This window comes from Taudactylus pleione, unplaced genomic scaffold (assembly GCF_031769625.1).
Source record: "Taudactylus pleione unplaced genomic scaffold, aTauple2 ptg000290l, whole genome shotgun sequence".
Taxonomy (NCBI): Eukaryota; Metazoa; Chordata; class Amphibia; order Anura; family Myobatrachidae; genus Taudactylus; species Taudactylus pleione.
Window position 1 is genome coordinate 8,869,127 of NW_028284692.1, and position 106,592 is coordinate 8,975,718.

Consider the following 106,592-nt stretch of genomic DNA (forward strand, 5'->3'; position numbering starts at 1 on the left):
ACATCTAGGAGCAACATCAGCTTAGTAGGGAAGCTGTAGGCCAGACATTTTTTTTTTCTTAATATGCCAGACTCTAGGTCAACCTCTATAACCCATGGATGCCATATCCCCCAGTGTAATCAGCAAAATAATATTTAAGGCTATATTTACTAAAGGTCGATTTTGATCATTTAAAATCGATAAAAAAATCAATCAACATCGATGTTAGTAAATGTGTGATTTAGCCCGAGAAACATAACATCGATGTTGATTGTATTTTATCGATTTGAAATTGATCAAAAGTGACCTTTAGTAAATATACCCCTTAATGTAAGTCCAGAAATGCTGTGGATTTACAGCTTACACACTTTGACCATTAACTTCCTATATTGAAGGGGCCCATACATCAGCAATCGCAAAAGAACTATTCACAAATCCTGTGATTCCCCCCCCCCCCCTCCTCCCCCCACATTTAAAAATTCCCCAATCCACCAATCTGCACCTATACATTACAGATATTTTCAGTAATTTGCAGAACTTTTCAGGAAAAACAGATGTGCCAAACCTGAAAGGCTCATTCTTTTACTAGAAATTACAGCCCAGATTGGTCAGTGAAATCCAACATGTTGGACAACCTGATTTACGTAGTCAGATTACTTTTCGGTTGGAATCGGCGAAAACAGGGAATTGTCCCAATCCATCGCATATGTATTGGTGCCTTCAGTTGCAAATACACATGAAAAATACCCCTTGTTCAATGTTCACACTGCCATCATCTGATTCCTATAAATTCCTAAGTAATTGAAAGGGGGGGAGGAGTGAAATCAGCAGGATGAGGAGGAAAAAGGAAAATCTCCTTTTGTAGAAAAAAACACGTGATTCAAACCTTGTGCAGAAGCCACTTTACCATTTTCAAAATGAATATACCATATAAAAAGATTTATTCAATAAAATTGATTCAATTCACATCAAAAATACATCTATACAAAAGAAAAGTAACAGTTCCCACATGTATCTATTAAAATAGTAAACCTTAACTTTTATGAACGTTGTGGAGTTCAAGTTTGAAGATGTTAATATGATCCATCAAAACGTTCCTGTGAAGATAAAGTCATAACATCAGGTGAACACATCTCTATGAGCCATAAGCAAAAATAACAAAGGTTTCTTACCTGAATCCTTCTGCTGGCAGCACATGGGTTGAGTGGCAGATTCAGCCCAAGTACTAAGGGCCTGATTCAGACCCGGACGCTAAGCTGCGATCAAACATGGAGTAAACACGTGTTTACAACCAGCGAGCACTCAATCATATGTGATGTATTGCTCTGTCGCTGTGTTTAAAATATTAGCTAAACCCGTTTGTGGTTGGTCCAATCTGTTAATCAAGAGATAGATTCTTGGGATAATCGAATATAAGCGTTTTATTAATACTATGCTTAAATCCTAAACCGAGAGAGCACACTATGGGCGATTGTCATCCATCTGCGCATGCATTGCAGTGCGCGTGTGCAAACCAGTCACTGCGATCGGGAATCGTGCACTCGTAGCACAAAGACTGAGCGCTACTTTGAGTGACAGAAAGTGCAGTTTGTGGGTGGTAACAGAGGAAGGTGCTTGTGAATGGGGGAGTGGTGCTGTGAACGCAGGCGTGTCTGGCCGTCAAAACAGAGGTTTATGGATGTGCATAATTAGCATGGAGGCGTCATTGTACACGTCACTTGGTTGTATTTCAGCCTGCAGTCATTGCGGTGGGGTAGGGTCTACCTCAAGCGCTGCGTACAGGTCTGATGGTTCTGATTAATCATACACTTCCTGGAGATGACGTGTGCTAAGTAAGAAAAGTGGGCGTTTTTATACCAGCGTGCGCTCACTCTGCCATCGCTCTCTAAGACATAGAGGGCGTCCTTACACCAGACAGTGCGATCGCGGATTTTGCATACCCTGCCCTTTTGGATGCGAGCGATCGCAGCTTAGCATCCGGGTCTGAATCGACCCCTAAGTGACAGTAACAGTTTCTAATATGGACACATCTAGAAGGCCATAGCAAACAGATCGGGCGGTCGCACAGTCTGTTAGGGGCAGTTGCTGACTGTTTTGCACTTAGCTAAAAAAGATCCTATTGGTTTTGGCCACAAACATACAGATATCAGCGTGTGTCAAATTTAATATCAGGACTGTTCTTCTAGCATTCAGCAACATCAAAGCTGTCTGTTACGGCAAAGGCTCCTTTCTTTACATTGTAGATTGTCAGGTTTTAATATTAATACACAATTAATTAGATGGTGTTGTTACTTACTAGACAGGAAGAGAAATAAAAATACAATATGTACAATCAATGGAGGGAATAGGTCTACTCACTTCAATTTTAAAGATTTTGTTAATTTGCCTGATCTCAAACTGTTAGTACTGCATTACTGTCAGAATACAAGTGAAACAATAGAATCATACAAGCAACAGAGCAATACAGTGCATATTCAAAAAACAGAAAATACAGTGAGGATACATATATTCATCCAGGTTTTAAAATGGATATAGAGCTGGATAAAATAATGGAAAGGTCTTCATTAAATCTTTATAAAATCTCAAGATCCAATTTGTAAGAGTAGCCATTTTTTTTTTCTTCAAAATTTACAACCACCAGTATTGTTTCTGCGTTCTGTGATATGAAAGGTGTTGTGTTACAGCTCATTATGCAATGGCCGGCACTTTGGTTCTAGTTTTCTGCGTTCTGCGATATGAAAGGTGTTGTGTTACAGCTCATTATGCAATGGCCGGCACTTTGGTTCTAGTTTTCTGCGTTCTGCGATATGAAAGGTGTTGTATTACAGCTCATTATGCAATGGCCGGCACTTTGGTTCTAGTTTTCTGCGTTCTGCGATATGAAAGGTGTTGTATTACAGCTCATTATGCAATGGCCGGCACTTTGGTTCTAGTTTTTCTTCCAGTACTCCATCGGGTGCACACACCCAGGGATCTGCAGTATCCCACTGCCACTCCTGGAGCATCTTCTGCATAACAAATAACACATCCTGGTAGGACGGATCACCGGCCACGTTCCGAATCTCTGTAGGATCCTTTGACCGGTCATACAGTTCCCAACGGTCTCGATAGTAATAATCATGAAGGGTTTTAAACCAGTTTGTGGGCTGGCCAGATACTGTCCTATTCAATATATCTTGAAATGTAGGAGATACATAGAAATCTTGATCAATGAGAAATGGCATCTTAAAATTTAGGTTGTGCACAAGTAAATATTTCATGTGCTGCACCGATCTCATAGGATAGTACATAGTAATCTCATGGTGAGACTGGCTGCCATACACTGTGCTCCATGGCTGCTCTGAATCCAGAGCTGGAAGGAGGGATTTACCAGTAAGATGTACACTCTTACCAAAGAGCTTGTAGCTGGGATACTGAATGGAGAACCAATCTAGCACAGTTGGAGTGATATCTGAGCAAGAGAAAAGGGAATGAGACCATTTTACCAGTGATACAAAAGCACATCACATTTGCATTAGAGATAATAGAAATTACTCTATAGAATATTTGCCTTGTTCCACAATCGACTACAAAACTTTACTAGTGAAACTGAAAGACTGTACAGCCAGAACTTCACACCTCTATGAAACATCCTGTTGCACCGTGGACACTTTACTTACCTATAAAATGTATCCTTCTCCTTTATAGCCTCATAAATTGTTCCAGATTTGCTTATTAGTATGTTATAATGTATATCTGAGAATTTGTATTGGCCAATTTAGCAGATTATTTTAGACTAACAATACTGCAAATATGAATATGGGAACATAAACAAATAAAAGATATCATACATTAAAGAAATCAGATCACTTAGCCCATGGTGATTTACTAGTTAAGCAAAATGATAGGTCTACCTTTTAATACATTGGAAAGTGACTTCAGTCAGTCCTACAATTTCCGCTATCGCTCTCAAAGTGTTTAGTACTGCTGTATACACAGAGAGCAAAGGGTAAAGGAACCAAAAGTTCCCATTTCATGTATTTCAGAAACTCTAGTGTTTGTCTAGATTAGAACATCAGAGGTATTTAGGGTTTATCCTTCAAATTGGTCTCTAGTCTCTCACCAAGTAGACTTGCAAAGGATTCACTGACTTGTCCCCAGCGTCTTGGATGAACAGGAGATGAAACCAACAGGGGCTCTGCTCTTCCCGACCAGTATAGGTTGGTGCGCCCATTGGGGAAAGGAATTCCATTGTCAGAGCTGAATATTACAAGAGTATCATTTGCGTGTCCTGCGCTCTGCACCTCTGCCAGAACCAGACCTATTCCTGTAGAGAATAAGAAAGTAACCAATGAATTAGGATACACAATATGGCTCATGTGAAGGGCTCTATCCCAATAATCACACTAGTATCAAGGTGACAAGTCCAAAGTAGTACCTGGGGGATGTAGCCAGGATTCAGGCAGTCACACTACTGAATCCGGACACATTCAGGTGGTAAGTATTAGGGTTAGGGGGCAGCTTAGGGTTAGGCACTAGGGGGAGGGTTAGAATACTTATCTAAATCTGTCAGGATTTTGACAGTCGAGATCCCGTACCAGGTGGGGCATGTATGCACATACAGGCTTTGTTTTGCTTACTGTACCATTTACTTTTGTTTTAATGAAACTATGGGGCATATCCAATTAATGGCTAATTGTCACGCTGGTCGGGATTCAATTAGCGGGGCTGTGGAGCGCAGGAGTCCCCGCTGTCAGACATTACCTTGCACCTCATGGAGGAGCAAGGTAATATCCGCAGAAAACCGGCCTATTTGGCCTCACGCGAGAGGTAAACACACACAGATTCCGCAGTTCTCGCGGAATCAGTGTGTTCATGCGCGCGAGACCCGAATTAATGGCGCGGGGAAAAAGCTATTTAATTGAATAGCTTAACCCCCCGTGGAGGACTTTTGCCCAGCAATTAGTTGCGGGTGAACTCCCGCCGCTAATTGGATATGCCCCTATATTTTACATTATGAAATGTTTCTCATAGCGAAAGGAACTAAACAACCACATTCGTGCTTTGGCAGATGTTTATGGTTAATGTTTTTTTCAATATAAAACTTTTATTTGCAAGCAGTATATTAACAAAATTCTAAATAAAATAACAGACTAATTTATTTTAATATCACCAAGTCATTTTAGAGTTTATATTCTAATAGAGCCTTTTGGCAGAGAAAAATTTTAATTATAAGAGGTTCTCAGGTTGGGGGAGAAATTAGAAATCCGGATTAAAAATGTGGCCTTTGAAGATTGGGTATCTCATAATTATAACCCGTGTGACTGACACATGCTTGTAGGTCAGTCTTTTCCTATGTCTGCCAAGGTCACGCTGGATGCTGAGAAGTGTGGGAGAGAAACCACCCCTATTTAGCCTAATTTACAAGGAAAGTGATTTCAAGGTAAAACAATATATTCTACCCAAGTATTCATGGTTAAACCTGGAAAATCCCTTTTGAGGGTTTTCCTGGCATTTTTAGTTAAAACTGAGGGAAAGTAAAGAAGAAATATCTGCAGAATCCAGGACTTTCCACTATTATTTCATAAAGTTCCCCTGCTACCAACAGGGGCGCCGAGAGAGAGATGGAGCAGGTACTGATTACCAGGGCCTGCTGGAGGGGCCCAGGTTCACCACTCTCCCCCTCTCTCCTCTCCATTCTGTCAGCAGCACCAGCGCCCAGCACAGGGCTGGGCGGCAGTGAGTACAGGCTTCTGTCTCCTCTGCCTGCACTGATAGGGCACAATCGCGCCCCCCCTGTGGAGCGTGTGAGCAGATGCTATTTTATTTTTGCAAGGAGGTGTAGCCATGCCTCCTTACATTACATCACTAACCCCCCTTCAGGCTACCCCAGTACCCGGCTCTCTACAGCTCTACCTATCACTGCTGCGCCACTGTCACATACAAATTAAATCAGCTTTTCCATTATAGGAGCAATGCAGCCGCTGACTTGTTTCCTCCTCACCGCTAATAATAATGGTATTAAATACCCTTGGGAGATTCCAGGGAAAACCCTATGGCTTACTGCAGTCCCCCATTGCTTAGATCACAGTTTCTCAAACTCGGTCCTCAGGACCCCAAACAGTGCATGTTTTCCAGGTCTCCTCACAGAATCACAAGTTAAAGAATTAGGTCCACCTGTGGATCTTTTCAAATGTGTCAGTGAGTAATGACTACATCTGTGCTCCTGTTGGGTGACCTGGAAAATATGAACTGTGTGAGGTCCTGAGCACAGAGTTTGAGAACCACTGTCTTAGATACAACTGCAATTAGCAGTGATGCCAAGTGTTGCTCCTATGATGGTGAATCCACCCACACAGTGTACACACCATATTGTGTTATATGTTTCAGCTAAATTTATGCTACATTTGTGATGTAATTATCCATTAAAACACTAAGGGGCATATTCAGTTAGGTGTGAAAAGTCGAGTACTGTTCGCATGCCGGACTTTTCACCATCTTCGCTGGTTTTCCATGCGAAAAAGTATCGCGCGCGTCACAGCTTATCTCCGTATTCAATTAGAAAGCGGCGAAAACGTCACCCGGCGAATTCGGAACTAGCGAAAAGTCCTGTAAACAATGGGGAAAACAGTCTGTACCCCCCAAAAAGCTGCACTAACATAGGGGATCACTATAGGGGTGTTCTAGTACCTATAATAAAGCTAAGCTGAGTACTTTAGTTTTCTCAATTGCCAGCTATTAGCGTCTTTGCATAAGTGGTGAAGAATAGCTTTAAGCAATATTTTTTCATCAAAATAACTAGTCCCAGCAAATTTGGGGTACATGAAAATGGGTGCTAGCATATTTTGAAGTTGCTAATGTGAAGTTTAAAAAAAAAAAAAAAAAAAAATCCACCTTCCGCAAGCACCTGCAATCTTAAAAACACCTTGGGCATACTTGGGGACCCCCCCTGGAGTCTATTTAGCTAGTTTTTAAGTTTGCTCCCAACTTTTTTCGCCCCCAAATTGAAAGTACTTTTTTGGGGTGTTCTTAAGGTTTTTTTTTGGACACAGTTTACCTTTGGGGGGCTGTCCCAAGGGTGCAAGGTGGTTCCCGCAAGTTGGTACCCCAACAACCCCAATTCTGCACTTTTTTTTTAAGACAGCTTTCATAGGCGAATCTTTTTCGCTATTCCAATGCATTGACTTTCCGCACCGGCAAAAAGTCTTTGGAATTGAATATGGGGATAAGTTTTCGCCTGGTAAAATGATGTCACCGGCGAAACTTGCTTTTCGCACCTGATTGAATAAGCCACTTATTCTCTTTCATGGAAAAAAAAAATCCAAAAAACATGTCACTTAAAAATCGAAACCTGAAGTATACCAGCACAAAGTATAATAATAATCCACTAACCTTGGTCCATCCGGCCAATTGTTGTATATTGTGCAGCCAGATCAGCTCTCGCACTGGGTGTGTCTGGAATAAAATAAGGAACCTTTGAAAAAGAAGAGAAAAAATTACCATACAGCATACAATTCTGTTTTGCCTGAATTGCATTTACAGTGAGAATACAATCTTCAAGCAGATAAAATTTACCTATGCACTGCTTTTCAAAGCCGCCATATCTTCAGCATTTTGGGCCACTGGATTTAAAGGGGCAATTCTATTAAATACAAAATAGACTTTGTTTTGTATTGAATATAATTGCCTCTTTAAATCCAGCATACAAAAACACAGACTAATCACAATATTAATAGATGGGAATCCCCTAAAATAAAAGACATAAAATTATTCAAATTAAACACCTCCCCTAAGCACTTACTGCTATGCTCCTAAATTAAAAGGGAACCTTTATTTTCTAAAATAATCCAAATGGAAATGACAAAGAACATAAAACAGACATAAATTGCCCCTACAGAGCAGAGAAAAGAGTGATGGAGGGGTAAATATACTCTCAGCCAATCAGAGCTGGTTGATTCCAATTGGTTGGAGCGTGGGTAAACATGTTTAGCAAACGGGCTACATCAGTGGTTCCCCATTTTTTTTGAATCACGGCGTCCTAGTGCATCAGAATTGTTTTCACAGCACCCATAAGCCAAAAGTTTGGTATTGAGAAGTTCAGAAAAAAAATGCAGTGAAGTAAATTGTGCTACCTGTCATCCTTAGGTTTGGTTATATAGTGGTGGACAGGTTTGTGCTTCTGTTTGTGCACATATTTACATTACACTGACCACTGATTTAGTGCTGGACCACCAACCTGAGGCACCCCTGCAAGTGTCCCGAGGCACCCCAGTGTGCCGCGGCATACAGTTTGGGAACCACTGGGTTACATGTTTACTGTACTGAACTTGCATGTTAATGCCCCTAAACTGCCTCTCTCCAGGCATAGAGGGGTACGGTGTGAAAAAGTGTTTGACATGCTATTAAATTTTACTGTAACCTATAATGTTTTTTTTCTACTTCAGGGTCCATAGGGTATCCACAGGATACCTTGGGGTATAGGTGTGACGTCAGTCGCAGGGCACCAAAGAGTTAAGCTTTCAGCCTCCCAGGATGCACTAGGTCCCCCTCCTATACCCCGCCCCCGAGCCAAGGCACCTCAGTTTAGTTTGGTGCCCGGCCGGAGTCGGGTGCACCTGTTGGAGTGGGGGCTAGAAGAGCCCCTGAAGCTTTTTCTTCATGCAGCTGTGGCTGCACATCTGGATGAACAGCATGGACAGTCAGTCCTGACGTCCATGCTGTCTTCCCTACACCCCGCCGGTACCAGAACGCCGGTACTGATCCGGGGATGCTGGTGGGCATCTGGGGTCACAGCTAGCGGTGACGCCAGATGTTCCAGACCATGGCCGGATTCAAGGGGGACAGAGGTAAGCAGCGGGGTCCCGCGGTGGGTCCCCGCTGATCACATGGTCCTAAGTCCCCAGGCAGGGGGCTCCCTGGGGACTGGCTGCAGCGTGGAGCCAGGCGACCAACCTGCGCTTCCACTACCCCCTGGGACAGTGGACCGCAGCAGAGCGGTAGCGCTGCGGCGTCCCAGGGGATAAATGCATGCCAGGGAAGCGCGCCTTCCCTGTCTCACAGCCGGCGCCTCCCCCGCTGTAACACAGCCCTCTCTGCACTGTGCTGACTGGCCCTGTGTCAGCGCTCCTCCCCCAGGCCAGCCTTCTCTCTGCTCCTCGGCGGCCATCTTTTCAGAAGCATGGTGAACGCTGCTGGAAGCCTGCATTGGAAGCATCGTGGTCTGGGTCCCCCCGCATACCTCCCCTCCGCTGTGGTCAGGTCTGTGTATGCAGCGCTGTGTCCTACCAGGCCCTGTGTCTGTGTAGTTGAGTGATCAGCGCTGTTAGTGCAGGAATTGATTTTCTTTGCATTGTATGTGACTGTGCTAGCGCTGCTGCCTGTAACTTTTCTTCTCAAGACTGTCAGCTTTATTACTGTCCCTGTTCTTTCTGCTAAGCCCTTGCGGTGCGGTGCTGCAGGGTGGTCTCTCGCCTATTTAATATATAATTGGTGAGAGGGGTCACATACGTGGTGCCATCATGTCTGAAAGTGATTTTCCCCTCCGGCTACAGTGTACCACGTGTAAAGTACCGATAGCGGAGGGGGAGGGTAGCGCGGAGGGCCTTTGCCGGCAGTGTTTGTCCATGGCACGGCCTCTTACGGTTACAGCACCGGTACAGGAGCCGCCCTGGGCTTGTTTCGCTCAGGCGCTAACAGCTTTAGTGGGCCAGTTAGCTCCGCAGCCTGCGTTTACTCCGATGGGTTTGTCCCAGCAGTCTGTGGTGTCGTCACCCATGCAGGGTTTCCCACGACAATTGGTGGTACCCCACAGTCTCCCTATTTCCCCGCTCCCGGTTTCTCAGGAGCCAGCGTGGGTTAACTCCCTGACGAGTTCTGTACAGCACTTGTCGGATGTGTTGCAAGGGGAGTCTGTGATGCGGCCTCATAAACGGCCGGTGGCGTCTCTGTCCGCTCCTTATGAGGATGACGAAGGGACGTCTGATGATGGGGAGATTCTGGATCCTTACGATCAGGAACCTCTCCATACTAAGGACGCTGATGCCAAGTCCAAAGTATATATTCCTGGACTTATTCGGGCGGTCCGCACAGCCTTGGTGATTGAGGACGAAGTTCCCCCAGCGGCTAAGTCTAAGTATGCCTTTTTTAAAGACGTGAAGGGCGATGCCACAGTCTTTCCTCTTTCGGGTCAGTTGGTGGACCATTTAGAGGAGGTGTGGAAACAGCCTGGCAAAAGATACCAGCCGCAGAGACGCCTGGCGGTGGCTTATCCGTTCGCGGATAATTATTTTGCTAAGTGGGAATCCCCTCCACAGGTGGATTCTCACGTGACCCGTCTTGTCCGTAGTGCCACATTGCCGATGCCATCCATGTCCTCCCTTAAGGATGCTACGGACCGCAAGGTGGAAATCTGCCTGAAGTCCGCTTATTCCCTTGCGGGGGGGGGGCAGCACGGCCGGCTATGGCCATTTGCTGGGTTGCCAGAGCGATGGAGCGCTGGGCGGATTCATTAGAGGCTTCTTTTGATTCCAACTGTCCGGCCGAACAGACGGAGTTGATTGGCAATCTCCGTGATTCGGCCACCTACATCAACGAGGCGGCTCTAGACATTAGTACTCTGGTGTCTAGAATTTCTTCAGCAGCAGTAGCTGCTCGTCGCACCTTGTGGCTGCGATCCTGGAAGGCGGATGCAGATTCCAAGAAGGGTCTGGAAGTGTTGCCGTTTACCGGAGAAGTTCTCTTCGGTCCGGATCTGGATAAGATTGTGGCCACGCTGGCGGCAGCCAAATCGGCTTGTCTCCCGTCGGCCGCTGCTCCTTCTGGTTCTGGACCATCGTCCTTTCGGTCGTCTAGGGCCCAGGGCAGGCCCAAACCACAGTCGTTTCCTCGTCAGGCTGGCTCTAGGAAATCGGTCAAGCCCCGGAAGCAGGCATGGAGTACCAGACATCCGGCCCCCAAGCCAGATGACAAGCCTGCGGCCTGACGGTCCGGGCCTCCCTTTGGGGGATCCCAGGGTGGGAGGCCGCCTGCTGCAGTTCGCCCAGTGTTGGTCGGTCACTACGACGGACACTTGGGTTCTGGAGGTGGTCTCCCACGGGTACACCCTCTCCTTCCGGCACAGACCCCCGGCTCGATTCTTCACCACGGGTCTACCATCAGACCGGAACAAGGCTACGGAGCTGCGGAAGGTATTGCACACTATGCTCCAGGCTGGAGTTATAGTGCCTGTTCCATTCTCCCAGAGGGGCCAGGGTTTCTATTCAAATCTTTTTTTGGTACAGAAACCCAATGGGTCGTATCGTCCGATTCTCAACCTCAAAGCACTCAACAAGTCTTTGCGGGTACCGAAGTTTCGGATGGAGACCCTACGGTCCATCATTCTGGCGCTGGAACCTGGGGACTACATGGTGTCATTGGACATACAGGACGCTTACCTGCATGTCCCTATTCTTTTGCGCCATCAACAGTTCCTCAGGTTTGCAATCCGCAGCGACCACTTCCAGTTTCGGGCGTTACCTTTTGGCCTGGCGACAGCACCACGTGTTTTCACCAAGGTGATGGCGGTCATGGCGGCTTCTCTGCGGCTGCAGGGAGTCCGCATGTTGCCGTACTTGGGCGACCTGTTATTGGTGGCGGGATCTCCAGAGCTCCTGTTACGCCACTTGGACCTGACCATTGCCCTGCTGCAACGGCACGGCTGGCTAATCAACTGGCAGAAGTCCACTCTAATCCCGTCCCGGAGGATTCTGCATCTTGGAGCCTTATTGGACTCGGGACAGCAAAAGATCTTCGTGACGGAGGAAAAGATCTCTGCTTTACAGTCAAAGGTGCGCAGTTGTCTGCACAGCCGCCGGGTGTCTCTACACTCGGCGATGAGGTTACTGGGCTCCATGGTGTCGGTGTTCGACATGGTGGAATATGCCCAGTTTCACTCCAGACCTCTGCAGCACCTGATCCTGTCAAAGTGGAACGGGCTGCCTCAGTCTCTGAAGTCCCAGACGATTGTGTTCACCCCGGAGGTTCGCCTGTCCCTTGCTTGGTGGTTACAGACGACCCACCTCACGTCCGTTCTGGGTTCCAAATTGGGTCCTGTTGACAATGGACGCCAGTCTTCGGGGCTGGGGAGCAGTTTCGGGTCCACATCTGTTCCAGGGCAGGTGGACGCCGACAGAAGCGGAGCTTCCAATCAATATCTTGGAACTCCGTGCGGTCTTCAATGCTCTCCAGCAGGCACATCGGTTTCTCCAGGGTCACCCGGTACAGGTCCAGTCGGACAACGCTACCACCGTGGCCTACATAAACAGGCAAGGAGGAACCCGAAGTCGGGCGGCTCTCGTAGAGGTGTCTCGGATCCTGGTTTGGGCGGAGTGCAATCTTCCGGCCATATCAGCGGTCTTCATCCCGGGAGTGCTCAATTGGGAGGCGGACTTTCTAAGTCGCCAGGACGTTCATCCGGGGGAATGGTCCCTGCACCCGGACGTTTTTCAACTACTGGTGGACAGATGGGGTCTTCCAGAGATCGACCTCATGGCGTCCCGGCACAACAACATGTTGCCGGTGTACGGGTCTCGCACAAGAGACGAAGGGGCGTCTCTGGTGGATGCTCTGTCCGTCCGGTGGACGTTCCGGTTCGCATACCTGTTCCCTCCGGTCTCCCTTCTTCCACGGGTAATCCGGAAATTCAAACAGGAAGGAGGGACGCTCCTGTTGATAGCTCCCGCGTGGCCCAGACGGCACTGGTTCTCAGACCTTCAGGGTCTGTCCGTGGATAGTCCTCTGCGGTTGCCGCTACGACCGGACCTCCTGTCTCAGGGTCCTTGTCGTCACCCGGACCTGACTCGGCTGTCTTTGACGGCGTGGCTGTTGAGACGGCCATGCTGAGGTCCCGGGGGTTTTCCAGCTCTGTGGTGCGTACCATGTTGCGAGCTCGGAAACAGTCTTCCACGAGGATATACCATCGCGTGTGGCATACGTTCTTCCAGTGGTGTCGACCGAGAGGTTATGCACCGCGGGAGTTTCGTCTGTCTCGGATTCTCGCCTTCCTGCAAGCGGGACTAGATCATGGGCTTCGCCTTGCTTCTTTGAAGGTACAGGTTTCGGCCCTGTCTGTCTGGTTTCACCGTAGGATTGCTACAATCCCGGATGTGCGCACCTTTATGCAAGGTGTTGTCCGCATTCAGCCGCCCTTTGTTCCACCTGTGGCGCCTTGGGATTTGGCTGTGGTCCTGAGGGCTCTCCAAGGACCGCCGTTTGAACAACTGGGATCAGTGGATCTTAAATGGCTAACAGCTAAGACTGTTTTCCTTCTGGCTATTGCTTCGGCCAGACGTGTGTCTGAGTTAGGGGCTCTTTCTTGTAGACCCCCTTTCTTGGTTTTTCATGGGAACAGGGCAGTACTCCGCACTCGGCCCGAGTTTCTTCCCAAAGTTGTTTCCCAGTTTCATGTTAACTAGGAAATCGTTGTTCCGGCCTTTAACTCACCGGGTCTTTCCGTAGGTGAGGCCTCTTTGGATGTTGTGCGGGCCTTAAGGACTTATGTTGACCGCACTTCTTCGTTTAGGAAGTCGGACGCTTTGTTTGTCCTCTATGGCTTCCGTAAAAAGGGTTGGCCTGCTTCAAAGCAAACTTTGGCAGCCTGGATCCGTATGGCTATTTCTGAAGCTTATCTTCATGAAGGCCTACCGGTTCCTCCTTCTCTGAAGGCTCATTCCACTAGGTCTGTGGGTCCTTCGTGGGCAGCTCGACGTGGTGCCTCTGCAGTCCAGATCTGCAAGGCTGCTACGTGGTCCTCTGTCCATACCTTCGTGAGGTATTACAGGTTTGACACCTTCGCCTCTCAGGATGCTTCCTTCGGGCGGCGGATTCTCCTTTCAGCACAGGAGCGTCCCCACCCTTGAAGGATACTGCTTTGGGACATCCCCAAGGTATCCTGTGGATACCCTATGGACCCTGAAGTAGAAAATATGAGATATGGTAAGAACTTACCCTTGTTATCTCGATTTCTACGAAGTCCATAGGGTTCCACAGGACTCCCGCCCTGTCGCACCTGTGCTGCAGATGGGCTTTGCTCTGGTCACCGGTTTTCCGTCTCCCTCTGGTGAGAATGTGATTCTTGTATGTGTCCAGATCTTTGTTCTCTCTCTTCCTTCTCCTCCTCCGGCCTATGGCTTGGTAACTAACTGAGGTGCCTTGGCTCGGGGGCGGGGTATAGGAGGGGTACCTAGTGCATCCTGGGAGGCTGAAAGCTTAACTCTTTGGTGCCCTGCGACTGACGTCACACCTATACCCCAAGGTATCCTGTGGAACCCTATGGACTTCGTAGAAATAGAGATAACAAGGGTAAGTTCTTACCATATCTCATATTTTTTAATTACTATAACTACAATGCATACAAAAACAAGATGTCCAAATAATTTATTGCAACCATCCAGCCACACCTCATTCATCCACATATGATGTCATATGAGACAACTAAAGGGAGATAAAATATTAAAGGTAAAATTGGAGTTACAAAAATTAGGTAGTAATGCTGTTTTAGTGGGGTGCCATGCCCTCCCCTTATGGCGGTATCCCACTGAATCAGCCTTCCGAAAGCCGTCCCCACTCGTGGGATGCAGTGTCCAGTGAGGGAGGGAAAGTTGCGGTGAAACAATCACCGCGGGGTGAATTGATGCCATGGGTGTGCGCACGGCTTCTGTTCATGCTGCAGGGAGTGTTTAGGGGCTGCCCAGCATCTCTGAGTGCTGGCAACGCCCCCACAGTGATGTAAAGGGGAAGCACCTCAAGGCCACGCCCCTTTTTGAGTGACCTTTTGACGGCCAGACGTCCTGCCCCCGTGTCCCCCTAGAATGAACACCAATTTAAAAGCAACATTCAGGGATTGTGTCACTTAAATGATGGATTAGGATTACTACAGGTCTAACCTTGACTTGTTCTGGTGTATAATACTGTGGAGTCCAGTCTGGAATTCTTCCCATACCTGGTTCCCCATTTCCAAACTTCTCACAGAATGGTCCATACTGGGGCTGAGAGTGTCCACAGCGGTGGGGGTCATGGAAAGCAACATAAAGAAAGAAAGGTCTTTGGAAGATAGGATGAAACATTGTTATAGTAATCTGTCCAATACAAGCTACTGAGTCACAGGACAACCATGCTTCTCAATATCAACACAGAGTACGATACACATTTGGATAATACAAGAAGCACAGTATAAACTGGTCAGATAACACCATTGTTAGATCAGCTAGCAGAAGACAATGAGTTTAGGGCCTGATTCAGACTTGGGAATAGAGTGAGATATCTATCTCAACTGTGAACCTGAACAAACCATATTGCAATGCAAGGGGTGTAAATACATGCCTTTTTTTTTACATGTGGGGTAAATATTGGCTGATTTTGCATGTAGCCAACATTTACTGCACAGCTTTATTATTGCTCTACAATTTAGATGTCAGTTTGGAGACACTCCTCCCAAATCTAAATCTCTCTGCACATTTTAAATCTGCCCCACCTGCAGTGCAGCATGGTTTCACCAAGATGATCAGTTGAGAGAGATATCTCACTCTATTCCCAAATCTGAATCAGGCCCTTAATCCAGTTAACTCGAATATAAATGCCGGCAACAGCATTGGAACTCGCGGCCCTATCTCTCCCCAGATTCGTGGATTTTTATGCCTACCCATGCTGGCCTGAAAACAAGTCTGCAAATCCAGCAGTACCTTAAGTATGGAATATAGTCGCACTTACTCATGGGGCGAGAACATCTTGGCTAATAGGATATATATGTGCGTTGTGTCTAATATAATATGGAGGGTGAGGGGGGTTAAACTGCAGGCAGAAAATCAGTGTTAGGAGAGAAAACAGGTGACTGCCTGTGGATGTGCTACCTATGACACTACAACAGTATACCTAGAGAAGGGGATGCAGAATTAAAGAGAGCACAGACACTGAAAAAGAAGGAGCATGAACATATTACCAAAAATGTAACCATTTCGAAGGTCCCAAATTAGTTAAGTCCCTCAATGTTCACCTCTTGTCCTGGCTTTGTAAAAATTTTCTGACCAACAATTTAATTCGTGTTATGTTACGGCCAACTTGTAGCACTGAGCTGTTCTCTTCTGTGTAGGAGAAGTCAAATGGATAAACAGCCTCTGGGCCCACATGCTTTTTCCCAATAATTCCTAGAACAAATATAAAGACTGTTAGACAGCTTTATAAATGAATGGCCCCACGTTAGGATTGCGGTTTCATTCAGGCCATGCGTCTGGCCATGTATACTGCATGTCAAATTTGAAGACTTTACTTTTCACTGCTACTATCTCACATCATACAATCATCACAGAGGACAGGTTTACAACCCTAATAAGAAAAAAAGTGACCAACGCAGACAATTAAAAGACAATCTAGGGGGATTATTTCTGCTCATTTGCACATCTGAGTTGCAGGCCATATTCTGGCCATTGCGTACCTGTGCGGATGCCGGCCTGGCTGAGCAGCAGGGGCAGGCTCTGCACGTCATCAAAGGAGTCAAAGTGATGCACATCTTGGTGTAGGCCGTATATGCCATTCTGGTGCTGTAGACAAAGCACATGCCCATTGGTTATGGTCACTAAAAGCCGCATGTGTGTTACAGGTTTTTTTATTTACATTTTAAGTAAAGGTTTAGTAAAGAAAACACAAGCAAGTGACACAATACATTAGTCTCCATAGATTCTCTAAACTGAATTCAATAGAACCAAAAAATAAAAAAACTTATCGACACGTTTGAATCTCCACCCAAAAAGCCTGATTTCTGTACTTACAGCAATCCAATATGTGGATATTTTAGTCATCTTCAATTTACCTGTACTTCAATCAGCGATTAATAAAACTGCATTATTCATTATTAGTGAAGTGGACGCCACATTTGGTAGGATCCATTCTCCTAACTCCAGGTTAATAATGTCTTTATTTGTCCCCATGAAGCTGCACCATGTGGAAGTCTTGCATTTACATATTGTAGCAGAATACAAAAAAACAGCAAGAGCTGAAAAAAATAGTATAAATCAGAAAAAAGCTTCCACTAAATGTATAGGTGTGAGGGATGGGTTCAAAACTACAGAGAAAATCTTCATTAAGATATACGCAGAAGGTAACATTCGGCGGACCCCAATTCACAAGTACAGGTACAGTAAAGAAGGGTGGAATCAAGTTGGTTTCAGCTGCAACTTGCTGACAGCCAAAATGGTCTATGCAGAAACCACCTGGATATTGTATTAGATCATCCAGATGACAAAGCAGTGTATGCTACCATCCGGGAGAGGCTGCATGGGCCAGGGTGCAAATCAGGTATCCATGACTAATACTAAGCCATACTTGTCTCCTAAACTCTATCCTTGTATTTTGAGCTCACATGTAAATAATACTTCACTTATAACATACTGATTTATTATAATTGTGTTTATATAGCGCCAGCATATTCTTTGCAAACACTGTCATAAAATGAAACAGGGTACTAACAGCTAGACAATGATAGTCAGAAACATTTTCCTGTGCAACCTCATGGGAAGTCTGATGCAGGGTGCTACATCACATTTGCTTAAAAGCCCCCATCCCAAAGCAATCAGTTGTGTATACACTCTAATTGGGGCCTAAAGCAGATAATGGAGTCTATTTACTAAGCTGTGTTAGGAGATAAAGTGAACGGTGATAAGGTAGCAGCCAATCAGCTCCTAACTGCCATGTCACAGGCTGTGTTTGAAAAATGACTTTTAGGACCTTGATAACAAAATGAAAAGGTCTATCCCTGAGTCTTTCTAAAAGAATGCACGTGAACTTTAGTTTTATTGCTAAGAGGTCTATTTACTAAGCCTTGGATGGAGATAAAGTGAACGGAGATAAAGTACCAGCCAATCAGCCCCTAATTGCCATGTCACAGACTGTGTTTGAAAAATGAGTTAGGAGCTGGTTGGTTGGTACTTTATCTCAGTCCATTTAATCTCTCTCCAAAGCTTAGTACATAGACCCCTCATTTTTAATTTTTTCATTCCGGTGTGAACAGCTGGACCCAGGAAACAACCAGTTTCCAGCCGCAAGTGCAAAAGGGGTACAACCTGGCTCCAACCCATGTTCACTCCGTGCTCGGTGTCCCTGGTTGGAGATGGATTTTTGGTGGAAAAGGGGTATTAGTCTGCCTCCAGTCACATATAGGAGGGAAATCAATTAGGTGCGAGTTTGCAAAATGCGATAGACTCGCACACTTCTTCTTGCGCACACCCGAGATACACACAATTTAATTAGAAATGCCGATGTGCACTACTCGCAGTGAGAGTGCGAACTTTGTACGCTTTTAAAAGATGTTAAATGGACGATTTGTGCATTTAAAAAAAAAAAAAGTTAAATATAAAAATCTGCAGAATTTCATTTACCGTATATACTCGAGTATAAGTCGACCCGAATATAAGCTGAGGTACCTACTTTTACCACAAAAAACTGGGAAAACTTACTGACTCGAGTATAAGCCTAGGGTGGGAAATGGCAGCAGCTGGTAGTGCCCCCAGTAGTAATTCCCCCTGGTTGTGCCCCCAGTAGTAATCCCTCCTGGTAGTGCCCCCAGTGGTAATCCCCCCTTTCAGTGCCTCCAGTAGTAATCCCCCCTGGTAGTTCCCCCTGTAGTAATCCCCCCCTGGTAGTTCCCCCAGTGGTAATAACCCCTTTTAGTGCCCCCTGTAGTAATCGCCCCCTTGTAGTTCCCCCAGTGGTAATAACCCCTTTTAGTGCCCCCTGTAGTAATCCCCCCCTTGTAGTTCCCCCAGTGGTAATAACCCCTTTTAGTGCCCCCTGTAGTAATTGCCCCCTGGTAGTGCCCACTGTAGTAATCGCCCCCTGTAGTCCCCCCCCCCCCAGTAGAGAGAAAAGTAATAAGAATAAAAAAAAATCACTTACCTGAAACTCCGGCTCCTGGTCCCGCCGCTAACAGCTCCTCCGGCCGCTTTGTATGGGAGAGACGTCATTACTCATGACGTCTCTCCCATTATCCACTGCGGGAGCCGGAAGATGGCTCCCGCAGTGGGAACAGCAGCAGCCGCTGAGAGTCTGACAGACTCTCAGCGGCTGCTGATTACAGCAAACACACAGCTGCCGGCTCCGTCGGCTGTGTGTTTGTGCTGTGTAGCGCTGACCGAACTCCGTCCGGTCAGCGCTACACTTCACTCGAGTATAAGCCGAGGGGGTACTTTTTCAGCACAAAAAATGTGCTGAAAAAGTCGGCTTATATTCGAGTATATACGGTAATTACAAAAGAATTAAACAGAAAAAAAAAAGAAAAAAAAATTGGGGGTACTTTGCAGCAACTGTAAAAAAAAAAAAAACCCTAAAATAATAAAAACTATTTTTCATTGAAATAAATACTTTTATTAAATTTGTTTGGTGCATTATTTAGCTAAAAACCTTATTTTGGGGTAATTTGAGGCCATTTATTTATTTTTCACCCCAAACATTACATGTAATTATTGGCCCAATTAAGCTAATTTAAAAGTTCCAAATGCCTAATTAGTCATTAGAGGGGGGGTGTCCAAGGGGTTCTGAAGCAAGTCCCGACATTTTTAAAAGATTTTCCCTTCCTTTTCACCTACTCAGGGGGGTTTGAATAAAAACAGGCAAATTTACTATGAAAAAGAAATGCGAGTTTGGAATTGAATTGTAAATGTAATTCGCAATGCAAATTTGCTGTGAATTCGCCTCGCGGGACCAAACTCACACCTATTTGAATTGCCCCCATAAAGAGTGCACTTGCACACTAAAAATTAATAGTCTAGATGGTATAGTCCCATTAACCATAAATCCCCAAAATTTGTCATTCCCACTTCAAGTACCAATCATATGGGGCCTATAGGAAAAGCAATATGACTATCAGTTCATTTTATAGGAGAGATTAGGGTTTGAGGAGACTGATGGGTGGATATTTTGTCATAATCTTACCAGGCTGGGAAGCAGTGTCGGACAGGGGCATGAAGGGCTCCCAGGGGGAATGAAATTGTAGGGGCCCCCTGAAGGGTGGCGACACAAAGCTGAGAGGTGAAGCCAGCCACCATAAGAAAAAGTATAACTGCCCCGGTAACCTTATCTGAGTGCTTCTTCTTTCCGCAATAAAAGGGGCCTGGGTATTATCATTATAATTTATTTATATAGCACCACAAGTTTTCCGCAGCACCTTACAAAGTACATAAACAAACAGGTGTCCAGTGACTTACAGTACAATACAATGCAATGCAGGACATGTATAATATACATTGCTACATTAGCGACTAGAACACCCACATAAGCAGCAGAGCATAAGCAACCAAGTGTTAGGTGCCCTAGTGGGGAGTAACAAGTAGATGCACAAGAGGGTAGAGGGCTCTGCTCGTAAGAGCTTACATTCTAAAAGGGAGGGGCAGACAAACAGGTGTGACACAGATGGGGTAGACAGGGAGGAAGGAGCATATAGCAACAAGTTAGGATGAGGACTGGAAGGCATTAATTGTAGCGGGTCTTGAGAGCCCATTTGAATGATTGCAGAGAGGTGGAGAGTCTGATCGGGAGAGTGAGAGAGTTCCAGAGGTGGGAAGCAGCAGGGGCATATTCATGGAGATGGGAGTGGGAGGAAGTAATCAGTTGGCATGAAAGGCGGCGTGCATTTGTTGAACAAAGAGGGCGGACAGGAGAGTGAAGGGAAAGGAGATCAGAGATGTAAATGGGAGAGAATTGGGTGAGGGCTTTGTAAGAGAGCGTGAGAACCTTGAATTGGGTTCTGAAAGGGAAGGGGAGCCAGTGGAGGGCTTGTAGGAGAGGGGAGGCAGATGTAGAGCATTTGGAGAGGAAGACGAGCTGTGCAGCAGCATTGAGGACAGACTGGAGCAGAGAGAGAGATGGCATTTGGGGAGGCCAGATAGGAGAGGTTACAGTAGTCCAATCTGGAGATGACCAGTGAGTGTATGAGGGTTTTAGTAGCATCCTGGGTGAGATAGGGTCTGATCGTGGAAATATTTTTGAGATAGAAACGACAGGACTGCGAGAGAATAACTCCAGGATAACTCCAAGACAGCGCACTTTTGGGCTAGATGAGATAGTTGTGCAGGTACAGGTTGAGTCTATAATAACCTATATTCTAAAAAACTGAATATTTCGGGGCAGCCGTGACATCATGACGTGGCCTGACGTCATGATGTCACTAGTGTCTAAGGCCAATGACTAGTGGCATGGGTGTGGCTTCATAAGCATTCCCTCACCAGAAAAATGATTCAAGTCTCATCCACATGTCTGACCAACCTGCAGCACACACCAGACGCCACGTTACACCTGCCGGACTCCCTGCGACATCCGGCAGACTCCCCCCGCAGCACCCGCCCGGCCTCCTGAGACACTCGAAGCACCCGCCGGACCCCCCCCCCCCACGGCACCGCCGGAAATCCCAGCAACACTCGCCGGACCCCCTGCAGCATACGTCCAGGAGGCAGCATACGTCCTCCTGTGATACCCACAGCACATGCTGAACCCCCACCGCGGCGCCCGCCAGACCCCCTGTGACACTCGCCGGGCCTTCTATGACACCTGCCAGACTCCCACAGCATCCAACGCACCTCCTCCAAAAGATAGTCCGAAAAAAAAAATACAAAATCCGAAATGCTCCTGGTCCCGAGCATTTCAGATATGGGAGACTCAACCTGTAGCACATCATACAGCCAATATACACAATTTATGCAGATTTTATACTCCGATCCAGCACTGCGCACCGGGGAAGGGCTTCGATCCTGCCCTGCGCACCGGGGTAGGGCTCCGATCCAGCCCTGCGCACCCGGGAAGGGCTCCGATCCAGCCTTGCGCACCGGGGAAGGGCTCCGATCCACCCCTGCGCACCGGGGAAGGGCTCCGATCCACCCCTGCGCACCGGGGAAGGGCTCCGATCCACCCCTGCGCACCGGGGAAGGGCTCCGATCCACCCCTGCGCACCGGGGAAGGGCTCCGATCCACCCCTGCGCACCGGGGAAGGGCTCCGATCCACCCCTGCGCACCGGGGAAAGGCTCCGATCCACCCCTGCGCACCGGGGAAGGGCTCAGATGCACCCAAAGTACACCAGGAAAGTGGTATTTGCATAAAGTCACAGACATGCGACCGACAAAAGATGCACACACGGACACTGTAGCGTCTGTCTCAGTATCACCCTCACAATCTATAATGTACAATATAGGCGAGGAGAATATACATACTGGCTTTTGGAGATATGCTTTTATCTTACATGTACTGTACACTGGCCAAGGGCTGACCTGTGTGTTGGCATTAAAGTATAATGTATGTTGGTATGGGGTCAACACTGCCATTGCACACAGAAGGTTAAAATGTTCATCACAAATACAACAAACCTAAATGCATAAAATAACATTAAAAGAAAACAGTATCAAGAAAAAAATAAATAAAAATCAATAATACATATAGAATGGGTAGGATTATTTTCAATTAGTGTTCTGTACTGTCCACACCATTCCCCTTGCTACTTCCCAGGGTACAGATACTGAGCTGCGAGGGGGAGGGGTGAGTTGGGATCATCCGTAGGTACAGTACCCACACTCACCCAGCAGAGGGTCGGTAGACAGATCTCCACTCCCCCGGATGATAGCTGGCGCTTCCAGGCTGCTCCTGTCTCCCTGCAGTGCTGAATGATGCTGCAGCTGCTGCTCTCAATTTAGAAATCTATTCTCCAGTGCTAGTCAGTCACTGACAGTCAGAGCCCGCCACCACCTCTCTGTGTCTTTGCAAGCACTGCAGCCAACAGGGATAGTCACAGGCAGAAGTGTACAGCAATCCATCCATCTCAGACACTGAAGGCTCCGCCCTGACACTGAAGGCTCCGCCCTCTCCCTTCCAGTGCTGCTAATATTTGGATAATCTGAGAGAGTCCAAGGGTTTAGAAAAAGAACACACATATTAATTACCTGTTGTTGGGTGGCCTTGCATCCTTACTGTGTAAAAGGGCTATTCTTGCGGACCGTGGCAGCGCCATAGACCCCGCCCTCCCATGGTAGAGGGAGGGGCTTCGAGTCACTGGGGCCCACCGGGGAATACCTCGGCTCCCTAGCAGGCCAGTTCCGAGTCTGCTGGGAAGTATGCATTAAGGAAGTGGTTCTCAAACTCTGTCCTCAGCACCCCACACAGTTCATGTTTTGCAGGTCACCCAGCAGCTGCACAGGTGTACTCATTGCTCACTGACACATTTTAATAGATCCACAGGTGAAGCTAATTATTTCAATTGTGATTCTGTCAGGAGACCTGCAAAACATGCACTGTTTGGGGTCCTGAGGACTGAGTTTGAGAACCTGTGCATTAAGCAATAGAAACAATAGTGTAATGCTCAGCTTAAGTGTTTTCTAAAAAGTTTATTTTGGTGCACTACGCACACAGCTAATAAAAATAGTTGTGCTTACTTACAGTGAAAAAACAGGATCTGTAGAAATGACTAATGGAAGTTTTGCAATCACTCTCTTGCCTAACTAGATACATACTGAGAGTTTGGAGAAAACAAAACATGGTCTTTAGATATTTTGTTTAAGATGATATGCAGTCAAAAATTCCCCCTAACAATGCAAAACTATAATATCCCTGAAGAAGTGGTGTAGAATCATGAACGTATTGTGAAGCTTTCAATGCATTTCACATTTTGTACACTTTTATAGTAAAACACAAGGGGGTCCATTTGTTAAAAATTGTAATTGCCCCAAGCAATTTTTGGATCTGGCACACAGTGAGTTGAGGAGGTAGATCCAAAATTACCAGATACATTCAATATTGCTCTGGTGCAGCTGCTACAAAAAGCATGGGCCACATCAGCACTGCAAGGTAAGCAGGACATATCCATATCCTTCAAAAGGAGGTGAACATTTATATTTTATTTTCTCTACTTTAAGGAATGATAAAAGAGCCACAAGATGTGGAATGCAGTTCACCATAGATTACAGTAACTCTGCCCCAGCAATCTTCACTCAGGAAATCAAGTGTCTACATTTATCACAAGAGCATATAACTTCCAGGGTTTAATATTCAGGTTGAGTCTCCCATATCCAAATATTCCGAAATACTATATTTTTTTTTTTACCATGACTGAGATAGTAAACCCTTTGTTTTTTTGATAGTTTAATGTACGCAAACTTTGTTTAAAGCACAAATGTATTAAAAATATTGTATAAAATCACCTTTAGGTTGTGTGTATAAGGTGTATATGAAACATAAATAAATTTCATGTATGTACACAAACTTTGCTTGAGCCACAAAATTATTGAAAATATTGTATAAAATTACCTGCATGCTGTCTGTATAACGTGTATATGAAACATAAATGCATCCTGTGTTTAGATTTGGGTCCCATTCCCAAAATATCTCATTATGGCATGCAATTATTCCAAAATACGGAATATTCTGTTATCCAAAATACTCCTGGTCCCAAACATTTTGGATATAGGAGACTCAACCTGTATTGTATTTTTACACTTTGTGGAATAAGAATAGACTTTTTTTTTTAGTAATTTACTATTAAATACCTGACAGAGTTCTAACAGCACATTTCCAAACAAGTTACTGAAAAGTATCACTCAGGGAAAAAAGTTTAATAAAAGCTTTTATTTATATCTCCAGAGAAACTAGATTATTGTGGAGCTGGTAGGAACAAGACAGCCTGCTGCAGTAAAAGAGGTATGCCAGTCTCACATAGATAGACAAAAAAAAACAATTATACTGCGCCGGTGTGTTTCAATCAGAACAACATGTGATCACATTTAAAAATGTATTAAATAAAAATACTTAAATAAAAGACATATAAATCAGCAATATGTAGCAGATAAAAAATACTATTCGGAATTCTACACACAAGGTATACAATCAACTACTAGTCTAGATTTAGTGTATTAAATATACCAAGGTTTAAATATTTAAGAGAAATATAAACTGGCTAAAATAGCTTGAAACCACATTAGTATAAAGTCCAGCACCCTAGCAGTGTCATATAAAGAGTATTTAATCCAATCAGTCTTTTTTTATCCTCTCCATCGGATTGAATAGACTTTTGTACAAAGGCAATATACCCTGAGTGGTACTGCAGGGTCTAACTAGAAAAAAACGTCAGGTATCTGACTGTACTGGCCAGGTTAGGGATTAAAAGATGTATTCCCTTAATAGTTCATATCAAGCATTACGGCAGAAGATACCCTTACCTGGGTCCCCGTCATGTGGCAAGCTGCTATGTAGAGATGATAGCAGCTAGTTAGCCTAAGCTCTGCGTCACCTCCGTCTCCCTTGGTGAGCGGTGACACAAGCTGCGGCCACAATAAGCGTGGTGATCTGGCCGGCTTTTGTAGAATAGGAGCAGGTGATTCAGTAATAGTCCCCTCCTTAGTGGGGCGTCTGCAGTAGCGCAGTATCCCCGGGTCCTTTGGGTAGTTGCCAGTTCAAGTGCAGGGTAATCTGAGCCCGATAAGGTGAAGAGCAGCTGGACATATAGGAAGGGAGACGGAGGTGACACATAGAGCTTAGACTAACTAGCTGCTGAGACACACCAGCGGAGTATAATTGTTTTTATTTATTTATTTATATCTCACCCAACTACCTCAATACCAGCTGTATTGGAGGAGATCGCTCATTTCTGTTCCTTTGCTGGATATAGGGTCAATTTACAAAAATCATTCGACCCGGCCTGATCCGCCAACATCCCATTCTTACCTTCCATTTACATATAGCTACCTCTCAATTGAAATATCTTGGTATTAATATTACGCCCTCTATGACTGGCATCTATGCTACTAACCTTCCCCAGATTATTAATAAGATCCAACATGTATTGTTCCCTAAACTGGCTTATTCTCTCCAAATGCTTCCCTTTTTTAATTTAAATCAGATATTGCAATATGTACTAAAGCTTTCCAATGATTTATATGGAATCATAGGAAGCCAAGGATAGCTAGGAGCAGACAACCCAAAGATAGAGGTGTCCTAGGTTTACCGGACATAACATTTTCTCAAGCAGCAGCTTTCCATATATTTCTGATTAGTGTTTGGGTCATGCTCATTTTACTAGTCCACTCTTGGAGGGAGCCTTGTTCTCTCCCTACTCCCCTGTAGCCCTCTTCTTTACTATAAACTCCCCCTGGGAATAGCACATAATCTTCTATTTAGGGACACCTATGCGGCTTGGCTCACGATACATAAGTGTTTGGATTCTAGTCCTTACCGTTACAGGGCAGTGGCGTAACTATAAATTTTGCTCCCCCTACCAATATTTTTTCTGTTGCCCTCCCCCATAAACCCCCCCCTCGGCATTTTGGTAAAATAATTACAGGGCCATTTATACAAAATTTGGCCCCCAGTGCAAAAGTAAAAAATTTGCTCCCGCCCCCCCACCAGACAGTTTACAGTATACAGTAGTGCCCTTATACAGTGCCCCCAGAAGTGGTCCCCCTATGCAGTGCCCCAGGTAGTCATCCCCCTATGCAGTGCCCCTTATATAATGCCCTCAGTAGTAGACCCCCTTAAATAGTGACCCCAGTACTAACCCCCCAGCAGTGCTCCCAGTAGTAGTAGTCCTCCCCCAGCAATGCCCCCAGTAGTAGTGGTCCCACCAGCGCAGTGCCCCCAGTAGTGGTCCCACCAGTGCAGTGCAGTCCCACCAGTGCAGTGCCCCCAGTAGTGGTCCCACAAGTGCCTCCAGTAGTAGTCCCCACCAGCAATACCCCCAGTAGTAGTCCTCCCTCCCAGCAATGCCCTGAGTAGTAGTCCTCCCTCCCAGCAATGCCCCCAGTAGTAGTAAACAACCCCCCCAGCAATGCCCCCAGTAGTAGTAGTAAACCCCCCCAGCAGTGCCCACAGTAGTAGTAAACAACCCCCCGCAGCAATGCCCCCAGTAGTAGTAGTAGTAGTAGTAAACAAACCCCCCCAGCAATGCCCCTAGTAGTAGTGAACAACCCCCCCCAGCAATGCCCCCAGTAGTAGTCCCCCCTCCCAGCAATGCCCCCAGTAGTAGTAGTAGTAGTAGTAGTAAACAACCCCCCCAGCAATGCCCCTAGTAGTAGTAAACAACCCCCCCCAGCAATGCCCCCAGTAGTAGTCCCCCCTCCCAGCAATGCCCCCAGTAGTAGTAGTAGTAGTAAACAACCCCCCGCAGCAATGCCCCCAGTAGTAGTAGTAGTAGTAGTAAACAAACCCCCCCAGCAATGCCCCTAGTAGTAGTAAACAACCCCCCCCAGCAATGCCCCCAGTAGTAGTCCCCCCTCCCAGCAATGCCCCCAGTAGTAGTAGTAGTAAACAACCCCCCCCAGCAATGCCCCCAGTAGTAGTAGTAGTAGTAAACAACCCCCCCAGCAATGCCCCCAGTAGTAGTAAACAACCCCAGCCCCCACCAGACAGACACACAAAATCCACTTACCTTGATCAACGCTCCAGCATCGGCTCCTCCGACGTAATGACATCTCTCCCATCATCACCCACTGTGGGAGCCGGAAGAGCCCAGCTCCAGCAGTGGGCGCAAGACAAGCAGCCGATGAGTCTGTCTGACTCATCGGCTGCTAAAACAAACACACAGCTGCCAGCACCGGCGGCTGTGTGTTTGTTATACTACCGCCCTGCCTGCGTGACTAACAGATGCTAGAGGTCCAGTAGGACCTCTAGCATCTGTCTCCTCCTAGGCGGTGGCCATTTTTGGAGGGCCGTTTTCTGCAGATTCCATGCGGACGGCTAGTACGCATGGAATCTGTGGCCACCTAGCCCCACAAGCCCCCGCGCCCCCAAGCCAACGCAGGGTCTGCGGGGGCTGTAGTTACGCCACTGACTACACGGAAACAAAAGGGAATTGCAGCAATCCGTGATATATTTGATCCTGGACGACAACTTTATTCCTTTCAATAATTTAAAAATCTGTACACTATTCCCAACTCCCAATTTTTTCGATATCTGCAGGCTAGACATTATGCATTTAGCAAGTTGCCCCCCAGCACCTCCTGCCTTTCGATGACTCAATGTCCCATTCGTTCACTTTTTACACTCTGTACTACTTGTAAGGTTAAGTTACTATTTTTGCATTACGACTTGTGGTCTCGGGTGTGGGCATTCTGGTCCCAAGACTCCTGGATTTCTGTTCCTCAGATCGCATTCTAACCTATGCAGAGCACTATGGGCTCAGCTAAAATACAGGAAATCCACGTTAAATTAATTAAAAAGGCCTATTTATCACAAGCCCAAAATACATCATATATTACCGAGCGAGTTAGGTGGTTGCCCTAAACGCAACATAGTCCCTGCCACTTTTATTCACAATGTTCTAAAATGTATTGCTTTATTACACAATTGACAGGTGTTGTGGTACCTTTCTCCTGGGAAGTTTTTTCGTTAGCGCACATTGACCCATGCTTATTGCTGCCACTCATGTCCCCTTTCTTTCAGTATTATTTACACTGGCTCTCTCCAAACCCTCCTTAAATTAAATGGTTAAAGCTGAACTACTTTGACAGACCTACAGCAATGCTCGATGTTGAAAAGGGCGTAGTTAGCTTTAATAGAAAAAAATGGCACCTGTACCTAGCAATTAAATACCCGCCACCGCAAATCATGAAGGTCTTTGAAGATATCACCTGGTCCTTATTACGTAATCTTACTTGAGGTTTGAGATGCATCTCTACACGCTTTAAGTGGTATAACACTTAACCACACTGAGGTATAAAAACACTATGGGGCCTATTCATCATACCTAAACTTTCTCTGGAGGTAATTAGGTTTAGAACATGCATGGAGTTCTACCTAATTACCAGAGGAATTCATCATTCCTCCTCTCAATAACTATCTATTTCGAAAAGTTGTCATTTTTACTATGTCAGCTTTTCGGTAAATAGCAGTGGCGTAGCTACTACCCCCGCGGTGGCTTGGAGGCGCTGGGTAGTTTGGGGGCGACGGGGGCAGCAGTTACACCACTCAGTGGCGGAACTCCCGTAACTACGGAGGGTGCAGGGGGTGCGGTCGCACCCCCTGCAACCTCCATCTGCTGGGCGCCCGCTGAGTGTGTTACCAGCGGGCGCCCGGCTCCTATTCAAACCCCCGGCGGCAGCCGGAGGATGGAGCTCCCTCCGTCTTCCGGGTCCCGCAGGGCACTATGGGAGTGATGCCATGACGTCACTCCCATAGTGCCGAGGAGCAGACGCTGGGGACGTCTTACGGGTCCCGCTGGGCACTATGGGAGTGATGCCATGACGTCACTCCCATAGTGCCGAGGAGCGGACGCCAGGGTATGGACGGCAGCAGCACTGGAGCGGGGATAAAGGTAAGTGGGTTTTTTTTGTTTTTGTGTGCGTGTTTGTGTGCGCGCGGGGGGGAGCAACTACAGAGGGCTCACTACTGGGGGCAACTACAGGGGGCTCACTACTGGCGGCAACTACAGGGGGCACACTACTGGGATCAACTAGGTGCAACTACAGGGGGCTCACTACTGGGGGCAACTACAGGGGCACAACTACAAGGGGCACTACTTTAATGGCCACAATTACAGGGGACCCTGCATAATGGGCACTACTACAGGGGACATTGCATAAGGGGCACTGCATTTTGGGGCACAACTACAGGTGGCACTGTATAAGGGGCACTAACTTGATACCTCCTCCTACACTCCTCTCCCTGTCACTTCACCCCACTGCCATCCACATCTCCCTCCCTGCCCACCTCCTATTGATTCCCTTTCCAGCTCAGGTGCCCGCACCATCACTAAACTCTATTCATATCGGTCCCCCAAATTAATCTCACCTCCACGTTACAGCAACCCGGACAATCTCATTCACATCTCCCCCACAAATGCTATCTCTCTATCCTGTGCCCTCTGGAACGCCAGGTCAGTCTGTAATAAACTGGTCCCCACCCATGACCTTTTTATCTCCAACTCTCTGAATCTCCTAGCCATCACTGAAACTTGGATTTCACCCTCTGACACCACTTCTCCTGCTGCTCTATCCTCTGGGGGCTTTGCCTTCTCCCACACCCCCCGGCCTGGGGGTCGCCATGGTGGTGGAGTTGGGGTCCTTCTATCCACCAGTTACTCATACCAGCTAATACCCTCTGAACCATCCCTTACATTCCCCACATTTGAGGTTCATGCTATACGACTCTTCCAACCAGTAAACCTCAGAGTAGCTGTCATTTACCGTCCCCCTGGCTCTCCCTCCAAATTCCTTGACAACTTCGCTTCCTGGCTCCCTCACTTTCTCTCCTCAGATCTTCCCTCCATTATCCTAGGTGATTTTAATATTCCTATTGACATTCCCACAGAATCCTCTGCAGCTAAACTCCTTACCCTCACCTCTTCATTTGGTCTCGCCCAATGGACCTCCTCACCCTCCCATGTGAGTGGGCACTCACTTGACCTGGTCTTTACGCACCGTTGTGATATTTCTGATTACTCCAATTGCCCATTCCCCCTCTCTGACCATCACCTTCTCTCTTTTAACCTATCCCTCTCTCCTTGCCCTCCTCTAACTCCTAAGGCTACCATTACTAAGCGTAATATTGAGGCTATTGACACTGTTGCTTTTTCCTCCCTGCTGGACTCTCTTCTCTCCCCTATCATTTCTCTCTCCTGTCCTGAACAAGCTACTTCCCTGTACAATTCCTCCCTTGCTTCTGCTCTTGATTCTGTTGCTCCAGCAATAACCACTCACCCTCGCAGATCCACACCACAACCCTGGCATTCCAAATGCACCAGATACCTACAAAAGTGTTCAAGAATTGCGGAGCGTCAGTGGAGAAAGTCACGCTCTAAGGCTGACTTCCTCCATTTCAAATTTATTCTCTCCTCCTACAGTGCTTCCCTGTCTCTCTCCAAACAAACATATTTCAAGAACCTCATCTCCTCCCAGTCCTCAAACCCCCGGCGTCTCTTTGCCACTTTCAACTCCCTACTCTGCCCTTCCCCTCCTCGCCTTCCCTCCTCGCTCTCTGCCCTCGACTTTGCCACCTACTTTACATCTAAAATTGACTCCATACGTGAGGACATCATATCCCATCAGACCCTTAGCACTCCTCTCCCTCCTTGCCCTTACCACCCCTCCCCTTCTGTCTCACCAACTCTGACATCCTTCTCCCCTGCTTCTGGAGAGGAAGTCTTGGCCCTCATCCGGTCCTCCCCTCCTTCCACCTCCCCTCTTGACCCTATCCCTTCCCGTCTCCTCTCCCACTTGTCTCCTTCTGCCTGTTCCCATCTGGCTCACCTCCTTAATCTTTCCCTATCATCTGGCACTGTCCCTTCTGCATTCAAACATGCTCTTGTCTCCCCCATTCTTAAAAAACCTACCCTTGATCCTAACATACTTTCAAACTATCGACCCATCTCTCTTCTCCCTTTTGCTTCCAAACTCCTTGAGCGTATTGTCTACAACCGCCTTACCACCTTTCTTTCCTCCCACTCCCTCCTTGACTCATTTCAATCTGGCTTCCGATCTCTCCACTCCACGGAAACTGCCCTCACGAAAGTCAGCAACGACCTCCTTGCTGCCAAATCCAAGGGTCACTACTCTCTGCTCATTCTCCTTGACCTCTCTGCTGCATTTGACACTGTAGACCACCCTCTCCTCCTGCAAATCCTTTACTCTCTCGGTTTACGTGAAACTGCCCTCTCCTGGCTTTCCTCCTACCTCTCTGATCGTTCCTTCGCTGTGTCCTCTCATGACTCCTCTTCCCCTCCACTTCCACTAAAGGTAGGAGTTCCCCAAGGTTCTGTTCTTGGACCTCTCCTTTTCTCCCTATATACATCCTCTTTAGGTGAACTCATTAACTCCTTTGACCTCCAATATCATCTCTATGCAGATGATACTCAAATTTACCTTTCCACCCCTGAGCTCACCCCTGAGCTCCTTACCCGTATCTCCAACTGTCTCTCTGCTGTCTCTTCGTGGATGTCCCAGCGCTTTCTTAAACTTAACATGTCTAAGACTGAGCTGATCATCTTCCCACCCTCTTCCACTACATCACTTTCCACAATTTCGTTATCTATTGATGGCACAACTATCTCCTCTAGCCCCAAAGTGCGCTGTCTTGGAGTTATCCTAGACTCCTCCCTCTCCTTTAAACCGCACATTCAGCACATCTCACAGTCCTGCCGTTTTCACCTAAAAAATATCTCCAGGATTAGACCCTTCCTCACCCAGGATGCCACTAAAACCCTCATCCACTCACTGGTCATATCCAGATTGGACTACTGTAACCTTCTCCTAGCTGGCCTCCCAGTCTCTCACCTCTCTCCACTACAATCTGTTCTCAATGCTGCTGCTCGGCTCATCTTCCTCTCCAGACGTTCTATATCTGCTTCCCCTCTCCTTCAAGCCCTACACTGGCTCCCCTTCCCCTTCAGATGCCAATTCAAGGTTCTTACATTCACCTACAAAGCCCTCACCAAATCCTCTCCCGCATACATTTCTGACCTTCTCTCCCTTCACACTCCCACCCGCCCACTTCGCTCAACTAATGCATGCCGCCTCTCTTGCCAACTGATTACTTCCTCCCACTCCCGCATCCGAGATTTTGCCCGTGCTGCTCCCTACCTTTGGAATGCTCTCCCTCTCCCTATCAGACTCTCCACCTCTCTACAAATCTTCAAACGGGCTCTCAAGACCCACTACTTCATCAAGGCCTTCCAGCACTCCTCCTAACCCACCTCATGCTCTTTCCTTCCTATCTTCCCCTTCTGTGTCACGCCTGTCTGTTTGCCCCTCCCCTTAGAATGTAAGCTCTCATGAGCAGGGACCTCTTCCCTCATGTGCTTCTCTTTACATTTTCTTCTACTCTCTACTCCCCATTAGGGCACCTAACACGGGACCGCCAACTCCCGGCAGCTTATTGTGAGTGCTTTAATCACTATTTCAGCAATGTATATAAGTTGTGTCCCTGTCCTGCACTGTAATGTACTGTAAGTTACTTGTTTCTTGTTCACTTATTAGTTCTATGTACTATGTAAGGCGCTGCGGAACACTTGTGGCGCCATATAAATAAAGGATAATAATAATAATAATAATAATACACACAGTTTCCAGGTTATAAACTATGGCCCTCATTCAGAGCCGTACGCTCTGAGCAGAGCGCACGCTCTGAATGAGGGCCGGGCTCCATTTTCATGGAGCGTCCTCCTGGACGCTCGTATAGCTGTGGGTCACCACCCACAGGCTATACGAGCATGCATTGTGATGGCCGCGATGGTCGAGACCATCGCGACCATCGAAATTGCGAGTCGGAGCCTGCGGTTGAGGTTTTCAACCGCAAGCTCCGGAGTGATTTTGGCTCTATCAGAGCCAAAATCACTCCCACTGACATCACTAGTGATGTCAGTGGGCCGGCTTCTGACGGGAGGCGTTCCCGTGGGAACGCCCCCGTCAGGGAGGCACGCCCCCGGCACGCCCACCAAAGGGGGCGTGCTGTCAATCAACATTGACAGCACGCCCCCTTTGATCGGACACAACGAGCGAAGGACTTTCCTTTGCTCGTCGCGTCTGGCGCATGCGCACGACGGAGCTCCCTCCGTCGTGCGCATGCTCAGTCCATAACATCGACCCACTTGCGAGCGGACAGCCGCTCGCGAGTGGGTCTGAATCAGGCCCTATGTTCCCAATAATCTGGTTCTACACGGAAATAAAAACTGTGCAACCTGTCTTGAGCTGAGGTGACAGACTGGCAGGAGCAGAGAGGAGGGTTGGTGAAGTAGATATGTCAGGGTGGGATGTAATGGGCATTACTGTTTGGCATAATGTGTATTTGGCATTACTGTGTGCACAATGTGCTATTAGGAGCATTACTGTGTGGCATAATGTGTAAGGGGCATTACTGTGTGGCATAATGTGTTGTGTGTGGCATTACAGTGTGGCATAATGTGAAATAGGGGCATTACAGAATAGCATAAATTTGTTATAAGGACTTTAATGTATGTCATTATGTGTTATACGTGGCATTATTGTGTGGCATGTGTAAAGGGCATTGCTGTGTGGCATAATGTGTTGTAAGGAGCATTCCGGCGTGGCATAATGTGTTGTAAGGGGCATTCTGGTGTGGCACACTGTGTTATAAGTGGCAGTACTTAGTGTGTCATAATGTGTAAGGCACGTTGCTGTATCATGTAACCACACACCTTAAACGTCGTCTTTGGGTGTGTTTGATCTTTGGGCAGTGGGGCGCCTGAAACTTTTTTGGCATGGGGGAGCAAAATTTATAGTTACGCCACTGGTAAATAGAGAGTCTTCCCTCTCTACACTAACTTACCGCAGCTAGAATCAGTGCCGCGCGTGCGCTGTTACATCTGCAAAACCAGAGCATGCGCAGCACTGCCTACAGCTGCGGTAATGTTGTGTGCCCCCCCCCCCCTCCGCTCTCCTGCCCCCCCCCTTCCGCACTTACCTGCCCGTTGCAGCGCCTCTGGCTCCGGTGGCTGGTCTTGAAACGTGTTCTCCCAGCAGAACACAGTACAGTTTACAAAAAAAAATAATATACTTTTTTTTTTCTCTTTTCTAAACTTTATTGTGTTCTGCCAGGAGAACACAATGTCAGCATAGCAGATGGAGCCAGAGGAGAGTCCAGAGCGATGGAGGAAGACGCTGGGGGACATGCCCAGCTGGAAGCAGGTGTGTTACCTACTATACGCCACCTCACCGTGGCATATAGTAACACCATCAAATTCCAAAAATACATAATTTTTGGAATTTGATGAATAGCCTAATTTCCATATCCCCATACTAATGTATGGGGAGTGTGGAAATTAATGCAAGGGGACAACCAGGAGATATCAGTGATATCTCCTGTGTTAAGTATCTTCATGAATACTAAAATAAAATTAAGATGTCCTTAAAAATGTTATTTTAGTGTTGATGAATAGGCCCTTATGTAACAATTTTTTTTTTATTTGTCCTTGTGTTTGATGTGTTATTTCCTAATTGCCTATGCCCCAAGAGTATAGAAAATGGCAATTATTCCCCATGAATTATGCTTTTGTGACCTTGTCAGAGATACTTTGAAACGTTCTTAATTTCCAGGACATTTCTGATACTACAGTGCGGCTGCACTGTGGGGGCTGCAGAACAGTCTAACCCTGCCAGAGGGGAGTCCAATAACACCTAATGTACCTCCAAATACTGCTTCATATTGCAGGGTGTATGCGGCAACGGTAAGTTCACCAGGGATCAGCAGGGTGTATATCACAGCCGCCACTAGGGCAGAGCATTCAGCCGCATTCCTACCAAGTTTGCCTGCTTTCTTTGCTTTTGGTGCAGCAGGGACACCAAGGTACACTACAACAGATGACACTGGCCACAGATGACACTGGCCACAGCGGACAGAGTTCTGTGTGGGGACGAATAACGTCAAGTAGGAGCCACTGGTTGACTCCAGAAAGGTGCTGATGCCTCCACTATACATTAAGCTGGGCCTTATAAAACAATTTGTTAGAGCTCTAAATAAGGATTCAGTAGCCTTGAAAACTTCTTCCCTAAACTGTCTGAGGCAAAGGTCAAAGCAGGTGTTTTTGTGGGACTACAGATTAAGAAGATCCTACAGTGCAAGGAATTCCCAAAGATGCCCGCTCAGCAGGAGAAAGCTGCTTGGACCAGCTTTATCACAGTGGTTCAGGGCATCTTGGGCAATTACAAGGCTGAAAATTATATGTTGAGTTGGTTGGGACTTTGGTGAAGAACTTCGGCACAATGGGGTGCAGGATTTCCCTCAAAGTCCATATTCTTAATGCTCATCTGGTGAAATTCAATGAGAACATTGGAGACTACTCGGAGGAGCAAGGCAAGAGCTTCCATCAAGCTATACTGGAGTTTGAACGCCGCTACCAAGTACAGTATAATGAGAACATGATGGGAGACTACATCTGGAGGCTAATTTGTGAAAGTGATGTACTATTTAATTGTAAATCTCGAAAAGCTACTGGCTTCTAATTTTTTTTTTGGTCATGTTTGTACAATTTTATATGTTCATTTCCATACATACATTGATTTTTTTCCTCACAAAAGAAATGCAAATGTGCCCTTTTCTCATCAGAAATAGGTAAATTTTAAAGTATAAAATGCCCTGGTCACAAAAGCAAAGTTTGAGAGGAATAAATACCATTTTCCGTACTTTTGAGACATACGCAATTAAGAAACAGCACTGACTACCCAAGGACAAAAAATTGTTACATAGTGAAATTGAAAAGTTATCCCTCTCCCCTCCCCTTTTGACTATATATATATTCTTCTGTCTATCCTTTCTCACCTCTCCCTCCTCTATTCTTCTTTGTCTTTCAACTGTGAAAACTTAAACACTGCTGCAGATTTAGTTCTACCTCTGTTTATGATGTACTGGAATCTAATGTAGACTATGGCTTAATTTTTATCCCTTTGTTTATTATATTTTGTGTGAATACATGTATGCAAAACTACTTAATCTGTGATACATGCTTCCTTATCTTTGTATCCACCAATGTTTATGCTATTCATCAGGATGTCACCTTTACGATTCGGTTTGACTTTACATTCTTAAATTTGAATACAAATTGTTGTTTTTTTAAACCCCACCCCAAATATGCTCTTCTACGGATTTACAATGTTTGATTTACCGTTGTTGATGCCTGTTCTTGTCACAAAATACTTAAGAATAAAAAAAGTATGTTCCCTGGAACACTGTCAAGTTCATAAAAAGAAAATATAGATAATATACAGTAACAAAGCTGCAGTGGCGGGCTGGGCCGGGGGGCAGGGTGTCATGTGCCCCCCGGGCCGCAGCATCATGTGGGCCACGGGCAGGCTGTGTCACTGTGACATAGACTGCACCGCGTGTGTAGCGCTGACCGGACGGAGTTCGGTCAGCGCTACACAGCACAAACACACAGCCGCCGGCTCCGGCAGCTGTGTGTTTGATTTAGCAGCTGATGAGAGTCTAACAGACTCTCATCGGCTGCTGCTCCCACAGCCAGAGCCGGACATCTTCCGGCTCCCGCAGTGGGTAATGGGAGTGACGCGTCACTCCCATAATGCAAAGCGGCGGACGGAGGAGCTGATCTCGGCGGCGGGACCAGGAGCGGGTGTCAGGTAAGTGTTTTTTTTTTTATTTTATTATGTCTCTACTTGACTACTGGGGGCACTACAAGGGGGGGGGACTCCTGGGAACACTACAAGGGAGCACTACAGGGGGGGATTACTACTGTGGGCACTACAAGGGGGCGAATACTACTGGGGGCACTACAAGGGGGGGGATACTACTATTGGGGGCACTACAAGGGGGGGACTACTGCGGGCACTACAAGGGGGGGGACTACTACTACTGGAGGCACTACAAGGGCAGGACTACTACTACTGGGGGCACTACAAGGGGGGGGAATACTGGGAGCACTACAGGGGGGGGGAATACTGGGAGCACTACAGGGGGGGGGGAATACTGGGAGCACTACAGGGGGGGGGATACTACTGGGGGCACTGCAAGGGGGGGGGACTCCTGGGAGCACTGCAAGGGGGGGGGGGACTCCTGGGAGCACTACAAGGGGGGGGGGGACTCCTGGGAGCACTACAAGGGGGGGGGGGACTCCTGGGAGCACTACAAGGGGGGGGGGGGGACTCCTGGGAGCACTCCAAGGGGGGGGGGGGGACTCCTGGGAGCACTCCAAGGGGGGGGGGGGGGACTCCTGGGAGCACTCCAAGGGGGGGGGGGACTCCTGGGAGCACTACAAGGGGGGGGGGACTCCTGGGAGCACTACAAGGGGGGGGGGGGACTCCTGGGAGCACTACAAGGGGGGGAGACTCCTGGGAGCACTACAAGGGGGGGAGACTCCTGGGGGCACTACAAGGGGGGGGGGGGGGGAGACTCCTGGGGGCACTACAAGGGGGGGGGGGGGAGACTCCTGGGAGCACTACAAGGGGGGGGGGGGGGGAGACTCCTGGGAGCACTACAAGGGGGGGGAGACTCCTGGGAGCACTACAAGGGGGGGGGGGAGACTCCTGGGAGCACTACAAGGGGGGGGGGAGACTCCTGGGAGCACTACAAGGGGGGGGGGGAGACTCCTGGGAGCACTACAAGGGGGGGGGACTCCTGGGAGCACTACAAGGGGGGGGGGACTCCTGGGAGCACTACAAGGGGGGGGGGGGACTCCTGGGAGCACTACAAGGGGGGGGGGACTCCTGGGAGCACTACAAGGGGGGGGGGACTCCTGGGAGCACTACAAGGGGGGGGGGACTCCTGGGAGCACTACAAGGGGGGGGGGACTCCTGGGAGCACTACAAGGGGGGGGGGGGGGGACTCCTGGGAGCACCACAAGGGGGGGGGGGACTACTACTACTGGAGGCACTACAAGGGCAGGACTACTACTACTGGGGGCACTACAAGGGGGGGAATACTGGGAGCACTACAGGGGGGGGGAATACTGGGAGCACTACAGGGGGGGGAATACTGGGAGCACTACAGGGGGGGGATACTACTGGGGGCACTGCAAGGGGGGGGGGACTCCTGGGAGCACTACAAGGGGGGGGGGGACGACTCCTGGGAGCACTACAAGGGGGGGGGGACGACTCCTGGGAGCACTACAAGGGGGGGGGGACTCCTGGTAGCACTACAAGGGGGGGGGACAGGGACTCCTGGGAGCACTACAAGGGGGGGAGACTCCTGGGAGCACTACAAGGGGGGGGGGGATGACTCCTGGGAGCACTACAAGGGGGGGGGACTCCTGGGAGCACTACAAGGGGGGGGGGTTCTCCTGGGAGCACTACAAGGGGGGGGAGACTCCTGGGAGCACAAGGGGGGGAGACTCCTGGGAGCACTACAAGGGGGGGGGGGATGACTCCTGGGAGCACTACAAGGGGGGGGGGGACTCCTGGGAGCACTACAAGGGGGGGGGGGACTCCTGGGAGCACTACAAGGGGGGGGGATGACTCCTGGGAGCACTACAAGGGGGGGGGGGACTCCTGGGAGCACTACAAGGGGGTGGGGGACTCCTGGGAGCACTACAAGGGGGTGGGGGACTCCTGGGAGCACTACAAGGGGGTGGGGGACTCCTGGGAGCACTACAAGGGGGGGGGGGGTTCTCCTGGGAGCACTACAAGGGGGGGAGACTCCTGGGAGCACTACAAGGGGGGGAGACTCCTGGGAGCACTACAAGGGGGGGGGATGACTCCTGGGAGCACTACAAGGGGGGGGGGGACTCCTGGGAGCACTACAAGGGGGGGGGGACTCCTGGGAGCACTACAAGGGGGGGGGGATGACTCCTGGGAGCACTACAAGGGGGGGGGGATGACTCCTGGGAGCACTACAAGGGGGGGAGACTCCTGGGAGCACTACAAGGGGGGGAGACTCCTGGGAGCACTACAAGGGGGGGGGGGGGAGATGACTCCTGGGAGCACTACAAGGGGGGGGGGATGACTCCTGGGAGCACTACAAGGGGGGGGGGATGACTCCTGGGAGCACTACAAGGGGGGGGGGATGACTCCTGGGAGCACTACAAGGGGGGGGGGGATGACTCCTGGGAGCACTACAAGGGGGGGGGGATGACTCCTGGGAGCACTACAAGGGGGGGGGGATGACTCCTGGGAGCACTACAAGGGGGGGGGGGATGACTCCTGGGAGCACTACAAGGGGGGGGGACTCCTGGGAGCACTACGGGGGGGGGGGGACTCCTGGGAGCACTACGGGGGGGGGGGACTCCTGGGAGCACTACAAGGGGGGGGGGACTCCTGGGAGCACCACAAGGGGGGGGGACTCCTGGGAGCACCACAAGGGGGGGGACTACTACTACTGGAGGCACTACAAGGGCAGGACTACTACTACTGGGGGCACTACAAGGGGGGGAATACTGGGAGCACTACAGGGGGGGGGGGGAATACTGGGAGCACTACAGGGTGGGGAATACTGGGAGCACTACAGGGGGGGGCTCCTGGGAGCACAAGGGGGGGGACGACTCCTGGGAGCACTACAAGGGGGGGGACTCCTGGGAGCACTACAAGGGGGGGGGGCTCCTGGGAGCACTACAAGGGGGGGGGGGACTCCTGGGAGCACTACAAGGGGGGAGGGGACTCCTGGGAGCACTACAAGGGGGGAGGGGACTCCTGGGAGCACTACAAGGGGGGGGGGACTCCTGGGAGCACTACAAGGGGGGGGGGGACTCCTGGGAGCACTACAAGGGGGGGAATACTACTGGGGGCACTACAAGGGGGGGGACTACTGCTACTGCGGGCACTACAAGTGGGGGGACTACTACTACTGGAGGCACTACAAGGGCAGGACTACTACTACTGGGGGCACTACAAGGGGGGGACTACTACAAGGGGACTACTACTAGGGGCATTGCAAAGGGGGGAGGGGACTACTACTAGGGGCACTACATAGGGGGGAGGGGACTACCACTGGGGGCACTGCATCGAGGGACCACTGCTGGGCGCTCTATATAAAGGGCAATAGTGGGGGTACTGCATAGGGGGAAGACTACAACTGGGGCCACTATTTAAGGGGCACTGCATAAGGGTTACCACTACTGGGGGCACTATATAAGGGGCTTACTACTGGGGGCACAAGGGGCACTGCATAGGGAGGATCACTACTGGGGGCACTACTCGAGGCCTGCATAAGGGTGTCCTCCTGTGGCACAGGGTGGCACTGCATATGGGCACTACGACAGGGGGCTGCCCCTAATCTTTATTTTTAGCTTACATTAATCCCATATGGGCCCGCCTCCTCCCTAAAACACTTGTGGGTGGGGGGGGGCGCCGTAGCACGCACGTTCTTTCGGGCACCCTGGCTACACGCTACTCCTCTGCCAGGGCCGCCTGCATGCATTTGCCCTCAGGCTAAAAGTTGCCAGCCCCTGCAAAGCTGTAACTTGCATATGTGAAAGAAGATTTATAGCAACTATGACAAAGTTAGTAAGGGGACTACTTATTTTTTTCAAATACATTTTATTGTGTAAAGCACCAAAAGTGTCAGCGATACATAATTCAATATGCAATATAAGTATTACAATTGCATGGCTTTGAATAAAAATTCAAACAATTGAATATCTCGTAACAGGAGAAAAATGTCGAAGCTACATATTTATGTACAGAAGTGACCATCTATAATGAGTAGAATATAGCGCTTCGGAATATGTGTGCGCTATATAAATAATTGGTAATAAATAAATACAAATCAACATAAAAGGGAAGGTCTCCCAAAAGTCGCAGTTGCTCATGCCACATGGTATTTTTCAAAGCATCCTCGATTCTGTCCTGAAATTTCCCAGGCAAAGTGGAGATGTAGCTCTCCCACATGTCAAAAAAATCGTGAATTATTCAGTGAGGTTTCTATCCAATCCATATTGAAAATATAGAATAATTTATTTTGAAAAATCGCAATGAAGGAGAAGCTGAAATCCAATTTTATAAATAACTTTTCGAGCAGCAGCACTAATAGCCAAGAGCAGCTTTTTACATCCCCTTGCAGCTCTTTGTGTGGTGGGTATGAACCCAAATATAACCCATTCTGCTGTGAATGGGATACAGTTTACCAATACCCTTTTCAGACAGAAACCAAATTACCAGGTCATACATTTCTACCCGATAATTTGAAGTTTGATTTCTTTCTGAAAGGGTCAACCCGGGTTGAAATTCCCTGGACTTCGACCAAGGAATTTACCAGGGGTCGGGGACCCGGGAATTTAGACCTGGGTTGACCCTTTCAGACAGAAGAAATACCAGTGTTAATCAACAAATGACCAGGTAGAAATGTACGACCCGGTAATTTGGATTTCTGTCTGGGAGGGTATAGACAGGGACCGGCAAAACAACCCGACACGCAAATACCAGGTAAAAGGCGGGTTTTTTGCCATTTTCTGTCTGAAAGTGGTATTGGTCATCAAGAGAGAACTTCCTAATCGCCATCCAAAATTGATGTAGTAATGAGCAAGACCAGAAACAATGGAGGAAATCCACCAGAGGGGTTTGACAACGTCAACATTTGTGTGAAAAAGAGTAAGGGGACTATTATTTATAAAGGAGGTTATTTTTTTTCTAATTTTGTTTTAAATTTTTCCCATTTGAAATTAACAAAAAAAAAAAAAACAGTTTAATTTTACAAATTTGTTTACATTTTAATTTTTGTTTTGTTGACCTAGTTTTATTTTTTTCTAATTTTGTTTTGCTTTTATCATTTTATTTGCATAAAATTACACGATAAAAGTTTTATAAGTTTTTATTTTTTCTTGGATTTACCCATTTATTTCCACATTTTCGCATGGGTATTTGAAAAAATTATAAAAATAATAATTTGTGCCTGAGAGACCAAGTGTTCTAGTTTATGCTATTCATCATAGGGGAAGCTGTATCCTACTATTTGGTGAAAGATAATATTTCATGAGACTGGTGCATTTGAAGTATATGACAGTGCTGCAACAGTAGACTGTTTCTGCACATTTAAGGCCCCCCTTTGTGCACACAACGGTCCTCAAATACAGCTCGGGTTGTAAAGGTTAAAACTGCTTTTTTAGGACTGTTACATTGCATTGTATCATGGACATTTTCACCCAGTATAAGGGCCTGTTCCTCTACAAAGGGAAAACTTTTATTGGCCCTAACAGTAGTGAAAGCAAATAAATATCAATCTGTCTGTATTATTGCATGCTTAAATAATGAAGTATTACCGTATATACTCGAGTATAAGCCAAGTTTTTCAGCACATTTTTTGTGCTGAAAAAGTACCCCCTAGGCTTATACTCGAGTGAAGTGTAGCGCTGACCGGATGGAGTTCGGTCAGCGCTACACAGCACAAACACACAGCCGCCGGGGCCGGCAGCTGTGTGTTTGCTGTAATCAGCAGCCGCTGAGAGTCTGTCAGACTCTCAGCGGCTGCTGCTGCTCCCACTGCGGGAGCCATCTTTCGGCTCCCGCAGTGGGTAATGGGAGACACGTCGTCATGACGACGTCTCTCCCATGCAAAGCGGCCGGAGGAGCGGATAGCGCCGGGACCAGGAGCGGGGGTTTCAGGTAAGTGATTTTTTTTTTTTTATTCTTATCACATCTCTCTCTACTGGGAGGGACTACAGGGGGCACTGCCAGGGGGCGATTACTACAGGGGGCACTACCAGGGGGCGATTACTACAGGGGGCACTAAAAGGGGGGATTACCACTGGGGGCACTAAAAGGGGGGGGACTACCACTGGAGGCACTGAAAGGGGGGGGGGACTACCACTGGCTGCACTACCAGGAGGGATTACTACTGGGGGCACAACCAGGGGGAATTACTACTGGGGGCACAACCAGAGGGAATTACTACTGGGGGCACAACCAGAGGGAATTACTACTGGGGGCACAACCAGAGGGAATTACTACTGGGGGCACAACCAGAGGGAATTACTACTGGGGGCACAACCAGAGGGAATTACTACTGGGGGCACAACCAGAGGGAATTACTACTGGGGGCACAACCAGAGGGAATTACTACTGGGGGCACAACCAGAGGGAATTACTACTGGGGGCACAACCAGAGGGAATTACTACTGGGGGCACAACCAGAGGGAATTACTACTGGGGGCACAACCAGAGGGAATTACTACTGGGGGCACAACCAGAGGGAATTACTACTGGGGGCACAACCAGAGGGAATTACTACTGGGGGCACAACCAGAGGGAATTACTACTGGGGGCACAACCAGAGGGAATTACTACTGGGGGCACAACCAGGGGGAATTACTACTGGGGGCACAACCAGGGGGAATTACTACTGGGGGCACAACCAGGGGGAATTACTACTGGGGGCACTACCAGCTGCTGCCATTTCCCACACTAGGCTTATACTCGAGTCAATAAGTTTTCCCAGTTTTTTTGGGTAAAAGTAGGTACCTCGGCTTATATTCGGGTCGGCTTATACTCGAGCATATACGGTATTGTGAAATGTTAAGAAGAACAGTAGAATTGAACATGAAGGATAATATATATGTATTTCACAATATGCCCCACGGCAGTGGGTGAGGGTAACAGAGAGTGACCGTGATATTGAGAAGCAGTGGGAGGAGGAGAGGGAGAGGGGGAGAGGGACCCTCCTCTGAGTTTCATACCTAGGTCGGTCACTAGTTTGTCACGTCGGACCCCTGGGTGGTGGCGGGAGAGGAATGGGCACCGGAGCAGCCTAAGCCTACTCAGACCACGCTGCCCCCGCCCCCCAGACACCGGCCACCTCACCACAGAGAGGATGAGGTAAGAGGAGGGGAGGAAAGGAGACGATAGGGGAGGAGAAGAGGCATGCCGGACCGTCTCCTCCTTCATTGTTATGGCCGGGCGCAGTGTAATGAGTCAGTGTGACTCATTATTATCACTGCTATCATTGCAGCGGGCACGGTGGGCACCAGTGCAATGCACCAGTTGTACGGCCGGTATGTCCTCAACTGAGCTTCCCAGATGATCAGGGTCGGATTTTGGGGGGCCCCCTCCAAGGGCCCCATGGGACCCGCCGGGCCCTAGTCGGGCACCTAGGTTGCCTAGCGATAAATCCGGCCCTGCCTCAGGTTGGTGGTCCAGTACCAAATACAATTATTTTTAGTCAGTGTGATAGGCAAAACCAGTGCTAATGACTGCCAAATAAAAAAATATGTGGAGAAAAGAAGCACAGTCTTAACAACCACCACATAACTGACCCTAAGGGTGACATGTAAGCACAACATACAACCCGGAAAATTTCCTGCTCAGAGCCGGCAATTTCTCCTGTGCAAATTCCCAGGTATTTGGTCGAGACCCCTTTCAGACTTAAGCACGGTTTTTCTGCTTACCTTCCTCTCCTCTTCCGTCTGCTCCTCCTAGCCTATGCCCTCTCCGGCTGCCGCTGATGATGTCATCGATGTGAGGCGTCAAAAGGGTTGAGTCAATTCCCCATATTTGCACCCCAAAATAGAGATTTTGCACTTTTTTCCGCCTACCATTCATTGGAGAAACTTTTCCTCCCTATTTCAGTGCATTGAGTTTCCGCTTAGGCGAATTGGTCCCGTAATTGAATTTGGAGATAAAATGCAAACAGGCGAAAAGCAGCAATAGGCAAAACTTTTTCACCACACCCCTTTCCGCATGGCCATACCCTTTTTCGGGACACACCATAGGAATGCACAAATGTCCCTTCTTAGCAGATCCTGAAAGATTTTCATCATTTAAGGTGCGTATCCACATGCCGATTACAACATTGTAATCGTACTGTCATTCCTCATCCTGTATAGTGCCTACACTGAACAATATGTCATTCAGTGTAGGCACCCTCCCTCATCCCCAAACATGGCCAATCTTTCGTTATCGGAAAATTGACCAGCATGTTCAGTCAATAATTGATGTCGAAAACGACCAGCAGGAGTGCACATTGCTGGTTGTTTTCAACATTAAATTGCACGATTACTGAACGATTAATGAGCGATTGAAAGATTGATGTCGGAATCGTTCAATCGCTCACTTTAATCGTCAAGTGGAAACACGGCTTTAGAGTAGATCAGAGTCCAAAAGTCTGGCCGCCCCTGGTCTAAGCTAACTTCACTATTTTAAAAATATGAGATATGGTAAGAACTTACCTTTGTTATCTCTATTTCTACGAAGTCCATAGGGTTCCACAGGATACCTTGGGGTATAGGTGTGACGTCAGTCATCGGGCACCATAGAGTTAAACTTTCAGCCTCCCAGGATGCACTAGGGTCCCCCTCCTATACCCCGCCCCCGAGCCAAGGCACCTCAGTTAGTTACCAAGCCATAGGCCGGAGGAGGAGAAGGAAGAGAGAGAAAGAAGATCTGGATACACACAAGAATCACACTCTCACCAGAGGGAGACGGAAAAACCGGTGACCAGAACAAAGCCCATCTGCAACACAGGTGCGACAGGGCGGGAGTCCTGTGGAACCCTATGGACTTCGTAGAAATAGAGATAACAAAGGTAAGTTCTTACCATATCTCATATTTTCTACTTCAGGGTCCATAGGGTATCCACAGGATACCTTGGGGATGTCCCAAAGCAGTATCCTTTAAGGGTGGGGACGCTCCTGTGCTGAAAGGAGAATCCGCCGCCCGAAGGAAGCATCCTGAGAGGCGAAGGTGTCAAACATGTAATACCTCACGAAGGTATGGACAGAGGACCACGTAGCAGCCTTGCAGATCTGGACTGCAGAGGCACCACGTCGAGCTGCCCACGAAGGACCCACAGACCTAGTGGAATGAGCCTTCAAAGAAGGAGGAACCGGCAGAACTTCATGAAGATAAGCTTCAGAAATAGCCATACGGATCCAAGCTGCCAAAGTTTGCTTTGAAGCAGGCCAACCCTTTTTACGGAAGCCATAGAGGACAAACAAGGCGTCCGACTTCCTAAACGAAGAAGTGCGGTCAACATAAGTCCTTAAGGCCCGCACAACATCCAAAGTGGCCTCACCCACTGAAAGACCAGGTGAGTTAAAGGCCGGAACAACTATTTCCTCGTTAACATGAAACTGGGAAACAACTTTGGGAAGAAATTCAGGCCGAGTGCGGAGCACTGCCCTGTTCCCATGAAAAATCAAGAAAGGGTGTCTACAAGAAAGAGCCCCTAAATCAGAAACATGTCTGGCCGAAGCTATGGCCAGAAGGAAAACAGTCTTAGCTGTTAGCCATTTAAGATCCACTGAGCCCAGTGGTTCAAACGGCGGTCCCTGGAGAGCCCTCAGGACCACAGCCAAATCCCAAGGCGCCACAGGTGGAACAAAAGGCGGCTGAATGCGGAGAACACCTTGCATAAAGGTGCGCACATCCGGGATTGTAGCAATCCTACGGTGAAACCAGACAGACAGGGCCGAAACCTGTACCTTCAAAGAAGCAAGGCGAAGCCCATGATCTAGTCCCGCTTGTAGGAAGGCGAGTATCCTAGACAGACGAAACTCCCGTGGTGCATAACCTCTCGGTCGACACCACTGGAAGAACGTATGCCACATGCGATGGTATATTCTCGCGGAAGACGGTTTCCGAGCTCGTAACATGGTACGCACAACAGAGCTGGAAAACCCCCTGGACCTCAACATGGCTGTCTCAACAGCCACGCCGTCAAAGACAGCCGAGTCAGGTCCTGGTGAAGACAAGGACCCTGCGACAGAAGGTCCAGTCGTAGCGGCAACCGCAGAGGACTGTCCACGGACAGACCCTGAAGGTCCGAGAACCAGTGCCGTCTGGGCCACGCGGGAGCTATCAACAGGAGCGTCCCTCCTTCCTGTTTGAATTTCCGGATTACCCATGGAAGAAGGGAAACCGGAGGAAACAGGTATGCGAACCGGAACGTCCACCGGACGGACAGAGCATACACCAGAGACGCCTCTTCGTCTCTTGTGCGAGACCCGTACACCGGCAACTTGTTGTTGTGCCGGGACGCCATGAGGTCGATCTCTGGAAGACCCCACCTGTCCACCAGCAGTTGAAAAACGTCCGGGTGCAGGGACCATTCCCCCGGATGAACGTCCTGGCGACTTAGAAAGTCCGCCTCCCAATTTAGCACTCCCGGGATGAAGACCGCTGATATGGCCGGAAGATTGCGCTCCGCCCATACCAGGATCCGAGACACCTCTACGAGAGCCGCCCGACTTCGGGTTCCTCCTTGCCTGTTTATGTAGGCCACGGTGGTAGCGTTGTCCGACTGGACCTGCACCGGGCGACCCTGGAGAACCCGATGTGCCTGCTGGAGAGCATTGAAGACCGCACGGAGTTCCAAGATATTTATTGGAAGCTCCGCTTCTGTCGGCGTCCACCTGCCCTGGAACAAGTGTGGACCCGAAACTGCTCCCCAGCCCCGAAGACTGGCGTCCGTTGTCAACAGGACCCAATTTGGTACCCAGAACGGACGTCCCTTGCTGAGATGGGTCGTCTGCAACCACCAGGCAAGGGACAGGCGAACCTCCGGGGTGAGCACTATCGTCTGGGACTTCAGAGACTGAGGCAGCCCGTTCCACTTGGACAGGATCAGGTGCTGCAGAGGTCTGGAGTGAAACTGGGCATATTCCACCATGTCGAACACCGACACCATGGAGCCCAGTAACCTCATCGCCAAGTGTAGAGACACCCGGCGGCTGTGCAGACAACTGCGCACCCTCGACTGTAAAGCAGAGATCTTTTCCCCCGTCACAAAGATCCTTTGCTGTCCCTAGTCCAATAAGGCTCCGAGGTGCAGAATCCGCCGAGACGGGATTAGAGTGGACTTCTGCCAGTTTATTAACCAGCCGTGCCGTTGCAGTAGCGCAATGGTCAGGTCCAAGTGGCGTAGAAGGAGCTCCGGAGATCCTGCCACTAATAAAAGGTCGTCCAAGTACAGCAACATGCGGACTCCCTGCAGCCGCAGAGAAGCCGCCATGACCGCCATCACCTTGGTGAACACACGCGGTGCTGTCGCCAGGCCAAAAGGTAACGCCCGAAACTGAAAGTGGTCGCTGCGGATTGCAAACCTGAGGAACTGTTGATGGCGCAAAAGAATAGGGACATGCAGGTAAGCGTCCTGTATGTCCAATGACACCATGTAGTCCCCAGGTTCCAGCGCCAGAATGATGGACCGTAGGGTCTCCATCCGAAACTTCAGCACCCGCAAAGACTTGTTGAGAACTTTGAGGTTGAGAATCGGACGATACGACCCATTGGGTTTCTGCACCAAAAAAAGATTGGAATAGAAACCCTGGCCCCTCTGGGAGAATGGAACAGGCACTATAACTCCAACCTGCAGCATAGTGTGCAAGACTTTCCGCAGCTCCGTGGTCTTGTTCCGGTCTGATGGTAGACCCGTGGTGAAGAATCGAGCCGGGGGTCTGTGCCGGAAAGAGAGGGCGTACCCGTGGGAGACCACCTCGAGAACCCAAGTGTCTGTCGTGGTGACCGACCAACACTGGGCGAACTGCAGCAGGCGGCCTCCCACTTTGGGATCCCCCAAAGGGAGGCTCGGACCGTCAGGCCGCAGGCTTGTCATCAGGCTTAGGGGCCGGACGTCTGGTACTCCATGCCTGCTTCCGGGGCTTGGCCGATTTCTTGGGACCAGCTTGTCGGGGAAAAGACTGTGGTTTGGGCCTGCCCTGGGCCCTAGACGACCGAAAGGACGATGGTCCTGAACCAGAAGGAACAGCGGCCGACGGGAGACATGCCGATTTGGCTGCCGCCAGCGTCGCCACAATCTTGTCCAGATCTGGACCGAAGACAACTTCTCCGTTAAAGGGTAACACCTCCAAACCCTTTTTGGAATCAGCGTCCGCCTTCCAGGATCGCAACCATAAGGTGCGACGAGCAGCCACCGCTGCTGAAGAAATTCGAGACACCAGGGTACTAATGTCTAAGGCCGCCTCGTTGATATAAGTGGCCGAATCACGGAGATTACCAATCAACTCCGTCTGTTCGGCTGGACAGTCGGAATCAAAGGACGCCTCCAATGAATCCGCCCAGTGCTCCATCGCTCTGGCAACCCAGCAAATGGCCATAGCCGGCCGCGCTGCCCCACCCGCAAGGGAATAAGCGGACTTCAGGCAGATCTCCACCTTGCGGTCCGTAGCATCCTTAAGGGAGGACATGGATGGCATCGGCAATGTGGCACTACGGACAAGACGTTTCACATGAGAAGCCACCTGTGGAGGGGATTCCCACTTAGCAAAATAATTATCCGCGAACGGATAAGCCACCGCCAGGTGCCTCTGCGGCTGGTATCGCTTGCCAGGCTGTTTCCACGCCTCCTCTAAATGGTCCACTAACTGACCCGAAAGAGGAAAGACTGTGGCGTCACCCTTCACATCCTTAAAAAGGCATACTTGGATTTAGCAGCTGGGGGAACTTCGTCCTCAATCACCAAGGCTGTGCGGACTGCCCGAATAAGTCCAGGAATATACACCTTGGACCTAGCGTCAGCGTCCTTAGTATGGAGAGGTTCCTGATCGTAAGGATCCAGAATCTCCCCATCATCAGATGTCCCTTCGTCATCCTCATAAGGAGCCGACAGAGACGCCACCGGCCGTTAATGTGGCCGCATCACAGCCTCCCCCTGCAACACATCCGACAAGTGCTGTACAGAACTCGTCAGGGAGTTAACCCACGCCGGCTCCTGAGAAACCGGGAGAGGGGAAATAGGGAGACTGCGGGGTACCACCAATTGTCTTGGGAAACCCTGCATGGGTGACGACACCACTGACTGCTGGGACAAACCCATCTGCGTAAACGCGGGCTGCGGAGCTAACTGGCCCACTAAGGTTGTAAGCGCCTGAGCGAAACAAGCCCAGGGCGGCTCCTGTACCAGTGCTGTAACCGTAATAGGCCGCGCCATTGACAAACACTGCCGGCAGAGGCCCTCCGCGCTACCCTCCCCCTACGCTAAAGGTACTTTACACGTAGAACACTGTAGCCGGAGAGGAAAATCACTTTCAGACATGATGGTACCAAGTATGTGGCCCCTCTCACCAATTGTATTTTAAAGAGGCGAGAGACCACCCTGCAGCACCGCACCGCAAGGGCTTATCAGAAAGAACAGGGACAGTAATAAAGCTGACAGTCAGAATAGAAGATACAGGCAGCAGCGCTAGCACAGTCACATACAATGCAAAGAAAATCAATTCCTGCACTAACCAGCGCTGATCACTCAACTACGCAGACACAGAGTCTGGTAGGACACAGCGCTGCATACACAGACCTGACCACAGCGGAGGAGAGGTATGCGGGGGGACCCAGACCACGATGCCCCGTCCAGGCTTTCAGCAGCGTTCACCATTCAGGAAGATGGCCGCCGAGGAGCAGAGAGGAGGCTGGCCAGGGGGAGGAGCGCTGCCACAGGGCCAGTCGGCAGTGTGCAGAGAGGGCTGTGTGCAGCGGGGGAAGCGCCGGCTGTGAGACAGGGAAGGCGCGCTCCCCTGGCATGCATTTAACCCCCGGGACGCTGCAGCGCTACCGCTCTGCTGCGGTCCGCTGTCCCAGGGGGGTAGTGGAAGCGCAGGTTACATACCTGGCTCCACGCTGCAGCCAGTCCCCAGGGAGCCCCCTGCCTGGGGACTCTGGACCATGTAACAGCGGGGACCCACCGCGGGACCCCGCTGCTTACCTTGCTGTCCCCCTTGATTCCGGCCATGGTCCGGAACATCTGGGGTCACCGCTAGCTGTGACCCCAGATGCTCGCCAGCATCCCCGGATCGGTACCGGCGTTCTGGTACCGGCGGGGGTGTAGAGAAGACAGCATGGACGTCAGGACTGACTGTCCATGCTGTACATCCAGATGTGCAGCCACAGCTGCATGCAGGAAAACTTCAGGGGCTCTTCTTAGCCCCCACTCCAACAGGTGCACCCGACTCCGGCCGGGCACCAAACTAAACTGGGGTGCCTTGGCTCGGGGGCGGGGTATAGGAGGGGGACCCTAGTGCATCCTGGGAGGCTGAAAGCTTAACTCTATGGTGCCCGATGACTGACGTCACACCTATACCCCAAGGTATCCTGTGGATACCCTATGGACCCTGAAGTAGAAAAGGAGAAAATTCACTGTCTGCTTTCTTGTTGGCATTGGAGTACACCTAGCAAGCACCATGATTGTTTGTACCCTAGTGACTAGTAACTATCTACCTGAATGTGCGGACTGTAACAACATATAATGCACAGTAACAGTAAATAGAGAGCAGGATGCTGCAGGGGGGCGTGTAGTAAAGAATGGTCACAAAGCACACAATTCATATACAGAGCACCTGATTCAGCTCTTGTAGAGTAATATTAAATACATGATAAATGTTAAACAGACACACTATTATTGATGATGATGAATAAGTAGGTAAGGCGCTCACCTGAGGCAGGCCTGTGAGGAGGGCACCCCTGCTGGGGGAACAGCTACTGACAGAGGTAAATGCGTTGTTGAAGATAAGGCTTCTGTCCGCCAACTCCCTGATGTGCGGGGTCCGAATAGCCGAGTTATTATACACGTCACTCTCAAAGCCGGCATCATCACCTTACACAGGGGAAAGAGGGGGTTACAAGGGGAGAGGAGTTGAGGGTTACACAGGGGAGAGGAGGAGGGGAGTTTACGAGGAAAGGAGGGGGGGGTTGACACGGGAGAAGGGTTTACACAGGGGAGACAAGGTGGGGTGTTGACACAGGGGAGAGGAGGAGGGTGGGGGTGTTGGAGGAAGGGGGTTGACAAAGGGATAGAGGAGGAGGGGGAATTGCCACAGGGACAGATTAGGTGGATTTACTCAGGGGAGAGCTGGAGGAAGGTGTTTACGGAGAGGAGTAGGAAGGGATTGCGCAGGAGGAGAGGGTGGGTTAAAGCAGGGGAGAGGAGGGGTTTGGCTTAGGCATGGGAAAAGGGGAGGAGGGTTTACGCAGGGGATAGAAGTTTACTCAGGGGAGAGGAGGGAGGGTTTACAAAGGGGAGAGGAGGAGGGTTGACCAATGGGAGAGGCGAGGGGTAGACTAAACAGAGATTAGGGGCAGGGGGGTCACAAAGTGGAGGAGGGGGGTTCACCAATGGGAGAGAGGTGTGGTTGACTAAAGAGAAAGTAGGGAAAGAAGGGGTCACAAAGTGGAGAGGAAGGGGGGTGTAAAAAAATGGGCAGTGGAAGGGCGGGTCAAAATAGGGGAGAGGAAGGGGGATTCATAGGGATGTACCCTCCCCGGGGCACGGAACAACTTCCTCAGTATAAGCCTCATACCATGGAAGGGAGGTCACAAATAAGAGAGGAGGGGGTCAAAAAGGGGAGAGGAGAGCGGTTATCAAAAAGGGGAGGAGGGTAAGTTCAAAAAGGGGAGAGGGTATGCATAGATGTACCTTATCAGGAGCACAGAACACCTTCCTCAGTATGAGAGAGAAAAAGTGGAGATAAAGTACAAACCAATCAGCTCCTAGCTGTCATTTTTCAACACAGGGCAGGATGTACTAAGCATCACATTGAGGGTGCAGTACATCCTGCCAATACCGTTAAGAGCTGTCCTTTGCGATATAAGAACTTCCAGGTTTATGACCCGGGAGTCCTTCTGCACATGTGCAGAATGACACGCATGGCGCAGGGGACACTGGGAGGGATCCAAATGGATCCTTCTCAGAAGCAACTGCGAAAAGAAGCCCATAGGCTTCCACTGCAGATGGAGTTGCCCACCGGGTCGAAGCTCCAGAATGTATTGATTTCTGGAGCTTGGTACATATGGGAATGTGGCCAAAACTCCAAAAACAGGGGTTTTCGGAGTTTGGACAACATTTCAGGCTTAGTACATCCTGCCCACAGCCCATAATGTGTCAGGAGCTGATTGGTTGGTACTTTAACTCTCTGCAAGGCTTAAGCTGGGTACACAGATGGGTCGACATATTGGGTGACCGGTGCACATTAGACGATCCGATGCCCGACCGCCTGATGTCACCCGCTGCATGGGGTCGTCAGTCGCATCATCAGATTGAGCTATATGTAGGGACGACCTGACGATGCGGCTGACGGCCCCGCTGGAGCACGCAAAGGCCGACATAGTAGGTAGACATTAGACAATTTTGACGACAAGTCAGATTGGGCCAAAAATCGTCTAATGTGTAAAGCTGGGTACACAGTGTACCCAGCGACACGTGTCAGGACGAACACATGAGCACAGACACTATGCATGATCAGTACTTGTTAGGACACAGGAGAAGGAGGAAAGTGTCACTGCATGAACTACATCTTCCATCATGCACAGAACCCGCTGCCGCCCTGGAGAGCATTATGGGTGATAGAGTCCTGATGCTGCAGTGCTGCACTGATAATCTCACACTTGTTTCTTATGTTGACACTACCTCCCTAACATTACCGAAACTCAGTAGAACTGCAGCCGCAGATGTTACCAGCTAGAAGGGATTGGCAGGAGATTTGGTTAGCCGATACTTACCGATTATGAGCAGAACGTTCCTGCCGCTGCTGCCGGCTACAAGCAGGATGCAGAGCGCCCAGTACGTTGGGGGGCGATTGCGGGACCCCATCTATTCTGCGCTTCCTGCCTCTGGTAAACACTCCCCCGCCGTCATATGACTGGAGGCCGGACCTCCCCTGGCAGAGGCTGCATAGGATCGGAGGCCGGACTTCCCCGGCTCACAGAGGCTGCAGCAGCTGGAGCAGGTGAGGTATGTGCCGGTATCATGCCTGCACCAGTGCTTCCACTTTCAGATTTTTCTCCATTACAGGAAAATGTGACCATGGTCCGTAGTATTCCCACTGTCTGTACCTTTCCGGGCAATTTGGCTCTGATCAGGACAAAAATTTACTAATATGACCTTATAGCTTCTTTTTCCTTTTCTGTACTCGTTTTATTAGCTTTTATGTTATGTATATAATAGTTTTAACTAAGTGCAAATTACGACAGTGAATTTCAACAAGGAAATATGTAAGTGGAAACTCTGGTCTGTACTACTGTAATAGTCACCTAGCAGCTTTCAGCTGTTATTTATATCGTCTCTCTATAGTTTCCCTGTCAGTCATTTCTCTTCTAATTGTTACCTGTTACCAATTGCATTCCTCCCCTTAATTATGCTCTTCTGATTTATATACTGTTCATTTAACCCTGTATTAGACCTGCCATGCACATTTACACTTTTTATGAGAAATACATTTCAGAGTCAGACTGGCTCAGGTGGATATTGCCAGGATCCAGCGTGTATGCCGGACAGTATGTGGGGGCATCCGGCTTTCTGTTCTGGCACCTACAACTCGATCGCTGACTAATTGTGACGTCAACGATGTCGATTGTAGATGTTCCACTTTCTGGAGCCTGGTCCTGGTAGCTAACGCTATCTTAACATCAAGCGCAAATGTTTCTGGGAGAGGGATCCGAAGCTCTCTGCTGCACATCTGCAGCCGTAGCATGGCTGGGACCCAAAAGTGATGGGATTAACGATCACTTTGCCTCTAGCAGATGAGGTAACACCAGTACGATTGCGACATCGTAATCGTACCGTCGTTCCCCATCCCCTGCAGTGCCTACACTGAATGATTAGTCGTTCAGTGTAGGCACCCTCCATCATCCCTGAACATGGTCAATCTGTTGTTATCGGCAGATTAACCGGCAAGTTCAGCCGATGATTGATGTCGGAAATGACCAGCAGAACTGCACATCGCTGGTCGTTTCCGACATTATAGTGCATGATTAATGAGCGATTGCACGATTACGATGTCGTAATCGTGCAATCGCTCATTAATATCTGCTAGTGGATACGTGGCTTTACAAATCTCAGGGATGGGCTCCTGTTGGAGCCCTTATCCCTGGATATGAATATTGTTAAATCCCGGTGATCCTTGATTTATTACGAATGTATTTTAAGACACAAATCAGTTCAGTTTGTTCTTTGCTTTATTTTAAGTAGTGCACTGAGGGCTTCATTCAGAGCCGCTTGTAAGCGGCCGCTCGTTCGTTATGAGCAATGTTCGCACATCTGCGCATGCATACGGATTGCAGTACGCATGCGCGAACCAGTCAGTGCGGCCGAAAATCGTGTGCTCGCAAAATAGAGAACGCCTGCTATTTTGAGTGACAGGAGGAGGCGTATGTGGGTGGTAACAGGGGAAGGTCCTTGAAAACGGGGAGGGGAGATCAGAACGCAGGCGTGCTTAAAGGTCAAAACGGGCGTTTTAAGGGTGTGCATAATTAATACAGCAGCGTCATTGACCACGTCACTTGGTTATTTTATAGTCAGAACTGCTCGCAAGTTTGCGGTAGGAAAAACCAACCACAAGAATAGCGAGCAGTTCAGACGCTGTTCGATGTACTCGATTAATCTATTAAATAGCGGACATGATGCGAGCGGCCAGGGGGCGTTTTTTTTTTAAAATTACGACCGCAAGTTTTGTTTGCTCGTTCAGACATAGAGGCGTGAACAGACCGCAAAGAGCGAATGGTTAATTTGAATAGCCACCCCTTTTTTCTGAACGAGCGAGCGCAAATAGCGTCCGGCTCTGAATCAGACCCTGAGGCTGATGAAGATTTGAATGCAAGTTAGTTCTGCAGATGGACTTTGCGTGTTTTTGCACTGCACATGCCTTGTAGCTGAGCGCACACATCTACGGGAGATGCTGAGCCATGCACAATACAGTCGCATGTCCAAAATATCCAATCTCTCATTCACAGATGTGTATTTGGTGGAGTTCGAAGCTAAATGATGGTTGGGATAGCTGGAGTTTATCTCTTTGGAGTGTTATCACCCATTTAACCAACTATTTTATTGATACCAACAACCGTTTGTAGCTATATTTGTTTTGAATTATGCTTGTGCAAAAGCATGGAAGGGGTTGAGTTAACAGTTTAGGGCGTCTGTTATTTTACTCCATTATGCTGTATAGTTGGCCTTGAATAATACTAAAAATATTAATAAAGTATAAGACGAGAGACTGTAGATTGAATTTAGTGATAAGTGGAAATTATGCCAAAGATTTTGTAATATTCTCCACCCTCATGGTATAATTCCTATTTTGCTGTTTATCACATTCTAATTCTCTAATGGGATTTCTAACACTTATGAAAGATGAGCATATACAATTATAGAACATGAGTATAACCATTTATAGTCTCAAGCAATTGAATGGAACACTAGTTGCGGATCTCAGGACAGTTCATGAAGTGTTAAAAAGCTTCAAATACATTTTAAACAATAAAAACCTTGGTTTAGAACTTACAAGTGTTTTAAAAATTGATATGCTGCTGCCCATTTGCTTTGCATGAATTGCAGCCCGTACAAAAACAAGAAAACAAAAATGACACGATCAGCTGATCCCGTACAAATAAGCCCTCTTCCTTCCTGCATGCAGCCAGATGGGCCTGGTAAAGCGTTGTACACTAAAGCTGCTTCATCTGTGTACACAGCTGCTCTGCGAAAATACGCAAATACTGCAGAACCCGGGAGATGTATCGAGACGCCCAGCGGTGGCTTTACAAAACCAAGCATCTGCGTAAAAAGTCACAGCAATGGTCGCAGATCATTCAATTGTTACCTGAATAACTCTATGGTCCCACAGAATGGCTGTGGGAAGTGAGACACCAGAGCCATTTTTCGTGCGTACGGGATTGCAGAAGCAGGCAGCGTCATGGCCTGAAAATGGTAGCGACAACACTCCAAGGTCTGGAGGACAGAGAGGGTGACTGGCAATTGCAGTCTCACTGTGGAGAAGGTGCTCACTATTGCACGATTTGCCATGGATAGGGTGTTTGCGGCCACAGTACTTGCCGGAGAGTAATCGTGGCCAACTATGCTACTGTAGGTGGGGGCTGTTTCCCTTCACATATTTAATATGACACATTCATATCATATGTTGTGTTCTTGCATCTAACAGGGTATTGTGGTTAGACACTATCGTGCACATGACATTCAGAAATCACTGTGATTGTCATATCTGATACAACGCTTTGTGTTAATCTGGAACTTTTAGGTTATATGCTTCAGTTCTCAAACCTCAGATACAATCTCATCTCTACTATTTAATTCATTGTAGAGATATCTTTTATGTTCAGACTGTCTGGCTGCTGATCTAACATACTTGTGGAGACACTGTACTGTTTATGGCAGTGATCATCAACTCCAACTGGACATATTTGACTATTTCTGTCTGTTGGAGCAGATGGGAAAATTGCTGACCCAGCAAAAATAATCAACTCACCTGTGAATGATTAAAGACATCCACAAAACATGGCCTGTTAATTGTACTTGAGGACTTGATTTGAGTATCCCTGGTCTATGGAAATGTTTAATGCTCCTCACTTAGGTGTATTACTATTATAGACCATAGTAAACTATTCTAAAGTTTGGCAGATAATATGCACCATTGATAGATAAGCTGAATTATTTTTATTTATGCTAAAGAAAGTATATTGTACATTACGGGTTCAGCTAAAAGCAATGTTTTGTGCAGTCAGTGACTTACAAGGCACCATCCCAATAGTCTTCAGTTTGGGATGGATTCCTTTTATGAATGATTTTTATTGAACATTTCCATAACCACTTTTGTGATGTATTGAACAGATGAGTTTTTGTTTGTTGACAAAGTTGAGCTCTTTGGGGGGCGATTTAATTGTTATAGATGTCCCCTGCTGGGCGTCTATACGAATAGGTGTCTGACGTAGCAATTCATTAGTTGCTCCGTTCGGACACCTATAGCTGCGGGGGGGGGGGGGGACATGTCTTCTCTCGGCCTGCTGAGGTGTGAGAAGAAATGTGTCTAAAGTCAATTGAATTGCTCCATCAGGGGCCTGTAGTATAGACGCCCAGCTGGGTGCATCTATAACAAAGGAATTGCGGCCTTTAAATAAAAGGAAATATTTCAGGAACGATTCACCAGTAAAGCATTTGAAAGCTATTTTTAAGGCTTTGTTACTGTGACCTAAATAATTATTAGTCAAGAGGCTGCTAGCAAAAATGTTGGTGTATGTGGTTCTTGCACCCAAACGGAGCAACAATTGAATTTCTCTGTAAACCACTAGTTAAGGCGCCCAAAAAATTATTGTATTCCCCCCCCCTCCTCCCCAGCGCTAGCAGCATCTCACGGGACCTGGTGCGCAGAGAGGGGCTCTTTAGCATGACTGCAGCAAAGGGCAAAGATGTGTAACTAAGGACACATCCATATTTGTACATACACCACACCCAACTCAAGTGTCATATCATCAGTATTGTATGCTTGCAATGTGTCATCAGACTGTGGCTACACAGTGTGACTTAAAGGGAACTTGAGGGAAAGACAGGATAAATGATAAGCCTATTGGTGGATATACTCAAACATTAATATTGAAAAAGTAAGAATCAAATGGCGAGATTTAATGACGTTTTTTGCAAGTCATTTGTTCTTGGCCAGGGCCGTAACTAGGTGTGTGTGAGCGGGGCCGGCACACTGAGCGCAGAGCCCTGAGGGCAGCAACGTCCCTGCCCTACTGTTCCTGCATCTGGCTAGCAGGGTGCCATTCCTGCCAGTATCACATCTATTGGATGCTTCAGAAATGCACACTGCAGCATGTACAGCCTCCCGGACAGGGGCGTTTCTAGAGAGGAGGGGGACCATGTGCAGTCTCCGACACGGGCCCCCTCCTCTCTGCCCGGCAGCGCAGAGCTGTGCGCGGCCAGCGCCGGAGTTATAGACTCTGGGCACTAGAGTGTGCCCAGAGTCTATAGTGTATGCACAGGTCACCGGGAAAATGGCCAGTCGTTTTACAGCGCCGGACCCCCGCGCCGACGTTGGACTCCGGAGAGGTAAGTATTATTATGGGTGCAGGGTGTGCGGTGCGGGGCCCCCCTGGACCCAGGGGCCCGTGTTGCCCGCACACCCTGAACCCATTATAGATACACCCCTGCTCCCGGAACATCCGGAGCATGCTCCAGACGGTTCTGTAAAGCTCCGTCCCTTGATATGACTTAATTCGCTCAGGGGGCATGGCTGGCACAGGGCACAATAAAGTCCTGTTACGGCATTGTTCATTGTTCTCTGTGGTGAAGAACCTGAAATTTAAGACGCCATTAACATTAAATTCATAACCATTTTAAACTCTGGGGTCAAATCCACTTAGTAAATTTAGCAAAAGTTTAATAACTTCATGTAAAGAGATATAAGGCATATGCCTGCTACATTCAGTAAATTAGCAGCAGCAGCTTTGTAAACCTGACTTTTAGTAACTATAGCCCCAGGTCCTGGAATACACCACCCCAAAGGGGAATTAACCACATTACCATTTGGATATTAAACATATATAATGGGCATCAGACTACAGCACTTTGATAACCTAGTTTGTTTTACTGTTGCTGGAAACTATAAATTGGGGTGCAGTTTGTCTACAGTCACAATGTCGACAAAGACTTTGTAGACACCAGAAATCTGGCACCAGATAAAGTAAATATGACCATTATTGATGACCTGTAGAAAATTCTAAAATTTAAATAGCATTTACCAAGTATGTGCACCACAGAAAGTGTGTTTTGTCACGTTAGAGCACTTAAACATTAAATATATGGTTCTATTTCATATTGTTTGGGATAAGTTACAATGGGGGAGATGTATTGTGTGTAGCTTGCCGCTATGACTTTTCCTGCTTCGTCTCTTTTCAGAGGCGAAGCAAGAACAGTACCAACGAGATGTAATAACATTTCATCTGCCGGAGTGGGGGAGTGAAATCTCCCCCCTCCAGCAATCCCTGCCAGTGCATCAGCCTAGTACATCTTACCTAAGACCAGCTCCACTGGGCATGCGCAAGATCTCACTTGCAGCCCGGTACCTGGCAGCCGCCGCAGCCAGGGACAGTGCTGTCCCTGCTGTGGTGATAGGGGAACGACAGCTGTAGCTGTCGAAATCGATACACTATTTTGTAGATATCGGTGCCGATAATGACAGGAGTGCATAGCGTCCCTGTCGTTTACCACCCAACCCCACATTAATACATGGGGGAGAAGCGGTAACCCCCATATTGTCAGGTGGTGCATCTCCCCCCAATATTAGCACTTCATATGTTCCCTAGTAAATCACAATTTAAATGCGTTTGAAGATGCAATAAATAAGCCTTATATGCAAGAGCCAGAACTCAAGTTGAGTATCAGTTAAGGAGATGAATACTTTCACCATATATACTAGATGTAGATATTAAAAAAATTACATTTTAAAAAGTGCAGACTTGTCAAAATAGAATTTTCCACAGCTTAAACATCCCTAGCCGGATACTATGTAATTGGCAGGTTTTGTAAACTGTAATGAGGGCATGACTGCAGCAGCGAGGAAAGATATGACTCAGAATAACAAGTGGGCATTCAGAAAAAGTGGCGCAACATTAGAAAAACATTGAGAAAGTTTTTAGCTACATAAAAAGTAAAAAACAGTCTGTGGAATTAATAGCTCCTTACTGGCTTGTGCAGTCAGTGGCGTAACGTGGTTCATCGGAGCCCAGGGCAAGTTTCAGATTGGTGACTCCCCCCAACCCCACCCATGAAACAGCCATACATATCTTGCGCGCCGAAGGCGCGCGTCAAAAATATGGGCGTGGTCACCTACCAGAAGGGGTGTGGCTACTGAAAATGGGGTATGCCAACATGACACACCACCCATTTTTTGTCACATTCCTTTACATTCCATATGCTAGATAGATTTGAGTGCGCTGATCACCTAGATAGTATATCCTGATTATGACAGGCTGCTCCTACAGCAGGATCTGCACCTGCTAATATGATAAACAAGAAAAAAGGTGTGTATGGAGCGCTAGTCAAGATCAGGTGACCACGATGTGTAAATTGTATTTATTAAAACTCTTATAAAAAATTAGAACGCGCACACAGGATACAATACATGAGAAGTATCAAATCACAATAAAAAAAACGTGGGTAAAGAGCATCTGAGAACACCTGGAGATGTAATACGGAACTGCTATGAAAGTCCCTCTCCTAAGATGGAGCTTAAGACGGAGTCTCTGCTACCTTGTGTTTATCCATATTACATCTCCAGGTCTTCTCAGATGCTCTTTACCCACGTTTGTTCTGTTATTGTGATTTGATACTTATCATTCATTGTATCCTGTGTGCACGTTGTCATTTTTTATAAAGAGTCTTAATAAATACAATTTACACACCGTGGTCACCTGATCTTCACTAGCGCTCCATACACACCTTTTTTCACATTCCATATGCACCTTACCTTTGTGGTAGTTTCTCACAATGTGGAACCTCTGAAGAAATGTATCCTCCCTGGAACGATGGCGTCTTCAGTCGGTATTCACTATTCATGTAGGTCACGTCGTCCGGAAGATGCCTGTTTATGTGTTAAAGTAATCATAAAACAGCGGTTCAACCAGACTCGTTCCCCCTGTATAACTTCCTTCCCCTGCGCCTCTCAGCCACACCATCATCTCACTGCATCCTCTCTTAGCCACACCATCATCTCCCTCCCTGTGTCATCTCTTCTTAGCTACACCATCCCCTCCTCCTGCGTCGTCTCTCAGCACACCATCACCGCCCCCCCTGCGTCAAATCTCAGCACACCAACAACTCCCCACCTAATCGTCTCTCAGCACACCATCACCGCCCACCCTGCATTGTCTCTCAGTAAGGCGATCAGCTCCCCCCTGCATCGTCTCTGTCAGGCGATCAGCTCCCCCCTGCATCGTCTCTCAGTCAGGCGATCAGCTCCCCCCTGCATCGTCTCTCAGTTACGCGATCAGCTCCCCCCTGCATCGTCTCTGTCACACCATCATCTTCCCCTGCAATGTCTCTCAGCACAGACACAGATATACACACACACTGACATATATATATATATATATATATATATATACCCACACACACACAGACATATACACATACACACACTGACATATACAGTACACACACTGATATATATATATATATATATATATACACATACACACTGACATATACACATACACACTCTGACATATACACATACACACACTGACATATACAGTACACTGACACATACAGTACACTGACACATATACAGTACACTGACACATATATACATACACACTGACATATACAGTACACGGGCACATATACAGTACACTGACACATATATACATACACACACTGACATATACTAGCGTTCCCGCTAGGCTGTTTTAGCGGGGCGCGGCGCCCTGCCCTCTTTCTGGAAGGCAAAAAGCGCCATGCCCTCCAGAAGGAGGGCAAAAAGCGCCCTGCCCTAACAGCCTGCGGGAACTGTCTTCACCCGCGGGTTGCAGTGTCCCGCGGGTGAAGAAATGTGTGGTGACCCGGTCACCGCCGGAGAATAGACGCCGGGCGCATGCGCCCGGCATCTATTCTCCCTGTCTGCAGGGCTTAGGGGCTGCCTGGCGTGTCCGTAAGTGCCGGGCACGCCCCCAAGAGTGACGAAAAGGGTACGCGTCTTATAGACACGCCCCCTTTTCGATGACCACGCCCTCTCTAGCTCCAGCGCCCTGCCTCCTGCCGGAGCTAGAGGGAACACTAATATACAGTACACTGACACATATATACATGCACACACTGACACATATATACATGCACACACTGACATATACAGTACACTGACACATATATACATGCACACACTGACATATACAGTACACTGACACATATATACATACACACACTGACATACAGTACACTGACACATATAAACATGCACACACTGACATATACAGTTATATACAGTACACTGACACATATATACATACACACACTGACATATACAGTACACTGACACATATACAGTACACTGACACATATATACATATACATACACACACTGAAATACAGTACACTGGCACATATAAACATGCACACACTGACATATACAGTTATATACATACACATACTGACATATACAGTACACTGACACATATACAGTACACTGACACATATATACATACACACACTGACCGCCTACACAGACACAGATATCTCTTTCACACAAATGCAGCCAGCAGCCCCCTCCCCACACATAGCACACACCAACCTCCACCCTCCCCCCACACATAACCATAACACACACCAACCTCCACCCCCCCATAACACACCCCAACCTCCACCCCCCCCATACACCTTATAACCATCACAAATAAAATATACAGGATTGTTTGCAGCATATTTCTTTATGCCAATTAGACAGTAATGAGACTGCCACTGACAGACTTGTTGCTGAGTTTACAGCCACAGTTCAGAGTAGTAAATTACCCGATGCTGAAAATATAAAATGGTAATATGATTGTTTTACAGAAATACTGTACGTATAGTGTGTTAAACGGGTTCATCTTTTCTTATACATCCTATCACTTTAATGCCTGCTAGTGAAATGAACTGCATGGTAAATTGACAATTACAGCCTCAATGAGGGCACAGTCACAGTAATGCAGGCTATGCAGGGCTGAATATACAGGATTACATGCCTGTTTGGAGACATATCTTTTGCACCTAGGATAGGGTCTGTCCAATTCCACATTGATGATGATAATATTAATGACTAATAGTAAGAGTGGCACGCTGGTAGATGTGATCGCACCACAAGATGCATACGTCCAATTAAACGCAGTGTTTCTGTGCACGCTACTTTTCAGCATTACATCCAATTTATTTCAAGCTCTGCCTCAGACCCAATGGGTATAATTGTTGCAGGAAGAAGGCTGAATTACTACTCCACAAAATATCACTGATTAGAACAACAAAGGACAAGTCACCTTTGGAACTCTCTCCCGCTTCCCATCAGACTCTCCACCTCTCTACAATCCTTCAAACGTGCTCTCAAGACCCACTATTTCATCAAAGCCTTCCAGCTCTCATCTTAACTTGCTGCTACATACTCCCCTCTCCCTGCCTACCCCATCTGTTTCACCCCTGTCTGTCTGTCCCTCCCCCTTAGAATGTAAGCTCCTATGAGCAGGGCCCTCTACCCTCTTGTGCATCTCCTTACTATACCTTCATCTACTTCTTACTCTCTACCAGGGCACCTAACACTTGATTGCTTTGCATTGTTGCTTATCTGGGTGTTATGGTCGTGAATGTAGCAATGTATATTATCCATGTCCTGTAATGTATTGTACTGTACTGTATGTCACTGTAAATCAACCTATTTGTTTATGTACTTTGTAAGGCGCTGCGGAACACTTGTGGCGCCATATAAATAAACGATAATAATAATAAAAGTATAGTAATCCAATAGGCTTGACATAGTTTGTAGGGTTACACACAGCGCTGATAATTGTTTTAGTGTCTCTGGGCTTGATTCAGAATTGGAAATAGAGTAATACTGGGTGCACACTGGCTGATATATTGGCCGGTCTATTGATCGGCCAATATATCTGCTGGCCGTCAGCCAGTATTAACGGACGATATGTCTGTGAACGACGTTGTTCACAGACGTATCGCATTGGCTGAGCTGCACAGCCAATGGACAGATATATCTGCAGACCTCTCTGTCCATTGGCAAGTGTGTACTGGCGATCTGCAGATCGCCCGTACACATACAGCAGCAGTCGCGGGGAGGGGGCGGACCTGCCTGCGTCCCTGCCAGCGGGACCGCGGCTGCCTGGAAGATGATGGTCGTTCAGTGTGTATGAAGGAAAATCATCTAAAGATATATCTACAGATCACTCGATCTGCAGATGTATCTTTCAGGTGTGTACCCACCTTAAGACAGAGGAAGTAACTGCACCTGGACAAACCATGTTGCAATGCAAGGGGTGCAAATACATACATTACTTTGCATGTGAGGTAAATACTGGCTGCTGTTGCATGTAGCCCACAAATGCTGGACAGCTTTATTTTTACACTGCAATTTAGATGTCAGTTTGGACACGTCCCTCCCAAATCTAAATCTCCGTTACATCTTACCCACCTGCAGTGCAGCATAATGCACAGTTACTTGCTCTATCTTAGGTGCCCATCCACTAGACGAAAGGCAAAAGACTGCACGATTATGACATTGTAATCGTGCAGTCGTTTGTCTGTCTGTGTCTGTGACGTGCACATCTATCATCTGCAAACATGTTGAACCTGACGATATCGTCAGGTTGTACAAGATATTTGTACGATGATAGATGTCTAAACGACCTGTGGGAGCGCGCATTGCTGGTCGTTTTACATATTTTTTTAAACAATCTGAAAACTATTTTCAAGCGATTATCGAATTATATCGTTCAATCGCTCAATTTAATCGTCTAGTGGATGGGCACCTTTACTCTATTCCCATCTGTGAATCAGGCCCTTTGTACCATATGAAGCAAACCCCCAGGACGACTCAGACGCTCCTATATGTAACAAATCTTATTTCAGATTTGCATCCTAGTCGCATTGTAGCCGGAGACAAAGCTGCTGTATATATAATTGCGTATATAAAGAAGATTATCACCTGGTGCGTGGTTCAAACCTTTACTGATTTGTATGTAAACATTAGATCTAATGTCCAGTGCTTTATCCAGATAACGCAGGTCTAGAAAATATTGACACCGTCATTAAAATTTTAAATGTTTACAGTAGGTTATATGATGTAGGTCTTTTAATACTACTTTATAATGGAGTTTAATAAATTGGCTGTAAATTCTATACTAGTCCTGTGCTTTTATCTTCATAATGATATCAAAATATAAGATTAATGTATCGCAAAAACATGCAAAGGTCTGTTTTACAGTAAAACCTGGTCCTGTTCCGCAGATCTCAGAAATATGTCCTATGTTTCTTTTCTGAAAGGTAAATAAGTATATATGTAAAACTGATATCCTAATAGCGTTAATGACATGATACATAGTAGCTAATTTTTTCATTTTAGTAGGCTTGAAATACACATTTTGCTTTCGGGTGTAATACTTGCCCATTCTCCCTGAATGTCAGGTAGACTCTCTGAAATACTGGTGATCTCCATAAAGAGTATAGCAATCCTAACCGGAGGCTGGGCTCGGTAGGTGCAAACTGGTTATGATGTCATGATGCTCAGCTCACCATGTATGAAACACTTGGGTAAGAATAAGAAGGAGGTGTGCTGCAAGAAAATGGCCATTGCTCTCCAGCTCCCTGATGGCTATGTGAGTGGCTGTGTGCTGCATTACAGAGGATGTGTGCTGGGACATTTGGATGCTAGAAGACAATATATTTTCATAATGCACAGTCACACTAATGGCCATCTACGCCGGCTCTCTCTGTGGCCAGTGCAGGTTTTTGTATTTTTTCCCCTATTTACTGTGACAAGTGCACATGGCAAAACTTGACTCATTGAGCAGCCTCCTATGACATTTGCACCTTACCCCCATTATCTTGCTGTTAAACAACTGTGAAAACAAAGAAATATCACCGCCGTCTTTATTTTATATATAGATGGCAGTGGTCACTATTATGTTACACCTCTCAGACGTAGCAGTGCACTCACCTGTGCTGCTCACACAGGTGTCTTTCATAATTTCCCTGATATGTTTTTTTCAAAAGTAGGCAAGTGTGCTATTATGTCAACTCACAGTGCCGCTACAGGGCTTTATGCTGCCCGCGGACCCCACACACATGACGGCGCACCGGGGAGGCAGGGCCATCTGCTCCAGCACCGGTTTCACCCACACTGCTTGCACACCCCTAGTTACTGCCCTGCTAGATGAATACAATAATATAATACTGGTTGATGGTGCACATGGTGACCACACTAAAGCACCCAAACATACAATATGATGCTAATAAAATAATAATGCACTAACATGAACTGGAGGATGGCATACATACATACATACGTACATGATTAGGCATCACCACCCAACCGGAAAGGTTAGTCATCACGAGCTGCTGCCTTTGTGATGTAATGAATAGGGTTATATTGGGGTAATGGAGGCTGCTAATGAGTCAGTGACACTGGAGGTAAGTTGTGGGATTGATCATCTGATGCTATGAAGAAGTGTCTGTTACTTTTGACAAGATAAGACTTTTATTACTAGAGTGTTTTTTCTTATTAATACTATTTCTATTAAAACATTTCCCCGAGCTGCACTAATTTTTAGCTGCAAGCATTTGATCCTACTAAAGTCTATTCAAATTATAATTTATTAGCATTTGTATGAATATTTTGTTACTTAAACAGGAAAATAGTTTCCTATCTTACATTTGTGTATGTTGTTTAGTTCTCCCTAGGAAGACTAGTATGTGACAGTCACCTGCAATCATGGAGTGGCTGGGTGAGCAGCAGGGCAGAAGTATTGCTGCTAGAACCCTGGCCAGATGCTGCTCCTGGGGAACGTTACAGAGGAAGCTGCCATTTCTGTGCTGGTTGCCACAGTATTCCCTGCAATGGCTGCAGCTTGACATCATCGCTGGATTTACTGTTGGACTGACAGTGGTACCCCAAGCTCTTGCCTATGCAGAGGTGGCTGGGTTACCTGTGGAGGTAGGTGGACTTTGACAGACACATTGATACCTGGGATACGGGGTCTGACTGGCTCACAGAGGTACAGGGTATATCACTGGATGGGCCCCACTCCCTCCTCTAAGGGTCAGGTTCCAGACTGTGCACTCAAATTATACATTGTTACTTTATTACATTGTCTCCAACTTCATAGCCCTGCCTGTATGTGGTCCTTGTTTCCATTTTTCATTCAAAGCTCTAATGAAAAGGGTGCTCCCACCTTCTTTTTAACCATTTGTTCCGTTATGTCCACTGGCCTCACTTTTGCCAGGGCACTAGATAATGGAGTAATATATCAAAAATAGTATACATTTTATCTTGAATGACACTTTTTTACCTGCGTTTTCTATGACTGTTTGTTTGTATATACTCAAGGTATGAATGCAGTATCACACAGTCAACCTGCAACATTCTGCATGGCTAGTTGGTCTTGAACATTAATGATCTTATTGCATTGACCTCATTATTAGCAGGAAGAGACATTAAGGAGCAAAAGTCTTATTCCCGATGAGCAGGTGTATCCACCCTAAGATTCAGTTGTTGAAACGGACTAGTGATGCCACGAAGCACTCTGATAGCGCACAATAGGCTGCGCATTTCAAGACCTCCGCATCTCTTCATCATGACAGTGAATGGATGTCAGCTGTAGCTTCAAATTGTTCTCATGCCTGTCTCCACCCAAATTCTACTAATGTAAAAATATATCACATCAAGCATATCTTACGTTTACTTGGCACACACAAAATATCACATGCAAAATCCTGGCAGATAGTGCAATTACAGTAGGGTACAGGTATAACTCCATTTTCATTTGCATGCTGTTAGCATATTGGTCCTTTGTAGTTTTGGGTGCTGGATTTAAAGAGGCAATAGCATTAGATGCAAACCTAGGTATATTTTCTATTTAATATTATTCATTCTTTAAACCCTGCAGCCAAAACTGCCCAAGATACTTTGTCTTTGAAAAGTGCTACCAAACCCCTCTTCTGGAATGTGTTAACCAGTCGGGTTTGAGACTAGCTTGATGTCTTATGGTGCGTACACACTGTACGATCAGTCAGGGATAACGATATCGCTGACTGATCGTCCTGCACCTTCCCGGTGTGCTGGATGATCATTATCGTTCATCCAGCACACCACCAACCCACCAACGATGGGTCAGCGACCCTCCCTATATAACCTGGTCAATATCGAGCAGGTTGGCCCGCAGGCACGGTCGATATCGTTATCGTCCATACGTGCCCGCGCATCGCTGGTCGTTTGAGGGTTGGTAGGCACAAAAAAATTAGCGATCTGAACGATAATGATATGGTTGATATCGTGCATTTTTATCCTACCGTGTGTACGCACCATAACAGCTTCTTAGTATTTTCGATTTCCCATAAAAGCTTATACTTTTCTATGATGGGATAATGTTTCATAATAGATGTCATTTAGAATTGAATGTAAAATGACAGCAACAATGAAATAATGCTTTGGCCTCTACATTGTATTATAATAGGTGATTCCTATCCTAATCCCTGATTTTCTTGACCTATCTAAATGGCTGTTGTCATAACCATTCTCCAAGTTATAGAGCTCACTACTATTTGTTTGAAATGATGTATATCACTGCAGGTTCTTCAGGCTATTGGGGATGTTAGAAAGCCAGCTCAGGAGATGATTACAAGTATGTGAAATATAACACTTGGTATTTACGGATCTGACTCTTTCAATTCTGCAAGAAGGAGTCAACTTAAGATGAAAATACCGGCTACCAAATTGGGTTAGGAAACCCTTCTAAATAAACGTCATTCTCTAGCATATACAATGCTCGAGAGTCTGGTTTACACCTAGAACCTCACTGGCCAAAATAGTTAGAGATGCCCACAGGCCATATATACTGTTTGTAAAACTGTGTTTCACCTTTTATTTAATCAGTTCTATCTATGCACTAAGCATGCCTTCTTTCCTCTGTGCAGTTTGGACTTTACTCCTCATTTGTTGGCTGCTTTATTTATTGCCTACTCGGGACATCTAAAGATGTAACATTAGGTCCAACTGCCATCATGTCCCTCCTTGTGTCTATCTACACCTCTGGGGACCTGTCGCTGGCAATCCTTCTGGCCTTCCTATCTGGATGCATTCAGCTGGCCATGGGGCTCTTACAGCTTGGTGAGCTTTTACTATTGTTCCCTATGTTCCTAGTTACAGAGCTGAACATTACCGCAACTACTGACTTTTGAACCTATTTTGTATCTCTAGGTTTCCTTTTGGATTTTATTTCCTATCCTGTCATCAAAGCCTTTACTTCAGCTGCAGCAGTCACAATCGGCTTTAGCCAAGTCAAGGTTTGTTGGAGTGCAAATCCGGTGTGTGTCGATTTCTTATGTAAATATTTAATTTAGGGGTGAAGGCAATCTTCCCCATTTCCACCCATCCAATCTGTATATTTTGTATATTTGCAATAAATTGTTCAGTGGTACTAGTAAATGAGGGGACCTTGTCTATTTTTAACCCTTTCAAAGCAGTATACTTCTCTAAGATCATCACCTCTCACCACATATGATTTTCCGTTAATAATGTTCCTAATTTCATCATTACATTCTCCAATATTCCACCCTCCGCTTCTATGTTCATTAGAAGGTGTGGAGAATACATGATCTAATATAGGATTACGATTAACCCTATGATGGAACACGATGTTGCCTAGAATATACTACGATGTAACAGAAATGAAGGAGCTACCAAAAAGCCTACTCCAAGGCGCTTCATATCCAGGCTGCACAGATTAAACCTTATAATAAGAACCACGTGAAAAAGCGGAGCTGATGGGGAGATGTACTAAGCTTTGAAAAGTGATAAACTACCAGCCACTACGCTCTTAATTGTTACAGGCTGTGTTTGAAAAATGACAAGCAGTGGCGGGCTGGCCCCCCCGGGCCACAGCGTCATGCGGGCCGGTGCAGTCTGTGTCACTGTGACACAGACTGCACCGCATGTGTAGTGCTGACCGGACGGAGTTCGGTCAGCGCTACACTGACAAACACACAGCCGCCGGCTCCGGCAGCTGTGTGTTTATTGTAAGCAGCAGCCAATGAGAGTTTGTCAAACTCTCATTAGCTGCTGCTGCGCCCACTGCGGGAGCCGCTCCATCTTCCGGCTACCGCAGTGGGCAATGGGAGAGGCGTCATGATGTCATATGACGTCTCTCCCATAATGCAGAGCGGCCCGGCCCGGGAGGACAGACGGAGGAGCAGATGGCGACGGCGGTAGCGGGGATTCAGGTAAGTGTTTATTTTTTAATTTTGTTTTTTATATTATGTGTGTCTACTGGGGGGGGGGGTCTGGCACTACTGGGGGCACTACAAAGGGGGGGGACTACTACTACTGGGGGCATTACAAGGGGGGTGGGGGACTACTACTACTGGGGGCACTATAAGGGGACTACTACTACTGGGGGCACTACAAGGGGGGTGGGGGACTACTACTGCTGGGGACTACTACTACTGGGGACACTACAAGGGGGGGACTACTACTACTGGGGACACTACAGGGGGGACTACTACTACTGGGTGAACTACAAGGGGGGGACTACTACTAATGGGGGCACTACAAAGGGGGGGACTACTAGTACTGGGGGCACTGCAAATGGGGGGACTACTACTACTGGGGGCACTACAAAGGGGGGGGACTACTACTACTGGGGGCACTACAAGGGGGGGGACTACTACTGGGGGCACTACTGGAGGCCTGCATAAGGGTGTTCTCTCCTGTGGCACACGGGGGCACTGCATATGGACAGGGGGCTGCCCTAATCTTTATTTTTATCTTACATTAATCCCATATGGACCCGCCTCCTCCCTGGAACACTGGAGGGGGGGGGGGCGCGCCGTAGCACGCATATTCTTCAGACACACGCTACTCCTCTGCCAGGGCCGCCTGCATGCATTTGCCCCCCAGGCTAAAAGTTGCCAGCCAGCCCCTGATGACAAGATTGGGTGGTAGTTTTATCACTCTCCAATTTCTCACTTTCCAGAGCTTAGTACATCTGCCCCAAACAGAAAGTACCCTATTGAAAATGCTGAACTCATTTTAAGTCTTGTAAGCATACACTTGAGAGGGGGTATCACCTATGCCTGCTGATGGTGAAATACCTTTTAGCATTTTGTGAGCACAATGATTAACAGTCTTTATCCATTTGACATGCACTCTGTTGGTGGGTGTCTATTGTAGTGTACTTACACTTTCCTTTCCGCCACAATGGGTGTTAAAAGAAAGGGAGGTTGATGGGAGAAGAAAATATCCTTTGGATAATTATTGAAATCACAGTGGTCCCCAAAGGACTGTGTAAAGGATTTTTAGTGGAACATTTCTTGGTGCACATTGATTGGACCATTTTATTTATTTGGTATACCATTTTAAGGGATTTGGTGGTTATGTAATTATTTAATCTATGCAACCTGGATTTGAAGCGCTCTGGAAAGTGCTTTTTAGTTGCTTTTTCAATGCACAATCTATCCATTTGTATTACATGGTTAGTATAGGAAGTGTTCTGTAATGTACAGGCATTAAGGTGAGGGCAGATATGGTGATCACTAAATACAAGCAACTTGTTTCAGTATTTTTCTTGTGCTGTTAGAACCTACTGGGTTTAAAAGATATTCCACGCCAGTTCATCCTACAAGTCTATGAAACATTCCACAAGCTTCCAACAGCCAGGTCAGTACTATAACTTTGAATAAAAGGTTCTTTAATATTTCGCTATGTAAGTGTTTTACATGGATTTCTCTTTATAAATTGAATGTATATAATTTTGCTATAAATCAAATCTCTTCTAGGCTTGGAGATGCCCTTCTTGGATTTATTTGCATTGCTTTTCTTTTGGCACTGAAATTGATGAAGGATAACTTTCCCAAAATGTATAGAGGAATGCCAAGATGTTATCGTATCTGTTATATCATTGTCTGGGTAACTACAACAGGTATGTCATTGTGGAAGATATCTTTATAGTAAATATGCTTCCTGAGATATCAGGAATCCTGGGTGTTCTTGTAATTATCAGTCACTAATAAATAACATTATCTGTGTATTGTTGTAGCTCGAAATGCTATTGTGGTGGTTGCTGCAGGTTGTGTGGCCTACTCCTTCCATGTAATGGGTTTACATCCGTTCATACTCACTGGAAAGACTGCAGAGGGCCTTCCTCACTTCCAGCTGCCTCCCTTCTCAGAGACTACGGGCAATCGCACTGTACCTTTCAGGGAGATGGTGCAGGTGGGTGAGATCTGTTGTGGTGTATAAAATTAATGATGTAACTAAAGCTGGGTACACACTTACCGATGTGTGTACCCAGCAATGCGACGGCCGACATATCGGGCAGCTGGTACACATTACATGATCCAGTGCCCTACCGCCCGATATGTTGGGCACCGGCTCCATTCACCTGCTTGGCGTCGTTCATCACATTGACAGATTGAGCAGCATGTACTGCAGATCTGTCGACTCGATGAATGACCTCACAGGAGTGCGCAAGGGCCAACATAGTGGGTACGCACTTACCGATGTAGACGATATTTCAGCCTGATTCGCTGGATCGGGTGACATATCGTCTGATGTGTACTCACCTTTAGGCCTGCCATTAATGTATAATATTTTTTCCTTTGATAGCTATTTAAAAAAAAAAAGTTATGAAAATTTGAAGCATTACAAGTAATATAATCTGCACAAATTGATGCTTTAACATAAAATATAGCACACTAATATATTATTATTCTATCATTATGCTGTATCTTTCATTGAATTAAAATGCAGCAAACTAAGACTGACTCTCTTACAGAACCTTGGGCCCGGGCTTTTTGTTATTCCAACGATGGGATTACTGGAAAGCATTGCCATTGCTCGAGCTTTTGGTAAGTGCCATAGAAAATGTTCTTGTTTTATTATTAAAAAATAAATATTCACAAAAGTGTTGTTGGGCTTTATCAGTGGACATGATCATGTTCAAACAAATGACTAGAATGTAAACTAAGAATAAAACGGGCATCTTTGCTACATAGGTAATGGGGTAATGTTTATGTCTCCCAGTTGACAGATCTGCCTGTAGGTCAGCCGTATGTGTCTCTCATGGCCTTCCCAGTACCTAGCTTAGGTTTTAATGGTCCTCAACTAGGTACCACTGCATAGGGCTTCTTTTCCTGAGAAATGGCTGTTCACTGAAGACATCAATGGTAACATCCCAAAACATATAGACCCATCTGCAGCACCCTGTACAGGTTGAGTCTCCCATATCCAAAATGCTTGGGACCAGGGGTATTTTGGATAATGGAATATTCCGTATTTTGGAATAATTGCATACCATAATGAAATATCTTGGGAATAGGACCCAAATATACACAAAGAATGCATTTGTGTGTTATATACACCTTATACACACAGCCTGCAGGTAATTTTATACAATATTTTCAATAATTTTGTGGCTCAAACAAAGTTTGTGTACAGAAATTAAATTCATTTATGTTTCATATACACCTTATACACACAACTAGAAGGTAATTTTATACAATATTTTTAATAATTTGTGCCTTAGACAAAGTTTGTGTACATTGAGCCATCAAAAATCAAAGATTTCATTATCTGAGTCATGCCAAAAATATTTAGTATTTCGGAATATTTGGATATGGGAGACTCAACCTGTACTTGTAAAGTAATAAAAGATACAATCATTCTAATATTATAAGACAATGCTATGTAGGGCTGGCAACCATGTTTGAGTCCTAAAAAGCCTGACCTCTATCTAAAAACCAAAACTTACTTACCAGATATGCTGGCCATTCTACATCACGGTTTTGGATTACTGTCGATCTATTGTTAGTCGATCTAACGTTGTCGATCTTTGTATTGTTGTTGATGAATGGACCGGATACCCTACATCACTCTCTCCTTTTACCTGGTGACCTAGTTTAAGCATGCCAGATGGTGCCAGTGCCCCTTATGAAATTCCTTTAAACTAATGTATGGAATGGGTGCTAATATAGAGCTTGGGGCATAATGGTGGAGAGTGGCAATACTGTGCATACTGAAATAGACCTCTTTATGCTATCTACTAGCTAGTAGGGTTTATTTGTTTCAGTAGTTTGTTACTGTTCATTTTACGGTTTAATTGGTCTTGCAGTTGGAAGGCCGCATACATTACAGATTTATGTTGTATTATATTTTAAAGTATTGTTCTGGTTTGTGCAGCATCTCAGAATAGCTACAGAATAAACACCAACCAGGAGCTGCTGGCAATAGGTAACAACCATGATTTATTTGTATATGTGCTGTACTGAATGTCCTTTATTTTTGTGGACTATGTAAAACAGACCGGTCACAATGAAGGAGGTTTGGCTAACATACCTGGAATAAGTATTTAACAGGTGGTGTTTTATTTTGGGTGCCACCATACTTCTGTAAATTGGAACTTTAGCTTTATAAATGATGACCTAGTTGCATAATACAAAAGATGTAGTATTCTTCCATTATTTTATTACGTTATTCCTAAAATATGAAACATTGCACCAAAATGAAGGTTGTAGTAGGTGTTACCGCCGGACGCATGTTCGGTGGTTCAAATTTCAACAGCAGCAGCCCGGCAAGGGTGAAAATCCTGATCGTCCCTAAGGTAAGTATTGCTAACCTAATTTCCACACCCTAACCCTCCCTTAGGGGTGAATAACCCTAACCTCCCCCCCAAGTTCCTAACTGTAATCCCCCCTCTTAAGTGCCTAAACCTGTCCCCCGGGGGGTTGCCTAACCCTAACCTCCCCCCGGGGTTGCCTAACCCTAACCTTCCGGGGGGGGTGCCTAACCCTAACCCGCAGGCTTTACATATGGATGGTTCTATCAAAATTGTGATTTATATTCCAGGTTTAGCCATATAAGAGATCAGAACTTTCTTGTTATAATTTGGCTGAATATAAAATCAATATAAAATGTCTTCATAATATTCTGTGAGAAAAGAGGTTTCCTGGTAGTCTCCTTTTTGCCTGTTGCCCCTCACTGGCCTTATACATTGCAATACAATGGGCACCTGGAAGAGAAGGGTGTCTCATTCATGCTAGTCATCCTACAAATCACACTATGGATTGGGCTGAGCCAGGTTACTAATGGGGCTGATTCTTGCCTCATCTAGGAAGTAAATCTGAACCTGATAGAGGGTTGTCTACATGGAATATTTGAGTGTACTTTCCTTCTTTTAGGTCTCACTAATTTTCTGGGCTCCTTCCTGTCTTCTTACCCTGTTACAGGAAGCTTTGGGAGGTGAGGAAATCTGTATATTATGTAAGCAAGCTCTTACCAGGAATTTGTAGGTCTGATTGTGTGGTTATGTCTAGGACAGCGCTGAACTCTCAGACAGGAGTGTGCACTCCAGCAGGTGGCGTTCTCACAGGTGAGCGTATAAAAAGATTCTAAACCTTTACTTATTATTGCTTTTTAATTCTATGTGATTTATCATGTTTTGGCTAGTTGAAATTGTTATAGTAAGAATACTTCAGTGCCTTGCTTGTACTAAAATGCCCATGCCCATATAATCCCCATAACCCTCTGACGGCTGTGGTACATGTACCCACAGATCCCATATGTAGATGTAAGGGGTATATCAGCTTTAAACGTTTAGTGATTTAGGAGTACACTACAAAACCCCCCAAAAATTATAAAGCATAGAGTTTATTTCTTAAACATCTACATAATTCAAGATTTACTTGGAAAAAAATGACACACCACAGACTGTGCATGGGGGTAGTGGGCGGGATAGACTTTGTGGGTACCTGTGTAAAAGGTCCGACGGACATTTATTTTTACTTTTCACACTACTTCGCCAAATACCTACATTGTCATTGTTTATTTGTAAGGCTCCGAAAGATCTGATTGATCTGAAGTTATGGACAGACAGAGTGCTACATCATTTATAAAGCCCACTTTTATGTCCTAGATCACCCTGAACATGATATAAATAATATGGCATATTATGTAAAATTTATCACAACGACATAGAATTGGCAGAAATATACCTTTTTCAAACGAACTACTGCTGTCAACTTTGGGGCAGTATACTGTAGTTGCAGCATTTCACTTATTTTGCCATGTATGGTGAGGACATGTACAGATATGCCCAGCTATATCCGTGCCACTGACGTAGGAAATCGCGCCACACACAGTGCGAGAAGCCGTGCGTACCATAGCGTATGCAGGCGTGGGGAATCGCATAGCGCGATGCATGCGCACGTTTGTAGCGCGATCAGCCACAATGTAACTGGGTGCATCTGTACGTCCAGCATCCAGTTGAGGTTCATGGATCCCTACATAATGGAAGATTGTTGTCCTCCAAATCTCAAACGGTGTATTAGACCCTATTCTAATTTAATGACTATTTAAAGGGGAACCTATATGGAATACCCTTCTCTATAATATTTACAGCACATTCTCTTAAGTCTTTCTTTTTTGCAAATTGGATAGTTAACAACATGGGAAAACATCTCTTTATGATAACTGCACATTCTTACACATGCCTAAGCATAAGGACCCTGTGAGCCCTGTCCAAAAGAAAGTCATTCAGAACTGCAACAAACTACTTTTCTAAGAACAAATCGAGGTGCAAACCATGTGACATGTCACGGGAAGGCAAAATAGAAATCACTGAGAACTTGCAAGAGAAATGTCTACATTCCTATATATATATACTGATTACAAAATTGAAGACCCAATGAATCAAACCCTGAAATGGATTATATTTTTTTTAAAAGAAAACATTGTCAGGCACTTACACGTACTTGGTGAGTACATCGAGCTATAACTTCTCTCTGTCCGTACAGGGATGCTGGTACTACTGTCACTTGGATACCTCACTCCCCTCTTCTTCTACATTCCCAAAGCAGCTCTTGCTGCAGTCATCATCTGTGCTGTGGCCCCCATGTTTGATTTGGGAATCTGCAAGGTGCTGTGGAAGGTGAAAAGTAAGAGTGCTGTAACTTTACTGTTCCTAATGCATCACTGCAATGGCCAATGTGGGATGGTTCTATCTGATGATGTATGTGGTGTATAAGATGTATTGTACTGCATATGATTCCTATACGTACATAGTAGGATTCAAAAAAGTTGTCTTTCAGTTTCAATCTTATGTAGATTGTAGTCATTCCTTTCTTTTGTGTGAAGTATTTAACACATACATTGAAATAGGGGCACATGTCCGGGATAGTAAAAAAGCAGAGTGTGTGTGTAGCTCTGAGAACTCTTTGTTATATGAAGTAGAACCATAAACGTGGAAATCTCTGTGCCAGTGATATCTGTAGTTACTTTTCCTATGTAATGTAAAGACCTGAACTAATATATTTGTTTGTGCTGCAATCACTGATTAGAATTCTAACTACTACTAATTAAGGGGGAGGATTACTTAATATTCAAATTTGTTCTTTATAATTCCCACACTTGTTTTGTAAATAGAATGTATTAAATGAATTAGTTCTAGCTGACACATGACAGAAGATCCAGCTTTCAGATTTTACTTTGTGTAATAATTAGCATGTTTCCTTGAATTGGCTTTACACAATGTATTACTGTGTACAGCATAATACAATGTTATACAGAACGGTTGCTCGAATTACTGGGTACATGTGACTAGCTCTGTAATACTTCTTTCACACCTAAATTCTGGCTCCAATCCGGGTTAATGAACACTGTTTTCTCACCGTGTCACAGCTGCTCAAACCCCTTTCACACCGCACTTTGGACCCTAGTTATTTCCGGGTGGTCGCCATTTACACTGCACCCGTGGCTGCCCTGCAAAACTAATAGTCATTAGAAAGTGGACGTTACAGGCTCACAAAGATGAGTCATGAAAGTGGGCGCCTTCACTCCACCAATGAGCAACTTGTAAGCATAACCCGGGTAGAATAACCCAGGTCACCCCTTTCACTCCACAGCATCTCTGGGTTGGTCCCGGGAATAACAGTGGTTGTGACCAGGGTCGAGGACCTGGGGGACACAACCTGGGTTGAGTGTTACCTAACATGAATGGGTACACGTGACTAGCTATGTTACTAGGAGTGTTACCTTACATGAATGGGTACACATGACTAGCTATGTTACTAGGATTATTACCTAACATGAATTGGTACATGTGACTAGCTATGTTACTAGGAGTGTTACCTTACATGAATGGGTACACGTGACTAGCTATGTTACTAGGGTTATTATCTAACATGAATGGGTACATGTGACTAGCTATGTTACTAGGACTGTTACTTTACATGAATGGGTACACGTGACTAGCTATGTTACTAGGATTATTACCTAACATGAATTGGTACATGTGACTAGCTATGTTACTAGGACTGTTACCTTACATGAATGGGTACACGTGACTAGCTATGTTACCAGGATTATTACCGAACATGAATGGGTAAATGTGACTAGCTATGTTACTAGGAGCGTTACCTTACATGAATGGATTCACGTGACTAGCTATGTTACTAGCAGTGTTGCCTTACATGAATGGGTACACGTGACTAGCTATGTTACTAGCAGTGTTGCCTTACATGAATGGGTACACGTGACTAGCTATGTTACTAGGAGCGTTACCTTACATGAATGGATTCACGTGACTAGCTATGTTACTAGCAGTGTTGCCTTACATGAATGGGTACACGTGACTAGCTATGTTACTAGGAGTGTTACTTAGCTAGTCACGTGAATCCAGTCATGCTAAGTAACACTCCTTGTAACATAGCTAGTCACATATGAACCCATTCATGTCAGGTAACATAGCTAGTCACGTGTACCCATTCATGCTATGTTACTAGGAGTGTTACCCAACATGAATGGGTTCACGTGACTAGCAGTATTACCTAACATGAATCGGTACACGTGACCAGCAGCAGTATTACATAACATGAATCGGTACACGTGACCAGCAATATTACCTAACATGAATGGTTATAGGTGACTAGATATGATGTTAGCACATTTGAGGCTTCTCTAAATTGTAATTTTAAGGTAAACCTCACACATGTTCCAAAAGTGTCCCAATGAGATACCTATAAGTATATACATACATGGTCTTCTTACTGATTAGACAGTTGCCCCCCCCCCCGGCCCACACACACACACTCTACACATGCTTCAAAGTTACCCAATGAATGTTGGGAAATGGGTTTCAGTAGGATCTTTTCCAGTAAATCCATGAGATCCCAGCTAATAAAGGCATTACTAACTACCCCGTTTCTGGCATGGCCATGAATGTATTCTGTCTTTTATCAGGGATTGATATATTACCATTTTTGGTCACCTTCCTGCTTTCATTCTGGGAAATCCAGTATGGGATCCTTGCCGGTATACTAGTCTCACTGGTCATCCTTTGTCATCCTATTGCACGACCTGAGATCAGGGTAAGTAGCAATGTGATTGGTGTAGTTGTGAGCAGCACTCTGTGAAGATATGGCTATGTTTCACTGTCATGCTGCTTTCTCTGCCAGGTCACAGGCGCAAATGACTTCACATTGGTGGTGATGAGTGGTCTGAGTTTCCCAGCTATCGAATATCTTAGGAATACTGTTTACAAAAAAGCTTTTACAGGTAAAAAACCATGTTGCATATAAAATACATAGCAGTCTAAAATGTCTTATGGGAAATTTGTTGTGTTGCCTAAATTTTTATGAACCCTGTAATATAAGAGTGACCACCCCTCCGGGTGTTTTTGCACACCAGGGTATACTATACCTCCCAGATCTAGTGAGGTTTGAGGGAGTGAGCACATCTGTTTTTTTTTCTTTTTTGTTCTGCATTGAAACCAGTCTGTCATTAAACACAAGATGGCGTTAGAGTAGTGTGTTTTCGTGTATAATGTGACCTGAACACCCTAGGGTTGTTATGAGTTGGCTGCATTACAGTATGAAAAGCAGCATGTAAAAATAGCATATGTCTGCCCATATGCAGAAGTGTACGTATGCATCACAAGATGTATCCAGCTGTGCACCAGTAGTATAAGCACAGGCACACGTTGGGGGTACCTACACCCAGGTACACTCAAACACACAACAAAGTCATAGGCACAACATTAGGTTTTTTTTTTTTTTTTTACCAAGTTTTGATAGGAAATGCACATTTGCTATTTGGTTTGAGTTAAATAAAAGAAAAAACCTTTATAATACAACACATATAATAAACCATATCACATACAAATAGCAGTAGGAAAAAAAATAAATAAATAATATTAAGAAATCGCCCAGAGATTTCTGTAATAAATAAACGATCAGCAAAGAAAACCTCTATTGGCTTTAGTGGTGAGTTTGCAATCGGCCAATTGAAAGCAGCTAGCTAATCCCATTGTTCTCAAGTGTGTCTGTATCTGCAACTAAAATGGCTACTGACAGGCTTACATACTTTTCCATGTGCGCTTACATTAGACTGCTGCTTCCATCTGCGGTCTCACATGTTCAATCGCAAGCAGGCCCAAGTGTTAGATGCAAGAAAAGGCAGGGCTATAACTAGGGGTGTGCGAGTGGTGCCATCGCACAGGGTGCAGGAGCCTGGGGACGGCACTGTTGCTGCCACAGGTATCCTGCATTTGGCTTGCAGGGTGACTGGAATGGCACCTGGTAGGCAGTATCGCAGTTGCAGGGCTGCATCAGAGCATCCTTTGGATGCTCCGGGCAGGCACTCTGCAGCCTGTATAGCCGCCCAGCATGTCTTGAAGATGCTCAGGAAAGTGCTGTACTTCCTGGTGCTTGTAGCCCCGCCCCTCGCTGTGATGTTTATATAATTCTTTCTCTAGCTCTTCCTGGCATCTCTGGTTCAGTGTCTTTGAGGAGGTTTTTGATTTGCCAATTCTATGTTGCTTTAGAGTCTATTTACTTCCCTATTTTTGAAAATATATTAATCTCTATGTTAAAAGCTGAATTGTTATACTGCTTGGTCCCTCTAAGATGTGCAGCCACACACCATTGGTTGGGGTACCTTTGCATGGAATAGAAGAACTATCCGTTCTGGTCTCCTCTGATTAAAGAAAAAGGGAAAAAGTCAAGCAAGAGATCAAGGCAGCACATTTTGTAATTTTATACCCATATACTCAGGAGAACTAGTCAACTTGAATATCCAGCTTTAGTATTTTGGAGTTGAAGTATTGAACATGTATAATTCCACATATATTTTGTATAATATGTCAACCAGTGCCAGATTAACAAGATAGCTGGGGCGGTTGCCAGGGGCCCACACTCACTGGGTACATCATCAGCATGAGGGCACTGTGGTGTATGTGAACTGGGGTCTCTGTGTGACATAATGTGAAATGGGGGCACTACAGTGTGTTTACCCCTGGTGCTGGGAGTATTTACAAATAATACTTATTAATAACATAGCTAGCTAATCCTATTGGCAATTTTTTTGTTACACCTTAATTCGGCCCAGATACAAGCTAATGAATATGAAATAAGCGATTGTTACCAATAGAAACCCCTCTATATGGTGGAAAATTTATATAATGTTTGGTTTTCCTCCTGTCATGGGAGGTGGTCTGTGAAGTGAAGGAAGAGCATTGAATCAATTCACTCTTCAGCGGAATTAACAATTTATGCTGAATGTCTGTACTGTACCAGTCCTGTGTACGATATTAAATAACCTCAAAGTTGTGGAGGCTTAAACATTGATTGAACAAGTCCACAACAATTGTATAATTAGAAATGAATCAGCATGCTTCAGTGACTAGTTTAAATTGTTTAATATGTCTGAGAATATAATTAAGATTGGTCATTTCCTGTCTCTTTTCAATCCTGTTATTAAGATAATTTAAATAAAATGTTCAGCTCCTGTGTGATATGAGCAGGCAAGGGTTAATCCTTCATTAAACAGCAGTCCATGATCTATTAATAAGGGTACCTTAGTTTGCCATTTTCCAACAACTGATCGTCTGAAATGTGTGCTGCAGCTCACTGCTTTCCATAACACGACACACCTGCTCTCTCAGGGAGAGACTAGTGGAATCGGTATGTAATGCCGGCTGTCGGGATGCCTCCTGTCAAAATACAGACAGCGGCATCCCGATGGTTGGTATCCCGACAAGGGTCGGGTAAGTATACTTACCCTCCCCCCTTCTCCCCCTAACCCTCCCTTCTTGTAGCCTAACCCTAACCCTCCTCACCCCACCCCACACCCTAACCCTCCCCACCTAACACCCTGTCTGTGTTCTGGCAGCGGGATTAAGATAGGCGTCAAAATACTGACGCCTATCTTAAGTCCCGTGTCAGACTTCCAGCATTGGGATTCAGACCGACAGCATGCCGTCCTCTGGTCTGCTAACTACATCCCGATACTAGTGCTGCACGCTGCTTTCCAAAACATAACACATCTACTCTCTCGGAAAGAGTACTGTAGCTTGCTGCTTTCCAAAACACGACACACCTACTCTCTCAGGGAGAGTGCTACATCTTGCTCTTTCCAAAACACGACCAGTGTTCTCCCCAGAAATTTTTTCCAGCCGGGTGGGGGCCTTCGCAATTATGCGTGCGCTGGGAAAAGGGGTATCTCCCTCACCAATCCAGTCCGACAGGTCTCAGGCTGCTACCCCACTGGCTTTCAGTCAAAAGTGCCCATTATACAGTGCCCTCTGCAGTTTTCCCCTTTATGTATTGCCCCCTGTAGTTTAACTTTGCCCTTATGCTTTGCCCCCTGGCTGAAGTAGTGCCCCTATGTGGTGCCCACAGACTGGTCCCTTATGTAGTACCCCCAGGCTTAAATACTGTCTCTTATGCAGTGCCCCCAGGTTTAATAGTGTCCCTTATGCAGTGCCCCCAGGCTAACCCCTTATGCAATGCCCCCAGGTTTAATAGTGTCCCTTATGCAGTGCCCCCAGACTTAAATAGTGCCCCCAGATTGGTCCTGACCCCAGCCCATACCCAGCACTTACCTTTACTTGCTGGCCGCTCCCTCGCGCTGACTGGATCTTACTAGATCCAGCAGGCGCGCGGGGCAGTCATGACGTCACCCGCGCAGTGCATCACTGGGAACGCTGGCCTCTGAAGCGATCGGAGGTTTCTTTAGCCTCCGGTCACCTCAGAGGCCAGAGTTCCACAGCGGGGAAAAGTGCCGGGCGGCAGGCTGTTTCTGCCGGGCGATGCGCCCGCAGAAAACAGCTTGGGGAGAACACTGACGACACAACTGCTCTCTCAGGGAGAGAGTGCTACAGCTTGTGGTTTTCCAAAACACGACACGTCTGCTCTCTCAGGGAGAGTGTTACAGCTTGCTGCTTTCCAAAACACGACACTCCTGCTCTCTCAGGGAGAGTGTTACAGCTTGCTGCTTTCCAAAACACGACACTACTGCTCTCTCAGGGAGAGTGTTACAGCTTGCTGCTTTCCAAAACACGACACTCCTGCTCTCTCAGGGAGAGTGTTACAGCTTGCTACTTTCCAAAACACAACACTCCTGCTCTCTCAGGGAGAGTGTTACAGCTTGCTGCTTTCCAAAACACGACACTCCTGCTCTCTCAGGGAGAGTGTTACAGCTTGCTACTTTCCAAAACACGACACGTCTGCTCTCTCAGGGAGAGTGTTACAGCTTGCTACTTTCCAAAACACGACACGTCTGCTCTCTCAGGGAGAGTGTTACAGCTTGCTGCTTTCCAAAACACGACACTCCTGCTCTCTCAGGGAGAGTGTTACAGCTTGCTGCTTTCCAAAACACGACACTCCTGCTCTCTCAGGGAGAGTGTTACAGCTTGCTCTTTCCAAAACACGACACCCCTGAAAAAATGAGGTAGTTCTTACTGCATGATGTTTCAGCTCTCTGGCCATTCAGAACATAAGAGGAGGCACAATACAATTGATTAATTAGGAGGGCAATCGTTATTAATGATTAAGGGGGCGAAAACATGAATGGGTACGCGTGACTGACTAGGTTACCTAACAGGATTAAATTAGTGCATGTGATTTGTATTAGGACAGTGTGATTGAAACATTTTTTAATGGGGAAATATTATTTTATTAAAATATTAGGTGCAATAATCATTTATTTATGACAGCAATTCTTATTTTATGTAACTATGAAATCATAAAATATCATAAATAAATTATCAATACATTTACCCCATATACTCATTCAGGAGATCACACAGGGATTTAGACATGGTAAACCCTGTTGTCTATTTTTGTAACCACTGTTTTAAAGCTTAATGTTGGGAGTTTGATTTCAGATGTTCCCCCTCAGTGGGTAGAGGGACTTAGATTATGGATGTCCCCCTTCCTCAGGTTGTGGTTAGAGGGAGGCCAAGTGAGAATCTTTCGGATTCGGCATGGTTACCTCCCGATCTACGTCTTCCAGAGCTTGAAGTTGATAAAGCGATTTGGTGTGGAGGTGGAGTCAAAAACTTCTCCAGAAGGGAGTTGAGGAGAAGAAATTTGTGGCCCCACTTCCATGTCCTTCTGTCACTGAGGAACTGTCTGGGCGATGTTGCTGGTTAGCTCTGTTAAATTTACAGAGGATACCACAGAAGTTTAAAGACCTTGCTTGACTCTCTTTTCATGGAAGGCTTTATGTTGGAGGGAACCTTAGGTGGAGAAGTGCCAGTGCCTATATTACTCCGCCCCTTTTCCTCCAGTGCATCCAGCACACTGTAGCACATCCTCACCACAGAGATAAAAAAAAAAAGTACCACATAAATTGATATGTTAATACATTAAATACATATATCATGAATTGTGACTATACATATATATAATTTACCTCATAAATTGTACATTTATAAATATTACATAGATTTATAAGTACAGTTCTTGTTTTAACCCTTAACCAGGGTTACAATTGTGTGATGTAGATAGTTCTTTATATATAATAGTATTTAAATCCTTGCTTATTTTTCTCTTGTAAGGGGAGGATTGTATAGAGGTGGTAGGGTAAGTTAAGCAGATGTATTAGGTTAGTATGGGGAATAATATGCTGTAATATTATGACCACCCTGTATTTTGAGTTTATTTTGATTTTATGTATTTATTTCAATTTTATGTATTCATTTATTATATATGTGTTGCAAGTTTTAATAAAATGAAGCATATTCAGGAGATCACAGCAGCTTGCCACTTTTCCAATACCAGATACACATACACCCTAGAGGGTGACACCGCTTACTGTTTTCCCAAAGTGATAGGCACAAAGTCTGATTAGATCGCTGTAGTTTACCAATTTGCCTATTACACATAGTCTTAGGACAACACTGCATCTTGCTGCTTCTGTAACACTAGACACACATATGCCTCTTAGGACAGTGGCATTCTACAACACTCGTCTTAATACTGGACACATACAAGCTCTCAGGAGAAAGTACTTTCCTGACACTGGATATACACACATTTCCCCTTGTACTGTCTGTTTTATCTTTTTATATTGAATTGAGTGTGTTTTTCTCTATCATTTTCCCTGTACAGTGCTATATGCAATTGATGGCACCATATAAATAAAAGCTAATGAAATAAACTATTGAGGAGAGCTCCATGGCTTGTATTTTCCATAACTGGATACACACACTGGGCCTGATTCCGAGCTACAAGCTGTGTCCACGTAGCTTGCAGTTTGCCAATGCTTTGTGTCTGTGCATGCTTCCCAGTCGCCCAGCGCATGCGTCTCGATTGTTGGCGCTCAGAGACAATGAACACAATCTGAGGCACACTGTGTTGAACCCAGTGGGAGGTAACTGGGGTGGCTAAGCAGATGTGGTTGTGCCACGGATGTGTCACTGTAAGCAGCTGCATGCAAAGACGCACACCGCTAACACAGGAGGTCATGCACCTGCCATAGAGATGCACTGAGATGGAACTGCACCGCTGCAAGTGGGCATCTCAGTATTAATGAGCGTTTCCCCGGCATTAGCATTAAAGACGCGTCTGTGTTTGCGTGAGCCACACTGTGTAGTAGGAGAGTGCTGCAGCTTGCTGCTTCCATTACACAGACATTCAGAAGATCACCTGCCCAGTACTATATACACACATACACGATCCCAGGAGAGCGCCATGGCTTGTTGCGTTATCATTACCAGATGCGCGCACACACTCTCAGAAGATCACCTGCCCAGTACTATATACACAGACACATATACGATCCCAGGAGAGCGCCATGGCTTGTTGCGTTATCATTACCGGATGCGCACACACTCTCAGAAGATACCTGCCCAGTACTATATACACACACACACATATACGATCCCAGGAGAGCGCCATGGCTTGTTGCGTTATCATTACCGGATGCACACACACTCTCAGGAGAGCACCGCAGAACTACAGGCTGATTATGAGCTGTACTGAAGGGACAATAGGTGACACTGTTTGTCACTGTTGTAGTAGGTTAGGAAACTATACCTATAATCTTCCTCCCACATCCCACGCACTCCCTAGTGAAATTGGCAGGATGTACCTGTGTAAGAATCTGGGTCTCGAACAGATATCTTCTGTTCTTCCTAATATTGCTGCTGCTTAAATGATTCTTTCATTTTATTTAACCTATATGTAATTAACCCAGGTTACAGTATATTCTTTACTTACTTGAAGGGAACTGTGTGTTTTGTTTTTGTTTCTGTTCAATGAAATAACTGAATTTTACAGTATTATTCTAAAAATGTTCACAGCATTTAGGTTTTTTTGTGTTCGTGTCCTTCTGTTCAGTACAATAGGCACATTTTATTATTATTGCCAGCAGATGTTACAATTGCTGGTTCTAGAGATGTCTGTCAGTGGAATTATTTGCTGGATAATTGACAGCACACACTGCACATCATATAAATAAATGTAAGCTAAGCACTAGATCCAACTGGCCTTACAGAACCTACATTTCAGTGCATAGTGGCAAATATGCAGAATGCTTCAATGCTTCAGTCCACTCACTGATAAACTTACGGTGCTTGTACTATTCTACATTCTGAAGATCATTGTCTTCATTTCTTGCAGTTTCTCCACCACGGTCGGTAATCCTGGATTTTTCCTATGTGAATATATTGGATTATACAGTTGTTATGGGACTTAGAGAGCTACTGCATGAGTTCCAGTCTCAGGGACTGTCTCTGTTATTCTCAGGATTGCAGGTATGTGTGCCACAGTGTGGGGGTTACTCTGAATACTGTTTTATTACTTTTGCATCATTATTTTTTTTATCCTTTTGTAGCCTGATCATCTTCAGATGTTATTGGTAGCTGATTTAAAAGGATTTCAGTGTGCCCAGAGAGTGGGAACAGGTAACATTTGACATTTTAAAGCTGTGGAGTGACAAAAAGGAATATTTAATGTTTGAATAGAGGTGAAATGTTCTTTTTTTATTTTTTGGTGTCATGATAACACTTTTTATTAAAAATGCATGGAAAAGTTTGCTCTCTCTATGCTGCCATACTACTTTACAGTATAACAGACACATCAGGTCACAGACTTGGAATAACTATAATACTTTGTATATAGTCTATTACAGTACATGACTTCTTGAACAAAAGCTGGGTACACATTACATGATGTGTGTACTCGGCCGAAGCACGATGTGATAAACGACATATCGTGCGGTCGTTGGACACTGCACGATATGTTGTTTACCAGCCGCATTCACAAGCATGGGGTCATTCATCACATTGACAGATGGAGGGCTTGATCTGTTGATGTGATGGACGACCCGCGGGAGTGCGTATGGTCGCTCATAGTGGGTACACATTTGCCGATGTGGATGATATGTCGGCCCACCGAATCGGGCGTTTTATTGTCTGTGTACCCACCTTAGGGCCTGTCAAGGCAGCTTCTCCACATTTTGTGACTCGAATGCTCATGGGTAATATAATTTGTGATAAAATAACAACAAAAAGTGTGCTTTCCCTTGTGCATTAGCACATTTTATTAAGACATTTGTTGTATCCATTAAATAAAAGAAAAATAGGTGAGCTGTGTAATCTAGCCAGTTATTACTGGAGGAAGCAGCTGCAAACTACTAGGCATATACAACTAAGAAAAAAGCAGGGGAGCGCTTGTTCCAACAGAAGAAAAGATACCTTGAATAATATATGCAATAAATTTAATATAATTTACAAACATGTCAGATTCAAGAAAAGATAAATAAAATACACAAAAGAATATAGAACTATTGTAGCAATATTTAAAATAATGTTACATGAAATGGCCTGCTGCAGACACACTACAATAACACTAAAGGTACCTTGTGACCTTTATAGTGCAGTTTTAATTTTTAATGGTACATTCTCTTTAAAATTCTCTTTAAAATATTGAAAGTAGCTTGACTTGAAATACAAATACAGGAGATGACAGTAGAAAATATAAACTGTGTTGTTATTCCTGCAGCAGGGGATCAGTATGAAGAAGGAATCACCCAACCATTGCTCCATAATGCTGCTAATGCCTTATCTATGCCGGAAGAGCTAGAACAGCAACGAGTAAGGGGCAATACCTATTATGGAGCTCACGAAGTAGGTAACCACTTTTCTCCAAGATACCTCTCTGACACTTTGGTTTGGATAAATCGTTATTAGAAAAGCTCCATTGCATCTCTGCTATTACACAGGGCTGGATATCTTAAAATCTACTTTGCGGTGGAGAACACATTCTGATATTTTAATATCTTATAACGTGTTTGGCCACAGATGGGTACAGGGATTGTCCCCGTGTTCTCAACGCAGCAGCACATGTTTTTAGTATTTCAGTCATAAACAGATTCATTTCATCCTTTTTTTTAAAGTAGGTAATTAATACCGCAGGTATCCTAAAATTGTGACCTGGTGGGATTATTCAGATCATCCTAAACAATCGGAAACCTAATTTAAAGAAAGAAAAAAAAAAGACAAAGTAAATAATGGTTAGCGAGCCAGTAGAAATCAAATAAGTAAATAATAACTGTGGACCTGATTCATTATCAATCGCATTATGATTATGCACGCAATGGGCCGATTGCTGCGTTCTGCGCATGTGTATGGATCGCAGTGCGTGAAGGCTAAACTGCGATCACAGTGTCTACGCAGACCCATTGCAGAGTGATTGACAGGAAGTGATCGGCGAAACGCAGGCGTGTCAGTGTGTATAAACGCCATTACAGGCACGTGTATAAATTAGCCATTGCAATGCCATACGCAGCTTGGGCTTTCACTGTGTGCGATGAGGTTAGCAATTCCTGAGTAATGTCAGGTCTTGTGCAAGTGTGTGTGAGGCTTCGGTTGTACTCAATGGTTTTGCAGATTTGCAAAGTATTACGGATGTGTGTAAGGTAAGTGGGCGTCCTTATGTTAGGCTGCATTGGCATTGCGATTGCAATCGTTAGCATATTTTCGCATTGAGACTGCGTGCGTAATTGTAGCTGCGATTGCAGTAGCGATCCGTAATGAATCGGGCCCAGTGTCTGCACTTACAGCATGTAATATATGTGCAGCATAGTAGCATGGTTCTGTATTTTTTATTTACTTTAAATGAGCATTAAAGTGATTAGCGTATAGCTGATCAGTACTTGGGGGCTGAGCCAGTGAAGCGTGAGGTCCCGTGATAGTCTCACATGATGTGTCTTTTTTGCTGATACTCATGCAATGGGACTTCAGGCATATCTGGATCTGAATCTTAGTGTGGCCTGATTAGGAAGGCATTATTACTTATAGCTTACTCCCAGACAGGTATCCCAGCTGCAGAGCTTGTGGCAGGTTAAAAGGCTGCATTAGCCTTGTTAAAGCTGCCACCAAAAAGGTTGGGTAAACATTGGTTTGTAAACGGATAAAATAAAATAAAAAGTCTAGTTGTTAATCTATGCATAATTTTCATTTGTAATTTTAAGTTACAAATAAATCATAGTTACACATTGTTTTTATATTTTATTGTATAAAGGCAGCCATGATGTGCCCTCGCCTAGCAGTACTTAGAACTTAATGACAGAATGAGAGTGGCGGTCCTAGTGTGACGTTAGGTGGCACTCCCTTCTCCAGCCCTGTGCATAGAAAAGTTTACACCAGATTTCTCCCAAGTTTCTGTTACATTGTGTAAAATGCATGAGCAGATGAATGTGGTCCCTGCATTAACCTATAAAGCTATGCGCAGCTATATTGTAACTGTGAAGATTCCTCAGTAGAGGTACCAGGCTGGCCAGCGGCTGGTGCAGGGTATACTCCTGCTGTCTGGCCAATTTATGAGGCAGACTTGTTAGTCAAAACTGGGTGTAGTAGGAAATGTGGGCATTATGCCTTTTCCTACTACTAATCATAACAATAAGGCACTTGATCTAGACTAGTTTATTATTATTTTATTATATTACCATCCCAACTAGGAGTCTGTTAGAACGACCCGAGGCTTCTTTCTTTGAACGAGTTTTATACCGTACAAGTGTAAAACATTCTCTCTCACGTCCTTGTCAAGTAGTCCTCCATTACGTGTTATGTCTTATCATTCACTCCACTGCAGTGTAGTGTAGTGTAGTGTAAGTACTAGCAAGCCGTTGTTTCATCCTTTCTTTGTCACTATGTTCATAATAGCTAACACCAAAGACAAAAATATTTTTACTGCACAAAGATAACTTTAATGTATTTGTAAAGTATATTAACCTCCAATTACTAGACATGTTACTAGGCCACTCTAGATTTACTAAAGCTTCTAAAACAGACAAGAAGAGTAGCTGGCCTTAGCAACCAAACAGATTATGGCCCCCATTTACTAACGAGTATGATAAATGGTGCTCCAGCCAATCAGCTCCCAACTGTCATTTTTCTAACAGTTGACAGTTGGGAGCTGATTGGCTGGAGCACCATTTATCATTATCACTCATTTTGCTGATAAAACTCGTTCGTAAATGAGGCCTGTGGCGTTTATTCCCGAGAATAATCGCCAGGAATGATGTCATGTAAATATATATATATAAATGTGTGTATCAACATGGATTCTAGGCAGTGTCCTGTATTTAACCTGTAGGAATACAAAGCTTGGAGGAGATTTGTCTTCCTGGAACCAGGCATCTAGATAACCATCTCTTATCTCTACAGGCCATAAAGTTTGGGGAGAGATACATCCTTAATGCAGATGGTCAGACCTCGTCAAGCCAGGTCATGGGATATAAAATCCTTTAGGAGGGAGATGACAGGAATGTAGGGTATGTTACCTGCTTATTGGTTTCTAAAGACCCCTTCACACTGTTTCAAGACCCCCTACTTCCTATAGACAATATGGAAGGGTGTGGCCGATTTCTTAATGCCCAGTGTACAGCAGTGAAAGAGTGAAAAACCCAAAGGTGGGGGCTAGTGCAGCTGTGAGGATATAACTATGCATCTCCCTCAGTGATAAGTGTTCTTGTGCCCAAGGAGAGTGCTGACGACTGGCCAGAATCCAATGCTCCTGTGTCTCCTTCACGACTGAGTCTAGATGTAAAGACTCTGGGTTCTTTTTCATTTTTAATTCCTTTTACTTTCTGAAACCTATTTGTGATATATTTGTATTGTCCATATTTGTACTACCTTTTTCTGTAATCAATAACCTTGGAAATATTTTTCGGATTAAACATTCTTAATCCAGTGTATTCTCCGTGTTCTTGTCGAATTCACGAGCCTGTGAGGTCAAAGCTACGTACCTATATGTAAGTGAGTGTGCATATTGAGATTTAAGGGGAGAACCTAACGACTCCCGTTAACTTCGTTGGTGGTGGCAGAACAGTGTTAGTGTAACCGCACGTGCTGAGGTAACCATAAGTCACAGTTGGCGATTCTCAGATTGAGGTATCTGGAGAATCGGCCGGCTGGTCGTGACAAGGCCCTATGTCTATTATTGTCTAGGATGCAATAGAGAAAGGATAGCTACAATCTGATTGGTTGCTATGGGCAGGACCACCATTTGTCACTTTTAAAAGCTTTAGAAAATCAACCCCTTATAAGGGAGTTTCTACTTTTAAATCCACTAATGTGATTCTTTATTCTGTTAATGACTGACATATCCATTTTGCTTTCATCTTCATTTTTCTACATAAAATTCCTTGGAAGTGTGGAAAGATCGGATTAAAGTATGTAAGTGTGATTACCAGGGCAATCCTACTAGCCACTGCGGTCTGTGTAGTGGAATCTAGTGCCCATGTGTGTTATACTGTCCTTGCAGCTAAGTCTAGCAAAGGCAAGGGTAACAAGCAGGCTGCTGCTCCTATGCTGGTCTCTTGCGGGTCCTGTTGAGCAGGATTAACCCAGGAGGATTTAATTCAAGATGGTCTATGTGCATCTTGTTATACTGCCCCAGGCCAGTCGGACCCTCCAGCCCCTGCTCAGGAATGCCCCTGGGCTTCCTTTTCACAGGTGTTGGCAAAAATTGTCGACTGTCTAGCAGTCCCTGCGGTAGCTCCCCCTATGGGATTGCCACAATAGGTACACCACCGATACCAGTAACTCCTATGCCTCCTCCATAGGTAGACATGCTCTCTTCCTCAGTGCAGAGTCGAGTGGCTACCTCTACAGCTTTTCAACAAATGTTGCGAAGTGAGAGGCCCATTAAAACTACTAAACGTTCTGTATTATCCTCACAGTCCACATAGTTCTCAGATCCTGAGGTATCGTCTGGGGAGGCAGAAGACTCGGGTCGATTCAGACCCGGACGCTAAGCCGCGATCGCTCGCATCCAAAAGGGGCCGGGTATGCAAATTCCGCGATCGCACTGTCTGGTGTAAGGACGCCCTCTATATCTTAGAGAGACGGCAGAGTGAGCGCACGCCGGTATAAAGACGCCCACTTTTCTTATTTGGCACACGTCATCTCCAGGAAGTGTATGATTAATCGGAACCATCGTAGCTGCACGCAGCGCTTGAGGTAGACCCTTCCCCACCGCAAGCACTGCAATCACTGCAGGCTGAAATACAACCAAGTGACATGTACAATGAAGCCTCCATGCTAATTATGCATACCCATAAAACTCAGTTTTGACGCCCAGACACTCCCCCGTTCACAAGCACTTTCCCCTGTTAACACCCACAAACGGCACTGTCACTCAAACTAGCGCTCAGTCTTTGTGCTACGAGCGCACGTTTCCCGATCGCAGTGACTGGTTCGTGCACGTGCACTGTGATGCATGCTCAGACAGGCGATAATCACGGCTTAGCGTCCGGGTCTGAATCGGGCCCTCAGATCTCTCACTGAGTCCCCCTCGGGGGAGGAGGAGCTTCAGTCTAAATTGAATGTACCTGCACTAGTGAGGGCTGTCAAATTCTTCATATAGAAGATGCAGAGCCCATTTCTAAGGCAAAAGAGCCATTCTAAGCGTCAGAAAGTGGTTTTAGCGGAATTTCTTCACTCTGATCAGCTTTCTGAACTCATGAACGAGGGATGAAATATGCCAAGTAAAAAGTTCCAGCTGCCAAAATGCCTGGTTTCTTTTTATCCTATTCCAGCAGCTGATTGCACTAAATGGGAAGTTCCCCCAGCAGTGGATTCCCACGTGACATGTCTAGTTAAAAGCTCTACTTTACCTATTCCTATGGCGACCTCCTTAAAGGAGTCGATGGATAGAAGATTGCCTTAAATCTCTTACAGGAGCTATTATTCGTCCAGCCATGGCTACTGCCTGGGTGGCCAAAGCCATTGAGAGCTGGTCAGACGCTCTAGAGAGCTCGTTTCCTTCTGATGCTTCTCGGGAACAGCTGTCCTACATCTCGCACATAAGGGATGCAGCCTCCTATTTAGGAGAAGTGGCTTTGGATACTGGTTTCCCAGCTTCCAAGGCATCTGCTACTTTGGTGGTAGCCCGTTGTATCATTAGGATTCATTCGTAGAAGGCCGACACGGACTCTAAGAAGGCCTTGGAATTTCTGCCTTACACTGGGGAGATCCTGTTTGGCCCAGAGTTGGACAAGATTGTGGCTACCTTGGCAGCTTAGCAAAAACCAAGGAAAGGGAGTTGGAGAGGTTCAATGAGCACAGGATAAAGAAATATAATAGGTGTACACAATAAAGTATGGCATGAAAAAATCCACAGTTATCAAGATCAGACCCTCTTATTAATTAGGGTGTAAAGAAATAACAGCGTGGAGGTGCTCCCCTGGAGAATATAAATCGGTAGTAGCAGAGAAAAGGAGAAAAAAGAATTCTCTGGTTGGGGTCACTCTAATTCGTATTGTAATTAGTAGTTAATAAATAACATTTATTAGATATACATTAAAATATCTGCCATATATCAGTACTGATCCTAAATGGAAAAATAATCTTAACAATAAACAATGAAGGACAAAACGAAACAAACTATGATAAAAATTAATATCACTGGTATAGAAAGCAAAGTGAAATATTTGCAGGGTGACATCAGAGAGTAAAGTTACTGGTGTAATCCTCCAGTGAAGTCTCTGAGTACACCCACCTAAGTATCAAATATCAGTTATCAATAAAATGGTATGATCAAGCGCAGTGTTCAAACTGGTAGAAAATTCAACCTGTGTAGTTAGACGTACCGTCTCAAATCCATACATGCGCCAGCGTATAGATTAATGTAATACCAAAAATAATAAGGTTGTCATGGTGTCATCACCAATAAAATGGTATGAATAAGCACAGTATTCAAACTAGTAAATAAGTTTTTAAAACCGTTTAGAAAAACTTCTTTCATCAATGCGCCAGCATATACAATAACATGTTCAATAACAAAAATAAAATGTTTGTCATGGTATGATCATTTTAAAGTTGAATAGGTTCAGTGACCTGTCAAAACATCAGCAGATATAGATACATTTTATAGATAAATCTCTAAATAGAAAAATTAATATCACACAGGTATCTGTAGGGTACTCCCAGTATTCATATCTACAAAATAAGCAGAATAGATTAAGAATCTGTCAAAATATACAGATAAATAACTCGAATACCCACATATGATTCCACCAATTGCTGTGTATCCACAATACTTACAGGTACCAGTGAAATAGATTGAATAGAAGTATAGGAAGGATATAAGTAAGATTACTCCCTTTATACGGCGTCAGGACAGCAGCTGCTGCTTGTCATTATGTATCACAGTGAATGGCATGTGAGCGTGCTGTCAGGCTCACCCAAGGGTGTGAATGAGTATAGTGAGCATCTGCTGTTAGGCCTGATAAGAAAAAGGGACCTGGTATAGAATAGTGCAGGAACCTATTCAGATCAGACTATAATGAGAGTGCCCATAAGAAAAAAATTCCATAAAGTGGATAAAGAAATAATAAACATAAAACAAGGTAAATACCATAGTATAGAATCGACCCTAATGATGCTGCTAATCACATGCCACAAGGGTAGTGGTGAGTAGTGAGAAGCACAGTGTCGTGTACTATGATAAGAAGAAAGTTAGTTATGGCTGCACTGTGACCTGTACAAGGTAAGTTGCACGTAGGGGTATTGCAGGGCCGATCACTTACACAGGTGAGCCGGTTACCACGTGCGCCTTGAAACAGAAATAGAGCGGTACCTGAATGCTCAGACTGAGGAAGCAGCTTGTGAAACGCGCGTCTCAGACCCGTGCATTCCCGCTGTGTACAGGCGGGACAACACACAGCAGAACACGCTGGGACTCCCCATATGGCAGATTCTGCTCACCATATGCCGGCTCTATTTTGAGCATTCAGGTACTCTCCTGGTGGTTACAGACGTCCCACCTAAACAAGGGTTGTCCCTTCTGGATCCAGGATTGGGTGCTCCTCACCATGGATGCAAGCCGGGGTGCAGTGACCGGCCAGCACTCCTTCCAGGGTCGTTGGACTCCCACCGAGGGGGTCCTACCAATCTACGTCCATGAGCACCGAGCCATCTACAGAGCCCTCACTCTGGCTCAGGACATTCTTTAGGGCAGGCCAGTACAAGTACAGTCCGACAACGCCACGGCGGTGGCCTACCTCAATCTTCAGGGAGGCACTCGCAGTAATGCGGCTATGGCAGGAGTCTCACATGCGCCGAATGTCATCTTCTGGCCATCTCCGCTGTGTTCATCCCAAGGATTCTCAATTGGGAAGTGGATTGCCTCAGCTGTCACGACCCAGAGGTCTTTCAGCTCCTGCTGGACAAATGGGGTCTACCGGACGTGGACCTCATGGCCTCACGACACAAACACAAGCTTCCCGTGTAAGGGTCCAGGACAAGGGACCCCGAAGCAGCCTTCGTGGATGCCTTGTCAGTGAATTGGACCTTCCATTTTGCGTACCTCTTCCGCCCCAGACTCCCTTCTTCGGGTCCTTCGAAAATTCAAGCTAGAAGGGGGCACGGTTCTGTTGGTAGCTATGGCTTGGCACAGACACAGTTTGGTACTCCGATCTTCAAAGTCTCTCCATAGACGCTCCTCTCCAACTTCCTCAACGGCCGGACCTGTTGTCCCGGGGTCCCTGTCTACATCCGGACCTGGCTTCTCCGTCTTTGACGGCGTGGCTCTTTAGATATCCTTCCTAAGGTCCAAAGAGTTTTCTCGCTCTGTGGTCCAGACCATGCTCAGAGTGTTAGCCGGCCTCCGTCTGGATCTATCACCGGGTGTGGCATACATACTTCCGGTGGTGTGCTACCAGAACCTATGACCCTCAGGTTTTTTTGGGTTTCTCAGATCCTTGCTTTCCTTCAAACTGGATTGGATCTCGGACTCCGTCTGGCCTCTTTAAAAGTGCATGTCTCTGCTCTGTCCATCTGGTTGGGTTGCAGCACAGAATTGCTCCACTGCCGGATGTTCATACCTTCCTTCAGGGTGTTCTCCATATACAATGTCCGTTTATCACTCCTGTGGCTCCGTGGGATTTGTCAGTAGTTCTCCATGCACTTCAGGGTTCTTCGTTTGAACCTCTGGACTCAGTAGACTTCAAATGGCTCACTGCAAAGACTTTTTATTCTGGCTATCACGTCTGCCCGTAGGGTGTCAGATTTGGGGGCACTCTCCTGTCGCTCTCCATTTCTGATCTTTTATCAAGACAGGGCTGTTCTTCGAACTCGCCATGGCTTTCTTCCCAAGGTGGTCTCTCATTTCCACATTAATGAGGATATTGTAGTTCCGGCCTTCCAATCACCAGACCTCTTGGCAGGTGATGCCTCCTTAGTGGCCCATGCTCTGAGGATCTACATGAACCGTACTGGTTCCATCAGGAAAGCAGATTCCCTCTTTGTCCTATATGGATTCCACAAAAAGGGCTGGCCAGCTAACAAATAGACTTTGGCCAGATGGATTTGCTTGACTATTTAACAGGCTTACACGCAGGCTGTCCTTCTTGTGCCGGATACAGTATTTGCTCATTCTACTCACTCTGTGGGTCCCTCGTAGGCAGCCCGCCGTGGCGCGTCTATGGAACAACTATGCAAAGCCATCATGTGTCCACATCTTTCTTAGGTTTTATGTCTCTGATTCCGATGCCCAAAGGAAACATCCTGAGAGGCAAAGGTTTCTCCTCTCACCTCAGGAGCGTCCCTGCCCTTGAACAATGCTTTGGGACATCCCCATTATCTGCCCTGTGGAGCCCTATGGACCCTGAAGAAGAAAAGGAGAGTTATGGTAGACTTACCTTTTGTTAACTCTTCGAAGTCCACAGGGTGCCTGCCCTGACGCACCTGGCTCTTATGGGTTTCTTCTCCTGGTCACCGGTTTCCTCCATTATTGTGTGAGAATGTGATTCTTCAGTGTACCAGTCTTCCTTTTCTCCTATCTTGCTCATGCCTTGGGCTTGTTGACAAAACTGAATTGCCTCAGGCTGTGGGCTGGGTATAGGGGGGGGGAGGACTAGAGAATCCTGGGACAGAAAAGCTTTAACTTTTGGTGTCCAGTCCTCCTAACCACCACCTATTACCCATTGTCTCCCCTGTGACCTTAAGGACTTTGAAAAAAAAAAAAAATTAACAAAGGTAAGTCTACCATAACTCTCCTTTTACCATGTAACAAAATACATTAGGCTGAAAAAAATTTTTTACAGTAACTGTAGGACCAATAAATCTAATATTGGGATTTTGCATCTTCTTGGAATTTTCTCCTTTTGCGCCTCTTCTCCCTCCCTATCTCTGTCACTGACTGACTTTTATTTATTCTACAAGTTTTAGGTGTTTATTTACTTCCTGCTGTCGTGCAGCAAATCCAGTCTACACCAATCTCATGACCTTGTTTAACTGTAACACAAAACTCTTCTAAGTCCCCTGAATGTAGATTCTATTTTCCCAACATTTAAAGGGATTTCAGAGCAACCTGTTGTGTTAAGAAATGCACATGACCATCTAAAACACCAGTGGAAAATGGTGATTGTAACCACATCATCCCACCCCCTTTGGGCCATTACACTGCACTTGTCTTATCCAAATTTGTAACCATGTCACTATATGAAATTGGTGTTAAAGGGCCTACACACAGTACGATTTGCAAACTATCCAATCTCGTTTGCGATTTCTCTTGAACTCCTGAACACACAATATTGTGCCTACACATGGAACGATTGTACAAACTATATAAATGGATCGTTAACGATATATCGTCTGGCAGCAAACAACCTTACAGTGCATCTCCTGGAACATTTAAAAATAGTGGAGGAGAGTTTCCAGGATCAGTGACGACAAAGCATCCATCGCATTGTTCATCATGCATACACCCGAAACGATGTGTGCCGAATCATGAGAGGTTGATATCTTTCTGCAGGTTCAAGAGATCAGCGATAGTGGGAGTACGCATCGGCCTTGTGATCATCCCCACACACAGCACTTTTTAAACAATTGGTTGTTCCAGTCGATCGAAATGGCCAAATCGTGTAAAATATTGAACCGTGTGTGGGAGCCTTTACACTGCTGCTAATATTTTAGATGTGGACAGAAATTGATATTTAAAGAGTCTAACAATGTTTTTTAATACAGCATATAATTCTGTGTAACATGGACAGCCAGAGGTTCCAGGTGCTGAGTTGACTGTAAATCCATTTGCATAGATTATCTTGCATGTTTTTGTAAAGCCAGCAAGACTGAGAGCAGTGCAATGCAGGCTCATCTCCACTTGCAATTGAATGGACATACCTGAGCTGTAACAGGGCATTGCCATGTAGGCAGTGTTCACTTACTGTATAGCAACAAAATTGCAGGCTATGCAAAAGTGTAATGCGCTTGTTTTCAGATGTATTTTTGCACCTAATAGAAGGCAAGCGGGCACTGATGATGATGCCTGGTATCAAACCAAGGGTAGCAATAGGGGAGGTCTGGCTTCAGAGATGTGCACAATTCTGATTACTGGCGACTATACACATTTAGTATTGTGCATAAAATGTGGGAGCTGTGCTGGTCAATTTATGTTTAACTCTGCATTGACCCCAGAGTATTGCTGGGCATACATTGTCAGATAAAATGTATGTCAGACCGATGGCGATTTTATTTGACAGTCTGAAACCAGCAGATATCGTGGCCATACACTGAGATATTTCACTTCCAGATGTGGCCAACCAATGATCAGATCAGTCAGGCATGTCGGAAGATTTGTTATACCCAACCTTCCAATCAATGCTGATTGGTCCCGGCCACACACTATGCAGTTATTGGCCTGATCCGCCAGTAATCTGCGGATTAATGGCAAAATGCATGTAATGTTACAATAAGGACAAAGAGACTGTTAAAATGTTTTTTGTTTTTTTTCGCTTCATTTCAGACATGGAGAAGTAGTGAAGAGAAAGCATAACATATACAGAAACCATGAAGAATAATGTCTGCTGCTATGGAACGTGCAATCTACATTAGCTGCCAGTGATAATGACAACATCCCCTAAGGGGCTCTGTCTACATAACAATGCGCAAAGAACTAAATGACCTAACTTCCAAGGGAAACAAATGCAGTTATGAATTGTTTATTGTCCTTACATCATGGGAAATTTTGTCAAATCAGTGATACACAAAGTGATTATGGAGTAAAGACTACACTTGTTGTTTTGTAAATAGTTTTATTGTTGAACACTTAATGCATATTGCATCAGAGCTTTGTGTTTATTTTTATTGGAGTTTTAACTTTTTATAACAATATGTGTAACCTTAAGGCTATTAGCTATGATCTAATGTAATGACTTTTTGAAACCTAACAAATAGAATAAAAGTCAAGCCTAGGCCTTTGGAATGTACTTTCTGTGTGTTTCTGAATGGCTGTCTGGCTCTCCAGTCCATAGGAAGCAGGGGGGGGGGGCATTTACTAAAGGATCATTTTGTAGAATAGCAAATTAACCTTTAAATCATTAATAGTGATTGATTTTTTTTTTCAGATCACTTAATCACCAAATCTGTTATCTGTGAATAAACCATTTTCCAAACATTGCAAAATCTGTGCAATAATCAAATTCTCAAAGTTAACTATATAGAACTGGGGAGTCTATGAAATATGGCTTTAGTAAATCATGGTGGAAATCACTGAAATGTTTTCAGACACAAGATTGCTTTTAAAAAAACAACAGTAAAAGAAAATAAAACTGGGTACACACTAGATGATATGTCACCCGATACCGCAGATTGGACAGACATATCGGCCAATGTGTACCCAGTATGCGTGACCATGCCGGCTCCTGCGTGTCGTTCCTATGGCCTGCATGTAGGACTGATGGAATGATCCAGATGCCAGTACAGTAGATAAAGCCGGGTCCAGGCGTATCGGGCGGTCAATCTCCGCATTGTGTGGTGTGTACCGGCAGTCTACTATTTTGTGTGGTTGGGCGTCGTATCTCTGAGTACACACATCGGCAAGTGTGTACCCAGCTTAAGTCACATTAAATTCAATGAAGTCTCCAGCATGTGCACTACAGTTAATAAGAGACGCCCATCTGTAATGTCATAGCAGACGTTTTAATGTAAGATAAGTGTCATGTGCAAATCTGTCAATTTAATGAGACTTCTGTGTGACCAGATTTTCACCTGCTTCAGAAAGTTAGGGGAAAGGCTGGACCTGTTACAGCACAATCCTGCAGAGGTTTCCATTTGTCAGTCTATGTTTTACAATATGCCCCATGATACATGTCTATTTAGATGTAACAGTGTAACCATAAATAGGACGCAGTAACTACAGCCGCTGCATCTTTGTACGCAGTGACTGTGCTAAAATATGCTAATGCTGCAGGCTGTCTTGTGTAAATAGAAGCCTCCTGCCACCTTGTCTGATCCGCTGCTGCGTCCAAAGACACAGCATCAAATCATCTGCATGAACTTCTGTCATCTGAGTAACCCTCAGGTTACTCAGGACGGCCGGCATTTTCACTCTGCCGGGGCCAGCGAAGCTGCGTCCAAGGACTTGGCCTCTGGCTCGGAACGCCCCCATTTTCTGGGGCACTGGCTACAGCTGCCCCTTCCCTGCCCACAAATGGACGCAGCATGTCAATCATGCTGCGGCTTAGGTAGCATTGTGACCATGGTCGCAGATCTGCACATGCGCAGTATAGATCCTAGGCATTCTCAGATCTCACACAATCAGGTTCGTGTACATCTTTGAATAAGGCACTTTGTGCATAAAAGGGTACAGCTATAAATTACTCACCTTCCAAATGCAATAAGTAAGAATTGCACATTTTGTTCCAAAGGACGGAGACCACGTGACACAGACTGCATGTCTCCCTGCCTCAGATGTGCCGCTGCAGCACCTTCAACACACTGCATTGTGCTGAGAGTAAGGTCATGTTCATAACCAGATCAGAGATGTATGCTAATGCAATCGCAGCTGTTTTTTCGCATGGAACACAGCTGCGAAAAATTGTTTACAAAGCTTACCTGAGTATAATGACACCCACTGCTGCCTTCTCATATCTGTCAGACGTCGCACACCAGCTTAAACATCGGGTAATCAACTCAGATTGGTCAACCATGCAGCATATGTGGCAAGTCTGACCTGTCTCAAGCACAGCATCTTTCGTGACATACAGAGAGCTCTCATGCGTGTGCAAAAGCTTGATACATAGGCCCCTACAGTTATTACCGGGTGTCTATGGCTGATACTCAGCATACTAATCATTTCACTACCTTGAAATAGGGTTCAATGTGCCTTGCATGATTAATTACAGCTGGCCACTATAGGGGAATTCTATTTACCAGGATTATATAGTGTCATCCTTTACCAACGGGTTCTACATTCTATAAACTATTTATACAGGACAGGGAGGATTTGACCTCCTGAAACCTCATACTGGTAACTATATTTATGGAACAGTATCATCTGGATCCATAAACAGATCTGTAATTAACTTCTATATGACTTGAAGTTTTTATGGGTACATTTTTTACTCTTGGACCATTGTATTGGCATTTGATAAATTAAAGGTGTTGTGTTTTATATATATATATATAATGACTCTTGATTTTATATCCAAAGAGGGGATGAAATTGAGCTGCCTTCTGTTTATGTTCATTCTATCTTATGCAAACACAGTTTGTTGATTGGTGAGCAGCAGCTCTCTGTGTTCCCTCTTTTGGATATGTATTTACCTGATTTATTTTTTTACATTTATTTTAGTATTTGTGTATATATAGTTTAGAATTGGTGCCGGAGTGTTGGATCTATATGGTTGTGCATTCCAGAGTACAGCCATGGCCAAAAGTTTTGAGAATGACACAAGTATTTGTTTTCACAAAGTTTGCTGCTTCAGTGTTTTTAGACCTTTATGTCAGATGTTACTATGGTATACTGAAGTAAAATTACAAGCATTTCATAAGTGTCAAAGGATTTTATTGACAATTACATTAAGTTTATGCAAAGAGTCAATGTTTGCAGTGTTGACCCTTCTTTTTCAAGACCTCTACAATTCGCCCTGGCATGCTGTCCATCAACTTCTGGGCCACATACTGACTGATGGCCGCCCATTCTTGCCTAATCAATGCTTGGAGTTTGTCAGAATTTGTGGGTTTTTGTTTGTCCACCCGCCTCTTGAGGATTGACCACAAGTTCTCAATGGGATTAAGGTCTGGGGAGTTTCCTGGTCATGGACCCAAAATTTTGATGTTTTGTTCCCGAGCCACTTAGTTATCACTTTTGCCTTAGGGCAAGGTGCTCCATCATGCTGGAAAAGGCATTGTTCGTCACAAAACTGTTCTTGGATGGTTGGGAGAAGTTGCTCTTGGAGGATGTTATGGTACCATTCTCTATTCATGGCTGTGTTCTTAGGCAAAATTGTGAATGATCCCACTCCCTTGGCTTAGAAGCAACCCCAAACATGAATGGTCTCTGGATACTTTACTGTGTGTGTAATATATATATATATATATATATATATATATATATATTTGTAAGGCACGGCCGCACTCGCATCACCAGTATTGCTTAAAAATGTCCTGGGGTGTCACCCATGGCTTCCACATGGGGAATCCAAAAATATAGAAAAAAATGAGGGGCACTCACCAGTATTGCACATAAAAAGCAGAATTTATTTCTCACATAATCCATAGGCGAATAGTACTCCTCAACGTTTCGGTCCCATCCAGACCATTATCAAGAGACACATCAGTGCAGCTTACACAGCAGTATCCACCAAATCCTTATGGATCCCAAGTTAAACTGTGCATCTCCTACTAGGTCCCTAAATACCCCCATCAATCAGCCAAATCACATACACATGTGTCCCACACACCAGACACAGGTAACGCTAACAAGCGACGCTTACCCGTGCTATCCACACATGTATAGAGCGGCATCCATGTACCAGCACTTCCTGTGTATGAACCGCATGTCAGAATCAACGTGGGTATAGTGACGCGGGCTCCACCACGTGGACCGCACATGTCACTTCCGCCGGCACAGCGCGTGTATTAGAAATCAGCAGCATACAACTGCCCAAAGCCTCCAGCGTCGATGGCCACACCTACTGGGCGCACCAAAGGCTGTCCAAATACAGTTACACCCATACTCATTGCCATGGCAACCCGTAATTATGGACTTAAGCATGTAAGCACATGTAAATACAATACGTCAACATATATCTTAAAGGGTACTCCACTACAAAGCAGCCCACAGATACACCAAATGATGAAAGTGCATGGAGCCATACTGCGCTCATTAGTGGGGGCATTCAGAGACCCATACCATAGGAGCAAACCTGTTATAAACCCTCACAAATACAAAATTATTACCATACATAAATATATACATACATTAAATTACATATTCTACCCGAGACAAAAATGTATATAAACAAAATGATAATAATATTAACAATAACAACATACTCAAAGTAAACAAAATAAACTAAACTCAAAATAAAATGGGAGTGTATTGATCAAAAATCATATAGTAAAAAATAAGCCAAATACCACCAATGTATTCCAATGACAGCACTGCGCAAGAAAACTAGCGCAAAAAAATATTCAATGGATTACCCTCATTGAGACCATTTGGTGATACAGTACCAAGACGAAAAATCCATCTTGCTTCGAGCTTTTTTAGTATAAGGGCACGGTCCCCACCCCGTTTTAGAGGTGGTACCCAATCAATAATGCGACATCTTAAGGAGGTGAGCTGATGCCCCAACAATAAAAAAATGATGGGCCACTGGCTTATCTGTAGACCCATTTGAGAGGGCCTGTCGTATTGATGTCCGATGATTGGCCATTCTCTCTCGAAATGTGCAAGTAGTCATGCCCACGTAGGACAGTCCACAAGGACACGTCAATAAATAGACCACATGATCCAGTTGACAATGAAGCTTATACCGTATTCGAATGGGACTTCCATTTTGTGGATGTGGAAAACTGCACCCTGGAATCATGGAACGACAGGTAGTACATCCCGTACACTTGATGCACCCTGGTTTCTGTGTCATTAGCCAAGTGTGGTCCCCTGGGGTTGGAGATCTCCTGGGATGCATTAATAATTGTTTCAAATTCCTACCGCGTCTATAAGCCATCATCGGTGGATCTCTACACCCGAGGCTCAAACTCTGATCACTGGCTATAATTGGCCAATGTTTCTTAATTGAATGGGCTACTTTTGAGGAAACCCCATCATATTGGGTAACAAAAATCATACGTTCACTAGCTTTATTAGCTTTCGTGGCCACTTTTTGATGTGCTCTGGTGAGGCATCCCTCAATAGTGCTCCGCTTGTAGCCTCTAGCAAGAAAACGGTCAAACATCTCACCCAACTGGGTATCAGCCATCACGGGGTCTGTGTTATTTCTTATGACCCTCATAAACTGGGAAATAGGGAGACTGTTTTTCAAACTCGGTGGATGATTACTCATTGCGTGCAAAATTGTGTTCCGATCAGTCTCTTTTTTTATAAAGAGTGGTACTCAAGCCAGTTCCTATACAATTGATGGTAACAGCCAGAGAGCTGATCGTGTCACGGCTGCATTGACCAGTCAGACGTATCGTGCTGTCTAGGTGGTTTAGCTCATCCAGCATAAGATAAAAGTCAAACTCTGTGCCCCTCCAAATCAAAAAAATATCATCAATACACCTATAAAAATTAATAATCCTATCACCAAATCTAGGCAGAATATATTTAGTCTCATATACATGCATGAAGGCGGACGCATACATCGGGGCCACATTGGAACCCATAGCGGTTCCCGTCAATTGTATATAATACACATCTTCATACATGAAATGGTTATGTACCAAGATGAGCTCAAGTAATTCCAAAATGAACTCAATAGGCAACCCAGTCATGCCCTTTTCCATCAATAGCGATCTCACTGCCAGAAGTCCTTCCACATGGGGAATGACAGTGTATAAGGAGGACACATCAAGTGTGGCTAGCAGGTCATTATCATGGAGATTACTTAATGGAACAATTTTATCCAGAAAATCACCGGTATCTCTTATATAGCTCGGTATCAGAGGAGCAAGATCCTGAAGGAAATTGTCCACGAATACGGCCAATGGTTGTAACAGGGAACCTCTGGCGGAAATTATAGGCCTGCCAGGAAGGTCTACCAGTGTTTTGTGGACCT

At 45.9% G+C, this 106,592-nt stretch overlaps 2 protein-coding genes across 7 annotated transcripts; one reads left to right on the forward strand and one right to left on the reverse strand.

Moving 5' to 3' along the window:
* Positions 1-903: 903 nt before the first annotated feature.
* SGSH (N-sulfoglucosamine sulfohydrolase) lies at positions 904-53,971 on the reverse strand. The gene is made up of 8 exons (XM_088482660.1): positions 53,776-53,971; positions 51,714-51,874; positions 16,424-16,529; positions 15,986-16,136; positions 14,880-15,036; positions 7,351-7,432; positions 4,082-4,285; positions 904-3,430 (listed from the first exon to the last, which is right to left on the reverse strand). The coding sequence occupies exons 1-8, from the start codon at positions 53,864-53,866 to the stop codon at positions 2,874-2,876; spliced, it is 1,509 nt and encodes a 502-aa protein (XP_088338786.1). The 5' UTR covers positions 53,867-53,971; the 3' UTR covers positions 904-2,873.
* Positions 53,758-100,793, forward strand: SLC26A11 (solute carrier family 26 member 11). Of its 6 annotated transcripts, none has more exons than XM_088482654.1 (19): positions 53,758-54,007; positions 67,477-67,739; positions 69,719-69,911; positions 70,002-70,087; positions 72,379-72,458; positions 72,578-72,720; positions 72,838-73,013; positions 73,576-73,648; positions 74,979-75,029; positions 75,977-76,037; positions 76,112-76,167; positions 77,591-77,731; positions 80,034-80,161; positions 80,249-80,348; positions 87,698-87,831; positions 87,912-87,981; positions 89,081-89,205; positions 91,747-91,853; positions 100,331-100,793. In XM_088482654.1, the coding sequence occupies exons 2-18, from the start codon at positions 67,518-67,520 to the stop codon at positions 91,828-91,830; spliced, it is 1,923 nt and encodes a 640-aa protein (XP_088338780.1). In that variant the 5' UTR covers positions 53,758-54,007; positions 67,477-67,517; the 3' UTR covers positions 91,831-91,853; positions 100,331-100,793. The 6 variants fall into 6 exon arrangements, with proteins under 6 accessions (XP_088338780.1, XP_088338779.1, XP_088338782.1 ...); XM_088482653.1 differs by having other exon boundaries at positions 53,758-54,002; XM_088482655.1 differs by lacking the exon at positions 53,758-54,007 and adding an exon at positions 54,149-54,267.
* The last annotated feature ends 5,799 nt before the right edge of the window (positions 100,794-106,592 follow it).

Excerpts from the sequence above, each read along its gene's own strand:
- SGSH (XM_088482660.1), bottom strand. The coding sequence starts at position 53,866 with ATGGGGTCCCGCAATCGCCCCCCAACGTACTGGGCGCTCTGCATCCTG. Across the intron at positions 51,875-53,775 it reads GAACGTTCTGCTCATAATCG|GTGATGATGCCGGCTTTGAG; the intron begins GTAAGTATCGGC and ends CCCCTGTGTAAG. Across the intron at positions 3,431-4,081 it reads ATCCTTTGCAAGTCTACTTG|ATATCACTCCAACTGTGCTA; the intron begins GTGAGAGACTAG and ends TCTCTTGCTCAG.
- SLC26A11 (XM_088482654.1), top strand. The coding sequence starts at position 67,518 with ATGGAGTGGCTGGGTGAGCAGCAGGGCAGAAGTATTGCTGCTAGAACC. Across the intron at positions 72,459-72,577 it reads CACAAGCTTCCAACAGCCAG|GCTTGGAGATGCCCTTCTTG; the intron begins GTCAGTACTATA and ends AATCTCTTCTAG. Across the intron at positions 73,649-74,978 it reads TGCCATTGCTCGAGCTTTTG|CATCTCAGAATAGCTACAGA; the intron begins GTAAGTGCCATA and ends TGGTTTGTGCAG.